Here is a 124,481-nt window from a genome sequence, read left to right as displayed (position 1 = left end):
GGCTAAATGTTATAACCACTCAATACATTGTTACTATTATTGCTTTAAACCTAGTGTTATCTATTCAATATTAAATCAATTAAAAAAGAAAAATAAAATATTTTATTTTACCATCATTTATTCCTTTTCCAATGCTCTTTCTTTCTTTATGTAGATCTAAATTTCTGACCTATATAGTTTTCCTTTTGCTGAGAATTTTCTTTCAACATTTCTTGTAGGGTAAGCCTTCTTGCAACAAATTCCCTCAGTTTTTATTTGTTTGAGAAAATCTTTATTTCTCCATCACTTTTGAAGGATAATATCACTGGATATTATCACTATATCATTCACTATACTCATTAGGTTCATAGATTTGTTTTTCATTTTTTATTTTTTCACACTTTAAATATTTCACTTCACTCAATTCTTTCTTACATGGCTTCTGTTGAAAACTCCACTATAATTCTATAGCTAAGGTGATTTTTTTCCCCTGCTCTGGCGGGGGATTTTCTCTTTGTCTTTGTTTTTCTGCAGTTTGAATATGAAATGCATAGGCATGGCTTTTGCTCCTCTTAATTGGCTCCAACACCCCACACCAGGACTCCTCTCCAGGTAGACACTTCGTTTGGGTTTTGACACCTTGGGCCAGGTCACTTCTGAATACACAAGCCTTCCTCCCCATTCAGGTCCTGCCTCTCCACAGTGGGCCACCCATCCTGCATGGACAACCTCCTCAGCCCACTTGGGCTCCAACATCCCACTTCAGGCTGCCCCTCTGCACCTTCCTTGGGCCCTGATGCCGCACACCAGGTCAACCCCAAAAGTTGATGCTCTCCTCGTCCTGACATCTTGCACCAGGCCTTCCTCTACAGAGATGCCTTTGTCACGACACTAGGGCTTCCATACTCCCCATCAGGGCACATACCCATGTGGATGCCCTCCTCCCCTCTGGCAGGAACATTACAGAAGTGATGCTGTTTTCTTCTTACTTCATCCTGTCCAGTGACACCTGATTTCAATATGTCCCATTACCAATGATGTTAACTTGATCACTTGATTTAAGTGATGTCTGCCAGGCTTCTCCACTATAAACTTACTATTTTTCTCTAAATAACTAGTAAGTATTTTGTGAATACTATGCAAATGTCCCATTCCTCATCAAACTTATGGTTTATTCAATGATTTATATCAATATAGACTTACAGTTTTGTATTTTATTCAATAGATTGTAATCTGTTACTTTCATTGTTTATTTTGATGCTCAAATTTTTCCAGACTTGGCCAATGGGAGCCCCTTAGAGCTGGCCTCTGCATCCTTTGACATGTCCCTAACATTCCTTGGCTACTTTGTTACTCTGACACAATAAGCTATCCCAAGATCATCTTGTAATTTCCCCGTGCCAGACCTAGAAATAGCCATTTCTTTAAGGAGCCCTAATTCTTTTTAGTAGAGAATGTTATTTAAAAATCAGGATCTTGTCACTAGACATGCTTGTTGCTACTAGGTTCTCTCAGTGGACAGAGCTGGGCAATACATGTATGTATATGTGTACACATATTTACATCTATATTTATTTCTCTCTCATCTATCTGTCTATAATATACATATATAATTTTTATTGAGATATAGTACATATAACTTAAAATTCACCATTTTAAAGGGTACAATTCAAAGGCTTTTAATATATTCTTCATAAGCAGAACACTCTGACATAAATCGCAGCAATACCTTTTTTGGATCCACTTCCTAGAGTAATAAAAACAAAAATAAACAAATGGGACCTAGTTAAACTTAAAAGCTTTTGCACAGCAAGGAAACCATAAACAAAATGAAAAGACAACCCACAGAATGGCAGAAAATATTTGCAAATGAAGCAACTGACAAGAGATTAATCTCCAAAATATACAAACAATTCAGCAGCTCTATAGCAAAACAAAAACAAAAACAACCCAATCAAAAAATGGACAGAGTATCTAAATAGATGTTTCTCCAAAAAAGACATACAGATGGCCAAAAAGCACATGAAAAGATGCTCAACATCACTAATTATTAGAGAAATGCAAATCAAAATTACAATGAGGTATCACCTCACACGGGTCAGAATGGCCACCATCAAATAGTCTACAAACAATAAATGCTGGAGAAGGTGTGGAGAAAAGGGAACCCTCCTACACTGTTGGTGGGAATGTAAATTGGTACAACCACTATGGAGAACAGTATGGAGGTTCCTTACACATCTAAAAATAGAACTGCCGTATGATCCAGCAATCCCACTCCTGGGCATGCATCCGGAGAAAACCATAATTCAAAAAGAAAGGATAATAATAATAGTCCATAATTTGAATGAATAAAGAAGATGTGGTACATATATACAATGGAATATTACTCAGCCATTAAAAAGAATGAAATAATGCAATTTGCAGCAACATAGATGGACCTAGAGATTGTCATACGGAGTGAAGTAAGTCAGACAGAAAGATAAATATGGTATGATATCACATATGTGGAACAACAACAACAAAAAAGATACAAATGAACTTATTTACAAAACAGAAACAGACTCACAGACTTAGAGAACGAACATATGGTTACCAGTGGGGAAGGGTGGTGGGGGAGGGATAGTTAGGGAGTTTGGGATTGACACGTACACACTGCTATATTTAAAATGGATAACCAACAAGGACCTATTGTATAGCCCAGGGAACTCTGCTCAATATTATGTAATATTATGTATGGAATTTAAAAAAAGGATACAAATGAACTTATTTATAAAACAGAAACAGACTCACAGACTTTGAAAACAAACTTATGGTTACCAAAGTGGAAACATGAAAGGGAGGGATAAATTGGGAGTTTGGGATTAACAAATACACATTACTATATATAAAATATATAGTCAACAAGGACTTACTGTATAGCACAGGGAACTCTACTCAATATTCTATAATGACCCATATGGGAAAAGAATCTGAAAAAGAAAGGATATATGTGTATGTATAAATGAGGGACTTCCCTGGTGGCACAGTGGTTAAGAATCTGCCTGCCAATGCAGGGGACATGGGTTCAAGCCCTGGTCCAGGAAGATCCCACATGCCGTGGAGCAACTAAGCCCGTGTGCCACAACTACTGAGTCTGTGCTCTAGAGGCCATGAGCCACAACTACTGAGCCCGCTCACCACAACTACCAAAGCCCGCGCGCCTAGAGCCCATGCTCCGCAACAAGAGAAGCCAATGCAATGAGAAGCCCATGTACCACAACAAAGAGTAGCCCCCACTCGCCACAACTAGAGAAAGCTCGCACGCAGCAATGAAGACCCAATGCAGCCAAAAATAAATTAAAAATTAAACAAATTTATTTAAAAAAATTAAATATAAAAAAATAAATGAATCACTTTGCTGTACACCTAAAACTAACACATAGTAAATCAACTATAATATAAAATATGATTAAAAAAATAAATCTTCTCCTTCTTTCCATTTAAAAAACATAATGTATTCTTATACTGTGCAACCATTACTACTATCTAATCTAATTCCAGAACATACATATACATATATATATATATACACACATATATATAAACATATATTACATATATATATGAACCATGAATTCACATTGATACATCCAACCCCAATCCAATAGCACAGGATTTATTCTAGTTGGGTTTTTTTTCCCTTTCTATAGTTGTACCTTCCTTTTCAAAACAAGCCATTCTCCCATTATTCTCAATATCATTATTTTATGAACCCTCTGTATGTAACCCATCCCCCATCTCTGCCACCACCCCCTCCCCCCTGCAGAAGCTCTCTTACCCTGCTCAGGCTTTGACTCCCCAAGCAGACCACACCCCAAGCAGACACTTTCTTCACCTTACTCAGGCTCCACCACCCACCTTGGTCAGTCCCTGTTCTGGCAGCCATGGCTTCTTCCCCCAACTCAACCAGGCATAGGTGCCACCTTGCTCAGCCCTACCTAATAGCTTCAGCACTGAAATGATCAAAGAAGGAAGAGGAGGGAAGAGAAGAGAAGGGAAGAGGAGGACAATAATTGGGGATTTAACCACTGAGTTTTGGGGTAGTTTGTTAAGTAACATTATTGTGCCCAGAATAAACCAGTATACTGGCTTTTACTGTTCCTGCTCTTATAGTGTTACCTGGAGGCATAGCTAACCCAAGTCTGAACCAGCTTGTCTGGTTTTTACTTCAGTACCCAGCGAGGGGGATTAGGGACCTCCCTGGTGGTCCAGTGGCTAAGGCTCCACTCTCCCAACGCAGGGGGCCCAGGTTCGATCCCTGGTGGGGGAAATAGATCCCACATGCCACAACTAAGACACGGTGCAGCCAAATAAATAAATTAAAAAAAAAAAAAAAAAAGAAAAAGAAAGAAGGGCTTCCCTGGTGGCGCAGTGGTTGAGAATCTGTCTGCCGATGCAGGGGACACAGGTTCGAGCCCTGGTCTGGGAAGATCCCATATGCCGCGGAGCAACTAGGCCCGTGAGCCACAACTACTGAGCCTGCGCGTCTGGAGCCTGTGCTCCGCAACGAGAGGCCACGATAGTGAGAGGCCCGCGCACCGCGATGAAGAGTGGCGCCCGCTTGCCGCAACTAGAGAAAGCCCTCGCACAGAAACGAAGACCCAACACAGCCAAAAATAAATAAATAAATAATAATTAAAAATGAATATCTGCCAAAAAAAAAAAAAAGAGGAAGGGGAATTAGATGTTCAGTTAATCAACAAAGCCAGTTACTTCTACCTCTTAAATATCTTTGAATAGCTAACCTAGGCCCGAGCGGTGGGGTGGAGCCAGATTAAATCACTGTTTATCCCCCAGTGCATTAAAACAGCTGGAATTAGACCTAAAACTAGAACATCTGAATAAGAGAGTATGATACAAAGAGTCTTTTAATTATAAAATGATTTTTTAAATCAATTCTAATATAAGTAACAAAAAGATTATATCAGCGCAGTCACCATATCTAGCAGCAAGCAAGTTCTAATCGAGGCTAAAATTTAAGTGTAACACAGAGATCAAGTCAGCAAAGAAAAATGAGCCTAGCCTGTGCAACCCAGCTGAAAACATCTGTGGATAGAGTTTCGTTAAAAGGAAATTAGGAAATCTATTTTGTAAATACTCTAGTTTCATGTGTTTGAATTTACTCTTTCTTTTTTCTTATGCAAAAATCCAACCTTTGGCCTCGTAAATTGGTACAAGTCTTTCACAATTTGGTATTATATATTGAGAGTTATAAAAATGTTCATAGCTTTTGACCCAGTACTTCTGCTACTGGCAATATACCCTCCTTATAAGAGTGATAGGTTAACAGTCTAAATGAGCAACATTAAATAGTAAAGGGGACAAGTAAATACGGATTATTTTGTAACCGCTAAAGATCGTAAATATGGAAACTATGTAGCAACTTGCAAAATAGCTTATAGGATAATGTTACTCGAAGTAACCAGGATACATATGTATTCATACACCATGATTCAACTATTTTAAATTATGTTTTCAAAATGAGACAAAAGGAAAACTAAAAACAATATGGTTAGAGAGTGAGATTTTGAGGCTTTCATTTCTTTTTAAAGTTTGCTCTAATGTTGTACTTTTTTGTTTGTGCTATAAATAAAAATCAAGGTGGAGTAGTATAAAACCCAATTTTATTTTTGCTGAATTAAAGGGATGGAATGGTTAAACTGGGAGTCAGAATGCCTTCAGAGGTGAGTGATGAAAATATCATCATCATCATCATTGCAGTTAACATTATTGAGCATTTACCATTTTCCGGGCACTGAATTAAAGGCTTCAACATGCAATTTGTATCCTTAGTTAAGACTTATTTATAAAACTATTGAATCGTATAGCCAACCAGCTAATTGACGTCTCTTCTTGAATGTCTTACAAGCATCTCAAACCTAACATGTTCAAAATGAAACTTTTGATATTCCTTCCCAAACTGGCTCTACCTACATTCACCTCTCAGTTGACGGCAACTTCATCCTTCCAATTGCTCAGGACAAAACCCTGGGAGTCATACATACAGTCTATCAGGACATCCTGCCAATTTTACCGTCAAAATATGTCCAGAGTTTGACCACTTCTCACCTCTTCCATTGCTAGCACCCTGGTCCCAGCCATCTTGTGCCCAGATGACTACAATAGGCACCTTACTGACTTCCCTGCTTTTACCCTTGCCTCTCCTCCAGTCTATTCTCAACACATGGAAAATATTCAGAGGGATCCTTTTAAAACCTGTCAGATCATGTCTCTCCTCTGCTTAAAATCCTCCAGGGTCTCCCCATCATACTCAAAATAAAAGCTACAGTCCTAACAATGGCCAAAAGGCTTGACATCATCTGTGCTCCCCTCGTTTCTCTGACTTTATCTCCTACTTTTCTCCCTTTCAATCACTTCACCCAGCCACAGCCACTTTAATATCCTTGTTGTTGATACCAGTACCAGTCACTCTCCTGCCTTAGTACTTTTGCCTTAGGACCTAGCTTTCCTCTTCTTGGAATACCCTTCACCCATATATCCACATGGTTCACTCCTTCTCTTCCTTCAAATCTTTGCTCACATGTCACCTTCTCAGTAAGGCTACCTCTGACCATTCTGCAATACTGCAGCCTGCCCCCCCCCAATATACCAGATCTCTGTACTCTATTTTTTCTATAGTAATCATCTTCTAATGTGCTACATACATTATTAAGTCTATCTTAATATTACATATATCTCTCTGCTAAAATGTAAGCTCCAGGAGGGCAGAGATATTTGGTTTTTTTCAGTGCCTGTAGATGAAGAAACTTAACCACATTGCCGCCATTTGTCAGAGTTGGAATATTCCAGAGGGCATAATCCAGAGCCACTATTATACTACTACAACTATGCCAGCTCAAACCCCTGGGAGAAAAATAAAGCTAGAGTAAATATGTTAAACATGAGCTGCAGACATTAAACCTTCTTGCCTAAAATGTGGCCTCCTGAAGCCTCATTCATTTAGTCCCCATGCTGTTTCCTTCCAGAGTTCTTGTTGAATCCAACTGACTATAAAAAAATGGGAATATAATGAAGTAAGGGAACAAAAAGCAGTAAGTTTTTGAACTTTAGTCTTTTCCAGACCACAAAGACTTACTTGATTGGGAAGACAATTCTGTCTTTCTCTTCAGTCAGGAGGTCTGAAGACATTAGAATACCAATAGCCATTCACTTTGACCACCGAACCTGCCTCCCTATAGTGAAGGAGCAAATGCCAGATAACACTCACCCTGTCTCCAACTCTGCAGGTAGGGAGAGCATGGGCAAATACCCAATCCTTGTTATGGGACTGTTTGGGAAGTCTGTTGAGGGATCTCTAAAGAAAATTTATTTTACTCATAAAAAGAGACCCATGAAGAGAAATCGCCCTTTTTCTGCCTATGGACACAATTGTTTGAGGACATTAGTCTTGGAGCTGAGGCAGCCATCTTGTTACCATGAGAAGCTAACCTGAAGGTGAAAAACCAACATAGTGTAGATAGCAGAGTTCAAAAAGATGGAAGGATCCTGGGTTCTTCATGACATCTTTGAGCAACTGCATCAACCTTGGAACTACCATTTCTCAAGCTTCTTGTCATATGACAATAATGAATGTCCTCACTATTTAAGCTAGTAGTCCTCAGCCAGGGGTTGTACGGCACAACTAGGAGCATTTGGAAATGTGTAGGGCAATTTTGATTTATTCAATGACTAGAAGCATTTGGTGCTTGGAGGTAAAGGATGCTAAATATTCTCCCATGGGGGAAACAGTCCTGCCAAATGCTAGTAGCATACTTAGAAACACTGTTTTAACCAAACTTTAGTTAAGTATTCTGTTATCTACAGCTGAAAGTCTCCTAACTGATAAAATTCAACACCATTAAAAGTATATCACGGACTTCTCTGGCGGTCCAGTGGTTAAGACTCCATGCTTCCACTGCAGGGGACATGGGTTGGATCCTTGGTTGGGGAACTAGGATTCCCGCATGCTGCGTGGTGTGGCCAATAAATAAAATAAATAAATAAATGTTAAAAAAAAAAGTGTTTCACATTTTTACAGAATATGTATCTTGAGTACTAAATATTAGATGGCTGATATTTAGTGCCATCAGCTTCATGTTCACTAAAAAGCTTTATTTGTTGAAATGGCTGAGAAAATACTGTGGACTCATGAGAATTATAATAAGTGAATAGGCTCCAAAATAAACACATACACAACAAAATGTACTTCATATGCACTTTAAATGTACTTTATAAAAACATTCATTTTTAGAAGTCACTATAGAAAGTGAAAAAGACATTTAGTTCCTAGCCCTGTCAAACATATATTATCAGATCTTTTTGTCTTCAGAGCTCTTACTTTAGAAAATATTATTATTATTTTTCTAAATCTTATCTCCCCTCCTAAAGCCATTTCATTGATTTCTTTGGTTTTAAAAATACCTTTATTGCTTAAAATGTTTTCGTCTTTTTTTTAAATAAAAATATCCTTTTGCAAATATTATATGACCACATCCTTATTGTAAAAAATGCAAACAATAAAGAAATATACAGGGAGTTCCCTGGTGGTCCAGTGGTTAGGACTTGGCACTTTCACTGCCCTGGCTCGGGTTCAACCCCTGGCTGGGGAACTGAAATCGTGCATGGTGTGGACCAAAAAAAAAAAAAAAAAAGAAATATACAAAACAAAACATAAAAATCATTCTTTATCTACTTTCAAATCCCTCTTTTTTCTCCTAAGGTAAAACTCTCTCTCTCTCTCTCTTTCTGTCTATTTCACACATTATGGAATTTTTTCCCATGTCATTAAATATTCTTTGAAGATACTATTTTATGATTCTATAATAACCCATTGTGTGGCTATGCCACAATTAATTTAATCAGTACCATATTTTGTATACTTGACTGTTTCCAAGTTTTCTCATTATAAATAATGCAGCCATCAACAAATCATTTTACATATATCTCATCATTTCCCTAATAAAAATCATTGAGTCAAGAGCACAAAAATATTATTGGCACATGTTGCCAAATTGCCCCTCAGCAATACAGTACAGTCTCACTATGTACAATCTCACTATGAATATAAGCATGCTGTTCTTCCTCCCCGCTCAGGATTCCTGAGTGCTGTAGAGTACCTGCAGAGTACCTTACACGGCAGACCTACTTCTACCATACTAACACTGTATTTTATCCTCTCAAAATCATTTGCCAAATAAAATGGTAGTAATTGACATCCCTTATTTTAACTTGCATCGAATTAATGGTGAGATAGAGCATTCCATTCATTCATTCATTCATACATACATGTATTTAACTAATACTTATTGAGCACTTACTAAATGCACTGCATTTGGTTCCAGTATGAAACAAATATAAAGTAAGGTCAGACCCTGCCCTGGGGTACACAGCAAGGCACCCTAAAATGAATGGCAAAGCAGGGCATCTTCTGAGAATGCACATATTTGGGGGTGAGAATGGAGGAGTTGGGGCAAAGAGCAGATAGTTGCCATAAACATCTGATTACAGTATGGATGTCTTAAGCCAACACCGTCCCAGTTTCTATCCCTAAGACAGAGGAAAGTGAATGTGTAGCTCTGAGAGTCTGAGGGTGAGATGGAGGAGGGAAGGGGTAGTGGAAAGGATAGGCATACTGAACATCTAGAAGCTAGAAATCTCTCTACATCACAAACTTTATCCCAAACATTTAAGAATATTTTGTATTCTATTCTCCACATTTATCATAAGATTAAGATATTTTAAATCACTTACCATTCAGAAAAATTGAGGGTCCCAGAAGATACTCCCTTTTTACCCTGTTGCTTCTCCATCACACCGCTGCATATTTTGAGGGATATTACTGCCGTGGCCAGCCAACTCCAGTTGAAGAAGCATGAGGTTAATATGCCACCAGAGCTGAGATTCCCCCTAAGGAGCCGTTGAATAATGATCCCTCTTTTAAGCTCCCATACAGTCAGATAAATGGAACAAGGAGTCCCTGGGAGGGAAAAGAGAAGCAGAGCATACTAGCATGGTTGGGATATGGAAGGGAAGGACACTATTGGGTGAGGGTGGACACAGAGCCTCTAAGACAGCCTCAGGAGCCCATATCAGACTCCCAGGGAGAGTAACCTAGAATAAAGACCAAATCAAATAAGACAGCAGCTGCCTCCTTGAAACCCTGCAGGAAACAGGAAGCAAAGTCTTCTCTGCTTTGTGACCTAGTAACAGAGGGTGAGGGATGGGATGATCCTTCTGCCACCTCAGCCAGGTCACTCTGGGAGAAAACCTGAACAGCAGCCAGTGGCCATGGAAATGAGGTAGGGAGGGTCACTAACGAGAGGTAAACACAGCTCAGCAGAGTCCCTGGAACCAGAATTTAGGAGATTTCCAGGGAATGAAGGTAAGGGAGGAGACTGAAGTTCTAGCAATTTCATTATGGGGCCCCCAAGCCAGAGACCCACAGTTCTTCAATGCATTCCCAGTCGGGGGTTGTAGTGAGCAGGGTGAGGTGAGGCCAAGAGCTGGAACTGTTTAAATCTGCCCCTTTGGCTATGTGACCTGGGACAAGTAGCTTAATTTCTATGAGCCTGTTTCCTCATTTGTAAAGTGGTGACAAATGGTGTAAAATAATTATTATATTGAAGACAAAATTTCTGGGAAGTTTTCAGTGCCCCTGTCCTGACATAATAAAAACATACATAATGATAGCATTTTCTTTAAAGCTGTGGTTCTCAAAGCAGGTGGAACTTCTCCAGGGCCATTTGGCTTCATCTTTAGATTCATAATAATTAGAAGCCCTGCTGGGATTTAATGGATGGTTGCCAAGAATGCTGTCCACTTCAAAGAATTGTCCTGGGTCCCTCACAACTTTTGGTTTTTGTTTGTTTGCTTGTTTATAAATTTATTTATTTATTTTTGGCTGCATTGGGTCTTTGTTGCTGCACACGGGCTTTCTCTAGTTGTGGTGAGCGGGGGCTACTCTTCGTTGCAGTACGTGGGCTTCTCATTGTGGTGGCTTCTCTTGTTGTGGAGCACGGGCTCTAGGCACGCGGGCTTCAGTAGTTGTGGCACGAGGGCTTAGTAGTTGTGGCTCGCGGGCTCTAGAGCGCAGGCTCAGTAGTTGTGGCGCATGGGCTTAGTTGCTCCGCAGCATGTGGGATCTTCCTGGACCAGGGCTCGAACCCGTGTCCCCTGCATTGGCAGGCAGATTCTTAACCATTGCGCCACCAGGGAAGTCGCCTCACAACTTTTGATGTCTCTCCAGATATTAGTGAAATATCTGCTCATAATTACCTGAGCCTAGAACCAACCTTAATTTTCCATATAAATACAGAGTTTTCCCCCAGTTCCAATACACACTGAATTTTCTAGAAACACACCTTTTGGGTAAAATGAGGGAAGGCTGTGTTTTGTTTTGTTTGGAGTTTCACAAAGAATGTTTCACCATTTCAGAAAAAAAAAATCACTGACTATCACAGTTCTCCCAACATTCAAGTCACTAGTTAAACACAACTGCAGCAGCCTGCATTTATAGCTCCTATACGCAAGATCCTAGGCACAGGTGCAAATATCCCATTGCCTCATTGTCTCATAATGTGGTCATGCCTGAGTATTGATACACCGAAATACTTATTTTATTATAAAATACTTTCTCTTCATTTTTCTTTTATATTCAACTTGGGGCCTTCATTTTTTAAATTACATGTGTGAATGGGTTATTGTACCAATGAATTTTATTTCAGGATAACAAAGGAGATGTTATGATGTATTTGTATTTGTAAAACAGTGATAACCCTTTCAGAACTACTGCCTTCAAAGAAAAACTGCCTTCCTGATAATGTAGTGATAATGACACTTGAGGCACAAATGAACGGTTCTCCATTTTATATAGTCATGTGTGCAATTGCTGTATGCACATGTTGAATACCTATGAGACTCAAGGAAATCTCTATGTGGCATATATACCAGGGCAAATCCTAGTGTTCTCCCTTCCATTTGCCAGCCAAGGTTTTCAGCTTGAGTAATTGGATTAAAATGAACTCTCAGGAATCAGGGTTGCCTAGTCTGAATGGGACGCCAAGGCTGAGGATAAGTTGAAGCAAAGAAAGAGGGAGACTCCTTAGATGCCAGAAGCCATGCAGAAATAAAGATAATGCCAGTTAATATTATTGAGGCTGGTTATGTACCAGGGTTTTACCTTACATATTAAATATTATATCATTTAATCTTTGCATCAACCCTCTGAAACAGGTACTAGTTCTTGAAGGAAATTAAAAGTGCTACTCCAGTGATCACACGAATGATAAGAAAGTGAAACAGCTTTATTGCTGACATGGAGAAAGTTTGAGTGGTCTGGATAGAAGATCAAACCAGCCACAATACTCCCTTAAGCCAAAGCCTAAGCCAGAGAAAGGCCCTAACTCTCTTCAATTCTACGAAGGCTGAGAGAGATGAGGAAGGTTCAGAAGAAAAGTTTGAAGCTAGCAGAAGTTGGTTCATGGGGTTTAAGGAAAAAAGGCATCTCTGTAACATAAAAGCACAAGGTGAAGCAGTAATTGCTGATGTAGAAGCTGCAGCAAGTTATCCAGAGGATCTAGCTAAGATGATAAATGAAGGTGGCTACACTAAACAACAGATTTTCAATGTAGACAAAAGAGCCTTATATTGGAAGAAGATGCCACCTAGGACTTTCAAAGCTAAAGAGAAGTCAATGCCTGGCTTCAAAGCTTCAAAGGATAGGCTGACTCTTGTTAGGGGCTAATACAGCTGATGACTTGAAGCCAATGCTCATTTACCATTCTGAAAATCCCAGGCCCTTAAGAATTATGCTAAATCTACTCTGCCTGTGCTCTATAAATGGAACAACAAAGCCTGGATAAGAGCACATATGTCTATACATGGTTTATGGAATATTTTAAGGCCACTGCTGAAACCTACTGCTCAGAAAAAAAATTCTTTCAAAATATTACTGCTCATTGACAATGCACCTGGTCACCCAAGAGCTCTGATGGAGATGTACATGAGATTCATGTTGTTTTCATGCCTGCTAAAACAACATCCATTCTGTAGCCCATGTATTCAAGGAGTCATCTCAACTTTCAAGTCTTATTACTTAGGAAATACATTTTATAAAGCTGTAGCTGCCATAGATAGTGGTTCCTCTAATGGATCTGGGCAAAGTAAATTGAAAACCTTCTGGAAAGGATTCACCATTCTAGATGCCATTAAGAACATTTGTGATTCATGGGAAGAGGTGAAAATATCAACAAAGCACGATCCATGAAAGAAAAAACTGTTAAGTTGGATTTTATTAGGATTAAAAACGTATGCTCTGCAAAAGACACTTTTTAAAAAATTGAAGTGTAGTCAATTTACAGCACTATATTAGTTTCAGGTGTACAATATAGTGATTCAGTATTTTCATAGATTACACTCCATTTAAAGTTATTACACTCCATATAAAGTTATAAAATATTGGCTATATTCCCTGTACTGCACAATATATTCTTGTAGCTTTTTTATTTTATACATAGTAGTTTGTACCTCTTAATCTCCTACTCTATCTTGTCCCTCCCCCTTCTCCCTCCCTATTGGTAACCACTAGCTTGTTCTCTATATCTGTGTCTGTTTCTGTTTTGTTATATTCATTTGTTTGTTTTATTTTTTAGATTCCACATATAAATGATAACATACAGTAATTGTCTTTCTCTGTCTTAATTATTTCACTAGGCATAATTGTGAAATATTATGTGTTGCAAATGGCAAACTTTCATTCTTTTTTATGGCTGAATAATATTCTATAGTATATATATAATACATCTTTGTCTATTCATCTGGCTTTCTTTTTCTTTTTTCTTTTTTTGCTGTACCCTCCAGCATGTGGGATCTTAATTCCCCGACCAGGGATCAAACCCTCGCCCCCTGTAGTGGAAGCACAGAGTCTTAACCACTGGACTGCCAGAGAAGTCCCTCCATTCATCTGTTGATGGACATTTAGGTTGCTTCCATACCTTGGCTATTGTAATTAATGCTACTCTGAACACTGGGGTGCATGTATCTTTTTGAATTAGTGTTTTCACTTTTTTCAGATTTATACCCAGGAGTGCAATTTCTGGATCATTTGGTATCTTTATTTTTTGAGAAACCTCCATACTGTTTTCCATAGTGGCTGCACCAATTTGTGTTCCCACCAACAGTGTACTAGAGTTCCCTTTTCTCCACATCCTCACCAACACTTGTTATTTAATTTTTTTTTACACTGTATATCTGAATTTTATTTTATCTTTTAACATCTTTCTTGGAGTATAATTGCTTTACAATGGTGTGTTAGTTTCTGCTTTATAACAAAGTGAATCAGCTATACATATACATATATGTCCATATCTCCTCCCTCTTGTGTCTCCCTCCCACCCTCCCTATCCCACTCCTCTAGGTGGTCACAAAGCACAGAGCTGATCTCCCTGTGCTATGTGGCTGCTTCCCACTAGCTATCTATTTTACATTTGGTAGTGTATATATGTCCATGCCACTCTCTCACTTCGTCCCAGCTTACCCTTCCCCCTCCCCATGTCCTCAAGTCCATTCTCTATGTCTGCGTCTTTATTCCTGTCCTGCCCCTAGGTTCTTCAGAACCATTTTTTTCTTTTTCTTTTTTAGATTCCATATATATGTGTTAGCATATGGTATTTGTTTTTCTCTTTCTGACTTAACTTCACTCTGTATGACAGACTCTAGGTCCATCCACCTCACTACAAATAACTCAATTTCATTTCTTTTTATGGCTGAGTAATGTTCCATTGTATATATGTGCCACAACTTCTTTATCCATTCATCTGTCGATGGACACTTAGATTGCTTCCATGTCCTAGCTATTATAAATAGAGCTGCAATGAACATTGTGGTACATGACTCTTTTTGAATTATGGTTTTCTCAGGGTATATGCCCAGTAGTGGGATTGCTGGGTCATATGGTAACTCTATTTTTAGTTTTTTAAGGAACCTCCATACTGTTCTCCATAGTGGTTGTATCAATTTACATTCTCACCAACAATGCAAGAGGGTTCCCTTTTCTCCACACCCTCTCCAGCATTTATTGCTTGTAGATTTTTTGATGATGGCCATTCTGACTGGTGTGAGGTGATACCTCATTGTAGTTTTGATTTGCATTTCTCTAATGATTAGTGATGTTGAGCATCCTTTCATGTGTTCCAACACTTGTTATTTGTAGACTTTTTGATGAGAGCCACTCTGACAGGTATGAAATGATATCTCGTTGTGATTTTGATTTGCATTTCTCTGATGATTAGTGATGTTGTGCATCTTTTCATGTGCCTGTTGGCCATCTGTACATCTTCTTTGGAAAAATATTGAAGACACTGTTAAAGATGAAAAGACAGGCCACATATTTGGAGAAAATTTTGCAAAACACTTATCTGATAAAAGACTTGTACCCAAAATACACAAAGAACTTTCAAGACTTAATAAGAAAGTAAACAGTCCAATTTAAAAATGGGCAAGGAGTTGAACAAACACTTTACCAAAGAAGATATATAAATGGAAAATAAGCATACAAAAAGATGCTCAACATCATTAGTCATTAAGGAAATACAATTTAAAATCAACTATGCACCAAATGGCTAAAAAACAAAACCAAAACCCAGACCAAAGCTAAGTGATAAGCTGGAACTCTTAAACATTGCAGATGATAACATAAAATGGCACAGACACTTTGAAAGACATTTTGGTAGTTTTTAGAAATGGAGATATTGCGGGGACAACCACCTCTGCACCCGTTAGGTCTCATAAGAGTGACCCTATGGGGCTTCCCTGGTGGCACAATGGTTACGAATCCGCCTGCCAATGCAGGGGACACGGGTTTGATCCCTGGTCTGGGAAGGTCCCACATGCCACGGAGCAACTAAGCCCATGCACCACAACCACTGAACCTGTGCTCTAGAGCCCATGAGCCACAAGTACTGAGCCTGCGTGCCACAACTACTGAAGCCCGCATGCCTAGAGCCTGTGCTCTGCAACAAGAGAAGCCATCACAATGAGAAGCTTGCTCAGCGCAACAAAGAGTAGCCCCCTCTCGCCGCAACTCGGGAAAGCCTGTACTCAGCAACGAAGATCCAATGCAGCCAAAAAAATTTTTAAATTTTTAATAATAAAAAAAAAAGTGACCCTATGAAGCCAACAGTCTTTATCATCGCCCCCAAGAACACGATATTATTTTTTATTTATTATCTTGGCTGCTAGATCTAGAGGTATGGTTTTCCCCATTATGATAGTTCTTATCCCTGGCCAAGGATAATAAATGAGGGTTTATTGGGGAGTATTCACGAGATCAACCCTGTGGGGGAGTAAAGGAAGCAGAATTAGGCAGAGGGAAAAGTTGAACTGTTACGCAATCACAGTAACTCAAGGAAGCTTCGTAGCTGGAATGATTTTTCTGAGTTATTCCAAGTTGTATCCATTGGATCTGGAATGGCTGACCCTGGGAAGCCTTTGGGTGAGGTATCTCCCTTCAGTCAAGGGCAATTTCTGGAGAGAGGCTCAGCTAAGGCTGTCATCTGCCAGTACTTGTAGCAGCTGAGGAAATGAGTGTTTCAGTCCTACAGGAGGGGAATCTGAGCAGCACACCCCCCAACCATAGTGGCTTAAATAAGTTAGAAGTTTGTTTCTCTCTCTCTCTCAATAGCTCCAAAGTAGGTGCATCCAGCAGAAAGTAGAATGATGGTTGCCAGGAGCTGGGGGAAGGGAGAATGGGGAAGTATAGAGTTTCAGTTTTGCAAAATGAAAAGAGTTCCGGAGATGGGTGGTGGTGATGGTTGCACAACAATATGAATGTATTTAATACCCCTGAAGTGTACACTTTAAAATAGTTAAGATGGTAAGTTTTGTTATGTGTATTTTACCACAATAAAAAAATTCAGGGAAAAAGCAGGTGGTTGTTAGGGGGGTCCAGCTCTTAACAATCAGGGACCCTGATTCCTTCCATCTTGTAGCTCCGCTATCTTCTAAGTGGTTCTTCCCAAACTTTAAAATAAATGTGAATATCCTGGGCATCTTGTTAAACTTCAGACTCTGATGAAGTATATCTGGGGTGGGGCTTACTCTAACAAGTCCTTTCTAACAAGTTCTGATGCTGGTGCTACTAGCCCAAGGACCACATTTAGAATATCATGATGTTTTTGTGATTTAGAAGCTGCACAAGTCACATCTGTTCCCATTCCATTGGTAAGAATTTAGTCATGTGGCCACACCAAGCTATACATCTATTACTTTGGAAGATGGAGAAACATTTTGGAGGATAACTAACAGTCTTTCATGGATCTTGTTCTAGGTATCAGTTTCTTCATCTATGAAATCAGGACCTTTTTACCTCTAATAGTCTGGGGTTTTGTGACACCCAACGTCCTCAACTGTAGAAACATGATTCTGGGTTACTTATTGTTGCTTTCTTGCAAGGTGACAAGAAAAAAAATTTTGTGTTGAGACAAAGAAGATTTTAAAATTTTGTTTATTACTTGCCTTCTTCTAATGGAAGTATATTATTAGGTGAACAGGATTTTAGGTGTGAAGAAACCAGAAGAGAGCTGAATTGCTCTGCAGGAGAAAAAGGAGAGATTTATGAGTTTGGAGGGATGATCCCAGGGGCTATAAAGCAGATTATAACCAGGTGCACCTGACAAGGCTGCCTCAAAAAAAGACTTAGAAGGGAGAGAAGGTAGCTGGTGTCTGGAGATGAACTTGGGGGGTGAACAGAACTGGTTAATGGTGATTTTTATTAAATTTTACTGTGTGTTATATCATGCAACCCTCCAACCCCATCTTCTCTACAAAACCTTCCTTCTATTGCCTTGTAGAATGGATTTTCTTTTGAGATATAAAGGGAAGTACTGAGTCCTACCCTAAGGGTAACACAAGGCAGGAACAATTGCTATCACTGGTTATATAATGCAGTAAATACTCTCATTTATCTTCAACACTTGCTTTAAATAAAAAAGAAAATACAACACACACACACACACACACACACACACACACACACACACACACACACGACAAAAAACAGGCAGGCTTCCTTGCACTCCAAAGACTTACTGAAGTATGTATCTGTTGTAATTACTTACTATGGAGGCCTCAGCTTTTCATTCATGACTTAAAGAACAGTCAAATAATACTTTTTAAGTTTCCTTCCAACTTCACACTTCTGCAACTCAAATGTTAAACAGAATTTAAGTACAACTGAATCAACCATAATTTATCATTTCAGTGGTACCAGGAAGGCAGAAATAAGCAGTGAAGAATTGAGACAATATAAATTAGTCCAAACAAAACAAAACACAGAACTGAGATACTTGGAGAATTAAAGATAAATTGCCTTTCTTGGTTTGGCAATCTATATAATTACAACAGTTCTTCACTTCGTGCCTTGAGTTATAATTTTGCTTTTAAAAAACAACCATCGGGACTTCCCTGTTGGTGCAGTGGTTAACAATGTGCCTGCCAATGCAAGGGGACACGGGTTCGAGCCCTGGTCCAGGAAGATCCCACATGCCGTGGAGCAACAAAGCCCGTGCGCCACAACTACTGAGCCTGCTCTCTAGAGCCTGCGAGCCACAACTACTGAGCCCACACGCCTGGAGCCTGTGCACCGCAACGAAGAGTAGCCCCCCGCTCGCCGAAACTAGAGAAAGCCCGCGTGCAGCAATGAAGACCCAACGCAGCCAAAAATAAATAAATTTATTAAACAAAAAAACCAACCATCATTTTTTAGTGTGTTTTTGCTCTGACTTTACAAGAGGAACCATCTTAGGATAAGATTATTATACATATGGAATAGGTAACAAATGCCCATGGTACAAAATTTTAAAGGTACAAGAGTCTATACTGTGAAATGTCTCCCTCTGTATCTCTCGCCCGCAGCCCCTCAGTCTCCTGGAGGCAAGCACCTGTCTCTTGGGTACCCTTGAAGAGGTATTCTCTGGATATGTAAGTTAAGTAGGTTGTTATAATGAGACACTTTCTTAGTTTCAGCTACAGCCTCAAAGGTTGAGAGAAAATAGTAGCTACCACATACATTCACATTCCAAGGAGAGTGGCCACCTTTCAAACAGGACTTACAAAGGTGAGAATCAAAAACTAGCTTTGCAAACCTTAGACAATTTTGAGGGTATTAAAGGCTTGAAGCTGAAGTGACCTGAGAGGGGGATTTTCTTTGGAGAGGATTTTGTTATTCCTCATGTCCATGGGTATCAGGAGGATGGTGTTTCCCCTTACATTAACCCAAAAAGAAGCCTTCAAAGAGACCACTTCTAGGTCTGGGCTGGATAGCATCCCTCACAGTTAGGGGGGCGGTGGCATGTTGGAATGGTGTCTGATGCACACCTGGGGAATTTAAGGTGAGAAGTTATGGCTTTAGGCCTGAAGAAGTGGAGAATGGAGAGGCCAAGCTTCCCTGGGAGTGAGCTGCATTGATATGAGGACCAAGTGGATTCATGGGCAAAACCCAGGTTGAAATTGGCTTAAAAATAACATTGCTCAATATAAAATAGATAACTAATAAGGACCTACTGTATAGCACAGGGAACTCTACTCAATATTCTGTAATGGCCTATATGGGAAAAGAATCTAAAAAAGCGTGGATATATGTATATGTATAACTGATTCACTTCTCTGTACAGCAGAAACCAACACAACATTGTAAATCAACTATACTCCAATAAAAATTAAAAAAAAAAAAAACATTGCCCAATTGGGCTGCCTGGAGGGGCATGAGACCCCAGAAGAGAGAGAGGGAGAGAGAGAGTAAACATCAGACATACAAGGGCTGAGGGTTAGAGGTGTAAGTGGCCTGCTGGAGAAAAGCATCCACCACACCACAGAAATTGCAATTGGAGGTTCCTAAATGGGGGATCTCGGAGAAAACAATACAAGAGATCAAGAATCACAGCCAGGGGGCTTCCCTGGTGGTGCAGTGGTTGAGAATCTGCCTGCTAATGCAGGGGACACGGGTTCGAGCCCTGGTCTGGGAAGATCCCGCATGCCGCGGAGCAACTGGGCCCGTGAGCCACAATTGCTGAGCCTGCGCGTCTGGAGCCTGTGCTCCGCAACAAGAGAGGCCGTGATAGTGAGAGGCCTGCGCGCCGCGATGAAGAGTGGCCCCCGCTTGCCGCAACTAGAGAAAGCCCTCACACAGAAACGAAGACCCAACACAGCCATAAATAAATAAATAAAAATTAAAAAAAAAAAAAAAGTATCTGGATTCTTTAAAAAAAAAAAAAAAAAAAGAATCACAGCCAGAATCTGCTACTCCTAGAAGGCCACAACTAGAATTACCTGTTTATCAGTCAGGTATGACCTTTTCCATCCTTTACTTCTCCCCATTCTTTTAACCCTGAGGGGTCAAAGCAGCTTAGAGAAGCAGGCGAGAGGCAGTAGCGGCCCAAGGCTGAGAAGTTAGGAAGCCTCCCAGCCTGCCCATTCCTCAGGCTTACAGCTAAGCTGAGCTGGAGGAAGGATAAGTTCTAATTTACAGAGGGGTTTGTAGTTTCAGTTATTTCACTGGACTGACCAACTGAATTACAGAAATGAAACTATTATTGGAAATAAAAGCGTTCAAGAGACTTTTTTTTTCTGAGTGACCAAAAAAATTATGATCTTGCACAAGATTTCCTCCAAGGTTTAAAGAGATACTGAAAGGAAGAAGTAAAGTTGCTGTTTACTTATACCTTATTTTGAGCGTGACCCATTTAATAGGATTTTTACAAAAGCATATGTGCGCATACCATACATACTGTTCTATGCTTTCTTTTTTTATGTAGCTGGATGGCTGTTCCCTATTAATATATATAAATTTACTGCATTCTTCTAAACAGCTGCATAGTAGGCCATTTTAAGGATGTACAATGATTTATTTTCATTGTTCCTTTTTAGGGTGTTGTCAATATATTAGTAATTCTTAATCTGTAAAGAAAAATGTAGAAAAAAATTTAAAACAAACACCTTAAATGCTTCTACCACACTTAAATAAACACACTTTCTAAGCATCTATTTTATGTGAAAGATATTTCTGGGTTTTTTTGGTTTGTTTTTTTTTAAATAAATTTATTTATTTTATTTTTGGCTGCGTTGGGTCTTCGTTGCTGCGCTCGGGTCTTCCCTAGTTGCAGCGAGCAGGGGCCACTCCCCACTGCAGTGCGCAGGCTTCTCACTGTGGTGGCCTCTCCCGTTGCGGAGCATGGGCTCTAGGCGTGCGGGCTTCAGTAGTTGTGGCATGCGGGCTCAGTAGTTGTGGCTCGCGAGCTGTAGAGCGCAGGCTTAGTTGTGGCTCACGGGGCCAGCCACTCTATGTTCATGTGGGATCTTCCTGACCAGGTATCGAACCGGTGTCCCCTGCATTGGCAGGCGGACTCCTAACCACTGCACCACCAGGGAAGTCCTGATATTTCTGTTTTTACAGGAACTTTGTTTAAAAAAAAAAACCCTCATTGCTAAGCTTTAGAGTAATCCACATCACACCTAATTATCCACTGTATGACTGTCATTAGTGATTGGAAGCTGAAACTGAAAGCATTCAATAATAAGCAAAGCAATTATAATTAAATTAAATTCATTCTGGAACCTGGTTGAGCCACACGCAAAAAAAAAAAAACATTTTCCACCTGTTCCAAATTATAGTATTTTAATACGACCTAGGATGGTAGAAGTAGATCAGTTGTTTATTTTAAAAATTATTTTTTGGACTTCCCTAGTGGCTTAGTGGTTAAGAATCCGCCTGCCAATGCAGGGGACACAGGTTCGAACCCCAGTCCAGGAAGATCTCACAGGCCACGGAGCAACTAAGCCCGTGTGCCACAACTACTGAGCCTGCGCTCTAGAGCTCGTGTGCCACAACTACTGAAGCCCGCGCGCCTAGAGCCCGTGCTCCGCAACAAGAGAAGCCACTGCAATGAGAAGCCCACGCAATGCAACGAAGAGTAGCCCCCGCTCGCTGCAACTAGAGAAAGCCCGCGTGCAGCAACGAAGACCCAACGCAGCCAAAAATAAATAAATTAACTAAAATTACTTTTTGCTTAAACAGTTTTGTGCTTATGTTCTAAATTCAGGACACTGTTCTAAGTTCATCACTAATGTTAACTCATTTAATCCTCATAACAGCCCTAGGAAGTAAGTATTGTCATTATACCCAGTTTACAGATAAGGAAATCGAGGCCTAGAGAAGCTAAGTAATTTGGTCAAGGTCACATAGCTAGAAAGTGACAAGGATTTGAATGCAGGAAGTCTGGCTCCAGAGTTCATGATCATAGTCACTCCCCCATGTTGTCCCCCTTTAGGCTGACTATAAATCTATCATATCACTACAAAGATGAAGACTTATGGTGTGCTTTCTTAAAGCAGAACTAGCACTCAAAGCCATAATCTTCAACCCCATCATCATTAACAACAAAATTTGATAAAGAGTGCACACTATACAGAGGACACTATTCTGTCCCTATGGATAAGAGAGATAAATCATGGCCTCTGCTCTTGAAAGAATTTAATCTAACTTCCCTGCTGGGTCAAAGGAAATTGCCAGAGGCAGTATTCTATGGCATTACCAGGTCAGTTCCAAGGGAAAAAAAAATACTAAAACCTAACACTTAAATCCAAATGAGGAAAAATAAGAGGAAGCCAGAATGCAAATTCAGTCAGCTTGGGACTGGAGGAGAGCTAGTATGTGAGATGGTTCCAAGCAGACTAAAGGAAAGAGATCTCGAATCCTTACCTGGCTGAGAGTTTAGGTACTGGCCACAGATCGTTACCAGTGGCCTCTGGTGTGGGTGTGGTAAGAAAAGTCAAAGAGTTAAAGAGCTAAACCCATGTGGAGAGGGTCCTGTTTTCCCATCTATGGGAAATCAAGGCTCCAATACACTACTTCTGAACTCCAGATAGTACTCTTTTAATAGTAAAGAGTAGAAATTTACATGATTGGCTAATTTTTTTTTTTTTTTTGGCTGTTCTTGATAAGCATTCAGTTGAGAGAGATCTAAGGCAGGAAGGGAAAACTCAGATGCCTACAGAGGCCAGGCTGCTGACTGTACATGGTGTACATGGGTGTAGCTGGTCAGGGTAGCAAAGTGAAGTGCGCTTGCTTACTTTGACACCATTTGACAGCAGCTCAGGATTTTGTTGTTTATTTCATGTCAAAAATCATTGCGAATGCAGTAAGCAGCCACTCTAGGGAAAGTGGTACTAGCTGAAAAGGGAAGTAGCTTAAAGAGAAGTTAAATAAACGCACCGGTTTTATTCTTTATGGATTCTAAGGGGAAGTCAGGCACGTCAGAGTTGATGCTTCTCCCACAAAGGATGTGTTTATGACAAAGGCAAGGACAGCTGGATTGTAGGTTCCATACCAGGACTCTGTGTCCTTACTGTGTAAACAGGCTTCACACTTATTTTCAGAGACAGAAAGGAAGGGGGGAAGCTAAAGAAACTGGGTCAGACCACAGTCAGTCTTAGGTGGGATGGGGTGGGGGAGGAACCCCAGGAAATAGAGCAGGTGATGACAGCTGTGAGTAGTAGAGGAATGAGTGCTAAATCCCTAGGGACCCTGTGGAGAGCAAGAAAGAGACTCTGAGGGGGGTGGCCTAGAAGTGGGAATAGAGCTGACACTTAACTGCCTTGCCCATGGAGTCCTGGGATAATGCCCAATAATAACATTTTAAAGCAACCGAACTGGAGAATCTATGAAATTCTGCCTGATTGAATAAAATTAGTTAAATAAAAATCATGATAACGTTGCTGGTGTAAATACTTAGGTCATTTGGTTTGATTTGACCAAGTTGATTCTCCAGAGGCTGCCACCATTTAGCGTGAAATCATATTCCGCTTTTTTGCAGGGGTATACTTGCAGTCAAGTAACAAATTGCACTATAATAGCTCAACCATTATTTTTTTTATTTAAGAGGCAGTTTGTCTTAAATTGATTTTCTTCCTCTGCTACATAGCTAAAATTTTTGTCTTCAACTTATCATGCCCAAAATTAGCTTCTAAAAATAAAGTAATGAAAAGTCTTAAGGAGGAAAAGAAAGAAGGTGATGAAATTTGTTAGCTTTACAAATAAGGGATCTTGAGACCTGTAAATTTAAAAGTTTAGACTTTTACATTCAACACCTTATTCCTATTTCATAGGGTTTTGTTTCCATTTTTGTTTCAAAAACTCTACATACAAATTTTAGGAAAATAAGAGTATATGCCCACCATAGTTATTTTATTTCATATCCCACAATTTGGAAAAATAACAGTTTTATTTTAGAAAGAGCCAAGAAAGAATTTTAGGCAGTGAATGATGTCAAAAACATAGTTCTTTATTTTAGAAATATATTATTTTAATCTATCATGCATCTAATAAATTCAAATAATAGAGACATAGACTAAAAATTTCTAGTAGGAAAGAAGATATTTGCAGGTGAAAAAAATACACTGGACCTCTAAGTAACAGTTAATTACAAATAAGCAGATTTGCCATTATCCTCTGCTTTAGAGTTATCCAGAAGGTTTTATCCAAACTCCTTGTTAGGTCACTTCAAGGCAGAGTATGGCTTATTAAGTAATACTAGTTTTCTAAAAAGAAGTTAAGTATATCGAAATGGGCTACCAAATTACTCAATATACATGGAGCTCCCTTTTTAAAATGTCCCTGTTGGAAAGGTCCGTATATTGTTTGTTACCAAAAGCCTCTCTAACTATAATTAAAAATAAAACTTTAGGGCTTCCCTGGTGGCGCAGTGGTTGAGAATCTGCCTGCCAAAGCAGGGAACACGGGTTCAAGCCCTGGTCTGGGAGGATCCCACATGCCACGGAGCAACTGGGCCGGTGAGCCACAACTACTGAGCCTGCGCATCTGGAGCCTGTGCTCCGCAACAAGAGAGGCCACGATGGTGAGAGGCCTGCGCACCGCGATGAAGAGTGGCCCCCGCTTGCCGCAACTAGAGAAAGCCCTCGCACAGAAACGAAGAACCCGACACAGCCAAAAATAAATAAATAAATAAATAAACTTGAAAAAATAAAAAAACTTTAACAAAAAAATAAAACTTTAAAAGATAGCTGTTGAAATCAGTAAGTAAATTGGTAATAACAATTTGAAAATAAACTTAAACAATACCTTTTTAGTTGCTTAGCAAAATATTTATTACAAATAAATTATGCTCCAAATAAGTATATTGTATTAAAATAGAGATATCCCCTTGAAATCTCTTCTTGAATAAATTTCCCCTCTCTGACAAAAGGTTTCTAGAATGCGGCAGGTGGGTGGTACACGTAGTCTTATAGCCTAAGCAAAACAAACTTAGGAACAGATTTTAAAAAATAGATTAAGTGTTTTCTAAGCCACTGCTTGCCTACACTAGCCAGCTGAAGGCTTTAAATAATTTAATCCCTACAACAACTGCCAGCTCCAACTGGAAGCCTTAAACAAGAACTGGATTCACTGAGGACTCCAACAGGTGCAGTCTAATAGTGCTCCCCTAAATCTACTACTGATCTATGTTTGTGCATGTGTAGGACACTGTATTCTTAAATTCAACAGGACACTAATTCAATTAATCCAAATGCCTGTTGTTTTGTCCCATCTTCCACTACCATATTACCTGACATTCCTTTGTTTTTTTCCAGAGAAATACTTAGCACAATGTGTGCATATGAGTTTGTTTTCAATGTTGCTTTTCTAAGCAAGATCCCTCTTACTACAGTTTAAGTTTTGCAAAGCAAATTAACTAATACATTACTTTCTTCCTGTTGTTATTGCTCTTTCTATCCAACTGACTTTTCTATATTACTGCTTGCTAAGCACCATTAGAATTCCTCAGATTTTTTTCCTTTTACACATTTATAAAATGTATAAGAATGTACTTGTTGCTTATGTATTCAATTATATCTACAGAGAAAATTCACACATAGCTTTTATGTAATCAAACTGAGATAACTTTTCCTATCAAGTTAAAGTGAAACACCAAAAAAGAAAAGACAACTATCATGCCCTCAGTCAGTCATGCAGTAAAAAGAAGTTTAAAAACCAATAGCTAACTGAATATGCAATGCAAAATAATGAAGTTGGACCCTTATTTTACACTATATATAAAAATTAACTCAAAATGGATTAAAGACCTAAGTGTAAGACCTAACGCTGTAAAACTCCTAGAAGAAAACATAGGGAAAAAGCTTCAGGACATTGGATTTGACAATTATTTCTTGGATATGACATCAAAAAACATAGGTAACAAAAGCAAAAATAGACAAATGGAACTATGTCAAAGTTCAAAACTTCTGTGCCTCAAAGGAAACAATCAACAGAGTGAAAAATCAACCTATAGAAAAGGGAGAAAATATTTGCAAATCATATATCTAATAAGAGGTTAATATCCAGAATATATAAAGAACTCTTACAACTCAATGACAACAAAAACAACCCAATTAAAAAATAGGCAAAGGACTTGAAAAGACATTTCTCCAAAGAAGATATACAAGTGGCCAACAAACATATGAAACGATACTTATTTCTGATCATAAGATACATGCAAATCAAAACCAAAATGAAGTATCACATCACACCTTTTAGGATAACTGCTATGAAAAGAACAAAAAATAACAAGTACTGGTGAGGATGTGGAGGAATTGGAACCCTTGTGTACTGTTGGTGAGGATGTAAAATGGTGTAGCCATTATAGAAAACTATGGAGGTTTCTCAAAAAATTAAAAATAGAATTACCACATAATCTAGCACTCCTACTTCTGGGTATATATGCAAAAGAATTGAAAGCAGGATCTGGAAGTGATATTTGTACACCTATGTTCACTGCAGCATTATTCACAGTAGTCAAGAGATGGAAATAACCCAAATGTCCATCAATGGATGGATGTATAAAAAAAAATGTGGTATATACATACAATGGAATATTATCCAACCTTTAAAAGAAGGCAATTGACAATATGCAACAATATGGATGAACCTCAAGGACAATATGCTAAGTGAAACAAGCCAGTCACAGAAATACTGTATGATTCCACTTATATGAGGTATCTAAAATCATAGAAACAGAAAGTAGAAAGGTGGTTGGCAAGGGCTGGGGAAAAGGGAAGGGGGAAATAAGTGTTTGTTTAATGGATGTAAAGTTTCAGTTTTACAAGATGAAAGAATCCTAGAAGAAATCTTAGTGAATATACTTAACACTATTGAACTGTATACTTAAAAGTGGTTAATTTAATGTTACATATTTTTTACCACAATAAAATAAATAAATAAATATCAAGGGGAGAAACCCAAAAGCTACAGTTACCTTCCTGGCAAAATTCTTTCCCTAACACTTTTTCCTTCCTACCCCCAAGGTTTATGGAATTATTTTTTCCAACTTTTTATTTTGTAAAATTTAAAAACCAGAAGACTTGTAAGAAGTATAAATTGAATACTCATCCTAGATTTGTCAACATTTTGTCACATATACTTTTTTCTTTCTCTTGCTGTGTCTTTCCCCCACACATATACACATATATATTAACATGCATACATATATGTATATGTATATATGTATGTATGTGCACACATATGCATATATAATTATAATCATTTCACTAAGCTATTTACAAGTTAGTGGCATACATCATGACACTTTACTCCTAAATATTTCAGACTATCTCCTAAGAACGAGGATATTCTCTTGCATAATCATAATATAATTATTACACTTGCTAAAGAAAAAAAATTATCCATGACACTTGTTAAAGATGGCAAAGCAGACTTTATTCAGAGAGAACTACCACAATGGGGTTTTGTAGTGTGGAGGAGAGATTGAGCTCAACTAACAAAGGCAAGTGGGAATTTATAAGGAAGGAGCAGGGTGAAGGTCTGTGGATAGAAAATTACTAAGAGGAAACATCAAGTGTAGGGAGATTCTGGCTAAACCATTTGACAAGATTCTTGCTGAAGGCAGGCTAGGGTGATAAGATATAGAAGATGAGGGATGAGGAACTTGATCAGATGTCAGGAGTGGTCAGATACCAAGTGTGGGAAATTTTCCAAAAAGTGACCCAGCAGGATTCTTGCTAAAACTGTACTAAATGGGCCAAGGACAGAACCCAAGGTCAGGGGCATAGTCAGAAAGAGGACTCAGAGGAACCTGACTCAAGTTAGGTCAAAGCAGAGTCTTTGTCACATTCGTGAAATTTAACATGGATACCATATTACTATCTACTAAACAGTCTATATTCAAATGTCTGCAATTGTCCCAAAAATGTCTTTTATACCTGTTTTTTGCTTGTTTGTTTGTTTGTTTTGTTTCATTTTCTCTTGTTTTGATCAAGGACATCCTGTGAAGGATCACATATTGTGTTTAGTTGTGATGTCTCTCTGGTCTCCTTTAATCTAGAATAGTTCCCATCTTTTTTGTTTGTTTTTTGTCTTTCAAAACATTGACATTTTAAAAAAGTCAGAACAGTTGTTTTGCCAAATGTCAATCAGTCTGGATATCCTCATGACTAGGTCTAGGTTAAAAACTTTGTGGGATACCACATTGTTGATTTGTGCTCTTTTCCTATCAGGTGGTATGCCATAAAGAGTTAACTCAGCAGGCTTGATTGCTCAAACTCTGCACCTTCCAAAGAAAGGATTGGACCCTGACTGGCTCCTGGGAGATAACCTCTGAGCCCTTGGAATATCCTGCCTGGAAAGAGTGTTTTTTGAATGCCTTCGACCTTGGGCAATCCGTATCATTTTGATCAGATAATTTATGCTAACAATTTGATTTATGGTGAGTACCTGTTTTTATATGCTGCGTGCCTGTGTGACTGACTCCCAGTAAAACCTTGGACACCGAGGCTTGGGTCAGCTTCTTTGGTTGGCAACACTTCACACATATTGTCACACATGGTTACTGAGAGAATTAAGCGCTGTCCGTGTGACTGAGAGAGGACAACCAGAAGCCTTACTCCTGGCTCCTCCTAGATTTGGCTCCATGCTCCTTTTCACTCTGCTGATTTTAATCGCTATCCTTTTGCTATCATAAACCATAACTGTGAGAATCACAGCTTTTTTGAGTTCTGTGAGTCCTTCTAGAGAATGATCAAACCTGAGGGGGTCTTAATGTTAGCTTGCTTCATTATTGGTGTTAACTTTGTTCATTTCACTAAGTTCCTCCCGAATTTCTCTAGTATAAAGATATCTTTTCCCTTTGTAATTAGGAAGTATTCTGTAGAGTGATACTTTGAGACTATGAATATTCTGTTCCCCAACAGTCTTTTACATAATAGTTTTAATATATTTTGATGATTCTTGTATGAATCAATTATTACTATGGGGGTTATAAAATGGTGATTTTTTTGTTCTGTAATAACATGGATGGATAGGTTCTTTTTTGTTAGTCAATTCCTACTATTCTTTATTTTGATGCTGAACTTGACCACTATTTGACCAGTGGGACACCCCCTCAATTTGACTCCTGTGTCCCCATCAGTTTTTCAGAACTTCCTTACTTTCTGATACAATGAGATATTCCAAACTTACTTTGTCTTTCCTTGCCCCAGCTTGAAATCAACCATTTCTCCAAGTAGACATTGTTCCTTTTACTTTCCTTGAACACGAATTCCAGAGTCATGTGTAGCCTGTAGGAGTGATGAATAGAAAGCAGAGTCAAATTAGTCTACTAGGATGCACGATGACTGCATTGCTTTTGGCCTAAGCAAACAAAAATATGTAGTTGCCATTTTCTGAGATGGTAAAGCCTAGGAGAAGAGCAGGTTTGGCAAGTAAGATCAGAAGCTTGGTTTTGGACATAAATTTGAGATACCATTAGATTCTCATATGTAAATATCACATAGGCAATTGGTTTAAGAAGTCTGGAGTGCAGAATGGAAGTACTGGCTGAAGAAATAAAATTGGGAGTTAGCATATAGCTGGTATTTGAATCCATGGAACATAAATGTGACCACCAAGGAAAAGATTGTGTTAGGAAAGTTCTAAGAACTGAGTCCTGGAGCATTCTAAATTTGGGAGATAAGAAGTATTCAGCAAAAGAGACAAAGAAGGAAGATCATACAAGTTTAGAATTGTCATTATTGCCTGGTGAAATTAACCGCTGATTTGGTCTCCATCTCTATCCCTATAGTTTTTCCTTTTCCAGAATATCATATAAATGGAATCAATCAGTATGTAGTCTTTTGAATCTGGCTTCTTTCACTAAACATAACACACTTGGGATTCATCCATACTATTTTGTTTATCAATAGATGTTCCTCAAAATTGTTGAATAGTATTTCTTTATATAGATGTGCCATAGTTCATTAATTCAACACCAGTTCATGGACATTTGGTTTATTCCCAGTCTTTAGAGATTATGAATAAAGTTGCCATAAACATTTGTATATTGTTTTGTGTGAAAACAATTTTTATTTGTCTTGGGGTAAATATTGATACTTAGGAGTGGAATTTTGGGGTCACACAGTAAGTATACATTTAACATTATTAGAGACTGCCAAACTGTTTTAAAAACTGTCTGCACAATTTTGCATTTCCACAAGCAAAGTATAAGAGTTGCAGCTGCTTTGCATCCTCATCAGCACCTGGTATTGTCAGGTGTTGTTGTCTTGCCATCCACTACTAATAGGTTTGTAGTCATAACCTATCACAGTTTCAATTTGCCTTTCCTTAATGACCAGTGAAATTGAGCATCTTTTCATGTGCTTATTTGCCTTCTGCTTTTATTTTTTCATCAAGTGGCTGTTCAAATGTTTTGCTCATTTTTTTAGTTGTGTTGTTTCCTTATTAGGTTTCAAGAGTTCTTTGAATCTGGATACAACTCTTTTGTCAGATATGTGCTTTGTAAACATTTTACCAAAGTCTGCAGCTTGTCTTTTTATTCTCTTAATGATGTCTTCCAAAGAACAAAACCTTTTTAATTTTGAAAAAGTCCAATTTATCAATATTTTCTTTTACGGATTAAATATGCTTTTGGCATCATATCTGGAAAACTCTTTGCCTAATCCAAGGTAAAAAAAGTTTTTCTCCTTTGTTTTTTCCTAAAAGTTATATAGTTTTACTTAGGTCTGTCATCCATTTTGAATTAATTTTATATAAGGTATGAGGTATAAGTTGAGACACGTTTTTGCACATGGATGTCCAATTGTTCTAATACCATGTGCTGAAAAAGCTATACTTTCTCCGTTGGATTACCTAGACACTTGGTCAAAAGTCAGCTGTTTGTACTTGTATGGGTCTCAAAAAACCCTGCTTATATTTTGACTGTAATTGTTTTGAAACTATAGATCAGTTGGGGGATAATGACAGCTTCATATTTAATAAGTCTAACATAGTCAGTGACCTTCCTGCCATCATTTGCATAGTTGCATTCTAATGTTTAAATACCTTTATTGAAGTGTAGAATTTATTTATACTTTTTAAGGTAATTTAGTAATTGTACATTTTAATCCATACTGAGTTTCTGGAAGGCAAAATCTGTATCCTACTTATCTTTGAATTACAGTATGCCGTAGATTCAAAGCATAGAGTAGGACCTCCATAAAAGTTTGTGGATTAAATATTTAAATATGAGACTTTTAAACGATTCTGATATCTTCAGACATGTAGAGGATTGGGCATATGGAACTTCCATGATACAAGAGGAAGAAAGAAGTATTTCTCTTTCTAAAAAGAGCCATAGTAATTGTCCCTGATGCAAGTAGAAGTAAGAAGACAGAAGAAACTGTCCCCCAAATTTTCACCCATCACAAGACTTAGATTCCAGAAATGTCAAGGCAAATTATTTTATAGGTGAGACTCATACAGTGATACATTATACCTAGCTTCCTGCATTTCATTATACACTTATACAAAAATTTGATCCAAAAATGAGAAACTTCTGCTAGAGCTGGTTAGGTTTGATTGTTTTTTGTCACTTATGAAAATTGTGCATTTTTTGCAAATCAAAACCGCAGTCAGGTATCACCTCACACTGGTCAGAATGGCCATCATCAAAAAGTCTACAAACAACAAATGCTGGAGAGGATGTGGAGAAAAGGAAACCCCTGTAAACTGCTGGTGGGAATGTAAATTGGTGCAGCCAGTATGAAAAATAGTATGGAGTTTCCTTAAAAAAATAAAAATAGAATACCAAATGATCCAGCAATTCCACTCCTGGGTATATATCCAGAAAAAACAAAAACTCTAATTCAAAAAGATACATGCACCCAAATAAATAGTGTTCATAGCAGCACTATTTATAATAGGCAAGACATAGAAGCAACCCAAGTGCCCATGAACAGACAATTGGTTTAAGAAGATGTGGTATACATATGTTGTGGTATATATATATAAAATATTACTCAGCCATAGAAAAGAATGAAATATTGCCATTTGCCACACATGGATGGACCTAGAGAATATTGTGCTTAGTGAAATAAGTCAGAGAAAGAAAAATACTATACGATATTCCTTACATGTGGAATCTAAACAATAATACAAATGAATCTATATACAAAACAGAAGCAGACTCACAGACACAGAAAAAAACTCATGGTTACAAAGGGCAGAGGGAGGTGAGGAGGGACAAATTAGGAGTATGGGATTAACAGATACAAACTACTATACATAAAATAGGTAAGCAACAAAAATATACTGTATAGCACAGGGAATTATACCCAATATCTTGTAATAACCTATAATAGAATATAATCTACAAAAAAAAAGGAATCATTATGTTGTACACCTGAAATAACACAATACTGTAAATCAACTATATGTCAATTTTAAAAATTATGTAATTTTTAGTTTGGCCCCCATAGTGGACCTTTTTTTTTTTTTTTTTTTTTTATTTCGCTTTAGGAGAAAATTCATTGCATGATTAAGTATTTTACCGAAAACCCCCACATTTTGCCTTTGCCTTACTGTTGAATAGTACTATAGCAAACATCATCAATCAATTTTCACATAGCTGTAGTTCAAAGATAGGTGTAAGGGATATGTCATATCCTTTCTGATACACAGATGGTACCAAATTATTTTACCAATAATTATGTGACCATGGTAGCCAAAGGAGTAAAATTCATCATTATTTTTTCCTCTGCTACCATTTGATTTGGTGTGGTTCAAACAAATGATTTTGATGTGAAACTAGAGTGCTCAGATTTCTAATCTTTTAAAACCCTTTGCTTCCTTCATTTTAATAAGACTCTATTGGCAAAAAAAGCAAAAATAAACAAATGGAACTACATCAAACTAAAAAGCTTCTGCATAGCAAAGGAAACCATCAACAAAATGAAAAGGCAATCTACAGAATAGAAAAAAATATTCAAAAATTTTATATTTGATAAGGGGTCAATATCCAAAATATATAAAGAACTCATACAACTCAGAAGCAAAAATAAATCAGATTAAAAAATATGCAGAAGATCAGAATGAAATACATTTTTCCGAAGAAGACATACAGATGGCCAACAGATACAAGAAAAGGTGGTCAACATCACTAATCATCAAGGAAATGCAAATCAAAACCACAATGAGATACCATCTCACACCTGTTAGAATGGCTATTATCAAAAGACAAGAGATAACAAGCGTTGGTGAGGATATGGAGAAAACGGAATCTTTGTGTACTGTTGGTAGGAATGTAGATTGGTGCAGCCACCATGAAAAATAGTATGGAAGTTCCTAAAAACGTTTTCAAAGAACTACCAAATGATCCAGCAATTTAACTTTTTATTCAAAGTGGGTATTTATTTGAAGGAAACAAAAACACTAACTCAAAAAGATATCAGCACCCCCATGTTCAATGCAGCATTATTTACAGTTGCCAAGACATGGAAACAACCCAAGTGTCCATCAGTGGATGAATGGATGAAGAAGATGTGGCATATCAAGGAATATTAATCAGCCATAAAAAAGGAAGGAAATTCTGCCATTGCGACAACATGGATGGACTTCCAGGGCATTATGCTAAATGAAGTAAGTCAGACAGAGAGAGACAAATACCATATGATCTCATCACTTACATGTGGAATCTAAAAAAAAAGAATTCATGGAACAGACTGGCATTTTCCAGAGGTGAGGGGATGAGAAATAGGTGAAGATGGTCAAAAGGTACAAACTTCCAGTTATAAAATTTTTTAAGATAATAAATAAGGCTCTATCTGTACATTGATTGGTACACAATGAAACACATGTAGGAAACCCCATCTCCATTAGATGGATCAATTAATTGTTCATTTAGAATCATTTAGGAATTGTCTGTATATATAGGAAGTGCCTTTCTAAATGACTACTAACTAGTGTCTAGATGAAAATGATAATTTTATTATTCCAGTCGATTGGAAAAGCATTTTAAATTATTTTTTTCCAACTATACTGGTAGATTTACACAAATTATGTTATTCTCTTTTCAGGCACAATTTGGATCAAAAAGAGACATTTGGGGACTTCCCTGGTGGTGCAGTGGTTAAGAATCCACCTGCCAAAGCGGGGGACACGGGTTCGAGCCCTGGTCCGGGAAGATCCCACATGCCGCGGAGCAACTAAGCCCATGCGCCACAAATACTGAGCCTGCGCTCTAGAGGCTGCGAGCCACAACTCCTGAAGCCCAGACGCCTAGAGCCTGTGCTCTGCAACAAGAGAAGCCACCGCAATGAGAAGCTCGCGCACCGCAACGAAGAGTAGCTCCCGCTCACCGCAACTAGAGAAAAAGCCCGCGCGAGCAACAAAGACCCAACGCAGCCAAAAATAAATAAAATAAATTTTAGAAAAGAGAGAGAGACATTTGTCAAGCACTTGGCTGGAGCTAGGGGTGCATGCTCTGATTAAGAAAGCTAGCAAGGATAAATGGGCCACATTGGGATCAAAACTATGACCTCATTGACAACGAGTTCCAACTAACCAGCACAGAGATAATAAATACATACTTCTTGGAACTTTGCTTTCTCTCTTCTCTACAAGTGTTTTCTCTGTAGTCACTGAAGGATGAAGACATTTTATTCTCTCTAAACTTCCAGCAGAACCCTTTGTGCCAGGGATAGCACATTCCATCCTTCTGTGTACTATAACAGTAAACAACGAAATGACCATCATAGAGTCTAAGTATTTGTTGCCTCATGAAAGGAATTTAGAAGAGTCCTTGGATGAAAAATCACCACACAGAGTAGAGTGGTAGTATTGTACTATTGTGCAGAGTATTATTACACCGAAGATTATGAACCATACATACTTTGCTGACAGTCTTTTGTGGGCCAAATTCATGTCCTCAAAATAGACACGGCATTTTAGATAATGTAAATTTATGGATATGGTAGATTTTTCTCCTAGAAAATGAATACATCTTTTATACAATTTCCAGGATAAAGGATAATGAAACTGTGGAAGCAAAGTTCTAAAATACTCATTATTTTTACACAACATCAAGTTGTGTTCGGAGATGGTAAAATCTGTTCTTTAAAATTATTTCTATTTCAGATGAATCATTTGGTGAACAAGCTCACATAAAAGGTGAGGGAACAGAAAAAGAAGGGGAAAGAGGACAAAAACTGATAATTTATCAGAATGTGGTTGTATCACACTTTAGAATGCCAAGAGCAGAAGTTCATTCAGTCTTAAGGACAAAGGAAGTTAACTGTAAGGACATGGATGGTTTAAGATTGTTAAGCCATTTCCTAGCAGGCAGTTCTAGGACTGGTCACACCAGTGTCCACATGGTCTTTCTCTCTCTTTCTTCTGGTGTCCCTCTTCTTTCAGCTTCAAACTTTCAAGTAGGGTACATGTGGTTGTATTGTTTAATTCATCAGTGTGGAATCTATCTATTGGGTAGATTCTGATTCAGGTGCCCATTCCTGACAAAAGCATTTAGGTTTAGCTTCTTTTTTTTAAGAGGCAATAGGTAAATCAACTATACTCCAATTAAAAAAAAAAAAAGAGGCAATAGGAGACAGTAGAAAGTCTGTGTCATATCACTTAGTACAGGCCCCACTTTCTTAAAAACAAAAAATAGCCCTCCACAGAAATCAAAATTGCACAGTATACCCAATATTTACGGCAAGGGAAGAAGTGTATGCGTATGATTGAATACAAAAAGGGACGATGTGAAATAAAAACTGTTTTTCAAAGTGGTAAGATTATAATTATTTCTCCCCCCCTCAGTTTTTGCCAATATTGTTTTCTAGTGCTTTGACTAATTTAAGAAAGTTTTAAAAATATTTAGAACAATAAGTATCATTTAACAATACCTATATGTTTTTTTAAACTGATTATCTCCAGCTTTTTTACTTTTGAAATCATTTTAAACTCAAGCAGTAGAGTCATTAAATTTAGGAAATGTGTAAAAGATGAGATTAATTAACATTCTAATTCAAGATGAGTCAATAGTCATTCCAGTCAGTTTTATCATGCACATGAAGAATTCATTACTTGCAAGTGTTACATGTACTTTAAAAAATAAAATTCCAGATATATTTGTGTCCTTCTCACACAAGCTTTTAAAATATTTGCCCATCCCTCTACATAGCTGTAATCATATGCCTGTTAAACTTTCTGTAAAATAGATCAAAATATAAAAAGCAGACTGAAACATTAAGAAAGTATAGCTTTGAGGGTGAGGAAGTGGGGGTATGATTAATGTATTTGTAGCAAGTGGGTATATTATATCAAGTATAACATATGCCCAGCCTTTTATGACCAACTTTAACAGATATGAGTTTAAAATTAGAAATAACTGTAGAAATCTCCAAGGAATTTAAAAAAATCCAATCAGCTGGTTAACAGAGCTTTTGCTTTATTATCAGTGATGCTTGAGTTTTTCAGATCCCAAACAAAGGACCAGTATTAGCTTTCATAGCCAGCAGATACATTTGTAAGTGTTTAAGATGATGGATCAGTTGGAATATATATTTATCAGAGTGCCTAATTACAATGATCTCTCAGCAATTTAACAGTTGTCATTAATGTTTCTAGTAAAATTCTTATGTAAGTTATAAGAAATTAGTTCCTTAATCATCTGGTAGGTATGCTTGGACTATACTCTAGAATTCTGATTAGTATTTTTAACTGATTCGTAATAAGGAAGTAATGTTCTTACCAAGTATGTTTGTTTGTTTGTTTTGGCCGCACCTCGTGGCATGCAGGATCTTAGTTCTCTGACCAGGGGGCCAGGGATGGAAATTGTGACCCTTGCAGTGGAAGCCCGGAATTCCCACCAAGTATGTTTAATCAAGTGGAAATTGTCTGCCACCTGGGGGATTCATGGAACCACTGCAAGTGGCAAAATTCATAAAGTATTACAACATATGTATCAATAGTATTATATTTACATAATTGTGGCCAATGAGGTTGTGGCAAAACGAAGAAACTTGTATCCTGAATGTCAAGTGATGAAAATGTCCAAAAGAAAGGAGTGATCAGCTTTGTCAAATATTGCTGATAGACCAAATAAGATGAAGAGGACGGAAGGCTGAACACTGAATTTGGCAAGTGGGAGGTCATAGGTGTTTCTGGATGTTTTATGGTTCTTCTTGCTATTGTCAGTATGTCTTTTCATTTATGACATTTTTTTTTTTTTTTTTTTGGCTGCCACATGTCTTTCAGGACCTTAGTCCCTCCACCAGGGATTGAACAGGTGCCCCCTGCAGTGGAAGCACAGAGTCCTAACCATTGGACTGCCAGGGAATTCCCTATGACATTTTCTAATCCATTACTGATGGAGTATAGGAAACTATTAATTTTTGTAAGTTGATTTTTTATTGGGCCACCTTACTGGATTTTATTATTATTTCTAATAATTTATCAGTTGATTTACTTGTATATTCTAGGTAGAAAATCATATTTATGAAAATATCAACAGATTTGTCTTACTTTCCAACATTTATACTTTATGTGGCATTAAGTGGCATATCTGTAATTTTAAATGATTTGCTGTAGATTTCTGGGAAATATTCTTTATCTAATATGGAAGCGTTTTTCTACTACTGGTTTGTTAGAGACTTTCCTTTTCTCAAATCATTAATGTGTGTGGAATTTTATCAAATAATTTTTAACAAATATCAGATAATAATGATTTTCTTTTTTCAATTGTTAATATGACAATATTCATTAATAGATTTGCTAATGTTAATTTATGCTTACGGATAAATCTAACTATCCAGTATTTTATATTTTCTTTTAAGCTCCATGCTCTTTTCAATTTGTTTTTGTTTGTTTTCTTTTCTTTTTTTTTGCTAATTTTGATTTTTTATTTTTCCAATTTTGTTTACAAGTAAAATTGGCCTTAGGATTTGTTATAAGTGCCAACTATGTACAGTTTTGGTATCAGAATTATTTTTAGCTCTGAAATGATGTTGGAAGTTAATGAAATGTTTGAACTAAATAAATCTAAAAGTGTTAAACAACAACTATCATACAGGACAAATTCCCAAGCTCTAGTTGATTTACACATTTCAAGCAATAGCTAAAAGAAAACTTTGATGGACTGCTTCTCAATTCATTCAAAAGTACTCTACTAGAGAGTAGATATAATCTAGCAGAAGAGAGAAAATATGAATGCAAATATAACACAAGGCAATATGGAGACGTGTTATAAGGATTTTAGAAGTGGAGATAGTTTCTGGCTCAGTTGATCTGTTAAGGTATCGTGTAAGAATGCTTGGTAGAGGGCAAGTATATGCAACTTATATCACAGAAGACTGATCTCCCTTCTACATTAAGAGCTCCTAGAAATCGAAAAGAAAGGAATGAGCACCCAATAGAATAATGGGCAAATGCCAGGAATAGAGTTCACAGGAAAGTACAAATGGTCTTTAACATAAGAAAATTTTCGCAACTCCACATATAATAAAAGTAATGCAAAACAAATCTTTACTGTGATACCACGTCGAACTTACCAGATTGGCATAAATACAAAGGTTTGACAACATACTCTATGGCAGGACTGTGGGGAAATGAGCACTCAGATATGGCAGTAAGAGTGGAAAATGGTACAAGGTAACAACATTAGAAATACCTGTGGAATCCAGATAAATGGTACAGATGAACCTATTTGCAGGGCAGGAACAGAGACACAGACGTTGAGAACGGATGTGTGGACGCGGGGGGGAAGGGTGGTGATGGGATGAATTGGGAGATTAGGACTGATATATATACACTACCAAGTGTAAAATAGATAGCTAGTGGGAACCTGCGATATAGCACAGGGAGCTCAGCTCAGTGCTCTGTGATGACCTAGATGGGTGGGATGGGGGTGTGGTGGGAGGGAGGTTCAAGAGGGAGGGGATATATGTATACATATAGCTGATTCACTTCGTTATACAGCAGAAACTAACACAACATTGTAAAGCAACTCTACTCCAATAAAAAAAAAAAAGAAAAGAAATATGTCTACCAAAACGACAAAAGTATTTACCCTTTGACTCAACAATCCCATTTCTTAGAATCTATGCTGAAGATACCTCTACAAACAGAAACAATATATGCACATTTTTATTCACTGTAGCATTATTTGTAATAGGAAAAGATTGGAACAACCCTCCTGCCTATCAATAGGGAACAAGTTGAACAAACTATGGTACATCCATACTATGGAGTGCTGTGCAATTGTAAAAATGAGTGAAGATCTCTGTGTATTAATGTGGAGAGATCTCTGGATTATCTACAATACAAATGATAAATGCAAAGTGCAAAACTGTGAAATAAAGAGGGGAGGAATAAGGATATATGCACATACACATATTTCTGCTGTAATGTAATGTGTACTTTTCTAAAAAGACTTGGCCTTCTGAAAAGCTGCATGCTTAAACTAAGGATTTATGTGGAAAAAAATAGGGTTAAGAGCAGACCATTAAAAATTTATGTCACTTTGTAACCAAGCATGAATAAAAATAATAATTGATACCTTGGACAAAAACCTGGATCACTCAGACAGGCAGCCTGAGGTGACTGGAGGCTGCCAGGATCAATATTTAAAATTTATAAAAACAAGGGGTACAGCTAGGCCTTTCAGTCAACCCTCCTCCCCCACAGCAGGCTCTCTTGGAGAAGTCTGTTAGTCTAGTCCTCCAAGAAGCAGAAACTAAAACAGGATTAAATAAATGTTGAAGGATTTTATTAGGCAAGTCACCAGTGAGAGAAAAGGGAAAGGAGCCAGGGAAGGCTGGGAGGATCATCAGACTACAATGCAAGTCTGACTCCAGGTGAAAGACAGATGAAAGTAGCATCCTAGACTATCATGCAGCCAAAGAAAGATTTAATAAGCTGTTGGAAAGTCCTCAAGCCAGAATCAGTCATCAAGGGGTTCTGGTTTTCCAGGAAAGGGCCTGCCTTCGTATCCCTAACACACTCAGTCCTTGGCTGGGAGCAGCTCATGAAAAGCATAGCCTCAGAGAAAACACAGGCAATGAATTTCAGCAGCTTGGACCCTTGGTCAATGAAGCTCACTGCAGCTGCACATCTCTCAGGCCCATACTCACTGGGCCAGCTCAAGGACATCTGAGTGGTGCATTTACATAGCCTCCAATACCATCATACAAAGGGAAAGCTGGTCATCAGCAAGAATGACATCAACATACTAAGAAAAATAATACAGAGAGAATCCTGGGACTAAGCCCTTGATGCCACTTCTTCCTGAAATCCAGATTTCCCTGCTTTTTCACATAATTTGGCTGTTCAAATTTTCCATGGTGAGCCATAAATTCCTCTCCTTACTTAAAAAAATAAAAAATAAAATAAAATATATAAAAACAGTAGAGTGAAAATACCAGCAACATTTTAACTAAATCAAGGCTAGTGTGTGCTGAGACTATCCAGATTGAAGGGGAGCTCTGAGCAAATGGGGCTTTCATTAAGATGGGCCTAGAAGGTACTGCGTCTTGCTATGGGAGTGTCTAGATCTTTCAGGGTGTCCACAAGATCAAAATATATCATAATAATGTTTAAGTCATTTTTCATTCTTGTTCTCTGATGAGTATGCAGGGGAGTTTTCCAGAGGCTACATGACATGTAAGCGTATTAAAGTCAGAAGGAGTTTGAGAATCCAGCTGTTTCTATTAAACCAGATATTAAAGAGATTTGCAAAATGCCATTCTTCTCGCTAATTTTTTGTTTTGGAAAATATAGTCATTTCTTTATGAATGTATGTTATTTATGTTAACTTGTAATGACATCATTATATTTAATTTACTTAATAAATGTTGATATTTTATCAGTTTTAATTTCTATATAGCCTTCAATAATTTTTAAGAGTTTATAATGCTCTTGAGACCAACAAGTCTAAGAACCTCTAACAGAAAAACTTTAGACTTCCTTCATTACAGTGATGAACAGTAGTAATATTGTTATTAATATTTGGAAATATTTTCTTTACATTTCTCAAAGACTTTAGATCCTGGCTCTTGGTTTCTCTCATCAGTACCACTCTGTTCATTTCAATGTATGCCTAGACAAACCTTCCTACACCAACACTTTTCGATTTTTTGAGCACACCTCCAATGATCTTGTCCTCAGCCATTCACGTCTATGGTCGCACCCTAGATCTTGTCATTATGTCATTATGGAAAACTACAGATCCTCTGTAATCTCATTTTTCTGCATTCCAGTTCTCTGATCACCACCTTCTATCTTTTTATTTATTTATTTATTTCATTTATATTTTTGGCTGCGTTGGGTCTTCATTGCTGTGCGCGCGCTTTCTCTAGTTGTGGCGAGTGGGGGTTACTCTTCATTGCGGTGCATGGGCTTCTCATTGTGGTGGCTTCTCTTCTTGCGGAGCACGGGTTCTAGGTGAGTGGGCTTCAGTACTTGTGGCACACAGGCTTGGTTGCTCCGCAGCACGTGGGATCTTCCCAGACCAGGGATTGAACCCGTGTCCCCTGCATTGGCGGACGGATTCTTAACCACTGCGCCACCAGGGAAGTCCCACCTTCTATGTTTTTAGCTCAGTCCTTCTAGAGACCCTTTATTTGATTGATTGATTGATTGACTGCCGCACTGAATGTCGGCAGTGAAAGCACAGAGTCCTAACCACTGGACTGCCAGGGAGTTCCCATCCTAGACACCCTTTAATGCCACCATAGGTCCTCAAATCTGGTGATGCTACTGTTGCTCACCTCTTGGTGCCCTCATTTCTCCTCCTTACACAGCTTAATCTCCATGGTCAATCATTGCAAACACTCCTTTGCATGAAACTTCAATGTTTCTCCCATTTGGTTGCTCACGCTCATTTGACAAAACCACACCTCTGGTTAAATGCAACACCCCCTAGCCCCCTCTACTCCCCCCCAGCCCCACCCCCTGCCAATCCACATATGAAATTGTGCAGCTGAACTTAGGCTGAAGCAAAACATAAAACCAAGCTGACTGGTCCATTTTAATTCCATGACCAGAAACCTCAACTGGACTCTATGGTTTGCCCCTCAATCCTACTATGTTTCCCTAGTCAACTCACCCTCAACCCCTCCCATATTACCTTAATTTTTTTTTTTTTTTGCTGCATCGGGCCTTAGTTGCAGCACTTAGTTGCCCCATGGCATGTGGGATCTTAGTTCCCCGACCAGGGATGGAACCCACATCCCCTGCATTGGAAGGTGGATTCTTTACCACTGGACCACCAGGGAAGTCCTCCCATGTTATCTTCTCATACCTTCTCTTCCCTCCTCAAGCCCCCAAATCCTCACCCTCAAAACTTATTTTCAACTCGTGATCTTGCTTCCTACTTCACAAGAAAATGGAAGTAATCACAAGGGAACGTCCAAAGACTCAACAACACACCTAACCATGTTCCAGCATCTTTACTCATGTACTCGTCTGTCTGTTGAATTGTTCAGGCTTCTATCTCCAGCCAATTCCTCCTCAATTTGTGTGTGACATTCAGAATCCTTCTGCCTATCTTACTCCAGCAACTCTCTGTTTTACCTCTTAATGTTTTATTTGATACTGCATCATTCCTGCCAATATATAATTTTGCTGTTCTCTCTCCCACTTTATTTTTTTTTAATATTTATTTATTTGGTCGCCCTGGGTCTTAGTTGTGGCACGCGGGCTCCTTAGTTGTGGCATGCGTGTGGGATCTGGTTTCCTGACCAGGGATCGAACCCAGGCCCCCTGCATTGGCAGACGGATTCTTAACCACTGTGCCACCAGGGAAGTCCCTCTCTCCCACTTTTTTTTTTTTTTTTTTTTTTTAAAGTAATTGATTTTTTTTTTTTAAACATTCACTTTATGTATTTATTTATTTTTAATTTATTTATGGCTGTATTAGGTCTTCGTTTCTGTGCGAGGGCTCTCTCTAGTTGCGGCAAGCGGGGGCCACTCTTCATCGCGGTGCGCGGGCCTCTCACTGTTGCGGCCTCTCTTGTTGCGGAGCACAGGCTCCAGACGCGCAGGCTCAGTAGTTGTGGCTCACGGGCCTAGTCGCTCCGTGGCATGTGGGATCCTCCCAGGCCAGGGCTCGAACCCGTGTCCCCTGCATTGGCAGGCGGATTCTCAACCACCGCGCCACCAGGGAAGCCCCATCTCCCACTTTTTTTAAAAATAAATTTATTTCTTTTTATTTTGTTTATTTTTGGCTGCGTTGGGTCTTCGTTACTGCGCTCAGGCTTTCTCCAGTTGCAGTGAGCGAGGGCTACTCTTCGTTGTGGTGCACAGGCTCTAGGCACACAGGCTTCAGTAGTTGTGGCACGTGGGCTCTAGAATGCAGGCTCAGTACTTGTGGCACACAGGCTTAGTTGCTCCGCGGCATGTGGGATCTTCCTGGCCCAGGGATCAAACCCGTGTCCCCTGCATTGGCAGGCGGATTCTTAACCACTGCACCACCAGGGAAGGCCTCTCCCACTTTAAAAACAAACATTTCTCTTGGCACAAACTCCCACTTATAAGACAAATAAGTCCTGGGGATGTAATGTACAGCATGATGACTATAGTTAACAATACTGTATTTGAAAGTTGCTAAGAGAGCAGATTTTAAAAGTTCTTACCACAAGAAAAAAAAAATTGTAACCGCATGTGGTGATGGAAGTTACCTAGACTTACTGTGGTGATCATTTCACAATATATACATATATATCAAATCACAATGTTGTACACCTAAAACTAATACAATGTTATATGTCCATTATATCTCAATAAATTAAAAATGAAGTGTCTGGAAGAAATATGCCTTTGGCTACCTATCTTGGCCTCAAAATCCAGAGCAATAGAAGATTGATAAATTCTACTACATAACAATTCAAAAAAATTATTTTACATGACAAAAAAAGAAACAAACTTCCTGTCACCCCCCACCCCCCAAAAAAACCCATAAGCACAATTAAAAGATAAATGAGGGGACTTCCCTGGTGGCACAGTGGTTAAGAATCCGCCTGCCAATGCAGGGGACACGGGTTTGATCCCTGGTCTGGGAAGATCCCACATGCCACAGAGCAACTAAGCCCGTGCACCACAACTACTTAGCGTGCGCTCTAGAGCCCACGAGCCACAGCTACTGAGCCCAGGCGCCTAGAGCCATGCTCTGCAACCAGAGAAGCCACCACAATGAGAAGCCTGTGCATCGCAACAAAGAGTAGCCCCCCCTCACCACTGCTAGAGAAAGCCCGAGTGCAGCAACGAAGACCCAACGCAGCCAAAAATAAAAAAAATTTTTTAAAAAGATAAATGAGAAATGGGGATGAAATATTTGCAACCTATATAACACTCAAAGAGTTAATCTCTATAATATGAGAGGATTCTTAAAAATCAAGACAATGAAGACCAAAAATACAATAGAAAAATGGGCAAAAGACATGAATAGACAGTTCAGAGTAAAAGAAAATGATCCTTATACATATGAAAAGATCATAGCCTCACTTGTAATTAATAGGAATATGAATAAAACTATACTGAGATACCACTTGTTGAAGGAGCTGTGGGAAAAATAAGTACACTGATTTTAGGAGTGCAAAGTGGCACAATTCCCATGGAAGGGAAGATCTAATAAAATTTCAGGTCTATTTACTCTTTGATTCAGCAATCCCACTTTTACAAATGTACCCTTAAGATACCTATACATAAATATAAAACAACATATGCACAAGATTATTTGCTGAAGCATTTGTATAGTCAAAGATAGGAAACAACACAGATATCCATCAATAGGGTTGGGTAAACTCATGGTACATCCACACCGTGGAGTACTATGCAAATGTTAAAAAAAGAATGATGAAAATCTCTATTTTCATCATTTTCTCCCTACTTTAATGGTAGGGAGTGACCTCTACAACGTACTAAGTGAAAAAAGCAAGTGTAGAATAGTGTGCCCTTTGTGTAAGAAGTAAGGTGAAATGCATGCATTGTGAATTTAGGCAAAAAGAAATACTAGAAAGATTAAACTGAAAACCAATAAAAATGTTTATCTATAAAATACTGGAATGGAATTAGGTGGGTGGAGGGGGTAGAGATTGAGGTGAAACTTCTCTGATTATAACTCCATAGAAGTTTTGATTCTTGAGCCATGTAATAGGGTTTTTATATTTTCAAATAAAATTACATCTTAGAAAAACAAACATTAAAATTGAAAACAAATGCAAACAATTGAACCTAACTATATATTGAATTGCTCACATAAACTCAGAGAGATAAGAATTATTTCAAATAACTTTTGCACAAGGCTTTCTGACTGACCATCCTTAATGTGACATAATCTAAGGACAAAAAGAACTTTAAAGAAATCTTAAACCTCACTCAGCAAATGTATTGTTTTTGATATTTTAGTACTGGTATTTTTAATTTAGAAATTTTAAATATATTTTGTAGGAACCAAGATTTTCAGTGTAAGAGAAAAGAGAGACAAATGTAAAATCAATAAAGAAAAAAACCGGTCATGTTTAATTTGAATTGGGAAATCCATGTATGAACTCAAAATTAGAAAAATACATTTCCTATTGCTGAACACTGAAAAGGCCTAGAAGCAATGACACCCAGTAGCAGAGAGAACATCTATTGCCGGCATCTTAGTTCTAATTTCTATTCCCAAATTGAAGGAACCAGAGTAACCTTGGAGCAATGACGGAGTCCAAGTCTGTGATAGGGAAGGTACGTAAGTGATCCTGGGACATCTTGTGCCAGTAGGCCAGAAAGTTGTCCAAGACTATCGTTACCATGTCAGAAAGACATAGTATCCAGTCACCCAGGGAAGGGACCTGTACTGGCTGAAAAAGAATAATGATTGCAATCGACCGAAACAACTTAAATTTTAAAAAACTCGTGAATCCACACGAAAAGCGAAAAGGCCAAAAAAAAAAAAATCATTTTCCACTACTTGAAGTAGATATTAAATCAAACCCTTTACTTTGAAAACTGGTCATTATAGGGAAAAAAGTAAGCATTTATCCTGTTTTTTTAAGGTTAATGAGGAAGAGTTCTTTTTCACAGAAGAAATTTCTATTAATGTAGGAATTAGAGAATTATTTAATCACCAGATATTTCATTATTAGTTCAGGAAAGATTTATCAGTAAATGACCAAACTGTGGTGAAAATTTGTTGGGGAACAGGAAATTGGCACGGTACCAAAGCCCTACTCTGCAACTACTTAACTACTAAGGATGAAATATACCTAAAAAAGAGATGTGATAGTCACCACCTTAAACAAGTGATCAAACTTAAAATCAAACTAGTAGTTTGATGTATCTCCTGGTGTAATACAAAACGAAAAACATATCTATATTATGGCATATTCTTGTCAAAATGTGTAACCCGAATCTAATCACTCTTTTAGCATACATTTTAGTTTATAGGAAACATGGGAAAGAGGAACATGTTAAATAATACGACAAGAAAACAATCAGATATATCCAGAATATGGACTATTCCTAGGGACAACTGGCGAACTCTCTTAAAAAATTCATAAAAAATAGGGCTTCCCTGGTGGCGCAGTGGTTAAGGATCCGCCTGAAAATGCAGGGGACACGGGTTCGAGCCCTGGTCCGGGAAGATCCCACATGCCGCGGAGCAACTAAGCCCGTGCGCCACAACTACTGAAGCCCCTGTGCCTAGAGCCCGTGCTCCGCAACAAGCGAAGCCACCGCAATGAGAAGCCCGCGCACCGCAACGAAGTAGCCCCTGCTCACCACAGCTAGATAAAGCCCTCGTGCAGCTATGAAGACCCAACGCAGCCAAAAATAAAATAAATATATTTTTTAAAAATTCATAAAAAATAAAAAGATGGGCGATAAATAACTAGAGATATAACAACTAAATGCAATGCTTGAAATTTGATTGGATCCTGATTTGTAAAAACCTCCTATAAAGACATTTTTGGGATACTTGGGCAAATTTGAACATGGACTGAATAGTAAATTATACAAGGAAATAATTGTTAATTTTCTTACGTGTGATATGTATTGCAGGTATAAAGGAAATTTCTGAGATATTCTCAGAAAACACAAGCTGATTTATTTTGAGATGAAGTGTCACGATGTCTGTGATTTACTTGAAAATTATTTTGCAAAAAACCAAACTATATATGTAAATACATACATATAAAGCAAACATGCCAAAATGTTAGCCATTGGATCAAGATGATGGGTATACAGGTATTCGTTGTATTGTTCTTTGAACTTTTATCTCTTTAAAGTTTTTCATTAAAAATATTGGCATTTGAGTCAAACTTTGAAGAATAGAATGTGAATACTATTCTTAAAGACTGATGTTCTTACACTAGTTCATTTAAGACAAACTTAGAAAACAGATAAAAAGAGAAAAAAAAAAAAAAAAGAGAAAAATTATGATGTATAGTAGTCTCCGCTGCCCTCCACCACCAACCCCGCCCCCCGGCTCCCCACCATCCAGTTTCAGTTACCTGCGATCAATCTTGGTCTGAAAATATTAAATGGAAAATACCAGAAATAAACAATTCTTAAATTTTAAGTTGTGTATCATTCTGAGTAGTGTGATGAAATCTGTTGCCACTTAGCCGTCTTGGTTATCAGCTTGACTGTGGAGGTATCTCAGTGCTTGTGTTCAGTTAACCCTTATTTTACTTAGAAATGGCCCCAAAATGCCACAGTAGTGAGGCTGGCAATTTGGATATGCCAAAGAGAAGTTGTAAAGTGCTTTCTTTAAGTAAAAATGTGAAAGTTCTTGCCTTATTAAGGAAAGGAAAAAAATCATGTGCTGAGGTTGCTAAGATCCATGGTAAGAACAGATCCTGTACCTGTGAAATTGTGAAGAAGGAAAAATAAATTCATGCTACTTTTGCTGTTGCACCTCAAATTACAAAGGTTATGGCCACAGTACGTGGTAAGTGCTTAGTTAAGGTGGAAAAGGCATTAACTTTGTACAATTAGATATTTTGAGAGAGATAAAGCGCACGTGCACAAATGAGCAAAATTCACGTAACTTTTACCACAGTTGTTATAATTGTTCTATTTTATTATTGTTGTTAATCTTCTATCGTTCATAATTTATAAATTGAACTATGATAACATAGGTATGTACAGGAAAAAATAGTATATATAGGGTTTGGTACTATCCCCTGTTTCAGGCATCCACTGGGGGTCTTGGAATGTAGGATAAGGGAGCTACAGAGGATAAGAGAGGGAGGGATTACAGTGTTTAACTAGTCCTCTATTGTTGGATGGTGCGATAAACATCTGTAATATACACCCTTTGCTCATGTGTCTGATTTCTTGGAAGTGTAAGAATTCAGGCTGTGAAATGTAAAATAGATAGCTAGTGGGAAGGAGCCACATAGCACAGGGAGATAAGCTCAGTGCTTTGTGACCACCTAGAGGGGTGGGATAGGAGGGGTGGGAAGGACACCCAAGAGGGAGGAGATATGGGGGATATATGTTTATGTATAGCTGATTCACTTTGTTATACAGCAGAAACTAACACACCATTGTAAAGCAATTATACTCCAATAAAGATGTTAAAAAAAAAAAAAGACTTCAGGCTGGAAAGGACAGAGGTGGAAATATGAGCAGAGGCATGGGAGACTGAAAAGAATAAGGAGTGTATGGGAAAGGCTGAATAGTTTACGTTGGACCATAGGCCACTGTAGACGAGAGGGTGTTATAAGTCTTATGATGATCCTTGCACGTAAAAGAGTTTGAGAAGACCTGCTCTCACTTAATCTTGGACTTCGCCAAGTACAGTTCCAAGCACTTTTTCATGTATAACTTATTTAAATTGCAGGTACTGGGAATTCCCTGGCGGTCCCGTGGTTAGGACTCCACACTTACACTGCTGAGGGCGCAGGTTCCATCCCTGATGGGGGACCTCAGATCCTGCAAGCCTCGTGAAGCGGTAAAAAAAAAAAAAAAAAAGCAGGTATTATTGTTACTCGTAATTATAGGCAAGGAAACTGAGGCACAGAGATGTTTAACTACCCACGGTTACCCATCTAGCGAGAGATGAAGCCAGGATTCAAATGAATGCAGGCTGGCTCCAGAGCCGGAGCGCTATTATCAAGAACCATGGTGGGATGCTGAGCTTAAAAGCTGGGCCTTACTGACTTCAAACCTTAGACACATGAGTAAACGGTGACGGTATAAATTAACATGGGCTTGATCTGTCCCTTTAATACCGCAAAAGCGTGAAGAGCATTAGGTGAGACCATAGAAAACTTCATAGATTCCTTATCTCCAAAATATAGGAAGCATTTAACACTTAGCATTGCTCCAAAATATGGCCAGCTTGCCTGAACTGAAACGATTTGCAGGCTTCAACAGTGAAGAGGTGCGCTCCACAGCTTGATAATTAAATTCCAAAAGGCGCGCGAGCCCCAGTGCAAAACAGTTTCCCGCCTCCCAGCCGGTTGCAGCTCGCTCAGCAACAGCCTCTCTACTCCCAGGCCGTGACGTCCCGCGCTTACCTTGGGCCCGCCCCTGGGATCTTCCTGCTTCTGCGCGGTTCAGTAATCGATGATTTTGCGCTCTTAACTCCGCCCACTGCCCCGGAAGTTAATGCAGAAGCCACACCCCCTCCTTGGCCGGCCCGGGCGCAGCCATTTTAATTCATATCTGAGTGGGCGGTGGCGGTTCTTGTTGGCGGTCTGGCTCCGCAGGGCAGGGGGCAATTTTAGTTGTCTGGGGGTGGCTTTTAGTTTAATTTTTCTTTTCTAGCTTGGCATCGCGGGCCAGTTCGCACGTTCTAGTCGTCTGAGGCCATGTCAGGAGACGGAGCCACGGAGCAGGTGAGGAAGGAGAGTGGTGGGGCCTCGTGGCGACCTCTTCTCTCCCCGTCTCTGTTCGTCCGAGTTCTCCAGCCATGTTCGCTTGAGTAGGAATCAAGGGTCTAATGAACCCGAAAGACAGGGTACAGAAGTACGGTGGGAATGGGGAGCAAGATCTGACTGAGATTTAAAACTTTTTTGGCTTCTCTGTCTTAGGCGTTAAGATGAACAAATATTTGATTTAGACAATAGCCGGGAAGCTACTTCGTCCTATTTAGATTCATGGGACTTCTCCGGTGAGAGTCTTTCCTTTAATACCATTTTGGTGTTAAGGGGTTAGGAATTGATTATTTTAACGTGTACTCGCTGTTTTCGAAAAACTTGACAGTGTTCCTTCCCTCCGCCGCCTTTCCGATATATACTGCAACCAGAAAAAGGTTTGAGAAGTAATTTAAGATGAAACTAATCTGGAGAATTAGACTCTTGCATGAGCGAATGAAGAAGGAAGCAGTTTAGGAGTAAGAGCATCGTTATGCTAAGATTTGGGAATTTTGTGGCTTTCTCCTGCTCCGTCCCTTTCTTCTATCAACATTTCATTTTCATTTTTCCAACGACACAAATAATTGTAGAATTTGATAAATCGGAAATGAGAAGTCTGTTTGGGCCACTGTAAGTAAAAGCATCTGTTTTTTAGTACTGGATATGTGACATTTAAGTATTTTAAAATTAAGATTTTTAGTTAAATGATTTGTTTCTTTTGCTCTTTATTCAGAATTTTGTAGGATAGTATTTACCTTTGAAAGAGGAAACTGGTGTTTTATGAAAGCTGTCAATTTATTTTTCGGTTCAAGTCCGATATGTTTAGGTAAATAGTTTTTAAAATGGAGGCTAGCTAGACTGCAGTCTCAGTTTCCTGAAATTTCCCATTGCCATAGCAACGAAATACACTTAGGTTTTCGTTTTTGAGGTCCCCAGCTTTTAACGTGGGGGCTGTTCTTGGAGGTTGACAGAGATGAGGCAGAATTGGAGTGTTCCTATTGAATAGGGTGACTGTAAATTTTATTGTGTCGGGAAAGTTTGGCTAAACTGAATTTTGTGTTTGCTCGTCGACTGATTTCAGTCCTGAAATTTTCACAGTATTTACATTTTACATGCTGTTGGAATGCCCAAGAATGCCAAGTCTTAAAATCGTTATGTCAAGTCTGTTTATGTATACCTACCCTTTTTCTGGGCTCATGTTTTGTCACCTGAAAGTAGAGGAGGAGTAATGTACTGAGGTTTTCATTGAGAGCTTCCCGAATTCATTGTTAATTTTTAAATTTATCTGAAAGTGTAAAGACACTGAAATGTTGCCATGACCTTTCATTTCACAACTGTGGTGTTTTAAGTTGGAGAGAAGGTGGTAAAAATTTAAAGAAAAAAATTTCACCCAGAAGTTTTATGTGTAAACTTTAGGACATAAGGAAAAGTGCAGTGAACAACTGCAGTACAGTTCTTCATGTAGAATCGACAGTTGTTGAGTGTTTTGCCATATTTGCTTTATCTCCTTGTACATATTTATTTGAAAGTAAGTGACACATATTCAGCCCCCCTTATTTCAGCATTCTCTTATACAGTATAAAGCATTAATGCTGTTATATAACCATTATACCATTTCCCACCTAAGAAAATTAATAGCAATACCATATCATTTCTAAAAATCAGTCCCAAGAATGTGATTCATAGGGTTTTGTTATTTTAAAAATCAGAATCTACACTAATATGTATAAAATGGATAACTAATAAGAACCTGCTGTGTAAAAAAATAAATAAAATAAAATTCAAAAAAAAAATCAGAATCTAATCTAGGTTATTTGCATCATTTGGTTATGTCTCTTGAATCGTCCCTGTGTTTTTTTCTCCCCTAGGATATTTATTGTATATTTGAAGAATCCAGAACAGTTCTCTTGCAGAACTTCTCATTTTATGTCTGGGCTTATTTGTTTTGTGTGTGTGTGGTATCATTTAACTTGTCCCCTCATCTTCTGTATTTCCTGAAAATTATGGTTATGTCTAAACTCAGAGCTTCGATAATATTCAGGTTCAATATTTTTGTGTAGAATACGTTATAACATCACATCAAAAGGCACTTCATGCTAGGTTGTTCCAATGTTAGTAATGGTTAAGTTTGGTCACTTGGTCAGGGTTAGGGTAATGACTGCTGGATCTCTTCATTGTAAAGGATTATTTTCCCCTTTGCAGTTAGTAATCTGTGGCTTGATAACTGTGTTTCTCAATAACCTTTTATCTAGTTATTTATCATCAATTGATAATCCCTAAATAAATCAGTTGTTTCCTTGAAAGTGGCAAATGGTGGTTTTTTAAAAAATCCTATTCTGTCTCTACTTACTGGCTCACATTTTTTCCTCAAAGATGAAATTCCTTTTTTCTTTTCCCCTCCTTTTAAAAGATTGAGGATAGCTGTGGATTCATGGGGTTTCTCTGTATTGACTATGTTAAAATCAGCAATAGCCTTTTCTTTTTCTTTTCTTTTTTTGTTTTTTAAATGCTTAACTTGTCCTAGCCTTTATGGTGCCTCCTATATATTTTTTCCATCAGTCTGTAAGACATGTTTTGGCATCTGAGGATCAACAGAGAGTTATCTTCATATAGTCTTTTAAACTCTTTAAAGATACATTTCAAACATGCAAGAAAAAAATAGTATAATGTATGATGTTTCTATCATAGAGCTTCAACTCACAGCGAAACATGTTTTCTCCATACTTTCACTTACTCTCCCCACCTCTATTACCTTGAAGCAAATCGCAGATACTGTTTTCTCCATACTTTCACTTACTCTCCCCACCTCTATTACCTTGAAGCAAATCGCAGATACTGTATTATTCAACTTTAACTGAAATGGTAATTAAATGATACCTTAAAGAGTGACATGATCAAAAATAGGAATCAACTAGCTTGCTTGATGTGTAAGACAACAGTTAATGAAAATTTAGAGGAAAAATGAGATGATGGACAAGGAAAAAAAAGACTAAACAAAACTGAAGAATAATAAGAAAAACATCAAAACCACTCTGAATCATGGATTTGCTTTGGAAAGATGGTAAGGGTGGGATAGACAAAGAATCCTGTGAGATATGAATTACAGATTTCTTTTAGCTGGTTAGCATTGAAACTCAAAAAAAAATTTTGTTCAGTAAACCTGATAATATCTTAAATTTGTTATTCAAAAATATAGATGGTCCTTTCTTCGTACTGAATCTGTAGATTTATGCTGTATGAAAGAGGGAAATGATTGTAGACAAGCAAAATCACAGCTAAGGTTTATTGTGATTTTTTTTTTTTTTTTAACTCTTGTAAGGAAGTTCTATTTTACATTTAGAGGGCTATTTAAATTACCTTGCAGTTTTGGTGGGTATTCTTCTGGAGCTTCGTGTTTACTGTTTTTGTCAGTTTAATGGTGACAGAACCACCTGCATATAGGTTTTGTTAGGTTTTCCTGCTAACAAAAGCACATCTGGTTCCCGTGTGGAATTATGGCTATATTTTTATCGTGTACATTTTTTTTTACTGCTTGATTCAACTTCTGATCTCATTCTTCACTCCATTTTACCTTGTGCACCACCTCTACAGCATTTAGTAGGCTATTGGTTAGAGTTCCTCCACTGGGTTTTGAGTTGAAAGGCTGCCTTAGTTATTCACCATTGCACCTTAAAAACCTAGAAACACTTGTTTTGATAATTAAAGGTGTTCACTAGATAAATGGATAAATTTTTGCATTCAGGCTATATGCTATGTTACAAAATTTTAAAGAATTGTATCTTTTGGGAATACAGGTGCTTATAATTATTGTTAATAATTAATACAAAGTAAAATATTTGGGGGCATAAGAGTGAATGGTTTCTAAAGTTTTGTTATATGTATTTGGCCAAAGAAATGTATTTGGCCAAGTCAATTCCCATGAACCTTTAAATCCCTAAAATTCTGTTTTTATGCTTTTGTGTTTTAGGAATAAGATTTCAGTTTTCAAACAATTCATAGCCTATCCTAGAATTAGGAAGGCCTAAAGTATAAAAAGAATGATCCTTACTTCGGAAAAATGGCATGACTTGAAGGAGCACAAATTAATTGCCAATAGTTCTTAACACAGAGGGGAATTTAGGGCCATAAATAATTGTTTTGCTTTTGGTGAAAAATAAGTTTAGGAAGATATAGAAAATATGAAAAATATGTGTTCTATTATATACTTACTAATGAGGAAGGAAAGACGAAACACTCAATGTTGAAATCTGATTTATTTTGTTGAGTAACCATTAATATTTAGTAGGGGTTAAAGGGAAATAGTGCCAATTTTAAACCCAAGTGGATGTGTGTGGAGGTTAGAAGAGGGAGGGAAAGGCCAAGACTATATGTTATAAAGAATATATGTTATAAAAACAGTGTGTTCTTATCCAATTATTCTTATCTGTTGTTAACAAAATCTTTCTGTAATAGCCTTTCCTACTTTTCCCCCTCCTATTTTAAGATACTTAGTATAATAGTTTGGGGCAGGCAAATTTGATTTGATCTTATTGTTAATATTTCTTGCGGAAACTGACTACATAGGATACTCTGTTTGGCAGTAATTATTCCTAAGAGAGATTGATCTGTGTTTACAGAAATATTGGTTTTCCAGAGAAGTACAACAGAAGGAGATTGTGTTAGAAGAGATTGCATTCCCTCAGCATTAGGAATACAGAAATTTACATCCTAGATAGACCTTCCAGAATGGCAAAATCTATTCAGATGTTTGTACCTATTCAGTGGATGATTGCAAAAAACAGTTCATAGTTTTAAGCTTTTCTGCCATTGTCTCTAAATCTTTATTCCTCTTTAGACAAGACCCAGTTGTGAATTTGAGTCTTTTTTGTTTTTACTGAACAGTTGGTAATGGTGTGAGAATTGATTTTAAAAGAGATTTTAGTTGAACAAATGTTTAAGCTATTTTTAGATTAATGGATAGGTTATAATCAGCAGTAAATATTGAATAAAACCAGAAGGGTAAAACTGTGTCCTAATTGTTGTTTTCTAATGTTTCACTTAGTTTATCAAGTGAATTAATATTTTGGCTACTCCTGGTCTAAAGCTGCATTTTTCAAATTCTAAAATATTAAGATTTTTATTTATAGTTTGTAGCTGTTTGTTTCCTGGGGGATGAATAAACAAATTTAATAAGCAAATATGATAAGTATAATTATTTGGACCAATAACCATTAGCCTATTTTTTCTTTGTTAAGTTTTTGAATTGTTTGCATGTTTAGTAGATTTTAGTCTTTGGAGGGTTTGAATGGATTATATATAGGATACATTCAGATTCATTCACAAAAAACATCTAGTAGTTTTGTTGCACTGGTAGAGGAACATAGGACTAAGCTGGCGTCCAGTATTAATGTCATCTGTCACATAAAATGCTTAATTCTCTAGGCATATGAATCGGCTCAGTTATTACTTGCAGATAGTCTTGCAGAGTGCTACCCTAGTCTACTTTTAATTTTGAAAAAAGGCTACCAAGACAGACTTAAGAGTTGAAATGTATGTATTTGCAGTTTTCTTAATGTTTTAATAACAACAACAAAAGGAATGACTTAGGTCTGATTCCACTTTATTTTTGAGGAAACACAACATTTGGAAAAAAATATATTTACAGAACAGATGGATTAGGTGGTGTTTCTCAGAATGGAGTCCATGGTCCATTGCATCATATTCACTTAGGTGCTTTATAAAAGTATAGGTGCCTATACCTCAATTTCAGACATACTATCAATGTAACAGATTCTGTAGGTGAGGCTGAGAATCTTCATTGGAAATGAGTATCACATGTGATTTTTATGTAAATGAAAGTTTGCAAATCACTTAGGTTAGGGATTGAAGATACTTGGACCTTCAAAGTTGGTTTTGAATACATTGATAAAGTAAATGGAGAAAAACATTGCAGATTATTTGAGGATGGTTAGGCCTTTGATAGTATTTTTACTGATTTTTCTCTCCCTACTATATTTAGTCACTCATTATCCTTAATAGTGGAAAGTACTCATTACAAAACTAGTTTTGAGACTCTTCTCTGCTTGTTCTGTTGCAAAAATCAGCACAAATCTTGGTCAAAAAGGTAATATAGGTTTACATCCTTTAACTTACTACATTCCTCCCTGCATACTTTTGATGTTTATCACTTGGTTTAAATTTTCACTGACCTCTAGTTTAACTTAATTTCCATATGACCTCCAGCATAACACCCTCCCCCATTTACCACAAAAATAGCTGTTTGGAGAAAGAGAAGTACATTTTTTTTCCTGTCCAGGTTTTACTTGTGGGAATGGAAAGAAGAAATTAAATTAGATTATAAATTATTTAATCATTAATATAATAGTGTCTGTCACTTCTCCACACCCCACGCCATTAACAACCACCTAATATAAATTAAGCTATCATATAGAAAGAAAGTGGTTTGCAGCTTAACTCGGTTTCCCAGAGGCTACATGACATATCCACAGTTATATGAAAAGGCTATTAAAAATGTTGCTCCCTTTTCCAACTACATAATTGTAGTTTTGTGGTCTTATACTTCATCAAAAACAATATATTGCAATAGGTTGAAAGCAGAAGCAGATGTCTTCTATTCAGCCAGACATTAAAGAGATCAGAAAAATGTAAAACAGTGCCATTTTTTTCACTAATTTTTTTTAATTTTGGAAAATATTTTAAAATAAAATCAGAAGTTTATTTTAAAATGAATTAACACATTAAAATTTTTACAGTTTTAATTTTTAGTATAATAATGTTGATTTAACCCCCACATTTAAAAAAAAATCTCTGGTTCCTCATTTTTAAGAGTGCAAAGCGATTCTTTATAAGAAGTTTGAGAACTGTTGAAATAGTGCAGGGAGCCTGTGAGACAATGTCATAAGTTCTGTTTCTGAGTTAGCTTCACAAAACAAAAGGTTAAATATAGAAAGTAAAAAGACAACCAGCTGAATGGGAGAAAATTTTTGTATATCACATATCCAATAAAGGACTAGTATCTATAATATGTAAAGGACTCTTGCAATGCAATAACAAAAAAGAATTAAAAATGGGCAAGCAATCTGAAAAGACCCTTCTCTAAATATATACAAAAGCCAATAAGAACATGAAAAGTGCTGAACTTCATTAGCCACCAGGGAAATAAAGATCAAAACCACAATGAGTTACCACTTCACCTGCTCGGATGGTTATAATCATCAAAAAGATAGATAATAACAAGTGTTGGTGGAGATGTAGAGAAATTGGAGCCCTCACACTGGTGGGACTGTAAAATGGTTCAGTCGCTTTGGAAAACAGTCTGGCAGTTCTTCAAAATGTTACGCAGAGGTTTGCTTTTTGACCTAGGAATTTCACTTCTAGGTATATACCTAAGTAAAAAGAAAACACAAAACGAATTCCACTCAAAAACTGGAAATAATCCAAATGTCCATCAACTGATTAATAAATAAAATGTGGGATATCCATGCAATGGAATACTTAGCAATAGAAAGGAAAGTACTGATACATGATAAAACATGAACCTTGCAAACATGCAAAGTGAAAGTCAGAAACAAAACACATTGTATGATATCATTTACATGAAATACCTGCACATCTATAGAAACAAAGTAGATTGGTGGTTGCCTAGGGCTAGGGGGATTGGGAAATGGGATTGCCTGTTAATGGGTACTGGTTTTTATTTAGGGTGATAAAAATGTTTTAAAATTTATTATGATGGTGAATATACTAAATTTAAGCCATTGAATTTTACACTTTAAATGGGTGATTCTATGGAATGTGATTATGTCTCAATAAAGCCATAATTAAAAATAAAAAAGGTCAAACATGTATAATGTATCTTATCTCCATACTTTAAGCCAGTTGTACATGGGTTATTCTTCACATAGAAAAGTTGATATTTTAGCAGTACACTACGACTAGAAAAACAGTTCATAGAACAGATACTGGAGGTAGTTCCTCAGCAACATTTTCGCCTTGCACCAAAAAAAAGTCCGTCATCTACTTCACAATTTTTTCTGATTTTTGTACCCATTTGAAATAGTATATGTTGGTGTGTATGTGTATACTCCTTACAGTTGTGTTATTTTTCTGGTTTTTAAAATTGTGCAAATCAAAGAAGTTCCCACTGTCCTACTAGTATCATTAAACGTGCATGCCTTGGGAACTGAACTAGTCCAGCTTTTGTTCCGCTCATTTGATTTGGGACCCATCCTACTCCCCATTATCATCCCCCTGAAGAATGATAATGGGATTACAGATATTCCAAAGACAAAAGCTGGATTTTGATAGAGTTTCTTTATAGTAATGTTTCTGGGACATGTAAGCATGAGACGGCTCTTCTTTTGCTATAACTAAGGAGAGTTCTGACCTCATTCCATTACAAATGGGCACTGGAAACTTGGCACAAGTTTTCTTAAAGTGACCTATTTCTCTGATCTGGCAACAGATTCAGGAAATAATATTACAAGTCCATTCCTTATGGAGGCTTAGTCTCCTTGTGGATACTAGAAAACTGTTCAGTTTTCATTTGCTTTACAGCAGTGTGGTAACCAGGCCACAAAACAAAAATGTTATGCTCTTGGTTACCCAGTTGGTTCATAGCTGTGATGATGAATGACTTTTTTTTTTTTTTTTAATTTACTTATTTTTATTATTTATTTATTTATTTTGGCTGTGTTGGGTCTTCGTTTCTGTGTGAGGGCTTTCTCTAGTTGCGGCAAGCGGGGGCCACTCTTCATCGCGGTGCGCGGACCTCTCACTATCGCGGCCCCTCTCGTTGCGGGGCACAGGCTCCAGACGCGCAGGCTCAGCAGTTGTGGCTCACAGGCCCAGTTGCTACACGGCATGTGGGATCTTCCCAGACCAGGGCTCGAACCCCTGTCCCCTGCATTAGCAGGCAGACTCTCAACCACTGCGCCACCAGGGAAGCCCGATGAACAACTTTTTATTGTGAGAATTAAATGTGGCCTTTAACTACCAGAGGATACTCTTGCCCATTTTGGTTACCTTCTATTGTTAATTAATTCAGTTGATTGAGAATTATCTAAATAGATTGTTTTATGAACATTTAACTACATCCTTGTCCAGAGGAAAACATTTAGGGTTATAAGAGGTTCTGCGAAGAGCTGAGCCATAGTTCTGCCGGATTCTAACTGGACTTTGGGCAGATTCGTGTAAAATTTAGTTATATTTTTTATTATGAAATGGAGTTATCAGTTACTTAACGAGGAGTGATAGTTAATGACTAACATAGTAGATGCTCAATAGATGTTTTTTTTTATATCTGATCCAACATCCTTTCCATGGGGTTCTTAGGTCCCTGGTAACCTCTTCCCCCAGGTGTCTGTGGGCAGAATTTTCGGGGTTCCCTGAACTTGAATGGGCAAAATAAAACTTTTCACTAATCTCTAACTGAAATTGAGCCTTTCCTTCTATTACGAATGTAGGCAAGAAACCACACTAGTAGTGTTAGCAACAGCTGTGTGACTGGGACAGACATATTCAAAGTACTGTTGGCACTCATCACTAGACTCGCAACTAGATTTTGTTATTTCATGTGTTAAGTATTTATTACAATATAAACTTTGTTTAAAAATATTTTGATAATTATATTTCAGTATAATTGGTTTCCTTTGAAATCCTGCATAGTTTATTTTGTGTATTTAAGAACATTATCCCTAGAAAGGCCCATAGGCTTCGTTAGATTGCAGGAAGTTTCAGCAGCACACACAAAAAAAGTTTGGAATCCCTAGAGAGCCATAATTTTCAAGTGAGGCTGCACATGAGAACCTCCTGGGGAGTTATTTTAAAAATAGTGATGGTCCAGGCTCCTTCTTAGAGATTCTGTTTTAATTGATCTAGAGCGAGGCTTGAGCATCTTTTTATATTCCCTTTACCCCAGGTGATTCTGATGTGCTGCCAGGGTTGAGAATCACTAAGTGAATGGCTTGTTTTATTTTGTAAGGAGACATTTATACTTGCTGCAATTATGCTGGTCAGATATTAGATGCTATCTTCTGAGTTTCTCTGTTCTTTTGCAGATTATGGCATACATAATCTAATTTTGGTAGGTTAATTTTCAGCAAGTGGATTTGAGTGATTTGGCCTCCCATCAGACTGCTTTGAAACACTAATTGTTAACATTGATTAATTAATTTAGCTGGTTTTTAATTCCTGATTTAAAGTTCCTGTATCAGATTTACTTCTTATTTTACCGTTAACGTTTTATAGTTGATATCTTACGAATCCTAGTTTATTTTAAAGTATTTTTAAAGTTTGTCAAGAAGTAAACCGTTTGAAAGAAATCTTTATTTTGTTGTATCCCAAGTGCCCATTCAGCAATGTCTGGCACACACTGGGCACTGAACAAATATTTCTCAGGTGAACTGTAAAAATTCAAACAGCAGAAGAGTATACAGTGTGTGAAGTACACTTGTATGTGGTGTGTGTGTCTCCCCATCCACTCCTATTTTTTTAACCGGCTGTTACGGAGATTGTTCCATGTTGCTCTTTATAGAGCTGCATTGCTTTGTTCCTTTTAGTGACTACAGATTCCATAATTTATTTAACCAGTTCTTTTACACATGATTATTTAAATTATTCCTAGTCTTACACAGCAACAAACAACCACATAGCTGATTACTCTCCTGTGTACATCTTTGTGTACGTGTAGAGTAGGGTAAGTTGTCAGAACTGGAATTCAGGGTCAGATATTCATGTTAAATTTTGGTCAATATTACTGCTTGTTCCTGCCAACAATTCGAGAATGTCTGTTTCTATTGATATATATCCTTGCCAGTGCAATGTTAATTATAAAACACCTTTGTGGGTGCTTAAAACTTAGCCTTCCAATGCAGGGGGTGCAGGTTCGATCCCTGGTCAGGGTGCTTAAGGTCCCATGTGCCTCTCGGCCAAAAAACCAAAACATAAAACAGAAGCAATATTGTAACAAATTCAATAAAGACTTTAAAAATGGTCCACATATGAAGTGAGTAGTATTGACATATATACACTAACAAATGTAAAATAGATAGCTAGTGGGAAGCAGCTGCATCGCACGGGAAGATCAGCTCAGCACTTTGTGACCACCTAGAGGGATGGGATAGGGACGGTGGGAGGGAGACGCAAGAGGGAGGGGACATGGGGATATGTGTATACATATAGCTGATTATACAGCAGAAACTAACACAACATTGTAAAGCAATTATACTCCAGTAAAGATGTTAAAAAGAAAATGATCCACATCAAAAAAAATCTTCAAAAAAAAACCAAAAACACCCTTGATCTCTATCTTGTGGCTTACATTTGTATTGCTTTTGAGTGTTTAAAGTTCATTGTTCTTTTTCTATGAACTGTTCGAATACTTTGCCCATTTTCTTTTTGAGTTTCTGATTTTTAGTGACTGGACTTTATATTAATAAATTTAATACTTTGCCATGTGTGTTGGGGATATTTTTTAAGTTCGTCTTTTCACTGTCATTGTGATACTTTTCCCATGCACAAATGTAAATAAACTTTATGAATTAAGTTTACTCTTTTCAGAGGCTTTTAAAGAGCCTTCCTGGGCAAAGATACATTTCAGTATATTTTCCAATGGTTCTTTCTTGTGTTTTTGTTTTTAATGTTTAAACTTTTGATCTATCTGAAATTAATTTGGTAGAAAGGGTAAAATAGGAATTCAACTTTATTTTGATACAGTTATTCTAGCACCATGCATTGAATAACCCAACATTCTGATTTGAAATGCCACCTTTATTATTTGCTGTTTTTCCATATATCCTCTTTTTGAACCATCCTGATCTGGTGATTTATCACCATTGCAGTACTCTTTATTTGTCATTTTATGTTCTAATATGTGGGTGGGACCAGTGGTCCTCCTTTATTAAACTTCCAGTTTTAGTTTCTAAAGTAGTTTCAGCAAGCTACTTACAAAGCTCTTGTGTATTAGTTGAATATCCTAATTTTGATACAAAATTATATTAGTCTTTTAAAACATGGTTTTCTTTCTAAATGTATACTTATCAGTGGTGGAAACTGATTTATTCCAAAGAAAAGTATACTTCTTCCAGGTAATTTTTTTCCCCTAGACACAAGACCTGAAAATTTTTTTCCCAACTGCTATTTTGACAGAATTGCTTAGTGAAATATTAATTGCCACTAAGGGGGGAAAAAAAGGAAAAAGAAAGGTATTAGGGGCAATGCTTCCCTCTCTATCCCCTCTTGAATGTTACTGATATTTATTGCCCTACTGTGGATTTCAAGAAGTCCTACAAAAAAGGTAAAACCAAACTTAGTACAAATTAACATTTATCTGAATTTTTTTTTTTTTTTTTTTTTAATTTTATTTATTTATTTATTTATTTATGGCTGTGTTGGGTCTTCGTTTCTGTGCGAGGGCTTTCTCTAGTTGCGGCAAGTGGGGGGCCACTCTTCATCGCGGTGCGCAGGCCTCTCACTATCGTGGCCTCTCCCGTTGCGGAGCACAGGCTCCAGATGCGCAGGCTCAGCAATTGTGGCTCACGGGCTTAGTCGCTCCGCGGCATGTGGGATCTTCCCAGACCAGGGCTCGAACCCGTGTCTCCTGCATTGGCAGGCAGATTCTCAACCACTGCGCCACCAGGGAAGCCCTATCTGAATTTTTTGAGTATCACTTTCTTTTTGTGGCACACAGTATTCTGAACAACAATTTGAGAAGTAATACTTGTATTTATGCCTCAGGTCCTAGCTACTCTTTTAGGTATTAATTTTTTAAGATTATATTTCTATAAGAAAAATAAAACTACCTTGTTAAAGAGTTTAGAAAATATTAAAAGAAGTGGGGGGAAAGTCACCTGTACTTCTACCACCTGTCACCCAGACATGACTACTAAATATTTTAGTACAATCTTTTCAATCTGTTTTATTATGGATTTCTTTTATAGTTTTCATTATGCTGTATATACACTTTGTAAATCATGCTTTTAAAACTTTCACATCAAAAATAAAATTTCCGTGTCATTTCATGCTTTTTCTTTGTGGCTCAGGATGAATTCTGTATAGCAGTGTTTCTCAATGTTGGTCCAGGGACCCTGTGGGTTCCCAAGACTTTCAGAGGACCTGTGAATTCATACTGTTTCATAATAGATTTAAGACATTATTTGCCTTTTTCACTGTTAATCTCATGAGTCTACAGTGGAATTTTTACATGAGTTGATATTGCAGAAGGTTGAGTGCAGAAGCAGATAAGAAAATCCAGCTGCATTTTGAAGTCTGACATTATATAGATTTGCAGATATATGTAACATAATCTCACTGAATTTTTAAATAGTTATTTTTCATTAAAATGTTATTTATGTTAACATGTAAATAATTTTATTGTTATTTGTATACGAATAAATATCTAACATTTTTCTCAGTTTTAATTTCTAATATGGTAAATGCTGAAATTACCCACATGAACAAAAGCTCTTTGGTGTACTCAAGGGTATAAAAGGGGTCCCCAAGACTACAAAGTTTGAGAACTGCTGCTCTATATTATTTCATGTAAAAGATGGGTTTATTTAAGTTTTAAAAATGTTTTTTAAAAGTATGTGTTCACTTGATTTTGTTATTATGCAAGAGATTTATGATAAGATAGTATATATAGATTATAGGAAACACAGGCCTCTTTTATAAGAGGACATTTTTATGCTTTGTACTGTGATACTGCATCTGCGGGCTGATATATTGTGCTTGAATTAAATTAGGCCTGAGATTTTTAAAACAGTAACTTCAGTTCATTGTTTTTTTTCTCCCTAGGCAGCTGAGTATGTCCCAGAGAAAGTGAAGAAAGCCGAAAAGAAATTAGAAGAGAATCCCTATGACCTTGACGCTTGGAGCATTCTCATTCGAGAGGCACAGGTTTAGTGATATAGGATTACATTTCCTTCTCTATGGGTCCAATCACACTACTTGGTTCTGCAGTAAATAATACATTTATAATCCTAACATTGTAAATGCTGTTTATTGGTTTTCAATTTTAGAATCAACCTATAGACAAAGCACGGAAGACTTATGAACGCCTTGTTGCCCAGTTCCCCAGTTCTGGCAGATTCTGGAAACTGTACATTGAAGCAGAGGTTAATATTTTATTTTATTTTTTCTTACATAGCTTTTGATGGGAATTGCAACATACACTATAGTGATAGAAAACAAATTAGGAACATAGATAGCACAACTAGGACAAGGAGGATTTAAAATGTCTCTTGCCTTTATTTTGTAAAATAGGTATGAAGGAGTAATTAAAATGAATTTTTGAAATTTGGGTCTTTACAAGCTGATGATTGTTGCATTTTGGAGTTGCAACAACATTAAAACAGTTTCAATGGTATTGGAGTGCTTTAGCCTTTTATTTACTTGTCATGTGTCAATTTATTGCCTCCTGTGTCATTTATTTAGAACTCATTTTTCTTTTTATTCCTATTTACAAACTAATATGAACGGTATTATAAGAAAATACAGAAATGTTAACTTAGTTTCATAGGGTATTTTGAGTGTCTCTGGTTAAATGAAACCTTTAGGTGAAAAATTATTTTCGATTTTAATTTTGTGAAAATGCATGGTTTGTCAATAAATGTAAGCACTTCAATAATTTAAAGAAACGTTTTTCTATAGGATAAAGTTTACATTATACAGGAATACGCTAATATGAACTCAAACCTATGTAATCATAATTTACCCAATGATACTTCGTTTTTGTTTTTTTTCTTTCTAACTCTCTTGAAATTTGAAGTCAGGCATGTTTATTTTAAAGAGTAAAGGCCCCATTCTTGGTTATGATTAGAAGGGAAATGTTCATTTTTGAAGACCGGAATTAGCAATCCAGATGATAATAAAGTGTAAATGTATCGGTAACAGTTGGCACCAAGTAGTCATTTTTCAGGTGATATATTAATGAGATGTAAGGGGTAAGATGGGAATAGTTGATATACACATTAAGCTGAAAGTGATATCCATTTCTTTTTATGACTTAAGAAGTATTCTTATTTGAGTATTAATTTTGTAATATAAATTCTCAACATAATCAAGTACACTGCAGCCTCGTCATAACATATTCCACACTAGCTGAAATTTGATAACATGTGGGTCTGTTTTGGACCTATCAAAGGGCTTTAGTCATCAGCAGTACTGACTTCAACACAACACAGTGTGACCTGTGATGTGTCCCTCAGAAATGGACCCAACCAACAGCAGATTTAAATTGAGGCTACAGTGTACTCACTGTATTTGTGCTGTAGTTTATATTGTATTACTTTGGGAGGCGGGGAATTACTGGACAATAGCAGGAACATTGTGTGTGTGTTAAATTTTTTCTGTGTGGTTGTGTATGTGGTATGTGTGTTTGTGTGTTTGTATGTGTGAGAGAGATTGTACCTTATGTGGAGTCTGGTTGTGGTTTTGGACCAAGACCATATCCTTAAGGTTTTATCACTTATCTTTTGGGACCATTTCCTTCCTTTAGTATATCTAATCATCAGAGTAGACTGGCGTGGAATTCACCAGGTGAGTGAATAGGCCTGTCTGAAGTGTGCTGAAGCCAGGATCACCTTTACTTGGTCTTCATTCCAGTTTGACTTTACATATTAGCTTATATGCAAACTCATCAGAAATTAACATAATTGGTACATGATAGTTTTTGTATAATGAAGTAATACGTTCTGAGTTTTAGAAGTTTCTTTCAGTTTCTCAAATATTCAGGTATTATTCATGCATTTTATTATAGCATAAGTGAAACTGAAATTGGCTGTTATATACCCCATTCTGTAAGTATAAGCACAGTGAGTCTGTTTCTCCCATTTCCTAGCTAAAAATACAAACTGCATTCTAAAAAAAAATTCTGAGACCAGATGTTATTCCAGAGGGCTGCAAGTTGTCTAAATAACAGGCTCATTTCATGTAATATTTCAGAACTGTTAACAGTTGCCTGATTGATTTAGTTGGTAATGTTTGCAGTTTCACACACATACACACACAAATATGAATGTATGTATAAAACACCTTTTGAGAAAAAAATGGTAAAGAATATATATGTGTATTTTATAAAATTTATATTTCTGGTTTAGGAATTAAAATGTTACATTGAATGCAAATTTTAAAAATGCATATCCTAAGCTATGTTTTCCTCTTTCTTAATTTGCTCTTTATTTTCACATTTGTACTTTGTTTAGCCTGTGAGGGGCTAAAGTTTTCTTTGGCCATATCACCCAATGTGGCCTTTAATATTTCTGGAGAAGACACATATTTATAATACATTAAAATCTGAAGTAATAATAAGAATGTCTTTAAAGATAATACTAACAGTGTTTACATTAACATCCTGTATGCACTCTCAAGAAAATAAAGTTTTGTTAATACATTTGTTGTAACTCAGTACTTCATGGTGGGAAAATTGTTTATGTTCAGTTAAACCAGTGTGTGTGAGTCCAAATACATTTAGTTCTAATAGAAAATACATACATCTTTAAAAATGAGATAATTTGCTTCCCCAGAGAAATTTCTTGTAAATCCTACTTAAGAACAAAGTGGCAAAGGAGCGGGGTATGTTTTAGGGGTTTGGGGAGTAGGGGGGTTACTTTTAAACTTGAAACATCAATTGCAAATGGGAGCATATTATAAATAATTTTTAGTAAAGAAGTTAATGACAGTCATATTTTTAATATTTGCCAGTATATCACCTTTTCTCATATCAGTGAGCATTTAGCAATACTAGTTGCTAAAAAGCTACTTGTGTAAAATTTGAACTTTAAAATGTCATCCTTAATTCATTACCCACTTTTATTTTTGTTGCTTATTGGAGGTAAAATTCCTTTAGGACCAACATCTATATATTTATAATACATACATAATTTCAAAATTAAGCCAAATTACTTTAATGTTGTATATATTATATAGGAGATCACATTTCGCCTCAACTGCTTGAAATTCTTTGCTTTCTTCTTGAATTCCAGAATGCTACTAGCCATATCATAAGAGCAAACAATTGTATGGCTCTTCTTAAAGTGATGGCAGTTATAAGTATAGAGTCTAAATTGTTATGATATGAAAATAGTTTTGCTGCTGCTTGGTTTTAGTAAAGGAAACATTTTAGTACATCTCTAGTTCATATACAGATGTCTTAAATCTGCAGTGCAGTATATTTTAGAGTTTAAGAAATGGGAGTTTTTAAACACTAGAGTTAAGTGAAATACCCATTTAGAGCCTAAGTGCTCTTTAAAGAACCCCTTTTTAGAGTGGTCAGAAGGGTCACTAAATATTAGCAAATTTATAGTTTTGCTACATTTTTTAAGTCGCTTTTCCCCTTTTGGTTTCTGTAGCTCTTCATGTAGCTAGGTAATCAATGTGACAGCATGTAAGCTACAAATAACTTAGTGTTAGAAGTAAGTTGTTTTGAATTGGGCCACATTCATAAGAAATTTTCTTATGAAAGGGTGATTTTTTTTTATTGTTAGCTGAAGGAGAAATGAAGAAGGTAATGCTGCTGGTAATAGCAACAATGTATCTTGCTGTCTGTGAAAGCTGTAATTCTTTAATAAAAGTATGTAGAGAATTGATTGCCTTTTATTAAAAAATTTTTAATGTGAATCCTTTTCTTATAAATAATGAGTTGTGACGTACATATTTCAGTTTTTCAAAATAACCTTTCTACTTGGGAAAAATGACTTTTAAAAATACCTTTCTTCTTGGAAAATCGAAGTGAACTCAGGATGGAACATGGGTGACCTAAATTGAAATAAACTTCTCCACTGTCAATACTGTTTTAATTCCTCTAAGTAGCAGTTTAAACTACTGTATTATAATGTTTTGTATATATTGAGCAATGTGATTTTTAAATGCAGAAAAAAAATTTTAATTATCATATAGATTTCTTTTCTATACTTCAGCTTGCAATCTTTTTTAAAAAAAAAATCTGTACTCTTTTCTTATAGATCTGCTCTTTTCCTGTTTGTAATAAATGTTGGTCCATGTCTGTGTGATTATTCAGATTGTTCTCTAAAATGCAATATGCTTTTTAATCTATAGTTTCTTAAATGCATGTATAAATGTAGTGTAGGGGTATAAAAGAAAACAAATTTTGCAAACACTGAACTGAGTGATCAAATATCTGAAAGTGATATGAATAATTACATACTATTTTTAAAACAAAGGAACTATTTTACATTTACTGTTTTAAGTAGTAAACTTCTATTTTAGGTCTTACTGAAATATCTAATCCCATTCATCTTCCCTTCCATTATTGTAGCATAGATGTTTAGGTTTTGTCACTTCCACTAACATGATCTATACATTTTTTCCCTTGGAGCCTTTTCTTTTCACCCCAGGCTTTGCAAAATAAAACTATTTGCAAAAAGACGTAGTTAATTCAGATAACAAAATTTCTCTTAAAAAAAAAATCTTGTTTTTTTATTCTTTATGTCTTCTAGGTAATTTGTTATTTTATGTGAAGTGTAGCCAGCCGTTTATTTTCAGGCAAAATCTTGTACTAATCAACCTGATCATTTTTATATTTCTTTATAGAACAAATTTATAATCATTGAGTCACTCATAAGAATATTGGGAAAAAAGGTTCATTTTTTCCCCCTCTTCAAAGACTCTTAAAATTTTTAGCCAGGCTTTTTTATATTCTGTTTTTGTGTATCTAATAAGAGTTATGGTATATTCTGAAACTCTGGAAAAGCCATCTCTAACCAGATTTTTTTTTTAAGTATATACATTCCAAAATTTGTTGAGAAACATAAAGGGCTATTGGATCATGCAGTTTGAGGTTTCCCTGTGGGTAGTAGTTTAGCCTAAATTTCTTGGGCATTTATGGAATAACATAGTAATATACAATACCAAGTACTTAGTGTTTTAAATTACCGGGGGTTGTAGTCAGTAAGGTCTTGGGGGATTAATCTGCTATACAACCCCCTCGCCATCCCAAGATACTCATTAAAGGTAGGCTCCAACATGTGGCATCCATGAATAAACACAAACTCCCCTAAGCCTTTTATAATTCTGTGGAGTTAGAAACCTCCATATTTGGAAACAGAACTAACCCTAACACGAAAAGCCTTTTTTAGGGTGCTCTGCGGTTTTGGTTCTAACTTTGAGCATCAGGGAACCTGGTGGCAGTTAATTGACTTTCTCTTAAAAGACAAAAAGACCTCATAAAGGCTCATGGGTTTTCTGATGGGTTTAGTGTGTGCTTTCAACTTGCAAACAGCTGTTCCTTTTAAATGAATGAGTCTGGCGCAAGGCATTTCCAAGAAATGAAGATGTCTGAAATAATACTAGTGATGTCTATGAAAAGCTGCACTTCTAAATGTGGACAAGAATGCATTTATTTGCTTGTAAATAACTTCCTTTTTAAACTTTAACTTTTATTACTAAACATTTTTACTCTTAGCAACTTTGGAGCAGAAAACAAATAGTCGGTTAGTATAATGGCATAATAAATTCTGTATAAAATTTTCCCCCACGTATTCAGAATCTGCAGCAAATTCAACAAAATGGTGAATATTTGCTTTGAATACAACCTGTTGAGAAACTAAACGGCTTTTCTAATGCTCAGGAAAGCATAACCTGGGGTAAGTTTTACCATTTTGTATGCTAGGAAACCTCCAAAGAAAAATTTTCTGTTTGGAAATGTTAAGTGATAGTTCTGAAAACAGAGTCTGATGTCAAGGACAGTATTGAAATGTTGTTTTGGAATAATTACTTTGAAATGTAAAAAGGTCCAAAGATAAAGTCCCAAAGCTATTCTTAATCTTCCTAATACTTTTTTATTCATGTTACAGACCATGTTCAGTTACAACCTTTTTTTTTAAATACAAAGTTTTAGCTCTAGCATATATGGATAACATTATTATAAGTCTTTGTCTAAAGATTCCTGTATATGGGAAAGTCTTTTTTTTTTCTCTTTCAGTTTATTGAGATACAATTGACATGCAGCATAAGTTTAAGATGTACAACATAATGATTTGATATATGTATGTATTGCGAAATGATTACCACAGTGTTTAGTTAACATCCATCACCTCACATAATAACAAGGGAAATGGTCTTATATGATGACAGATTCTGTAACTTTTTCATATTCAATTTGAAGAAAAAAAGAGTGCTGACTATTTCATGATGATGGTTTTCTTGAAATTTTTTTAATTCAACAGACTATGGCTATGTATGTATTACATATTTAAAGCCAAAATGAATATTAGGTTTAAATCAAATTTAGAGCTGAAAGATGAATTAGCTTAGCCCCCTGTTTTATACATGTGTAAAATAAGAGATTGTTATCCCTTAGAGCCAAAGTTTGCAAATAACGTAACTTCAGTGTCACCTGGGAAGCTTTTAAAATATTCAGGCTTTGTAATTATTATTCCTGCATTTCTGACTCAATCTCCAAACGATGGACATGTAGGATCTGTTATTTTTAGGTGTTTCTGGTAGCCAATTTTGGTCATTGAGGCTTTCTTTAGAGGGCAATAATTGAATCTTATTGCCATGAGTATACTTCATACCTGGCAGAATACTCCCTGTACTTGTCTGGAGTATAAAGTGATTGTTCTTTTGACTATACCATGTTGTGATTTATCAATCAGTATATAATCAATCAAGAAGTAATCTTTAGAGGTATCTACTATTTGCTTGGTAGTGTTTTTGACAGTGTGGTTGCGTTATTAAACTTGGTCAGTTTTTTTTTTTTTTTTGAACTTAATTTTATACCTGGATTTGAAGCCTGATTTTCTAACTCCATAAACTTTTTATTTTAAACACAATATAATCACCTAAGTGCCAAATTCTAAGAATCAACTTGTAAGGAAGTCTCATGTGTTAAGAGAGGGCCACTTAAGCTGTGGCTTAAAAGGATTACTGCAGGGACTTCCCTGCCGGGGTCAAGTGGTTAAAGCTCCCCGCTTCCACTGCAGGGGGCACGGGTTTGATCCCTGGAGGTTCGATCCCTGGTCTGGGAACTAGGATCCCACATGCTGTGCAGCATGGCCCCCCAAAAAAAGATTACTGCAGCTTTTTTTGATAGCTGACTCTTACCCTTACTCCTGAGAATTTTTAAACATATGAATACCACATCTTCATATTTTCAGATTGTTAGCTAACATCCATTCATTTAATTAGTACTTGAGTCTTTGTAATATAAAAGACTCTCATTCTTTTGGGGGGTGAAAATGGATTGTTGTCACAGAGAACCATTCATTATTTCTAACTATTCCTGTAGTTCAGTTTCGATTCATTTCTAAATTTTTCATTACACAGATGAGTGCGTTTAACTCATGTCCCTTTATTTTAAAAAAATTTTTTCCTTAGTGGCTTCTGATAGTTTTTAAATGAAATGTGATTTTTTAATGGTATTTTTAGTATTTGTAGTTAATGTCTATTCTCAAGAGAGTTGGCTCTTTCCAGCTATAACTGAGAATTTTGCCACCAATGATACTTACAAAAGTACTCAAGTAATATCCAAATTTCATAAAACTTAAATGTCAAAAATGACATTACCTTAACAGAACAGCTGGTGAAAGTGTAGATTGTCATAGAAGAGCTTAAAAATATTTGGGGAGGATTGCCAACAAAATAACTTGGTTTCCTGTATTATCTATACGTTTATTTTAATTCTTTCATCCACCATTTCCTTTGATTACCAGTTTTAACTATTGTGTAATAAGTGATTTTTTTAAGGTTTTGTGGTTCTATTAATTAGAATGTTAGTAGGTGAGAAAATGCTTAAAACATATTATTTAGATTATCATTCTTTTAGATTAAAGATTCAAATTATATGTCCATCACTTAACCTGATTGACCAGTTTTTAACATCTGACATAAACTTTATCAGTTCTGTTTTTCGTGAGCCATAGGGGATTGGGTTGCATACATCATGACATCAGTGTATTTGCTAATAACAAAGATATTCTCATACGTACACAAACTTATGAAACCCAGGAAATTTTACATTAATAGAATTTTAATCTGCAGTCCATTTTCTTCTTTAATTTTTGATCTAATAATGATCTTTAGAGCAGTTTTCTTTTAAATCAGAATCTGATCCAAGATCATTGTATATAGTTGTCATTCCTCTCCAGTCTCCTTGGATGTTGAACAGTTCCTCAGTCTTAAATTTGATATTTCCTTATTAGATTCAGGTTTATATACAGTATAGCTGAAAAGCTACAAATGGTTGTGTGTCCTCTTCAGAGGCACGTGACGTTCATTTACCACTTATTGATGATGTCAGTGTTGACCATTTTCTCCACTGTGTAGTTACTGTTTTTACTTTTGTAACTAATAAAATAGTGGGGAGATATTTTGAGTCTCTGTAAAACTCCTGTGTCTCAACAACTGCCCACTCAATTTTGAATCTATTACGATTTTTGCCTGAATCAGTGATGTTTTTCTGACATTATCTAGGGTGTATCAGTGTATTTATTGTTGAATATAAATACGTACTTAAAGTTCAGGCTTATTTGTATTTGAAAACTGTTGTAAAGTACTAGCTTCTCCTTGCCCTCATTTTGTTTTCGTTTGAACAGCTTACTAATAGAAAAGAGGATGATTTACAAGATTTGTGCATTTTATGATTGTAGCAAGTTTTCCAAATATAAAATCATATATTCTGTCAGTAATGCTTTTAAATTCTCTCACAAATCATAAGGGGAAGATTAAAAAATTTGCTCCCCCACTCATATAGAAACTTAACTGGTTGTATATTTTCATAACAATCATTGTAGGCTATGGGAAATAAATATATTGATTTACTTAGTTGACCAAATGGCAAATTATTTCAAGTAAGAATTAATACGTGTTTTAAAAGTCATGAGATCTTTGATTTTAAAACAGGTTAAAAAGTGAGTCAAAAAGATCATCTGGATAAATATTTGTGTTTGAAAATGCTATATTTTTCAAGTACTTATTTAAATTCTCCGTTGTTTGAGGTACAAATTAGAAAGTTAACACTTTTAAGGAAATAATTTCTCTATTAGCAATTAAAGGGTGCTTACAGCATGGAAGTGGTATTTTCCCCAAAGTAAGCTGTTCAGTTATGAATTTGAATTTCCCAGAGTTCACAGAATAGTTAATGAGATTTACACTTAAAAGAACAGACATTCCAAGTTGAAAGAACTTATGTGTCTGTGATTTAATGTTTTATAGTTAGTTGGGGTAGTTATTTGCCGTGTGTCTCAATGGCACGGTCAGAATTCTCCCCATTATTACTAAGACAGTGGCCTGATAATTTTTGCTAGTGTGGAAAGGATGTTTAAGTAATTGTTAATTTATTTAAAGAAATGCAAGGAATTTGTAAATTTTACTCTACAAAGGATAGTGTGGAGGAATAGCAATGACACAGAATTTGGAATCTGGTGACCTAGGATTTACTGCTTTTAGCTTTTCCATTGAATCAATGTGACCTTAGGGAAGCCATTAATTTTTCTCTTTTTTCCCTTCCCAATTTTTTATTATGAAAATTATGAAACAAAAGTCAAAAGAATAATATAAGTATTATAGTAAATACCTATACACCTTCTTCCTTGATTCAATGTTATGTTTTGCCATACATGTTTATCTTTCTCTATACAAAGAATATTGTCCTACATAACCACAGTACCATTATCCCACTGAAAAGGAACAGTGTTCTAATATAATTTCATACTCGGCTCATGTTTATATTTTTCCAACGGTCTCATATTCTTTCTAAAATGCCCTATGTCTATGATGGATGAAATCACTTGTATTTTATCTTCTTATAATGGTCCTTCTGCTGTGCCTTTTACTAAATTTAACAAGATTTCATATTATTTCACACTCTTGTTCCTTCCCCTTCCCAGTAGGAAAACTAATGTGAATTCAAGTGTTGTTTCCAATAATTTGTAAATTATGATATAAATGTAAACATTCCAGTAGCAATTATAGACAAGAGCTGTCTTTATAACTATCCTGATATTAGAGAGTGGGGTGGGAATTTTTTATATTTTTATTATAAAAATAAGGCAACTTATTTTATTCTAAATTTAAATATATTTGCAGTGAGTTAAAAGTTTTGAGGATCTTACCCAAAATATGCATAGGATTGCACTTGTTCTTAGAAATAAGCAGGTGTTTTTCAATTGTATCACATTTTAAGTGTAGATCTACAAAATACTAAATTTCATGGAAAAAAAAATTCTATGTGCACGTTATTTGAGGAAAAGAAGAGTGTGTGAGGATGATATTTTTGGAGGTGAAATATTTTCTAGAATAGATGTTTAGAAATAAAGAGTGCATTTAAAAAATCCATTGTTGATTTTCAATTGTTATTGTTAGTGATTTTTTTCTTTATTCTGATTACTTGCCTAAACAGTAATAGCTAAAAATAATTAGGCCTTTAATATATTCTGGGCACTGTGTTTAGTACTTTACATGGGATATCTGACTAATCACAGTTTACCTTTTGAAGTAGGTAAGTATTATCCCATTTTTTTCAAATGTTCAGCTTTTCTGAGATCTAGAGTTCTTAAATAGCTTTCCTAAGATAATACTGAAGTTTAAGCTACTGGGAAGTAAATAGGAAAGCTGGAGGCTTTATACTCAGATAATCTAATTCCTAGGTCTGGACTCCTACTCATTAACCACTGTACTAACAACCTAAAGGACCTAAAACACAGTTGTAGAATAGCTAAATAGTAGGTTCATAACTGACTCCTTTTTTCTTTGCTCACGTGTTTCTTGCATTCTTATTTAGCTATTAGGATTTGGGGGTACATTTGAAAAAATATGTATAACTACTCAAAACCACATAAAATTGCTACGAATATTTTGGAAGATGGCATAGTACAATAACTAACACATAACTGCATCTTAGAGTTTGTATAAAATCTTAGTTCTAAAATTCTACTTTGCAAAATTCTGTTTTTACCCTTCACGGTTTTTAAACTTTTCTGCACTATGTACTTGGTTCAGATTTCAAGTAGTAGAAAGGAATTCCGAACACAAAAGCGGGAAATCTTAGCAATTCTGACCCTTTAAGAAATTTCTAAGAATGTATTTTTTATAGCTCTAAATATTTATTTACATTCAGCATTAATGTGAGAACAAGAAATTTTACCTTTCGTTTCTGATTTAGCAATTAGGAGTTTTATTAGGATGGAATTTTCTCAAATCAAGGCCAAAATTTAGAATTTAGGTAAAGTATGTTACCTTTCAATCTGCTTACTGAACGGTTATCTCTATACTTTTCTTTCCATAGAAGTCTTGCAAAATAAGTTTTCTGATAGGTCAGTCTGTACTTTATTGTGATTTTTTTTTTTTGGAGGGGAGATCTTTAAAATGTTTGAAGTTATGAAGCAAAACTTCATGAAAAAATAAAAATGAAAGATTAAAGGCAGGGAGCACAATATCTAGCTTCCTTTTTAAGAAAAAGTGAAAGAGGGTGTTAATTCCTATAGTTAATGGGAAAATCACATTTATTGAAGATCAGCATTTCCAGTTATTTGAACCTTGTGGTTTATCAGACTTAGAAATTCAAGACATACTTTTTGCGTACCTCCCCAGACTATGTCACTGAAAACTGAAATATCTTCATGCATCTTCCTGATACAGTTCAGTTGATTCTAAATAAACCATTATAATGTTATGTCAAAATTTAAATTACTTACCTTATAAGAGAATTTAGCAGTTCTAAGTTTCCCACAATTGAAGAACTAGAAATTTCATGTATTCTGTAATGCTTATTCTTTTTGGATAGGATGATACTTTTTGGATAGGAAGAAAAGTATAAGTTGTACTTTAACTTTTAGGAGATTCTGTGCAGATTAAAATATGCAGAATTCTGTTAGCAAGTCCTTTTGGCAAGTAATTTTACATGTGGAGTCCTTAAAAGTATCCAAAACAGTAGGTAGAATGAAGACATGCCTATTGATATATTTGCCTGGATTATATTCAGATAAAATTGCCTGAAGTGTTAACTCTTTTTCTGTATCACAATTGACTTGAATTTATGGATTCTGAAAAAAGTCATCTGGTATATTTTCAGGCCCTACACCATCTATATATTTTCATAAATTTTTATATGGCTTCGGGTAAAAACATACATGAAAACGCCTTCTTTCAGGTTCTTTCATTTTATATATCGGGAAGATGGAATTAACTTTAAAGTATCTACTGAGTAAATGCATGCTAGACACTTAGATGCTATGGACACATTAGTGAACAAATTTACAGTTTGGTGTAGGAGACAATTATAATACTGGGTGGTAGGTGCTCTGATTGAGAAAACATGGGGTAGTGTATGTGAGGGTGGGTCAAGGAAATCCTCTAGAAGAACAAGGCTTTTTTTAAACATATCTTTACTGGAGCATAATTGCTTTACAATGTTGTGTTAGTTTCTGCTGTACAACAAAGTGAATCAGCTGTACGTATACATATATCCCCATATCCCCTCCCTCTTGCATCTCCCTCCCACCTCCCTATCCCACCACTCTAGGTTGTCACAAAGCACCGAGCCTGTGCTATGCGGCTGCTTCCCACTAGCCATCCATTTTGCATTTAGTAGTGTATATATGTCCATGCCACTCTCTAACTTCGTCCCAGCTTACCCTTCCCCCTCCGCGTGTCATCAAGTCCATTCTCTATGTCTGCATCTTTATTCCTGCCCTGCCACTAGGTTCTTCAGTACCATTTTTTTAGATTCCATATATTTGCATTAGCATACAGTATTTGGTTTTCTCTTTCTGACTTCACTCTGTATGACAGACTCTAGGTCCATCCACCTCATTACAAATAACAATTTCGTTCCTTTTTATGAAGAACAAGACTTTCTAAATGGAAGTATGAAATTACACACAGAATCCCTGGCAGAGAAGCACTAGTGCCGAGGTCTCAATGATTAAGGGAGAAAAAACATGCTCTGTTTGAGAAGTTGAAACAGCTTGATAGTTTTTAAGCTAAGTTTTGCTTCTAGCCCTTCGCAGTATTGTAAACAGATGACTTGTGACTATTTCATGAAAATTTTCTTAATTACAAGAACACTAGCTCAATAGTTAATCTAGAATTGCAGCTAAGCTGTTAGGAAAATAGAGCTGGAGAAAAAGTATGAACACCTGAAATTTCATAATGGCTAGAATTATGTGAATGTAATTTTGCTCTAGGAAAACCGTAAGTTGTGATATTTATAATTGTGGGCCTCTCTTTAAACTCAGATGCCTACAGAAATTTAGAAGTTAAGTGAGGGGAGGTTTCCTTTATAATTTTCAAAGAAAATTGCATGTTGGTTAGAAATTCTCTTGGTTTCACTAATTTTTACTTTGTATTTGAGTCGTAAGAAAGTAATAGAGTTAAGAAGCTATGAAACCTTTTATTCTCTATAGTAGCCTTCATATAGTTTGAGGAAAATGACATTAATTGACCAGAGTATTCATTTTGGAGGAGGAACAAAGCCTTTTCAAAGGGAGAAAATTAGTTATGTTTTATTGGTAGGTTAGACTTGAGTAGTTACTTTGAAAAAGTTGGTTCCTAGAAAAATTTTTGCCATGAATAAAATCTGTTTTTACTAAATGCCAGTCCCAGGATACCACATTGTCAGTATGTCTAGTTTATCCAATAACATAGTTCCCAGATTGACTTCTGCACACACACAAAAAAGATTGCTCATCTGTTACATGAATTTTATTAATGAAGAAATGTATAGGACACTATCCTTTTATTTGGTTAAATACATAAGTTAATATGCAAGTGTGTACTAAAAGGGACAGTTACACCAAAGGGACAAAACTTTTAAAATACCACTTACACTTTTATTGATTATAGTATTGAGGATTGAAACTTGGTTTTGGATAAAACCTGAAACTCATGTTCTGATGTCTTGTGAATGTTTTGGGAATACTTAAAGACTGACTAAAATTTAGTGAAAGCACAAGAACTGGGTTTCAAACTTCTCTTTTTGACGAAAAAGTTTGTAAATTTCGTTCGCTAAATTTTCAAATTTCTGTGAAGTCCAAAAATCTGTTAGGGAGGGTAGATTGCCTATCTATGGCAGTATGTTAAATTAATATGAGGAGGGAAGTATTAATAAGAATTGTATTGGTGTAGTAATGATAATATTGTATATTTTAGAAAGACATTGGTATTATATGAAACAATGTTTTTATAGCAGTAAGTAGTTGAGAATTATAATGGAATTTTGATCGCTGAATTAGCGAGTTCTGGCTCTTGATTGGAATCTTCAAAAACTAACCAGGGTCCTATTTCAAGTAGAAATTGAATATAGGTTTTTTTTAATGATACATTTTTAATGAATTGATATCTGTAAAGTAACATTTTTATATGTTTAAGAATCAGTTATTTCTTAGTCATAAATTCAGATAGGTTAAATAATTATTAGAAAATAAATGTACGGAGTGAATACTAGGATACCCACTTAAGTATAAAATTTTGTGCTTGATAGAGCTGCATGATAGATAATTCACATAGTAAAGTCTCTTCTTCAGTCACTCTGGCCTCCTTAAATATTCTAGACACATTCCCACCTCAAGGCTTTTCTTTACATTAGCTATTTTATCTGCTCTAAAGATACTTATCCAGATAGCTGCTTGGCAAAATCCCTTGCTTTCTTCAAATTTTTGTAAAAGTGTTATCTTCTCAGTGAGATCTGCTCTTGCCCATATTTTAAATTGCCACCCCCATTCCCAACACCTCAAAACTCATCCTTTCCTCTGTTTTTTTCACCTATAGTGCTTATCTTCTAGTATACTGAACAGTTTACTTATTATAGTTTGTATTTTATACATTGATATATTTCAGGAATCTAGAACAATGCTTGGCACATAGTGGCACCCTAAATATTTGTTGGGTGAAAAATGCACAATGGGAAATAAAACTGAATTTATCATTATTTTGCAACTTGAATTTTAATTTCTAAGAATTAGAGTGTGACATAATTTATAACAATGTATTATTTTTCATCAAATTATACGTGGCCAATACCTTTACTGTTAACATAGGTTTTAAAAATGTCTACAGTTTTTCTAAAAATACAAACAAACTATCCTTTTGAATTGTCTAATACCCTCAGCCATTTAAGTATTTTAGAATGAGCATCATTGACATTTAGAATTATTCTATCTTGATGTATGACCTAAAAGAAAGGTTTTTAAAGAATTATCCAATTTTAAAGAATTACAAAAGGGCATTACTAATTTACCTAGCATTTTGAAGTACCTTAAAAAAAAATTGCTTGTTTGTAATTCTGAAATGCTTTCAGATAAAACTTTAAAACCTGATATAGAAAATAAATGCCTGACTGGTTACAAGAAAGATTTAGGTGTATATATTGAAGTAAAACTTCTGAGACATTTGTATGTGTATGTATGAGATAAAAACAGGAGTTTTCACAACTTGATTTATCAAAGTTCACAGGTTGTTTGTCAAATTAGTAAAGCATAAACATTTTAATTCTTACCCACCCATTTTCACTTGGACCAATGTATATGTGCACAATGCCAACATCCAGTTGATGAGTGGAAATTCTTTAAGACATTTAGATATTTAAAAATATAGAAAGTTCCTGTTTTAATTTAATCCATAAACTTTATATAGATTTATTTTAAAAAGAACAAGTATAAAAGATGAATTACTCCAGTTCTGGTCCTTAGAAACAGTACTTCTGTGTTAAATGTTATTTATCATTTTACTTTTTGTTTTTGTAACTTTCACCCAAACTTCACTTACTTTGGCATGGCAAATATTAAGGGTAAACTCAAATTGCTGGTTTATAAAGTATTTCAGAGAACTGAATTACACTTACTTGGGAATTCTCCAGTACATTAGAGGAAATACATTTGGTTTATTGAATTCTGTAATTTTCTTAACCTTTGAAATTTAGTGTTTCAAAGAATATTGGATTTTTAAGTTTTTAGTTGCTTTTCAAGATAGTTTGCATACAGAATTTTTTCCTAATTCTTTTGAAGCCAGATGTTAATAAAATATATTGAAGAAGATTTGGGTGATATGGTGAGCTTGGTTACTCAGATAAATGGTCTCACTGAAAACAAAGGCTGCCGGGCAGAATTTTAAAACGTCTTGAAGAACTGACAGCATAGTGGAGAATTACCAAGCCAAAACCTAACTGGAAAACAAACACACACACAAACAAAAATAGGAATGCTGGGAGATAAGCTGAGTTCCTAAACTGTTTTTACCCTGAGAGCCTTTGTCAAACTGGGAGAACTTGAGCTTCAATTTCAAATGCTTATAGGAGTTCAGGTAGCAAAAGTCAAAGCCCAAGGCTTGCTCAGCAGGACACCCTCTTCCTCTAAAGCTGTGTGTAGGTAATACTCAGGATGACAGTGAACCAGAAATAAATCTGTGCTGCCTTATTAACCCTAGAAGACTGAGGAAGGTTGCTGTGGTCCTGAGCAGAGCAGAATGGGGAAGTCCTGGGATGTTTCAACAAGTTGGCACTTGCATGGATTTGTGGTCCAAATAAACATAACTTGGGTGGTTCAAAAAATTTTTGAACCGTGCGTAAGGTGGCCTCAACCTGAATTATGCTACTAGGTGCCTGATAATCTTTCTCAGACTTTTTCTGGAGGAATGCACCTTCATCCTAAGCCACAGAAGAATATCCACGAATATTTTTCCAAGGAAAAGGAGTTTGCTTGTTAAAATCTAATCATGTAATAAAAAACCAGATACAGCAGAAACATCTGCAAAGACTTCAAAGACTAGAATTAAGATGGAATTAGGTTAATAACAGATTAGACACAGGTGAAGAGAGAATTGGAGAATTGAAGAAATCCAGATTGGAGTTTAAAGAAACAATGACATAGGAAATATGAAAGGATTAAGACCACAAAGGATAGAGTGAAAATGTGTCTAACTGAAGTTCCAGAAGTAGAGGAGAGATACTGGGCAGAAGCACAATTTGAAGAGATAAATACTAAGAATTTTTTTAGGGTGATTAAAAGAATTCAGCAGATTCAGGATGCTTCATGAATCCCAAACAGGATTAAAAAAAGAAAAATTCCCATGTAGACACAGAGTGAAACTACAGAAAAACAATGAAAACCAAACCCATCTCAGAAGCAGCTGGAAACAAAAGGACAAATGGCCTTCAAATGAATGGCAGTTAGGTTGACAACTTCCCAAGAGCAGCAGTAGAAGCCAGAAGACAATGGAATTGCCTCTTCCGTTTACTTAAACAAACCTGTCAAAAGTTCTATACGCAGGAGAAAAATCTTTATAGGGGTGAAGAAAGACATTATAGGCAAGGTTAATAAAATAACATTGTCAAAGTTAAATATTTTTTTTTGATAGGTAGGAGTGGGTTTATTTAGAGAAACACACTCCACAGACAGAGTGTGGGCCATCTCAGAAGGCAAGAGACCACACATGTATTTTTTGACATTTCCCATTATAGTATATAACTTCCTCAAACTAAAAGAAATGATATATATATATATATGTATATATATATGTATGTAAAGAATATTCTTGTTTAGGTAGTATCCACCAGATTACTCAATATTTTTCTTAATAAGATTTTCCCTCCAAAGTCATTCTTTTCTAATGAAAGTTCTCATAGATGAAAGGTCTTTTGTTAGAATTGTAATTCATGTTATATTTTTACCTTCATTTTTTTGAGGAAAATGATTACGAATTTTATTTTTATTTTAATTTATAAATTGGTAAATCTTATTTGATTGGTTTAGTGCCAGAAGTTTATAAAGATTGTGGCATGCAACAGTTGTTTTGTTTTTTTAATTTTTAAATTTTATTTATTTTTTTATACAGCAGGTCCTTATTAGTCATCAGTTTTATACACATCAGTGTATACATGTCAATCCCAATCGCCCAATTCATCACACCACCACCCCCACCCCCCTGCCGCTTTCCGCGCTTGGTGTCCATACGTTTGTTCTCTACATCTGTGTCTCAATTTCTGCCCTGCAGACCGGTTCATCTGTACCATTTTTCTAGGTTCCACATATATGCGTTAATATACAATATTTTTTTTTCTCTTTCTGACTTACGTCACTCTGTATGACAGTCTCTAGATACATCCACATCTCTACAAATGACCCAATTTTGTTCCTTTTTATGGCTGAGTAATATTCCATTGTATATATGTACCACATCTTCTTTAGCCATTCGTCTGTCGATGGGCATTTAGGTTGCTTCCATGACCTGGCTATTGTAAATAGTGCTGCAGTGAACACTGGGGTGCATGTGTCTTTTTGAATTATGGTTTTCTCAAGGTATATGCCCAGTAGTGGGATTGCTGGGTCATATGGTAATTCTATTTTTAGTTTTTTAAGGAACCTCCATACTGTTCTCCATAGTGGCTGTATCAATTTACATTCCCACCAACAGTGCAAGAGGGTTCCCTTTTCTCCACACCCTCTCCAGCATTTGTTGTTCATAGATTTTCTGATGATGCCCATTCTAACTGGTGTGAGGTGATACCTCATTGTAGTTTTGATTTGCATTTCTCTAACAATTAGTGATGTTGAGCAGCTTTTCATGTGCTTCTTGGCCATCTGTATGTCTTTTTTGGAGAAATTTCTATTTAGGTCTTTTGCCCATTTTTGGATTGGGTTGTTTGCTTTTTTAATATTGAGCTGCATGAGCTGTTTATATATTTTGGAGATTAATCCTTTGTCCATTGATTCGTTTGCAAATACTTTCTCCCATTCTGAGGGTTGTCTTTTGGTCTTGTTTATGGTTTCCTTTGCTGTGCAAAAGCTTTGAAGTTTCATTAGGTCCCATTTGTTTATTTTTGTTTTTATTTCCATTACTGTAGGAGGTGGATCAAAAAAGATCTTGCTGTGATTTATGCCAAAGAGTGTTCTTCCTATGTTTTCCTCTAAGAGTTTTATAGTGTCCGGTCTTACATTTAGGTCTCTAATCCATTTTGAGTTTATTTTTGTGCATGGTGTTAGGAAATGTTCTAATTTCATTCTTTTACATGTAGCTGTCCAGTCTTCCCAGCATGCAACAGTTTGTTAAAGTAAATGTTGACTTTCAGATGTTTACCCATCTATATTACTTCAATAATCTTATTATTAAATGTTATAAATACTTTATAAAACACTTTAAGTAATCTTGAGTGACGTCAATGTCTTGTTCCATTAGTTAACATCTATTTTTAGGTTTGAAAATTATCTGACTAAATAAGTTAAAATTTTATGGTAGTTCTTCTGTACTTTGTTTTATCAGTTTGTGTTATGGTTGATTGTTTCTTTTACAAATGCTTAAATTCTACTAGGTATTTAGATGTTGCAAAAATCCTTTGCCTTAAAAAATACTGTGAGTTAAATGGTTTAACAAGATTATACATCTTAATACCTGTATGCATAATACATGTTCTATTACTTGTATACATTTTTAGAGTATTTGGAATTTTTTTTTAAGAATTGATGGTTAAATACAGAAATATGTTTAAACATGAGAGAAGCCCCAAAAGGTTATATATTACCTAAAGAGTTTTAAAATACATATTTGTATATTTTAAAATATGGTTCAAAAACCCAAGATATGAAAGGGACCTACAGGGAAAAGTTTTTCATCTATCCATCCTTGAGTCACCCAATTCCCCTCCACAGTGAAAAATGTTCAGCTTATTTTTTTCCTCTCCTTTTACATGAACAATTGCCTCTTAGGTTTTGTTTTACACCTTGCTTTTTTTCTTTTTTGCTTAACAAAGTAAATTTAAGAGTGTGTATTTTTTTTTTTTTACAAGTACTTATTCCTTATTTTGTTTAATCTGTCTTCTGCTGAAGGACATTTAGGTTCCTCCCAAACTTGTTTTATTACAAACATTACTGCATTGAATATATGTGTACATGTCATTTCCATCTGTAAATATATCTAGGTTATTCCTAGATGAGGAATTCCTGGATCAAAGAGTATGAAGGATTTTTTTTAACCAAATTGCCTTCTGCAGAGGTTGTAATAATTTGAAATCCCATTAATAATCCTTGATATTGAAAGTACACTTCCTCACAACTTGTTAATTCAATATATTATTATACTTTAAAATTTTTGCCAGTATTCATAGGCAAACAATTATAATATCAGTATGGTTGTGATTTGCATTTCTCTTATGTATGAGATTGAACCTGTTTTTATACATTTAAAGTCCCTTTAGATTTCTTTTTCTGAGACTTGATCTCCTTACTCCATTTTTCTGTTTTGTTTTTTCTTATTTGCAGGAACATTATACGTTAGGGGACTTAAGGGAAACTTATAACTTTTGCATGATTTGCTATTTATAAGTTCAGGTAATTTTGATATAATATTTAAATAGTATGTTATCTTTATTGTTTATGTTGTTTTTCTCAGTATCAGACTGGAAGGAATGATAAATATGCTCTCTGAGGTGAAAGACCAATACTTAAAATTGTTACTTTGGTGTTCATGACTTGCTTTAAATAATTTTCTTTCAAATGTTTTGTGCTTAGATTTTCATTTAGTTGATCAGCTCTATGATTTCCCACTTAAGTATTACGTTTGCAAATTATTTTTCTCATACATGTCTTGAACTTTTTATATTCTTGCAACTCAGCATTAGAAAGGTATGAGGAGACTTGAATACCCATATGTAATAATAATAGTTTTAAATAGATTTTATAAGTGTATATTTCTGTTGCTAGTTTTATATTTTTTCCCCTTAAGTTGATTTGCCTATATTTTTGAAGGAAAATCTTGATTCACAGTACAGATGTTCTTGAGCTATTCAGTGTCACTGAAAATAGTAGGCATCAAAATCATGAAGCCATCTTTCAAAAATGATAGCTCCCTTTGAAGTGAGTCTTATGTGTAAGGATTATATTTGCACTACTCATTTAACATTAAATATTTTTAAACTAGTTTTCTCAATGGTCAGGTAAATACTTCATAAAATCTGGTTTTCGAACATGCATGCCCTCCTATCCAGCAATGTATCTCAACTGTAACAATTTGAAAGTCTGTCCTTAGATTATTGTGTGCATATTGTAGGATGATGAGGGAATGTGGGGAGGAGGATAGAGCAATGGTCTTGTCCCTGTCCTGTCTTCCCTTGGGTTTAGGGAGTGCTTGGGAAAGGGCCGTTAGGAGCTCGACTTCTTTGAGAAGCAGTATTAGGAAATTTTTTATTTTCCTGTTATTTTTTACATGTCACAGCTTTCGATAATCTGACATCCCCACTAACCTGTTACATAAAGCCTGGACAAAATCAGACCTGTATATTAGGATCCATTAGAAAGAATGGGCATGTGTTTATTAGATTATAGGAGCCTTCCTCCAGACTTCATTTACCAGCTAAAGTAACATCATCTTGATCCAGAGCTTGCTCTTCAGGTTTTTTTCCCCTTCAACTTTCTTTGCATTTCTGTCACAGCACAAGGAGGGAATTCCAATGTAATCTTTATTGCAGTCTTGTCTACTGAAACCTTAATGGCAGTATTCTATATAGAATTTGGACTTAATTCTTTACTTCAGGTGATACCACTTGGGAAAATGTCATCACAAACATATATCTGGAGGAGATAAAATGTGAAATATAAACCAAACATTTCAAACTATATAAAACAAATTCCAGAGAACATAGTGCATGCTTTCTTGATAAGCCTTTAAATAAATGTACTTAGGAACTTACAAAGTTAGGAAAAAAGAAGTTTTAAAATTTAAGTATCTATTAGATTATTTAATAAACATTCTGGAGGTAGTACTTAACATTTCAAAGTAGGACTTAACCCATAAAATAGAGCCGAAGTTTCAGTTTTGGAGCATGTCTACCATAGAGGAAAAAGATTCATGTCTCAGTCTTACTGATTCTTCTGGAGTTTAATATTTTTTTACCTGAATTTTTTCTTTGCTTTTCTTGAAGATAATTTGTTAGCTATGTCTACCTATTTAAACCTCCATTTTCGAAATTCCAACTTCTCATCTTTTAAGTAAGTATTTAAAGCAGTGTTACATGGGAAATGAAAACCATGTTTTCATTCAAAAGAATTAATGAAAAATAAAATTGATTTGGGTGTTTGCATGGAATTATCTAAACCATGTGAAATCTGTTTTCAAAGTACATATTAGAGTTTTAATCAGTCCCTATCCGTTGTTATTTCATTGTGAATTGTATGACAGTATAATTCTTAGCATTCTTTTTAAATCTTTTTACTGAAGTGAGGTTTTTATAGTTAATGTTTTAACAAGAATTGCAGAACTTACAATGAGCTTTCTATAAAACTTACACGTTTTACATTTTTACATTGGCACTGATAAAGGAAAATATTATTTGAAAGAGTAAAATATGTTTATTGCAGAAAAATTAGAAAAATATAAGCATAAAGAGAAGAAACATCCATATTCCCACTTTCACCACTTAGCATTTCTAGATGTAGCTATCTATAAAATCTTAAAACTTTTTTGTAACTTAAGTTTTTTACATGATAGCATACTTTTGTGTTGTTTACTATACAAAATCACTTTTAAATATGCCAGAGTAGTTCATTTTAGATATATGCTTCTTTTTTTAAAATAAATTTATTTATTTTATTTATTTAATTTTGGCTGCGCTTGGTCTTCGTTGCTGTGCGTGGGCTTTCTCTAGTTGCGGCGAGCGGGGGCTACTCTTCGTTGCGGTGCGCGGGCTTCTCCTTGCGGTGGCTTCTCTTGTTGCGGAGCATGGGCTCTAGGCACGTGGGCTTCAGTAGTTGTGGCACGCGGGCTCTAGAGCACAGGCTCAGTAGTTGTGGCACACGGGCTTAGCTGCTCCGCAGCATGTGGGATCTTCCTGGACCAGGGATTTAACCCATGTCGCCTGCACTGGCAGGCGGATTCTTAACCACTGCACCACCAGGGAAGCCCTAGATAAATGCTTTTTAACCAGTCCTTTATTGTTGTGCATTCATATAGTTTCCAGTTTTTGCTTTATGTGAAACTAACAAATACAATTTTACTTAAATATATTTACACATTTATAACTTCTTTACATTTATATTTTAGACTTGGTATTTCACTATCAAAGGTTGCTGACATCATCTTTCAAAAATTTCAGGTCATGATATTTTTTAATTGCTTCAGAATTTAAGTAAAAATGGCCAATGTATAGTTTGCACAAGAGTAGAGAGAAAAAAGATTAAATAAATGTACAATTTTGGTGAGAAAGATGATTAGGAGATTATTTAGTATTTTTTAAAAGGGAACCTGAAATTAGGTTATTTCGTTAACAAAATAGAAATAAACTATGCTTAGAGGATTGAGAAAACTGGAATTGGATCATAAAATACAGGTGTAGGTTTTAATTTCTTGGATAAAGTAAAAAGGGCATCAAAGGCAGAGTTACAGAATGTGATTATAATTTCTGAACTAAAGAGTATTTGAAAAGCAGCATTGAAAAAAACATAATATTTTAGTCTCAGGAATGAATGTACTGTAATTTTCATAGAATGAGGAAATCATCATTCATAAGTCTATGTTGATAGGGAAATACTGGAAGAGTAGGCAAGTTGCTCAAAAAGTAGAGAAATGTAATCCACTGGATTTATATCCACTTCATTGTAGAAGTTAAATCCTGTTTTTGAAAAGTGATTTTAAGAAAAGCTAGAGATGAAGTGTTACCCATGATACTGTGTATCTAGTATACATGTTGATTCAGCAGTATTAAAGTGTACACAGAATTAGTAACAAAGAAATGCATAGAAAAACTTACGATGCCAGTTGATGCCACTGAAAATTAGGCAAGCAAATTGATATTCTGATAGGAATCTATCAAAATGGGAAAGAAATTATCTTGATTTATGAAACTAGAATGATCAGAGGAGTGATTAAAATAAGGCTTTTGCCCAATGATAATTCAATTGTTAATTTTTTTAAAATAGCAGTTCTCAATATGTATGCAGTGAGAAGTATTGTGAAAGATGAATCGTAAATGGTTTTCTACTCTAAAAATTTTCACCACATGTTAAAAAGTTGTGTGACTATACTAATGGGAGATTAACTCAGCAAAATGAGAGTAGAGTGAGATATTTTCTAAGGCAATGTATAAAGCTCACATAGTAATCTTAGAGAAATTATACTATTGAATAATATTTTAAGTTTGCCTAGAAGGATTTTTATTTTGTTAAGAGAACAATTCATAAAAGCTAAAAATTAAGGTAGCAGGCTAGAGAAGACTATAAATGGATGTGAAAGAAATAAACTGATATTAGGCTTTTGAGGGAAGTGAATCAGCACACCTACTTGAGCACTTCCCTGGTTGTGCAGTACAGAACTGATTCCATTTTTGAGATCAGTGGCTTATAAACTTGGTTCTCTGACATTTCTGGTAGCTCAAGGATCTCAAATGATTGTACACATTTCTCATTCTCAATTTTAATTTACCATTTAGAAAGAAAATCTATGTCATACATCAATGTAGAGGTGGCATGGGGGAGGTGGTGTAGGGGGTCTAGAGTAGCAAAACCAATGGAGCCATGAAGATGAGTGATGTTTTGATACTTTAGATCAAACTACTCACTTCTCAAAAAGTGAAATATCCTGCTCTGTTTTTCTTACTCAGAGTTTGCCGATTATTTTTGAAAAGTAATGATTTGGCATGGTGTTTACAAAGTGTGTTTACTGGGAGCAAAGAGTTTAGACATTAAGTGAAATAGGCTGAGTCTATAAATGTCAAGTGAGGATTGTTGACAGATGCCCTATAAATTGGGACAAAATCAAATTTAGGTCAGAGTTTTACCTTTGACATTCTTGGTTGAAATTAATTTTGCCTGATTTGCTAGCAATTACTTAATAACTTTTTCAGCTTGGTAGGCCTGGCTGAGGATTTGAGAGCATTTAAGAATGAATTTTAAATGGAGATGTTTATAACCAGAGAAAAATACCAACGAATTACTCAGAAGAGGAATTTACTGCCCCAAGTCAGCTATGATTTTCTTTCTTTTCTTTAAAAAAAACAAAAACCCAGTTCTCTTTGCTGCTGTGAAATTGTGTTATAGAAATAAAATCTGTCACAGAAATAACTGAGACAGAAAAATTCTCTATTCTCGCAGTGATAACAGTTTTGGCTAACAGTTTTGCGTGCATTTCTCCTGAGTTTATGTCTTTTGCACTCTAGATAGAGACACAGAGGGGGTGGGATGAGGAGGATAAGTTGATTGGATAAACATACCAAATGTGTGCCCATTTTTAAAATTCCACTTCCTTTTAAAAATATATTGTGGACATATTTCCATTCAGTATTATAAATATACATCATTGCGTTTAAAGTTTTATGTATATATGCATAATCCATTCCATTGTTTAGACAAAGCATAATTTATTTAGTCAGTCTGCCTTTGGTCATTTAAGTTTCCAGACTTTTCTCTACCACAAGCACTCTTTCAATGAACATCCTCATACCTATATCTTGCTAAAGAGCAATGTAGTGTAATAGCTAAGAGCTCAGTTGTGCAATATTGGGCAACTTACTAAACCTTCCTCAGTTTTGTCATCTTTAAGTAGTAAATAATAATAGTACTTTACTTGAGTGTTGTTCTAAGAATTGAATGAGTTAATACATATAAACTCTTACATAGTAAGAGAGTAGTGCTTACATACCTTACATAGAGTAGTGCTTACATACCTTAAGTATTTAATAAATGCTGTTGGTATTAGCAGTATTTCATCATTGATTTCGACTTCTAAGAAGTTGAATTGTTTCAGCTTTTAAATTTAAATTTGTAATAGATAAGCAATAATTTTCTTATTTTCAGATCCACTGGTCTTTCCTATACCCAGAGTTCCTTTTGACCTGTGGCATATCCCACCATCCACCACGTCTTTTTCTTATAATGGTCTCCTTTGACTTCTCTGATGTGATTTTTATCCTTTTTCTCTTATCTCAAGTACTCTTTGGAGTTCTTTTCCTTTTCTCTGCCTGAATAATGGATAATTTTTGAGAAATTAATCTTTGCTTGTCTGTATATTCTCTTCTTCAGAGAATATACTTAATGCGTTAGGTATTACATGCTCTAGGTATATATAAATTTTTTTTAAACAAGTGACGCAGATATACATCTTTAATCCCACTGTCTTATTTGAAAACCAATACCTTATCTCCTAACTGTAAACAGTTTCTACCTGAATTATTTATGGTCATCGCAAATGTAATAAAAAGTAAACTTTATTGTACAGCAACTACTATAACATTTTTCATTTTTGTTCCCATGAAAAAATTACTCTATTGTTTTTCGCTCTATATTACTGTTTTGCTCTCCCTGTTCTCCCTCTGCCAAGCCCAGGCCACTATTATCCCTCTTAAGGATGATAGCAACAGCCTCTTAGCTATTCTCTCAGCTAGTGGCTGCTTGCCTCATTCCATGACACTGAAAGCCACCTGTCTTCTTTCCTACCTTTACCCCCTCAAACCACCCCCGCCCACACACAGATGAGCCATAGTTTCTGTACTTTCCTTATTGTGTGACAGCCAATTTTTGTGTATCAGATTTAAACTCTGCTTGGCTTTTTAGGCCCCCTGTAATGGACCTCCACCACAATTAGCCAACCTATTTTCCTAATACCTATTCTTGTTTGAATGTTTTCATTATTCTACAGAAACTCGTGTTATTTCACGAATTTACAGAAACTTTTTCTCATTAATGGCCAAGATTCCATCTGAACAATAAAACTTTTCCTTGGTAACTCTAATTTGCATGGAACGCCTATTCCTCTGGATTTTATAAGACATGGCACAAGTAGAAAATAATTTAAATTTAGTCCTGTGTTCTTTCCAATAATTTTATGATTCTAACTAGATTATAAGCTCTTTTATAGAGTTCAGGTCCATATTCCCATATCTACTTGGTAAATCCTAAACATGCTACAGATACTTTTTAGTTGGTTCAGAAAAGTGGAAGATTAATTAATACCTAATTTGGTTCATACAAAGAATCATTTAACCCAAAACTGAAGATAATCATATTTTTGCTTAGCACATTTTAATGTCAATCATACTGAGACTATAAGTGGTCTATACTTTACACTCATATTTAACAAATGTTATTTCTGTGCACATTTTAAGTGCCTTGAGGAACTGGAAATTTATGGGACAACAACATGGTTTTGGCCAATCTGTTAAATGTAAATCCATGTATGTGTATGTAGGCATACATTTGTAACTACATTTAATAGGAAAATTATGGAAATAGTACAGTATATTGTAGGAAAAATTAGGAAGCACAGATAAGCAAACATTTTAAACTACCTAGTTTATTTATCTGACTCCCTCACTAAAATATAACTCCATGAACTATAAAACTTAGTTTCATCCACCACTGTATCTCTAGAGATAGAAAAGAGCCTGCCACATAGGCACACAATTATTTGTTGAATAAAAATGAATTTACTGGCAGATACTCCTCTCCTGATATCTTTACTTTAAAATTGGGACCGGGTGGAAAGGAAAATGTTCTGCAGCTTCTCTGGCAACTTAAAAATCTGTTGTTTGATCTTAGAGTTCATTCCTCAATGTTTCCCAAATTTGTTAAATCTGCTTACATTTTGTAATTTTCTAAGACATAATTTCCAAGGCATAGCGGATTGAAAACAGAAAAGAGTAGTGAGAAAGAGTAAATTAATGGAAGATGGGGTTTGTATTTAGGATTCCATTTGCTTTCAGGTTTCAGGATTGGAGCTGAGCTTTTTGGATAATAAGAGAAGCAGAATCAGGCAGCTTCTGCAGCTCAAACTTAATTTAAATTGGTTGTCCTAAATTCCACAAAAGTGCATGTGCTGTGCTTTAGAGTAGAAAAGATGTAGGGGACAAATTAAGAATGTGGGTTTATGATTAATTCAGTTATTCATCACATTTGTCCTAAGCAACTACCATGTTAACTCGCTTGCGATGGGGCCTAGCTCTGCCTCTGCTGTGTGGACCAGTAGTGTCTTAAAACACAAGTATGGACTTGCCCCAAATGGTTATTATATGAAAACCTAAACAAAATGTATAGAGACTTACTTTTTCTTTAGATTGGTTTGCTAATTTACTTTCCTCTCTAGAGTCATCTTGCCAGTTGGGTTCACTTGTCAAATGTGTTTTTGAACCATTCAAAATAAATTATACAGTCGCTTATTAATTATTCTTATACTTGATAATTTAAAAAATAACATTAAAAAGTTCTGATGTTATGGGATTTGGTGGGGTTTTTTTCCCCAAGCTATATCATAAGAAAAAAAACAGTGAATTTGAGGAAATCAGCCAAAATGCTGTTGACATGTAGAGGTTTATTTCTCTGATAAGAAAAATGCTAGCTTTATAGACACTTATACTGACATTTTATAAATTGTTCAATGAAATATTAAAATATGTTCTTAACATCAGTTATGAAAAACTTATTTTTGAGCAGTGAAATATTGTGGCTTCTTTAGATCTTCATATAAAAATGTTCCAGGTAAAAGGCATAGCTAATCTAAACTATGTTATAAATGAACATTACCCCAGTTAAATGAAGGTTTTTTTAGATTTTTCTGACAATGTTTACTTTTAAAAATTAAATAATCTACTGTAAATGATCATTAGTTCCAATAACTGCCCAGAGGATAGTTCTAGTTTCAAAAGACAATGTTAGTTAATGCTTGGGAAGTAATTGTGGAAGTTAACAAACAACTCGAAATAGGAAGTGTTCAAAAGTTAGGAACAGATCTGTGTTTGTTCAGTGTTATACTTGTTTTCACTCTCCTCCAAATAACCACTCATTTGAATTTAATTAAATTTAAAGTTTAATTAATCTTGCTAGAATTCCAACTATCTTCCCCCTTTATAAAATGAAAATATTAGGAAGTTGACAATTTTATTTTTTATTTTTTATGTTTTCTTATTTTTTTGGCCTGGCCACGTGGCTGGTGGGACCCTAGTTCCCTGACCAAGGATCAAACCCAGTGAGAACGAGGGGTCCTAACCACTGGACTGCCAGGGAATTCCCAGCTGACAATTTTTAAAAATTTAGTACATTTTCTCCACCACAACTTTTCATATTTTGGTAAAATTCAAATGATTCATCAAAAAAGTAATATTGAAGTTGTATGACAAATTTTGATGATAAATAGATATATCGAAGGATAAATATTAAAATTATCCTAAATTTTTTCTTGGAATGATTTTTTAAATTACAAAAATAATATACCGTGTTATTAGAAGCTTTGGAAAAAACAATCATTCCATCACACTAACATATAAATTGTTCATTTTTTGGTATATTTCCAACCACTTAAAAACTTTTTCGCATTAAGATAACTTAGGATTCCTGTTAAAAAAAACAGAAATCTACATTTTTAACAGTCACCTGAGATGATTGTTTGCAAGTTAGAGAACCAAAGACTAAAGATAATTTTTTGTTTGTTTGTTTTTGGTCACGCCGTGCGGCCTGAGGGATCTTAGTTCCCTGACCAGGGATGGAACCCATGCCCCCTGCAGTGGAAGCAGAGTCCTAACGACTGGACCACCAGGGAATTCCCTAAAAATATTTTTTAAAGACCCCTGTTATTTAAACTGATATAACATTACTTTTAATATAATAAATAAGATGTGAGCAAGTTCTAGTAATCTTTGCAATCTAGTAATCTTTGTAAACTTGTGTGTGTGTGTATATATATATACATATATATATATAAAATGGGATTTAAATGGAGGCATTTATTTTTATTTTTATTGAAGTATAGTTGCTTACAATGTTATATAAGTTACAGGTCTACAATATAGTGATTCACAATTTTTAAGATTATACTCCATTTATAATTATTATAAAATATTGGCTATATTCCCCATGTTGTAACTATATCCTTGTAGCTTAGTTTGTACCTCTTAATCCCCTACCCCTATATTGCCCCTCCCCCTCTTCCCTCTCCTCACTGGTAACCACTAGTTTGTTCTCTATATCTATGAGTCTGCTTCTTTTTTGTTATATTCACTGGTTTGTTGTATTTTTTAGATTCCACATGTAAGTGATAACATACTGTATTTGTCTTTCTCTGTCTTATTTCACTTAGTATAATGCCCTTCAAGTCCATCCATGTTGCTGTAAATGGCAAAATTTTGTTCTTTTTCATGACTGAGTGGTATTCCATTGTATATATTTACCACATATTCTTTATCCATTCTGTTGATGGACACTTAGGTTGCATACATATCTTGGCAATTATAAATAATGCTGCTATGAACATTGAGGAGCATGTATCTTTTCAAATTTGTGTTTTTAGTTTTTTTGAATATATATACCCAGGAGTGGAGTTTCTGACTCATATGATGATTCTATTTTTAGTTTTCTGAGAAAACTCCATACTGTTTTCTACAGTGGTTGCACAAATTTACATTCCCACCAACAGTGTTATTTTTAACACTTATTATTTTTAACCATTTACATTTTCTCTTTGGGAATTGCCTATTCATATTCTTTGCCAATTTTCCCAAAGGATAGTTTCGGTTTTCCTGGCCAATTTTAAGAACTGTATATAATCTGTCATCTACACTTGGGAATCTGGTGACTTGAATTTGTCTTACTTCACTCCTACTCTCAACTCAACCTATTTACTGAGCCAAGCAGCTGGATGCAAGGAAACCTCAGATTCTATTGCAGTCTCGAAGAACAGGGCTGGTGGAGCGCCTAGGACAAGGAATAAGAAACTGACTCAGAAATACTTGGCACCCTTCCACTGTCTTTTTGCCCCAGAGGAATGCTGACATCAGCCTGGCCACCAGGAAACGAAAAAGGAGCTGAACTGGCAGGCTGAGTACTCCTTACTCTTGAGCAAAGATTTCTCTCTGTTTTTTTGTCAGAAGACTACCAACAGCCAACTTGCTGTTTACACCTGCTACACAGCTCTCGTGGTAGAGAAGGGTCAACTACAACACTGGGACTGCCAACTCTGAGATCAGGGAATAAACGGAAGAAATAACTGCATATCTAAGGATCCAGCAACAAGAAAGGAATATAAACAAACTGTTGGGACAGGCCCCCAACAAAATAGAGCTGCTGGAGGAGAGAGACAATAACTTGAACAAAATAATAGGAGCACAGTGAGATTGAAACTGCAGTATTTAAAAAAACAAAACAAAAAAACCTCTGGTGCCAAAAGCCATTATTTTTGAACCAACTACAGCAATAGGTCAACTGGAGGAAAATGATAACATGGAGACTTAAATTTGTGGCCTGGAGAATCTAGTGGAAGAAGTATTTTTAAACTTATAGCCAAAAGGCAAAGAAAGGGTAAAAATAACAGATTCTGAGGATAGAAGAAGTAGACCTAATGTGTATAATAGGAGTTCAATAAGGAAAAAAAGGAACAGATTGAAGAGAGGCAATAATTTAAAAAAGAGGAAAAGTCTTGAGCTGAAAGACATGACTCTAGCTTCAAAGGGCATGCTGAGTCCCTGGCAGAATTCATGGTAATAATAATAAATGTCAATTACTAAGTTCTCACTCTGCTAGGCAGTGTTCTAAGGGCTTTACATTTATTAACTCGTTGAGTCCTTAAAACAGCCCTACAAAATAGGTACTATTATCCCCCCTAATTCAGAAGAGGAAAAATGGTTAAGTGTATAGTCAAAAAGTGAACCCAAGAGATTTGACTCCAGAGCCTTGACTAAACTGCCTCAAAGAGCAAAGACCTATATTTAAGCAAATCCTGTTACAGTTTATGAACTCTGAAGATCAAGGGTGAAATCTTACAAGTTCCAGAGAGAAAGAGCAAGTAATCAGCAAAAGAAAAAGAGCCTGTCACCAGAGTTCTGATCTGCCTCACCTTAAGCCAGAAAGCAGTGGGAAAATTTATCTATACTACTGATTGAAAAGAACCACAAGCCAAGGTTTCTCTAACCAGTCAAATTATTCACCTGTCAGGCTAATACAAAGATTTGCTGATATATCACAATTGAATAACTAACCTCACCTACCATCTGACTCAAAGAAAGGGAAATCTAATAGTATTTATTTAACCTTTGTCTTCGCACATGCCACTCCTTCTGCCTGGAATAACTCCTCCCTTTCTTTACCAGTCTAACAACTCTTTTTTAAATTAAAATAGAATTGATTTACAATATTGTGTTAGTTTCAAGTGTACAGCAAAGTGTGTGTGTGTGTGTGGTGTGTGTGTATATATATATATATACACATATATATGTATATATATGTGTATATATATACACATTTCAGGTTATTTTCCATAATAGGTTATTACAAGATATTGAATATAGTTCCCTGTGCTATACAGTAAATCCTTATTGCTTATCTATTTTATGTATAGTAATTTGTATCTGTTAATCCCATACTCCTGATTTATCCCTCTCCCCTTCCCTTTCCCCTTTGGTAATCATAAGTCTGTTTTCTATGTCTCTGAGTCTGTTTCTGTTTTGTATATAGATTCATTTGTATTATTTTTTAGATCCACATATAAGTGATATATAATATTTGTATTTCTCTGACTTACTTCACTTAGTATATTCTCTAGGTTCATCCATGTTGCTGCAAATGGCAGTATTTCTTTCTTTTTTATGGCTGAGTAATATTCCATTGTATATATATACCACATCTTCTTAAGCCAATTGTTTCTTGATAGACACTTGCGTGGCTTCTATGTCTTGACTATTGTAAGTAGTGCCGCTGTGAACATTAGGATGCATGTATCTTTTCGAATTAGTTTTCGTCTTTTCCAGATACATGCTCAGGAGTGGGATTGCTGGATCATATGATAGCTCTATTTTTAATTTTTAAGGGAACCTCCATACTGTTCTCCATAGTGGCTGCACCAATTTACATTCCCACCAACAGTGTAGGAGGGTTCCCTTTTCTCCACATCGTCTCCAGCATTTATTGTTTGTAGACTTTTTGATGATAGCCATTCTGACCTCACACCTCATTCTTAACATCTTCACTTCTTCCAGGAAATCTTTTGCAACCCCATAAGTCTGAGTTTTATGCTCCTCCTAAATGCTCCCATAGCACCCTGTAGTTCCCCCATCTTGACACTTGTTTTCCCTGTAAAATTGTAAGCTCTATGAGGACATAGGCAGGCTATGCATGTTTTGTTCACTGTGGTAGCCCCAGTGCCTAGCACAGCGCCTGGAGTATAGTAGATTGACTGAGTGATTAAAATTTATGTGTAGTCAAAATTCACAAATCTTTTTTGCTACCCTACTCAGATTGTTCTAGTAGTAGCTATTCAGGGAAAATAAAGCTTTAAGTTTGTCTTCATTAGATACTTAAAGCCCTATTCAAGTATGCCTTGTTTATATTTCTTTATTCATCTTGTGACTGTTTTATAAAATTTTAAATTCACGAAAGTTCAACATAAATGAGCTTATAAAAATTTTTCCATATAGAATTAATTTATGTAAGGCATATTTACAATGCATATTATCCATATTGGGTTCAAACTTCTATTTGTTATTTTCAAAAGGCAGAATTAAATAGGAAAGTGTAGAAATGAATTTACAAGCTTAATCAAAACACTCAGAGATAGTGATAGTACTCTAAAAAGAATGGTGTTAATTCTATATTTTTCTCTGTTTCTCTGCAGATTAAAGCTAAAAATTATGACAAGGTCGAAAAGGTGAGTCCTCTTAAGTATACTTTGAATGTATGCTGAAGTTTAATTTAGGACTTAATGTATATAAGGCAAATACAGTAAAATGTTAACAATTGTTGAATCTAGCTAGTGATTATATAGGAATTCATTGTACTTATTCAGCCCTTTTGTATGTTTGAAAATGTTCATAATAAAATCTTGGGGGACTTCCCTGGTGGCGCAGTGGTTAAGAATCGGCCTGCCAATGCAGGGGACACGGGTTCGAGCTCTGGTCCGGGAAGATCCCACATGCCGCGGAGCACCTAAGCCTGTGTGCCACAACTACTGAGCCTGTGCTCTACAGCCTGTGAGCCACAACTACTGAAGCCCGTGCGCCTAGAGCCTGTGCTCTGCAACAAGAGAAGCCACCGCAATGAGAAGCCCGCGCACCGCAACAAAGAGTAGCCCTACTCACTGCAACTAGAGAAAGCCTGCACGCAGCAACGAAGACCCAAGACAAAAATAAATAAATAAAATAAATAAATTTTAAAAGATAAAATAAAATTTTGGAAAAGAAAATAATTATACTCTGCTGACCAAAATTATGAGAATGATTTTGATTATCTAAACAAAATAGTGGGAGTTGTTATTTGACATTTATTTGTAAGAAGATAAATTCATGAAAGGAGCTGAATTTGTTTCTTTAATGTTCCATTTCAACTATGTACATGTGAAATTTATTTAAGTGTGGATTCTGATAATATTTTATTGTATTTACAGCTATTTCAGAGATGCCTTATGAAGGTTTTGCACATTGATTTATGGAAGTGTTATCTTTCATATGTCCGAGAAACCAAGGGTAAACTACCAAGTTACAAGTAAGTTAAATCAGGAGCTTAAGAATGCAGGTCATCCCCAGGCACACAGTCAACCCCATAGAAACTCACACCTCTTAACTCCAGAGGGTGAAGAAACTTAAGGATTTGAAAAGTCAGGATTCTCTGAGAAGTCAGTAAACCATGGAAAAAAATGCTTCAAAGAAAGCCACTGGTATTAGATTTATTCTGGAGAATTGAATTATCCAAGCCCCTCTTCTATATTGAAACACTGTACATTTGCAACTCCAAAGCACTTTGTTGACAGGCTTGTTGACAAACTTAATAAAAAGCATCTTATTACTTGTCATGGCACCACTCTTGGCAGGTTACATTGTAATATGCTACTTAAGTATTCCAAGGCATCTTTGACAATGGTATTGTTGTATAGTTGACCTCCTCACTAGGACTTACCCTCACCTATCTATCTTTGTTGAATCTAAATAATGGACCTTCTCAAATGCTGTTTTTGTATATAACAAATAGGCAAATTATTTTTATAACCAGAATTCTATCTTTGTTTTCTTTTTCTTCATTATTGTTTATTGTCTTACACTGAAGAAGTTCTTTCTCCCTAAATTTTATGTCAGAGCTAATAGATCTTCAGACATAACTTACCTTCTTAATCAAAGAACCAGATATTTCCACATTTGAATCTTCTACATATAAGATTAGGCAATTTAAGGGCTTTAAAGAGGGGACTTCCCTGGCGGTCCAGTGGTTAAGACTTTGCCTTCCGATGCAGGGGGTGTGGGTTTGATCCCTGGTCGGGGAGCTAAGATCCCACATGCGTGGCCAAAAAACCAAAACATAAAACAGAAGCAATATTGTAACAAATTCAATAAGGACTTTAAAAATGGTCCACATCAAAAAAAAAAGTCTTAAAAAATTAATAAACGATATAAAGATAAATAAAACATGGCCTCTATCTTTGATAAGCTTACAAGTAGTAGGTAAAAGAAACAAAGTACATAAATTAATGACATTGACAAGCTAAACACAAAAGAGCTTAGCCTTTACATTTTGTTTATATACTTGCAAAGATGTCTTTACATTTTGTTTGTATAAACGGTTTAAATGCTGTTCTGATCATATGATCAGAAATCATGATTATGTTTTAGTTGTAGATACATTTTAATAACATGAAATTTTTCTAAAAAACATGCCTTTCATGTTTATTTCAGAGAAAAAATGGCTCAAGCATATGACTTTGCACTGGATAAAATTGGAATGGAAATTATGTCTTATCAGGTAGAGTTAAATTTTTTTAATACATACACTTAAAAAATTTGAAACTACTAAGAAAGATACTAACATTTTATTTTATTTCTTAGATTTGGGTGGATTACATCAATTTCTTAAAAGGCGTGTAAGTATTTTTATAGTTTTATTTTCTGTGTGAACAGTTGATTTAGCTATAATATAATTGATGGTATTTCTTATCCAATGCCAGGGAGGCTGTTGGATCTTATGCAGAAAATCAGAGAATAACAGCTGTTCGAAGAGTTTATCAACGAGGTTGTGTTAATCCCATGATCAACATTGAACAACTGTGGAGAGACTATAACAAGTATGAAGAGGTAAATTAGGCCACAGTAGTTTATTATTATGACCAAGCCATTTAAATTTTTATGCACTGTGGATTTGTGGAGGCTAGCCTTTCTAATATCAGGTACCTGGATATCAGTGCTGCATACGTTTGTTTTCATATTGATTGTAATGAAAGAACCATTCCTAATGTTTTGAGAGTCTCATTTTACTGTTGAGTTATTTTTAGAGAATACTCTGGGAGAATTATAATTCTTACCAAACCATTTTTAATCAGTGCTAAACCATATCCACACAGTCATACACACACACATTGCCACTGATCTCTTATGAAACAGTTCCTTTTTAGAACTGCTTTTCTAGTAGTAATGATGAGTTGCAATGCCCCTCTGTCACCTAGTTACAGTGATGTGATTATTGCCTTGTAATTGTGAGATGTAGGGCTGTGGTCCAAGATCTTTGTCTCATAAGCAAATGATTTAACAAACTGAACTAATAAGCCCATTATGTAAACATACATGCCAAGTAAGCTCTATCTTTAAAAGAAAGTTCCTCACATGTCCACTGTGATTTGGAAGAACTATGTAGGGTATTGAAACTGTTCCCTCATAGGCATGAGCAGTGGTTCTCAAACATTTTGGTCTTGGGATTTTAAAAAGTATTAAAGACTGCAAAGAACTTATAATTTTAATGTGGCTTTTACCTATGAATATTTAGCATATTGGAATTAAAACTGAGAAAGTTTCAAGATACTTATTTATTAATTCATTTAAAGCTTGCAGTAGTAGACTCCTTATATTTTAACATAAATAGTATTAAACTGTATTTTCCAAAAGAAAAAATTCAGTGAGAAGAGTGGCATTATTTCATATTTTTGCAAATCTCTTTGGTATTTAGCTTAATAGAAGACAGGTAGATTTTCATATCTGCTTCTAAATTCTATCTGCTATGCTGTTGAATGTCATGTAGCTTCTGAAAAACTCCACTGTATATTTGTGAGAGAGGCAAATCATGTCTTAGTATTGTTTGAAAATTGTTTTGATCTTATAGATCCTCTGGAAGGGTCTTGGGGAACAGGAATCTTTGGACTACTCTTGGAGAACTACTAGGCATGAATGATAATGTTTATGTCTCCTTGCTACCTCTGCATTTATTTTTTAAAATTTATTTTATTTATATATTTATTTTTGGCTGCATTGGGTCTCCATTGCTGCGCGTGGGCTTTCTCTAGTTGCAGCGAGCAGGGGCTACTCTTCGTTGCGGTGCGCAGGCTCCTCTTGTTGCATAGCACGGACGCCTGGCGCGCGGGCCTCAGTAGTTGTGGCGCACGGGCTTAGTTGCTCCACGGTGTGTGGGATCTTCCCTGGACCAGGGCTCGAACCTGTGTCCCCTGCATTGGCAGGAGGAATCCCAACCACTGCACCACCAGGGAAGCCCTGCATTTATTTTTAAAGTTATGCAGACCAAGTTAGAAAAAGGCTTTTATAACTAAGTCATGGCTATTCACCCAGATGAATCTTTACATCATTCTTTTTTTTTAAAAAATAAATTTATTTATTTATTTATTTATTTATTTATTTATTTATTTTTGGCTGTGTTGGGTCTTCATTGCTGCACGCAGGCTTTCTCTAGTTGCGGAGAGCAGGGGCTACTCTTCGTTGCAGTGTGTGGGCTTCTCATTGCGGTGGCTTCTCTTGTTGCGGAGCACAGGCTCTAGGCGTGCGGGCTTCAGTAGTTGTGGCACGTGGACTCAGTAGTTGTGGTGCACGGGCTTAGTTGCTCTGCGGCATGTGGGATCTTCCCAGACCAGGGCTCAAACCCATGTCCCCTGCATTGGCAGGCGGATGGATTCTTACCACTGCGCCACCAGGGAAGTCCTGTATATCATTCTTTATTACTAGAATTTTATGTGAAATAATTGGTCCTTTCCAAATCATTACCTATCTTTAGAAATTCCTGACATATGGAAACTTACTGCATCTCATAACACATAGGCAGATCCTCCTTCATTTCTTAAGCATATAATGTGATCAAACCTTTATTTTACTAACCAAAAAACCTCTTAAACACTTTAAAGTAATTTAGCAAATGAATATACTATATTATGCTAACATTAAAATATACTTAATTTTCAAATAATATGCATTTTTCTTTTTTTTTCCTTAGGGTATCAATATTCATTTAGCTAAAAAAATGATTGAAGATCGGAGTAGGGATTACATGAATGCTAGGCGGGTAGCAAAGGTATGGAATTCTATCAGGCCACTTACTATAATGTTTGTTGTGAGTATGTTATTTACACAGGAGCTTTCCCTATCTGGTATTACTCTTAATATTTTCAATCATTAGCAGTCTTAACTAATGACAATTAATTACGTTGTCTGAGCAGATGATTATTTGAAGCAAATTACCTCTTTACAGACATGTTAAAGGACAAAATAGAATAAATCAAGTTTGGAAGAAATTATTTTTTAAAATATAGAAACAGAGGTCATAGAGACAAAGTTCTACCTAGAATTGATCAAGTAGTTGTTATCCATCCCTCCTGTCAGCTCATACATATCCGAAAACTGTAATAATCTGTGGTCTAATGACATAGCTCTCGGGGACCGAGTTTTGTCTTGTGTACGTAACTTTCCATTTGTTGACACTGTTAGAAGTTAGGGAAAATAGCCTAGACTATGAACTATTGAAATTTTAAAAGACAGATCATTTCTCCAAAGGTGGCAGTAACAGTGCCACCAGATCATCAGTCATGTTGATCTGTCAACTCCTCTGTCCTGAAGAGTGACTTCCTAGATCACCTGCAGAGAGGGCCCAGGGCTGTTCTGTTCACCCAGTCCTGGGAACCTCTTCTTGGGTAGATAATCTTCTGTTATCTTTATTCCTGCTCTTAAATAGTTTTTAGGTTATATTAACAAAGTAGTATTGGAAAAAGTAGGCATTTTGAACAAAGTATTCCAAACAGATCAACTGCATTTCATACATCTGAGTTGTTCCTCAGCTTACCACAGAATTCTAAATACTTGTTGTCTAGGAATATGAGACAGTAATGAAAGGTTTGGACCGCAATGCTCCCTCAGTGCCTCCTCAGAATACTCCTCAAGAAGCTCAGCAGGTAGATATGTGGAAGAAGTACATACAGTGGGAAAAGAGCAACCCTCTTCGTACAGAAGATCAGACCCTTATAACTAAAAGAGGTAACAAGACTAACCCTTGTGGGACTCCAATTATGTGTATGTTAGGCCACTTGATATTATTGCATAGGTTACCGAGGATGTTTTTTACTCCCAGTCTTTTTTTCTCTTATGTTCTTCAGATTCAGTAATTTCTATAGATCTGTCTCCATGTTCACTGACCTTTGCTTTATCATATCCAATATGCTGGTGAGCCCATCTACTGAATTCTTCATTTCAAATATTCTACTTTTCAGTTGTATAAATTTCCATTCTAGAAATTTTTATGTTTTTTATAGTTTTCCTTTTTCTGTTAAGATTCCATGGCTGTTACCATCTTTTTCTTTATGTCCTTGAACATTTTTATAACAATAGTTATAAAATCCTCATCTGCTAATTCCAATATCTGAGCCATTGTGGTGTTGATTTCTTTTCCTCTTGACTATGGGTCACATTTTTTGTTTTGTCACAAGTCTAGACATTTAAAAAATTTTTTTGGACATTGTACAGATGTGTAAATGGTACATAGTAAAGACTAGATTCTGTTATCTTCCTCTGAAGAATGTTGAGTTTTCTTTTAGCAGGGAGTTAAATTACTGGCAGATCTCCTGGACCTTGTGGAGGCTTGGTTTTACACTGTTAGGATGAGTCTCTGTTAGTGGCCTTTATCTCACAGTAAATCTCTTAGTCCTGGGATATAGTCTTTACTCCCAAGATATAATGGAAAGTTCAAGGTGTTTACTCAGACTTTCTTAACTTGATGGGACTCAGATTCCAGACTTGGTCTCCATTACAGTGGGCAGCTGATGAGATGTCTATCCAGCTCTTTCAGCTTTGCTTTCTGCTCAGGCTGTTTGTATTCTTTCCTGTGTATGTCTATTTTAGAGTCAGTTGAAGATCTGAGGGCATTAGGCCCAGATTTTCAGCCTCCACCTTCTGTGGCTCTCTTTTGGGGGATCTTCCCCCTTAATTTCCAGCTGTTCTTGTAACCCAAAACTCCATGTTACTTACCTCAAGCCAGTAAGACTTCAGCATTTGGCTTGAGTTCTAGCTATCCCAGAACTATACACACAGGGGTGTGCACTTGAGGGGAAAAGCCATATTAAATATATGTCTCACCTAGTGTGATTCCAATTTTTTAAGGGCTCAGTCCTCTCCAGTTTCTTTTTCTTTTGGTCATTCTCTAGTGCCTTTAAACAGTTGCTTTTTGTATTTTTCAGTGTATGATTTTTTTTTTTTCAGGAGAGTTAGTCTGATACAGACTACTCTGGCACTGTCAGAACTAGAATTTGGAACTTAAAAAAAAAAAATTCCTCAATCTTGCCTTGCTCTCTCAGCTGGAGGCCTTTGCAAGTAGTTTCCTTTGTTTACACCATTTTTGTATCTACTCCTGTCCTTCCCGCCTCTACTTACTCTCTCATCTGACCAGATTCTATCCCTTCTTCAGGTTTCGCTTAGATGTCAGTTCCTTAGTGAAGCCTTTCTTGAGTCTCTAAACTATGTTAAGTCCTGCTGCTGTAAGTTTCAAGAGTACACTCTACTTTCCTCATCATAATACTTATTACTTTTCATAACTGCGTTCTTAATATCAATCTTCCCACTATACTGCAGACTTCTTGAGTATAGGAAGTCTTATTCACTGGTATATTCACAGTGTCTTTCACATTCCCTAGCATATAGTTGGCACTCAATAAATATTAATTTAATAAATGATGAATGGATGGGGTTTGGGTGGATGATAATGCCAGAAATCACTGAAGTTTTTTTATTTCCAATTATCATTCATTACTGAGGGCCCTGTCTTAGCCTAAAAATTGAGTTGTGACGCTTGTATTGATAGTTTTGTAAATAATATTTATTCTAATTGAATGTTGCAAATGTCTTCCCTTAGTTATGTTTGCTTATGAACAGTGCCTGCTTGTGCTGGGCCATCACCCTGATATTTGGTATGAAGCTGCCCAGTATCTTGAGCAGTCAAGTAAACTGTTAGCAGAGAAGGGGGTGAGTATTTATTTGTTTCCCCCTTTTGGTCTTTTCATGGTTTTGATATAGCAATAATTTGCTAAAAGTATAGCACTGAATTTTGGTAATGAAGTGTAGGTATTGAAAATTTTAATCTTATGTCACTATGAATCTTAGTGACCCTCTTATATGATTAGACTACCTTAGTCAGAATTAAAATATAGTGGCTCTTCTTTAATGTATTAAAGTGATGAATCATTTAGAGTACTTCTATGATTCTTCTTTATGTTAAAATAATGGAAGAAGTCTTTGGAATTTTTTTTTTAATATTTATTTATTTATTTGGTTGCACCGGGTCTTAGTTGCAGCACGTGGGCTCCTTAATTGCAGCAGGAGGGTTCCTTAGTTGTGGCATGCGAACTCTTAGTTGTGACATGCATGTGGGATCTAGTTCCCTGACCAGGGATTGATCCTGGGCCCCCTACATTGGGAGCACGGAGTCTTATCCACTGTACCACAAGGGAAGTCCCTGGGATTTCTTAAGAATCCAGAAATGCATATGTGTCCATACGTATATACATATGAGTGTGTGTTTTATTCTCTTTCAGCTTTATTGAAATTATTGTAAGTGAGCTTTCTTTTTTCTCTCCTAGGATATGAATAATGCCAAATTATTTAGTGATGAAGCTGCTAATATATATGAAAGAGCAATAAGCACTTTATTAAAGAAGAATATGCTTCTTTATTTTGCATATGCAGATTATGAAGAGGTGAGTTAAAATATTTAGAACTTTCTTGTAATTGGAATTTTTACTGCAACACTGAATTTTTTTTCTGGCTGCTTCTTTGCCAGGCATATTGCTTTTGGAAGACAGAGATAATGCAGAATGAACAGTTATTAGTCCTTAGCTCATTATATATTTATGCTCAAAGCAGGTGCCTTTGTGGGGTGCAGCCTCTGGATTCCTCAGAGCTCAAATCCTGCTTGTTTATGAATATATATTTATATCCACTTCTTCTCTACCACCTTAGAGTCGCATGAAGTATGAGAAAGTTCACAGTATATATAACAGACTTCTGGCAATTGAGGATATTGACCCCACCTTGGTAAGTAACTTTACAAGTCTCCTTCCCACTTTTGCAGTCTGCTTTAATTTAAAAAAAATTTCATTTACATAAAGTAAAATTCACTGTTTTAGTTGAATTGTTAGTTCTATGAATCTTGACCAATAACATAGAGTTATGGGACAACCATCACAATTAAAATATAAAACACTTCAATCACCCCACAGAAATTCCCTCATGTGACCCCCTTGTAGTCACCACTTCCCTGTCTCCCGTCCCGACAATTGCAGATCTGCTCTCTGCTCATTTCTTCTGTTGTTGTTTGTAAGTGCAGCGCTATGAACCAGCCACAGTGGGGCTTTCTCTAACACCTTCCTTGTGAGCATGGTTTGAATACCACGTAATAGTTGCTTAATAAATATTTCTTTTTAAATAAATGGAGGCAGGAGAAACCAACATTCTGGGAAGCAGTTGGACAAGAACTCACTTTATCCTGAATTCTACTCTGTAATAGTGGTTTTCAAAGCCCTGAATTTCTGCAAAAGTGCAGCAGAGCTCTTTCAGTGGGAGGGGAAGGGGAGAGGCCAATGCGTGGGGCTCTAGACCCTCTGCCTCAAGTCAACTACAGCTATACTCTTTTTTTTGTTTGTTTATCATGGGATTCCACTGCTCTAATTGCTTGCATTTAGTCATCATTTTAAAATTCATTTAGCAAACTGATCTGTGCTATGCACTGTGCTAGATTCCAGCAGTATAATGACACATAAGTAAAATTCCTTTCCTCAAGGAACTCATAGTTCATTCATCCATCTATTCATCTGTCTAAACTGGGCAATGTAGTTTGACATCATCAAAACTGAGCAAATCAGGACCCTACTCATAGTCACCCTGTGTACAGTCCAGAGATGTTTGTTCATTGAACAAATATTGCATACTCATCATGTGTTGGGCAATCTGTAGGTGCTAAGTATAAAATGACTCAAATAGTTTATCAGTAAAGTTACATTATATGGTCTTTAGGAAATAGAGTAGTGGGCTTTTAAAGTAATAAATCAAGAAATACTAGCGTTTTCTAGTATTTTCACTTTTATTCCTTCTTTAAGATTTAATTTGCATGTTCTGGAATTAGATAATTGTAATGATTGCAAAACCTTGTGAATATACTAAAAACCGTTGAATTATACATTTAAAGGGTGAATTTTGTGCTATGTGAATTATATCTCAATTAAAATATTAATTTGCACATCTTTAATACCAGAAAAAATTTGCTTGTGGATTTAAATAGTACACTATCAATAATCTTACTTTTTTATTTCTCGAGTATTCAAAATTGCTTCCTTATACAGCAAAACGTGTTAGTACTGCAGTAAGGTGAACCTGTATTGGATGCTACAGGGTTCACGTTTTGCCTAGTCTGTAGAAAACAAATACTTTTTTTGTGTAGGTATATATCCAATATATGAAATTTGCAAGAAGAGCAGAAGGTATTAAATCTGGAAGAATGATATTTAAAAAAGCAAGAGAAGATACCAGAACCCGCCACCATGTCTATGTTACTGCAGCACTCATGGAGTATTACTGTAGTAAGGTAAGTCCTCAAATAAAATATAAAGATAAAATAATTTCCTTCATATGAGATAAATTAATTAAAAGAAAGGCAGTCCTAATTTCTGTCATTAAGTTTTATTATTTATTTATTTATTTATTTATTTATTTATTTATTTATTTATATCTATCTGGTTTTTTTGGCCACGTTGGGTCTTCTTTGCTATGCGCAGGCTTTCTCCAGCTGCAGCGAGTGGGGGCTACTCTGCCTGTTAATTTATACCTTATTAAACTCCACATTTCTGAATCTGAATCCCCTTGAATGGTTTTTAGCTCTGTAATTTTTACTTAACATAATTTTAATCTCCATTTTAATTCTTAATATACCTTGTCATATTTAGATGTTATAGTTTTAATATTCTTTGAGTATCTTGTTTGACATTGCATGGAAATCAGTACTTTCCTCTCTACTTCTAGGACAAATCTGTTGCCTTTAAGATTTTTGAGCTGGGGCTAAAGAAATATGGAGACATTCCAGAATACGTCCTGGCCTATATTGACTATCTTTCTCACCTCAATGGTAAGTAGATTCTAGATCTGTAATGGTTACTTAATATTAAGCCATCAATGTCATTCTCTGAAATTATGTTGCTGGGTTTTTTTCTTTCTCAAATGTATTACATTCTGTCATCACACCAGAACCAGGCACTTGATAGGCACTCAAATATTTGTGGCCTGTCAACTATGAATTTATACTTATTGCGTAATGGTTGATGCCTTTCGATTCTGCAGAATGGTCTTTAATTTAGCATCAAAGTCCCAACAGTAATAGGATAAAGCCACAAATCTCTAGCCACAAAAACTCAAAGATGCCCAAGTAGTAAACTGCTTTGAGGCTACTGGGGAAGATATTTCAAAGGAAACATTATGTTTATGAGCATCTTTATTTTCCTATTTTGTTGTAATAATAATGACCATCTTTTATTGAGTTCCTGCCTTATACCAGGCACTAGGCTAGAGGATCTGTGTATGTATGTATGTATCTTATTTAGTCTAGTTAACCACAGTCCAGGATATGTAATTTCTTGACTAAAAATGATCTGGTTTAAAAACTGATTTAAGAAAGAAATATGAAATTATGTGCCATGTAAACAATTAGATGTAAATTAGATATCACAGGTAAATATTAGTGATTTTAATGATATTTTAGAAAAATATAGCATTCTGTATACCTAAATAGTAGAAAAGAATAAAACTTAAACATGATTTTATATTTCAGCTTAGTGATTCTACTCTCTGGAAAAGGACTTAACTCCAAAAAGTGAGACAGTGGAGCATTTAATTAAAAAGAAATTTTCTTGTATGAAATGAATGTTCCTCACCAGTTTTATATTGTTTTGCTTGATTTTTTAGAATAGTTACTAGGATGTACAATATTTTACTCTAAAATTGAGGATGAACTCTAAAATTGAGGATGAACTCTAAAATTGAGGATGAACTCTGATGTCAGCATTATTATCTTCTAAAATCAGTGTCTTTGTTTATTCATCAACCCATCATTTATTCAGTAGCTTTGGTTAGTAAGGTCTGGAAATACAAGAATAGGACTCCATTGTTACCCTCAGAGTATTCTCCTTGGGAAATCAGATGTGTAAACATAATTACATCATAATTTGATTCTTAATTGTGGCATAAATTCTGGGGTTAAGTGCATAATAGTGTTTCAGGTTTCTCATCTGCAGAATGGTTATAATAAGAGTACCTTTCATAGGACTGTTGAGAGAATTAAATGAACTTTTGCACGTATTTGACTTACATATGGAATGTGGTAAGCATACAATAAATGTTAACTATTTAAGGTGATGGTGGCAATCATGAAAAACATGTGCTAAATTCTATAATAGAGCCCTGAATGAATTACTTTGGAAGCACAGAGAGGAGAGTGTAATCTAAGTTCCAGAGCTGTGCTATGCAATTATGGTAGCCACTAGACTACTAAGTTTTGAGCCCTTGAATTGTGGCTAGGCCAAAATGAGATGTGGTGTAAGTTAAAATACATACTGACTTCAAAGAGATAGTAGAAAAGAAATGTAAAATATCTTAATAATTTTTCATATTGATTACATGTTGAAATGATAATTTAGATATATTAGGTTAAATAAAATATATTAAAATTAATTTCACCTGTTTTTATTCTTTTATTTTTATTTTTATTTTTGTTTTTTGTTTGTTTTTATTCTTTTAAATGTGGCTAGCAGCAAATTTAAATTATTGGATAGCACTGTTCTAGAGGGTGAGAGAAGGCAGCATGAGATGGGTCTTGAAGGATAAGCAATCGTTTTCCTAAAGATACAGGAAAATGCATTATTCCAGGAGAACACAGCATGTAATAAGCAGTGGAAAGTTATGTGGAATGGCAAAAAGTGTGTCTGGAGCAAAGCTTGGAATAAAGCTAAAAGAATAAAATGCAAGATTTACTTATTTCTTTAAGTACAGTATGTTAAGTTGAAGATAAAAGCCATGAATATGGTGCCATCTTCTTTGGTTCAATACATGTCATCTCTTGGTTTGACTTTGCATATTATGGACATGTAGTAAAACTGAGTAACTGCCCTGCAGCAGTAAAAACCAAATACTCTGTTGGATTTTTTTTTAACAGTTTTATTGAGGCGTAATTTATATACCATAAATGCACTCATTTAAAATATGCAGTTCAAAGAGTGTTAGTAAATTTACTACTAGATTCTTAAATTTTAATAGATCCCTTAGAGCTTAGCAAGAAGTGTCATTTTCCACTTCCAGCTACAGACCTCCCAAGACTCTTAAATTTTAATCCACCTCTGGTGACCATTCTTATTCATTTGCCATTTGCATATTTATCTAGCAATCTGGATATGGTACCTATATAAGAATTTAAAGTAGTTAAATATAGAGTAGTCCTGGTGCAGCAAAATAAGAAAATCAAATATCTAAATTTGAGCTTGTCATCCTCCACATTCAGTGTATTTTAAAAATATCAATAGTTTGATGCTTATAATGTCAACAGGTATGTAATTTTCATTATTTAAACATAAATGAGATATCCGATTCAGATATCACACTGTTATAAATTGTTTGACATTACAACTACACTATACTATAGAAGGAGGGCTAAACTAGAGGGAAAAAGACCTGGCTTCTAGTTATGGCTCTATTACTCAATAACTGTGAGCCACATCAACTCACTTCATCTTTTTGAACCTCAAGCTTCCTCATCTATAAATATTAGGTGTGATAATAGTTAGATCTCTCTGCATAGGATTTTTGTGAGGATTAAATGAGATAATGCATTGTTGAATTATAAAACTGCATTTTAAAAAATATTTAAAATCTTCTTTAATATCCTAGAGGACAATAATACTCGAGTTTTGTTTGAACGAGTTTTAACATCTGGAAGTCTTCCACCTGAGAAGTCTGGGTAAGCCATTTTGAAAACTTACTGGTCGCGTTCTAATATTTGAATTGTGGTCTATGGGATGAACATTTGCTTGTTGTGAGTATACGCTCCAGGAGAAATTTCCCTTCTCTTTTGAAGCTTAATTTACAAATGCCTGCCTTGCCATATTTTCATACCTGTTTAAGATTTGTTAAAAAAAATTTTTGCATACTGAGAGATGCCTTAGCAATTTATTATTAAATATTTTAATATATCCTGCTATATATCCCTAGAAATTGATATGAACAAACTAGAGAAGAGTTCTGAAATTTTTACTTCTTACTCGAGAGCAAAGACTCTTACAAAATGAAAATTTGTTTGACAAATTATATCCCTGATTTATGGTTTTGACTCTGTCGGTTTTACAGGAGGAACAACATGGTATAGTGGTACAGTGAAAGTAGTAAGGCTTTGGAGTCTTGGGTTCAAATTCCAGCTCAGGCAACTACACCTTGGGCAGATTTCCTCACCTTGCCAATCCTTACGTTCTTGTCAAGTAGCAATAATGTCTACCAGTATAGGAATTTTGTGATAGTCCTCTACGTAGTATATAATAGGAACTCAGTGCATTACTTTAGTACAAAGGTGCTTACTGACATACATTTATTTATTTATTTATTTATTTATTTAACATCTTTTTTGGAGTATAATTGCTTTACAATGGTGTGTTAGTTTCTGCTTTATAACAAAGTAAATCAGCTATACATATACATATATCCCCATATCTCCTCCCTCTTGCGTCTCCCTCCCACCCTCCCTATCCGACCCCTCTAGGTGGTCACAGAGCACCAAGCTGATATCCCTGTGCTATGCGGCTGCTTCCCACTAGCTATCTATTTTACATTTGGTAGTGTATATATGTCCATGCCACTCTCTCACTTCGTCCCAGCTTACCCTTCCCCCTCCCCATGTCCTCAAGTCCATTCTCTACATCTGTGTCTTTATTCCTATCCTGCCCCTAAGTTCATCAGAACCTTTTTTTTTTTTAGATTCCATATATATGGTAAGCATACGGTATTTGTTTTTCTCTTTCTGACTTAACTTCACTCTGTATGACAGACTCTAGGTCCATCCACCTCACTACAAATAACTCAATTTCATTTCTTTTTATGGCCGAGTAATATTCCATTGTATATATGTGCCACAACTTCTTTATCCATTCATCTGTCAGTGGACACTTAGGTTGCTTCCTTGTCCTGGCTATTATAAGTAGTGCTGCAATGAACATTGTGGTTCATGACTCTTTTTGAATTATGGTTTTCTCAGGGTATATGCCCAGTAGTGGGATTGCTGGGTCATATGGTAGTTCTATTTTTAGTTTTTTAAGGAACCTCCATACTGTTCTCCATAGTGGCTGTATCAATTTACATTCCCACCAACAGTGCAGGAGGGTTCCCTTTTCTCCACACCCTCTCCAGCATTTATTGTTTGTAGATTTTTTGATGATGGCCATTCTGACCGGTGTGAGGTGATACCTCATTGTAGATTTTTTTTTTAAAGAGTTGTATGAACCAAAATTTCACAGAGTGAATAGCCTTTCTTTTTTTAAAAAAAGATTTTTTAAAAATTATTTATTTTTGGCTGTGTTGGGTCTTTGTTGCTGCGTGTGGGCTTTCTCTAGTTGTGTGTACTCTTCATTGCGATGCGCAGGCTTCTCACTACGGTGGCCTTACTTGTTGCAGAGCACGGGCTCTAGGTGTGCGGGCTTCAGTAGTTGAAGCACGCGGGCTCAGTACTTGTGGCTCACGGGCTCTAGAGCACAGCTTCAGTAGTTGTGGCGCACGGGCCTAGTTGCTCCACGGCATGTGGGATCTTCCTGGACCAGGGCTCACGCCCGTGTCCCCTGCATTGGCAGGCGGATTCTTAACCACTGTGCCACTAGGGAAGCCCTCATTGTACTTTTGACTTGCATTTCTCTAATGATTAGTGATGTTGAGCATCCTTTCATGTGTTCGTTGGCAATCTGTATATCTTCTTTGGAGAAATGTCTATTTAGGTCTTCTGCCCATTTTTGGACTGGGTTGTTTGTTTGTTTTTGATATTGAGCTGCATGAGCCTTACTGACATTTAAGTAGAGTCTTAGAGAATTAATTTTGGCTGTTAGAGAAGTGGTGAGGCACAAATTTGTCCCCAACGATCCATATTAATGGGAAAAAATAGAGAGCATGTTAGATTTCGAAATATATTTTTATTCATACATTGCCCCAAGAATGTATTCTACATTTTAATTCATGCCACTACAAAATGGTGAAACCACATCATTCAGGAGAAACTGGAAATCTGTCTAGGTTCCTTTTTCAACTCTTCCACCTAGAGTTTACTCTCTCTAGTGTAAATGTCTCTCTTACTGGCCACAAAGGATAGGAAGGTATGCTAAATAAGTAAAAACTCAAAAAAAAGCCTTAAATATGAAAATATTTAGGGTGAAGGGTTATGATGACTGTAATTTACTTTCAAATACTTAAGCAAAAACAAGATGAAGCAAATATGGCAAATTATTAATAATGATTAAATCTAGGTTATGGTATATAGGTATTCATTATACTACTCTTTTTCTGAAGTTTGGAAATCTTTATAATATAAAAAGAGAGACTTGTATAATTTTTTTTAAAAAAGGGAGGAAGGGAACTTAAAGCTTTTTTCTAAGCCCCAAACCCAGAATAGTAAAGTATTGATGATATTTATTTTCTTACAGAGAAATCTGGGCCCGATTTTTAGCTTTTGAAAGTAATATTGGTGATCTAGCTAGTATACTCAAAGTGGAGAAAAGACGGTTTACAGCATTCAAAGAAGAGTATGAAGGCAAAGAAACAGCTTTACTGGTAGATAGATACAAGTTCATGGATTTATATCCCTGCTCTGCAAGTGAACTAAAAGCGCTTGGGTATAAGGTATGTACTTGGGCTCAAGATGTGTGTAGTGTCTTTACTTTCCTAATGTTTTAGAATAGTTCATGGATAAACTTCACTCTAAAGTAAATTCTGAAATAGAAATTAATCTAGCTTTAGAATAGATTTGCAGAATACAAAAAAGTTCAGGGATTTTCCTTGGGTTTGTGAAATATTGAGTATCAACAGTACTGAACAAAATGAGAATTAAAATGAGATTTAACAAACTTTCTTTCCTGGAAATTGTTAATGCGTTATATCTTATGTCTTGTGGGCAGATGGAGGAGGTGGGTGAAGGAAGAAAAACAAAAGAAAATCTGAATGTCACTTAGGTTAGTTTTTCTCTAATAGCTCTTAAGACTGATGTGTGTGTTTTGACAGGAGATCATATATAGTAATTCCTGCTATATATTTTGTAGATATAATGAAGAAACATTATAGCTTATTAAATCCATAAAGTTCCTTGAAGGATTTGTATCTTTAAAACAGGGCTCCTTCAGTGGGGCCCTTTAGGAAATTAGCTTATCTAGGAATGGAACTCTTCTGTTTGGACTACTGAGTCATAAGGAAACAAATCTGGAACCTGAACTCATTCAGGCCAAGAGGAAAGATTAATGTTTACACACTCCTAGAAATAGCCCTTGCTGAGAAAACCATTGTTCTATCATTTCTTGATTTTTCTGTGTCATGTGAACAAAGACTAAGATGGAAATCCAAAGGGAAGCTATATCCACAAGAGTCCTAGATTGGTCCCCTTAAGCCAACCAGCATTAGGATGTTCCTCACCATCATTCTGTATTTCCTCACTGCCCTCTTTTAGCCTGGGTCTCACTGGCTAAACCAGATTAAAATAAACTTCAGACCTTTTCATTAATGGAAGCTCCAGTTGTGTGCCAGCCCCATGTTCCTATTCTGAACTAAGGGGTTACTGCTCAGGGATCAGCAGGTTCTGCTTCTGGTTTAACTACTTCTTAATGAAAAGCCAAAGACATTTTAAGACTATTATGTGGAATTTTTAGGCTATTTCAACTTTGCCAAGATGAAAATGGAAATTAAGGAAGTTAATGAAAATATCTAAGTAGAACTACTTCTTGAATATGAATTTTCCATCTTGTATTTCTGTTTCTGTTCTTTTGTTTATTTGGAAAGGATTATTATGCTTTTGTGTGTCACACATAAGTGAGAGAGGGAAAAAAAGAAAAAAAAGTAATTCCCAGTAGGCATACTCATTTAGATTTGCCACCAAATGCATATGAGCAAATTTTGAGAATATGAAATTCTCTTATATCCCTTGATGGTGGCAAAAGAGGCTCTTTTGGTTTTAGACAGATTGACACTGGTTACCTGTAGCAGAGGAACTTCTCTGGGATAGGGCCTCTTTAATAGGTAGCATGTTGCTCCCTTTGACGTATCTCAGAAGGTTGCTCTCGGCCCTGGCAGGCATTGCTGGGACACTGAAAAGAAGACTGGATGGGTGTGAGGTCAGAGAGGCCTGTGCTCTCAAATCCTCTCTCTACTTCTTAGCCATCTAACATTGGAGACAGCAGAACTTCTTTTGAGTGTCAGCCCCTTCTATAAAATGGAGGTGTTACTATTTGCCTCCTCAAAGAGGGAATAAATGGCAAAAACTGACAAATAGTGGTTGCTCAACAAACATTCCTTCTCCCCTATAACAGTATGTTGGGAGTAATTTTTCATTTCATTAGCAAAATCTTATGAACTAATGTAAGTGATGATAAGCTTTATGTTAGGTTTCATGAAACAGCACCTTACTTAATCCAGCTTCTTCACTTAGAGAACCTGGTAGATGATGTTCAATTTTAGTGGAAGGGAGATATCAGGGAAATATCTAAAACCGCAGATTTTCTTCCAAATTACCCCACCTCTACCTGGTATGTATTACCTACAAAAGCTTGTATCTATCCTACAAATGTCCCACCTGGCGACACTGAGTCTAATGATTCTTAACACTGGTCTTTACAGCCCTTTAGCTTTCCTTGTTAAGAACCTTTACTATCATGGAAGTTCTCGCTTATCTTTCTCCATTCTCTCTATGGTTTTAACCCAGTTATTCACAGTGTATCCTCAAGATTGTAGAATTGCAGTTATACTCTATAAGTCCCTTTTTCAGGTTTAGGATTCTTCTGTTCTGCATTTTCAGGATGTCTCCCGTGCTAAGCTAGCAGCTATAATTCCAGACCCAGTTGTAGCTCCTTCTATAGTGCCTGTTCTGAAAGATGAAGTGGATAGAAAACCAGAATACCCTAAACCAGACACTCAGCAGATGATTCCATTTCAGCCACGACATTTAGCACGTAAGCCATGACTTTAGATCCAGTACTGAGACCTCAGTTTGTTTGTTGGTTTAACTGGAGAGGTGTGGGGGGCAAAGTAATGTGACCTTTCCATTGTAGGTTAATAATTAGACTCAGGGTCACTATGACAGGTGGTTTGGCTGTAATCTTTGAACCAAGATGAGTTTAAAATGTCTTAAAAAAGAAAAAAACAAAACCTCATTGATCCAGATTGCAGTAACCCATTTTGGCAGTGATACTTAAGACACTTTTCAGAAATGCTGCTACATACAGATTACCTGCACAGCTGGAAACTTACTTTGGTGATGTTATTTGGTATCGTTTATACTTACTAATGGGTAGTAGCCTCTCTGGATTCTATTTGAACAAGGCCCTTATGATTAAATATGTTACTGTATAACTGACTTTAAATGGGATTGCTGAAAAAATGACTTGTGAGGCTTAGGCATGATTTGTGACAAAAACTGACTAGCTCAGCCCCTGGGTTGTCTTATGCAAAGTCACTTGTTTACTTTTCTGCCTCCCAGTGGCCATGGGGTTGAGACTGCTTTCACTGTCTCACCCACTTGAGTTTGGTCAAACATATAAAGCACTAAAAACATTTTAAGATGTCCAGAACAAAGCAACATAGACTATCTGTACATAGTAATTTATGTACAAATTACTTACGTTAGTTCATTACATGTGTAGAAACTCTTCCATCCCATTTGATTCCTACTCTTCTTTTACAGCTCCGGGCTTACACCCTGTCCCGGGTGGAGTGTTCCCAGTACCACCTGCAGCAGTTGTTTTAATGAAACTTCTCCCTCCTCCTATTTGTTTCCAGGTTTGTTCACTATTTTCATGATAGATATTTGCTCTATGGGTAATTATAGTAATTGTGTGCTTTTTCTCTTGTATCATGGGAAATACAAAGTAGGGCTCTTTTGTCGGATTATTGGGGATTAAATTTTCTTTGTATCAAAATAGGGTCCTTTTGTACAAGTGGATGAACTGATGGAAATTTTCCGAAGATGCAAGATACCAAATAGTAAGTGATGAGTCTCCATTTCTAGAGTGGAATTCACATTGTTGTTTCCTAGGCGGGAGAGACTGTCATTCTTTGGCACTGAAGTTTCCAAAACCAGCTAGCCATCTTGCAGAAGTACAGTGACACCTAGGAGTGATCCAGACCCTCTTTGGTACAGAGAGGCTTGTTGATGTTCTTATTCTTCTAAGAAAAACATCATAAAAAGCTTATCTTTTCTGTTCATGTGAACATGCACTATCAGGTTTGGCTTCTGAAAATAATTTTATTAATTTTAACAGCAGCTTTTTTGTCTTTAAACTATTTATTCAATAGTATCAGTAGTACTATCTCAGAATTTCCTAATAGGAGGCTACAAAATTATAAAGTATCCAAAGTAGTACATACATATTCCTTCACAGTCGCATACTTTTAAACATCCTCCAACAACAGTCCTTTTTGTTTTGCTTCAATAGCAGTTGAAGAAGCTGTGAGGATCATTACTGGAGGAGCCCCAGAGCTAGCTGTAGAAGGCAATGGCCCGGTGGAAAGTAATGCAGTACTCACCAAGGCTGTCAAAAGGCCCAACGAAGATTCAGATGAAGATGAGGAAAAGGGAGCTGTCGTTCCCCCTGTTCACGACATTTACAGAGCAAGGCAGCAGAAGCGAATTCGGTGAAGCAGGCACAGAACCTGCCTCTGAAAGAAAACTCCTATCCAGGATTCCTTTGCCTCTTAAGTCATATGTTTAAAAGAGACAATGCTTTGTTACAGAGTTCTTGGAAACAAAGTTGTATTGTCATTGGTGCCTCTATTCATATGCTTCTTGAGAAAAACCAACCAACCTATGTGAATTTTAGGATTTGGAACAGACCTATGCTCTAAGCAAAATTAGGTTTTCAAAAATGTGAGAACAGTACAAAGTGGCAGAACCACATTTTGTTCCCGCTTCAAGGGTGTCTTGTATGTACCACTTGAAGACTTGTGGGTTTTCAACAGTTTTATTTTAAAAACTGGATGGCTTATGATTGTAAAGCATTTTATCACATTTTCTGAAAACAAAAGCTGTTCTTGGTTTGCTTATGTAGAGTCCTGCCTTATTGTTTGTTTTATTTATGGCAGAATGTACGGAATCGGTTTTGTAGTTTAAAATTTTAAAAAACAATCCTTTAAAAAATAAAAGGATCTCAAAAAAGTCATGTCTCCTGCTGCTGCTTTCATTCAGATTTTATTTGAAATAGCTACTTATGTTATTTAGCCGATACTGTTTGTTTAAAAATAAATGTCAACAATGTAAGGAAAAGTCATCCTGTATTTACTATATATACACTTAACTGTTGTCCTTTCCTGGTCTTTTTTGCTACTATTTGAAAACATGAGGGATCCATTTTTAAGAAGCAAATTAAACATTTTAGAAATTTTCAAATATGAATGCATTTTTCCCAAATTAAATCTGAGTGAGATAGATTGAGATATTTTATCTTTCATGTCTCTTAAAAGCAACATAAGTGTGGGAATTCCTTTAACCACTCACTGTCTTGCTCTCACATAAATATATTTCAAAAAGTGCTCAGTGTTCAAGAACATTTTTTTCATCAGCTAAACAAAGACAGCATTAAAGGAAACTACAGCCGAGTAACCAAAAACTAGCTACAGTGAGCAAAAACTTACCATAAAAATTAAAAGAAGTCAGAAGAATTAAGTTTTGCTCTTTTTTAGCAACGTTACCTCCTCTTGACTCATTTCTAGAAAACTAGACCAACAACTAGTTGAGCCTAAGGATTGTGATTCAGAATAAAAGCTAAAAATAAGGAAGAAAGAGGAAAAGTAGGAAGGCTATAAAGAGACAATCTTGCATAATGGGTACACAATTTAGAATTTGAATTCAAGTGTGATTAAATATCAGCTTCAAATATTTCTATAAAACCTATAATAAAAGGTTATCTTGAATCACTTTCTTATATAAATTTATACATAGCAAGGTTATATTTACCTAAGTTGATCACAGCATATGTCTCCAGTATTTTCCCAGTAAAGCTGAGAAAAATTTCCTCAAAACAAAGTCGGCTGCCTCTACTTCAGATTTTGTTATCTTCCTAAGAAGTATCATTTTCAAGCTGTGTGGGTTTTTTTAATATCATGGTTATCAACAAAACAATCTGAAAGGCATAAGTAGTACCATATAGCAGAAACTTTAAAATATAGAGATATGGAATCTTTCCTGAAGTGCTATCTTTGGGTAGTGTATTGAAGAAGACAAAATGATTTCAAATACCTGTAATGGTCTGTAACAGTGTTCCCATGTGACAAAAGAAAGCCACGTGATTGATTGATTATGGAAAATGCTTTTTTTTTTTTTTTTAGCATTGTAATAAGAAAACACACACGCACACCCCTACCTACCTTGGGGAAAAGTGCTACTAAGGACTGTTAAGGCCATTATGTGTATTACAATTGCTCCTACTACATTTATTTCTAAGACTTTTTCCCCTAGAAATTATATGACCTTTAAACTTAAAAAGGATTATTTCTTAAGAAAATATTTTCTAATGTTCTACCTGATATATATATATATATGAACTTTTAGTTTTTATTATGATTTTGTCTGAATGTTTGATAATTCCTTTTGTAAACATAGTGAACAAGTAGCATGATGTTAGAAATCTGAAATTATTTTTGGAAATCTATCTGTAGACTCTCATGGTATATATAGCCAGTCCTACATGTCCAAGGACTCTCATATATCCATATTGCTGGACCCAGAGAAATTACCAAAAGATGTCCATATCTTTCCTCTTTATAAAAACAATGACAGCATCTCCCCACAATTCTAGAACTGGATAAAATTTAAGGACCATAAATGCTTCCTAAACAAAAATCAGTCAAACTCTGGCTTTTAGCACTAAATTTCAAACGAGAGGTTTTATCTATGTTGCCACACATAGTAAAGTAAAAGGTTATAGCTACCTAGTAAATATAAAACTGGTCAAATTGTACCACTGGAAAAGAATGAAAAAATATACCACTTTTGTCAGCATATTGACCTTGGGCAATAATTATTAATTTATTTGGTAATTTTATAATCCTCTATTGGATATGCTTTTTTAAAAAATAATAAATTTATTTATTTATTTATTTTTGGCTGCGCTGGGTCTTCGTTGCTGCACATGGGCTTTCTCTAGTTGTGGCGAGCGGGGGGGCTACTCTTCGATGCGGTGCGCGGGCTTCTCATAAATTTTGGTTTTTACATTTCAGTTCCCAAAGCAAACTTCATTAAAGTTGGTAGTTCTTACTTGACTGTGACGTTCAGCAAGTGAAGTTATATTTCATTTAATAAAAATTTCATAAGTCTTGAAAGGTAATTCATACCAAGTAACAAAACTCAGGTACCATATTACTAATTTAAGTAAAAACTTAAATATTCAACAGAAGTGAGCTTACCAGTGTCTGGGAATAAAAGTCCAAAAAACCAATTCAGTTTACTAAATTTTCTTCCCCGTCTGAGCCCTGACCAAATTTCTGCTTCGAGCTTACAGCAGACAGTACTTTAAAAAGCAGAGGCAACAAGAATTAGAAAGGAAAAAAAAAGTGTTACTTCGATTTTAAGGTTGCTTTTAAGTCAGAAGTTGCACTTAAAGGTTCTCAATGTTTAGTTCAGATAAAACAAACACAATAATGGTGAAATCTGACTATTGCTACCAACTCCAGACACATCTGATTACTAAATTAAGTGACATTCCATCAAATCAGGCCTATAGATTAGTTCAGAAGGCAACACAGTATGACAGAAACCCACACTAGGGGCAGTTTTAAGTAAAATTCTGCCTGTTCAGGTTTCTGACACTTCTAGCTTTTTCTGAAAGTGTCAGTGAACATTTGATAGGTTAATAGAGGCTTTTAGGCCTAAAGGTTTTCCCCTACCCCATCCCATGAACTGCTTTGAATACTGTGAATAAAAAGGCAATCCATTAAAATAGGTATACAATATAAAACCCAATATAAGTACACAATTGCAAACATCATTGTAATTCTTTATTTAGATTATGTTTTCAATGAGATAGTGCCTTTTAATATGAGTTTCATAGCCCATCATCCACTACCATTCAGTCATCCACTCATTTGTTCATTCATGCATTCATTTACTTCAAATGATATAGAGGTGGAAATGGGGAGAAACCACTGGGGTGGAGTGAACGGCAGCAGATGAGAAAAGTAAGATTGCAGCTCTAGCACAGAAGAGATGGTAAAAGAAAATAACAGTCTTGGGACAGGACAGGAGGAAAACCTTCCCTACAGGCCTGTAAAATGTGCTTGACTGAAGGGAGGTTGGGCACCAACAGTCGAATCTGTCATGATAACAGATATGCACCTACAGGCAGAGGGTTATATGCTCTCCTTTGTTGCTAATAAAGTCATTCATAGTCCTTTTGCATGTACAAAGCATTCTAACATCCATTATCAAATTTAATCCTCACAGGAAGTGTGAGTTAGGAGTATGCTCATTTTATGGGTGAAAATACGGAGCCCAAGGAAGAATAATTAGCCCAACATCACATGACCTTGCAAGAAGGCAACAGAGGAAAAACTCAACCCAGATCTTCCTCTAAATCAGGAACTTTCTGCACAATCCTACTGCAGTCTACTTAAGTTATTCCAGTCAGATTTACTACAGAATGTCAGACTTGGAAAGGCGCTTGTAAGGTCAAATCCAGTCCTTTCATTTTATAGGTATTGGAAATGGGTCCTGATTTGCTCGAGCTAATCACATAACAGAAATGGGATCAAAACTCTGGTTTCTTGACAGCTCCCAGTCTTTCCACTCTACCACCCTGCCTCAAAATTAAAAGAAATACAAATGTTATACATAGAAATCAGGGCATGCCAAAATGTCACTGGAAATCAAACAGCAAACACCTATTCCCTCCCTTTGAAATTCACCAGGAAAGTAGGCTGCTCTATTCCCAGCTATCTTAAGACTTTGGAGAAAGTAAAATAAGCCACAAAAACAGAACTGCTAAATAATCCATTCAGAATTGTCAGCCAGTATGTGCACGTTATGTGCCTATTGAGTCAAACTTTTTAATAACTTCTCTTCACAGAGAAAAAAGTTCCTATACACCTGTCCACTGCATTAATCAGTAAGATATATCAGTGTAACTCTTACCTGAAGTATATTTATAAAGGGTTACATAAACGATCACATTTTACAGCTTGCTTTAGAATAAGATTAAAAATATATATATATGTAGAGTGAGAATCCACCCACTATCCACCCAATCAGTTGAGGGCTTACTGCTCTAGACATTCATTCATTCATTCATTCAGGAGACTATCAAAGAAATCTAACTGACCTGCTGATATCAACCCAACTCTCAAGGCAATCAGTTCTACCCACCTACAGTGAAATACTAGTGCCAAATAAACTTAGCACTTCCACAAAAGACATGTTCTCCACAAACCTGTTAGGCAGGAAACCATATCAAATGCAATCAGTATGCAGTATATAACCCAATTCAATTCTGAAGGATAATTTATACGCCAAAGGTATTTTTGTCTTGGAGGGAGAGCCGTAGGGGGGAGTTCTAAGTAGATGCTTAGCAAATATTTCCTGAGTGACTAAATGAACTAAATGAATTTTCCTGGCCCTTAGTGATAATCCTATGAGATTCCAGGAAGAAAACTAGCTCACTTATCTTCAAAGAGCAACAACAAAACGATTCAATATGAATATTGTGATTCTGAACTTTGCCATCTTCATTCTGGCTTCTGTAGAATTCCACCAGTGGACACTGAGGTAGTGGGGGCCACAGGAGTCTGTGAAGCTCCCTGTTATATATGCATCAAGATTTCAAACTGTGCAAACTTCACTCTGTCTATGTAGGAACCCATGAGGGAAAAGAAAGAAAAAAACCACCTAAGAGTTAACTCTTACAAAAGAAAGCAAAATGAAGAAACTTTGAGATTTAGGGAAAATGGCTGCAGGAGCTGGTGACCGACCCTGCATCTGTGAGGGTAACACTCCTCTCCGGCATCCTTGGATGCGGAGGGAGGGACCCAAACACTGAGGCTGAGGCAAGCAAGAGTGCTGTCCCCTGGAACCTCATACTCTACAACCAGTGAGCACAGCTGCCACAGCAGCCTTATCTCCAGAAACAATTCCAGAGGTGACCTCATTGAATAAGCTACAAAAGATGTGATTTTGTTCTTTGAAACCTTGGAGGATTTGTCCTTCAGCCTAAACTTTATTAATATGACCTCTGACCCCCTAACCCAGCATACATTTCTGACTGCAAGTAAAAATATTAGAAGCAAATACTTGCAGAAATCACATTCCCAGTATAACCTTCACTCCTCCTGAAGCCTCACATCACTACACAGTGTACAGGGTGGATGTTTCCCTAACGCTGTCCCCAGCTCCACCCCAGCCCTCATCAGCTTGAATGAAGGGATTCCTTGCATGATTCTGGCAACTGGAGATCGCCCAACAACTTCATGGCTCTGTTTCTAACAAAATGTCCCTGTCTAAAATACACACAGGCACGTGCGCACATTTTATTTTTTTTAACAGAACAGGTCACCTGTGAGAGCCAAGCTACCCTTTCAGTCACAGGATATGTCAGGAATTCTGGTAACTGAAGTTCCTCAATAAATACCAGGGATTTCCTATAACTTCGTTATCCAAGAAATAAGTGAGCTACCGCTATTTTACCTGAAAACACTTAAATCGAATGCTGGAATTCGAATCCAATCAATACATCTATGTATTGTATCAGAGTGAACTTTTCAGTAAAAACTTTAGACATCTGTCCTCTTCTATATATTACACTAACATATATTTAAAAAAATATTCCTCCTTGACTTTCAAGGCATGAAAGTCACAGAATTTTCCTTTCTCTAGATCCCACAACTGCTATCATCCAGGCTCAGAAGTAATTTTGTATAA

At 36.0% G+C, this 124,481-nt stretch overlaps 1 protein-coding gene across 1 annotated transcript; it reads left to right on the top strand.

Annotated features, from left to right (window-relative positions):
• The first annotated feature begins 49,932 nt into the window (after nucleotides 1-49,932).
• On the top strand, nucleotides 49,933-118,733 carry CSTF3 (cleavage stimulation factor subunit 3). The gene is made up of 21 exons (XM_036862260.1): nucleotides 49,933-50,154; nucleotides 63,967-64,068; nucleotides 64,191-64,286; nucleotides 97,696-97,728; nucleotides 98,464-98,561; nucleotides 99,743-99,809; nucleotides 99,893-99,927; nucleotides 100,012-100,138; nucleotides 102,273-102,350; nucleotides 103,144-103,306; nucleotides 105,174-105,283; nucleotides 105,898-106,014; nucleotides 106,277-106,351; nucleotides 107,754-107,897; nucleotides 108,332-108,434; nucleotides 111,242-111,311; nucleotides 114,025-114,220; nucleotides 116,379-116,532; nucleotides 117,264-117,358; nucleotides 117,502-117,562; nucleotides 118,015-118,733. The coding sequence occupies exons 1-21, from the start codon at nucleotides 50,128-50,130 to the stop codon at nucleotides 118,215-118,217; spliced, it is 2,154 nt and encodes a 717-aa protein (XP_036718155.1). The 5' UTR covers nucleotides 49,933-50,127; the 3' UTR covers nucleotides 118,218-118,733.
• Nucleotides 118,734-124,481: the final 5,748 nt, after the last annotated feature.

This window comes from Balaenoptera musculus, chromosome 8 (genome assembly GCF_009873245.2).
Source record: "Balaenoptera musculus isolate JJ_BM4_2016_0621 chromosome 8, mBalMus1.pri.v3, whole genome shotgun sequence".
NCBI classification, from domain to species: domain Eukaryota; kingdom Metazoa; phylum Chordata; class Mammalia; order Artiodactyla; family Balaenopteridae; genus Balaenoptera; species Balaenoptera musculus.
The sequence above is the reverse complement of the archived record's forward strand: the minus strand, read 5'-3'. Positions and strand labels throughout refer to the sequence as shown.

Excerpts from the sequence above, each read along its gene's own strand:
- CSTF3 (XM_036862260.1), top strand. The coding sequence starts at position 50,128 with ATGTCAGGAGACGGAGCCACGGAGCAG. Across the intron at positions 98,562-99,742 it reads GGTAAACTACCAAGTTACAA|AGAAAAAATGGCTCAAGCAT; the intron begins GTAAGTTAAATC and ends TGTTTATTTCAG. Across the intron at positions 99,928-100,011 it reads ATCAATTTCTTAAAAGGCGT|GGAGGCTGTTGGATCTTATG; the intron begins GTAAGTATTTTT and ends ATCCAATGCCAG.